We start from the raw sequence: 144,179 nt of genomic DNA, 5'->3' as shown, positions 1-144,179 counted from the left end.
GTGAAATATTATTTCATGAAGCTTTATGAGATGGAAAGAGCATGCATTATCTTCATTTTGTGTTTAGTAATCTTGCTAATTATCTACTTTCTGTCAAACTTTAGACTTTTATTTTTAAATTTAGATATGCTTCATTCTATGGAACTGTTATTATATTATATTACAATGATAGAAAATCTTTGTTGGAGGATCCAAGATGGCGGCGAGCAGTGTGGACCGCGTTTGGAGGCTCCAGTGAACAATTCAGGGAATTGCACAGATTTCTGAGCCAGGAACACCGAGGTCCGAACATCACGGCAGCAGGAGTGCTCCACGGTTCGGAGGGACCAGGGTGCGGAGGACCTGCGTGCCCCTGCACACGGGAGAAGCGTGGTTTTTCTCTGATCGGAGCGGCAGAGGCGGCAGCACCAGCGGCACCAGCAGCGGCGGCTGAGGTTTGCAGCTCATAGCCTTCCGGTGGAGGCGATTAGTGTGGTGGCTGGTGGGAATTGCTGCGGGAGAGGGGACTCGGGGCAGGATTTGGGTCGCGTGGAGCCTTTGGACCCAGACTGGACTCGGCGGACAGTTCGGCCCCAGAGTCCCGGGTATTGGCCCGGCCCAGCAAACAATTCTGCCTGAGGCACTAACTCAGCGTGGCCATAGCTCCCCTGCTGTGGCGCAGGCTTAGTTGAGCACGCTGCTCCACACTAGGCACCACCTCAGCTCAGCGGCAGCTCCCCTGCGGTGACACAGTCTGGGCGGAGCACTTGGTTTCACCACAGGCGCTAACTCAGAGCAGCCGCAGTTCTCCTGCTGTGGCGCAGGCTTGGTGACGTGCTCGGTTCCATCCTAGGCACCACATCAGCTCAGCGGCAGCTCCCCTGCGGGGACACAGTGCGGGCGGACCACTTGTTCCACCACTGGCGCTAACTCAGAGCAGCCGCAGTTCTCCTGCTGTGGCGCAGGCTTGGTGACGTGCTCGGTTCCATCCTAGGCACCACCTCAGCTCAGCGGCAGCTCCCCTGCGGGGACACAGTGCGGCGGAGCACTTGTTCCACCACTGGCGCTAACTCAGAGCAGCCGCAGTTCTCCTGCTGTGGCACAGGCTGGACAGAGCTCTCGGTTCCACCAGCTCTAAGACTCTGGTTGGACACAGTGTATAGTTTGAATCCAGAATTCCTGGCTGAGATTGGTGGTCAGTTCGGGCCCTGAGTCAATAACTGACCACAGCACGCACTTTGGGCCAAAAGGCCCTAGTGGAGCTTGGTGCGTAGTCCCAGCCCAAAAATTCTGGCTGGGCCCTGTGTGCATTTTGGGCCCAAAATCCCTAGCTGAGCTTGGCAGACGGTTCTGGCCCTAAGAATCTAGCTGAGTTCTGCCCGTGGTTCGGTCCCAGTGCTCCTGGCTGGACTTGGCAGGGAACACAGAAGGCTGTGGATACCTTGGCCTGACCCAACGCTCATTCAGAGACCCAGAACAATTGCAGGATCCACAGCAGAGGGGGGACTGAGGATCACTGGCTGTGAGAGACCAGAACAACAGGGCTAACCTCCTAACATCCACACCAGTGAAGCTTTGAGCTCGCAGCCTAGGGAAATCGTAAGAAAACAAGTAAATCTATCGTCAGACACCCTCCATTCAACTCTGGAAGCTACCCAACAAAAACAAAGACGGCAAGATGTCTAAAGGACAACGAAAAAGCATACGCAAAAACCCCAAAAACAACATGGCGTCTCCAGTTTCCAGCTATCCCAAAGAAAACCACCCAGAGAACTCAAATACAACGGAAATACAAGAAAATGACCTCAAATCCTTAGTAATGAGGATGATAATGGAGGAAACAAATAAAATTCGTAATCAAATGCAGGAAGACGCAGACAAACAGGTGAGAGACATAAAGAAGCACATAGAGTGGAACTGGAAAAATTGCAGGAAAATGCAAACAACCAGATGAAAGAAATAACTAAAACGGTTCAAGCTCTGAAGACCTATAAAGAGGCAATGGAAGAAACTCAGGAATATACAAAAAATCAGATGAAAGAAATCAAAAAATCAGTTCAAGATCTGAAAATGAAAATGGATTCAATGATAAACACACAGACAGAAGAAAAACGAGAACGTGAGACCTCAGAGAAGAAGGCGAGCAACACAGAGGTGAGCTTTTCTAACAGAATCCAAGAGATGGAAGAACGAATCTCAGGGCTAGAAGATACAATCACAGATATTGAATCAACCATTAAAGAAAATGCCAAATCTGGAAAACTCCTGACACAAAACATCCAAGAAATTAAGGACACCATGAAAAGAAGAAATTTGCGGATAATAGGCATTGAAGAAAGAGAAGACATCAGTCTCCAGGGCCCAGAAACTATTCTCAACAAAATCATAGAAGAAAATTTCCCCAATCTAAAGAAAGAGATGCCTATAAAAATACAAGAGGCCTACAGAACACCAAATAGAATTGACCAGAAAAGAAAAACTGCCCGCCACATAATAATCAAAACACAAAACATGCAGAACAAAGAAAAATATTAAAAGCTGCAAGGGAAAAGGGCCAAATAACATTTAATGGTAAACCTATCAGAATTACACCTGACTTCTCAGCAGAGACCATAAAAGCCAGAAGGGCCTGGACAGAGATCCTGCAAACCCTAAGAGAACACAGATGCCAGGCCAGACTACTTTACCCAGCAAAATTATCAATAACCATTGATGGAGAAAACAAAATATTCCATGACAAAAACAAATTCAAACAGTACCTATCCACAAACCCAGCTTTACAGAAGGTACTAGAAGGAAAACTCCATCCCAAAGGGTCAAGCTACAACCAAAACTACCCAGGAAATAGATAACTATCCCATGGCAAAAACACAACTACACAAACGCTCAACTGGAAACAACATCAAAATTAAGACTCTTAACAGTCACTGGTCATTAATATCTCTCAACATCAATGGCCTCAATTCTCCAATAAAAAGACACAGACTAACCGAATGGGTACATAAACAAGACCCAACATTCTTCTGCATCCAAGAAACACATCTCACCCATAATGAAAGGCATTACCTCAGGGTAAAAGGTTGGAAAAAAATATTCCAAGCAAATGGTCACAAGAAGCAAGCAGGGTGTAGCCATTTTAGTATCGAACAAAATAGACTTTCAACCAAAATTAATCAAAAGGGATGAGGAAGGACACTTCATACTCATCAAAGGTAAAGTCAACCAAGATGACATCACAATTCTGAACATCTATGCTCCCAATACAAGGGCACCCACATATGTAAAAGATCTCCTAAAAAAGCTTAAACCACACATCGATCCCCACACAATAATAGTGGGAGACTTCAACACCCCACTCTCACTGAAGGATAAGTCATTGAAACAGAAACTAAGCCGAGAAATAACATCATTAACCAATGTCATGGGTCAAATGGATCTAACAGATATCTATAGAACCTTTCACCCAAACAAGAAAGAATACACCTTCTTCTCTGCACCCCATGGAACCTTCTCCAAAATTGATCACATCGTAGGTCACAAAGCAAGCCTCAACAGATACAAGAGGATTGAAATAATACCTTGTATCCTATCAGATCACCATGCTCTTAGGCTGCAATTCAACAACAACAGAAATAACAAAAAGCCTACACGTTTGTGGAAACTAAACAACTCTCTGCTAAATGACACCTGGGTCAGGGAAGAAATAAAGAAAGAAATCAAGGAGTTTCTGAAATTCAATGAAAATGAAGAAACAATATACCCAAATTTGTGGGATACATTGAAAGCAGTGCTAAGAGGAAAATTCATAGCACTAAGTGCCTTTAAAAAGAAATTGGAAACATCGCACATAAGCATCTTAACAACACAACTGGAAGCCCTAGAAAAAAAAGAAGCAGAAACACCCAAGAGGAGTAGACGCCTGGAAATTATCAAACTCAGGGCTGAAATTAACAAATTAGAAACTAAGAAAACAGTCCAAAGAATCAACAAAACCAAAAGCTGGTTCTTTGAGAAAATCAACAAGATAGACAGACCATTAGCCAAACTAACTAAAAGGCAGAGAGACAGTATTGAAATCAACAAAATCAGAAATGAAAAGGGAGACATAACAACAGACACTGAAGAAATTCAAAGAATCATAAGATCCTACTTTGAAGGCATATACGCCACAAAATTTGAAAATCTAAGGAAAATGGACGATTTTCTTGATCAAGTTCACTTGCCAAAGTTGAGTGAAGAACAGATAAACAAGTTAAATAGTCCCATTTCCCCTACAGAAATAGAAGCAATCATCGATGGTCTCCTAACCAAAAAAAGCCCAGGGCCAGATGGTTTCAGTGCAGAATTCTACCAGACCTTTAAGGGCGAGCTAATACCGATACTCTTCAAGCTACTCCAAAAGATAGAAATGGATAGAAAATTACCAACTTCATTCTATGAGGCCATAGTCTCATTGATACCTAAACCTCACAAAGACTCAACAAAGAAAGAGAATTTCAGACCAATTTCTCTTATGAACATAGATGCAAAAATACTAAATAAAATACTTGCAAAATGAATACAGGAGCACATCAAAGATATCATTCATCATGACCAAGTAGGCTTCATTCCAGGCATGCAGGGATGGTTTAATATACGGAAATCCATCAATGTAATCCATCATATAAACAAACTGAAAATAAAAAACCACATGATCATCTCCTTGGATGCAGAGAAAGCATTTGATAAAATTCAACACCCATTCATGTTTAAAGTTTTAGAGAGATCGGGGATACAAGGCACTTTCCTCAACATAATAAAGGCTATATACAGCAAGCCAATAGCCAAAATCAAAGTAAATGGTGAGATACTCAAGGAAATTCCTCTCAAATCGGGAACAAGGCAAGGCTGCCCACTCTCTCCATATCTCTTCAATATAGTACTCGAAGTTCTAGCCAGAGCAATAAGACAACAAAAGGAGATCAAGGGTATCCAAATGGGAAAGGAGGAAGTCAAATTATCCCTCTTTGCAGATGATATGATAGTGTACATAAGTGACCCTCAAAACTCCACCAGAGAACTCCTAAAGCTGATAAACACCTTCAGCAAATTGGCTGGATACAAAATTAACTCAAAAAAGTCTGTAGCCTTCCTATACACAAATGACAAGCTTACAGAGGAAGAAATTAGGAAAACCACACCCCTTCACATTAGCCACAAGCAATATAAAATATCTAGGAGTTACCCTAACTAAGCAAGTGAAGGACTTGTATGAAAAAAATTTCAAAACTCTGAAGAAAGAGATTGAAGATGACCTGAGAAGATGGCGTGATCTTCCTTGCTCATGGATCGGAAGAATTAACATAGTAAAAATGGCCATCCTACCAAAAGCAATCTACAGATTCAATGCAATCCCTATCAAAATAACTACACAATTTTTTAAAGACATTGAAAGCTCAATTCTGAACTTCATATAGAAAAACAAAAACCCAGAATAGCTAAAACAATCTTGTACAATAAAAGATGCTCCGGAGGAATCTCCATACCTGATCTCAAACTGTACTATAAAGCAATAGTACTTAAAACAGCATGGTACTGGCACAGCAACAGGCTGGTTGATCAGTGGAATCGAATCGAAGACCCAGATATGAATCCACACACATATGGTCACTTGATTTTTGACAAAGGAGCCAAATCCATTCAATGGAAAAAGGATAGCATCTTCAATAAATGGTGCTGGTCTAACTGGAGGTCTATGTGTAAAAAAATGAAACTGGACCCATATTTGTCACCTTGCACAAAACTCAAATCCAAGTGGATTAAAGACCTCAACATAAAACCAGAGACACTAACTCACTTAGAAGAAAAAGTGGGAAAGAGCCTGGAACATATTGGCACAGGAGACAACTTCCTGAACAGAACACCAACGGCCCAGGCCTTAATGTCAACCATTAATAAATGGGACCTCATGAGGCTGAGAAGCTTCTGTAAGGCAGGAGACACTGTCAAGAGAACAAAGCGACAGCCTACAGACTGGGAAAAAATCTTCACCAACCCTACATCTGACAAAGGTCTAATATCCAAAATATATAAAGAACTCAAGAAATTAAACACCACCAAACCAAATAACCCAATTGAGAAATGGGGCTTGGAACTAAACAGAGAATTCTCAACAGAGGAGTATCAAATGGCTGAGAAACACTTAAAGAAATGCTCAACCTCCTTAGTCATCAGGGAAATGCAAATCAAAACAACTCTGAGATTCCATCTTACACCCATCAGAATGGCTAAGATCAAAAATTCAAGCGACACCACATGCTGGCGAGGATGTGGGGAGAGAGGAACACTCCTTCATTGCTGGTGGGAATGCAAACTAGTACAGCCACTTTGGAAATCTATCTGGTGCTATCTCAGAAAAATGGGAATAGGGCTTCCTCAAGACCCAGCTATTCCACTCCTTGGAATATACCCAGAAGATGCTCCAGCACACAACAAGAAAATTTGCTCAACCATGTTCATAGCAGCCTTATTCATAATAGCCAGAACATGGAAACAGCCTAAGTGTCCCTCAGTAGAAGAGTGGATAAAGAAACTGTGGTACATATACACTATGGAATACTACTCAGCTATTAAAACAAGGAATTCCCGAAATTTGTGGATAAATGGATTAAGCTAGAAATGATCATAATGAGTGAGTTAACCCAGAAGCAGAAAGAATCAAATGGTATATACTCACTTATATCTGCATACTAGCCCAAGGGGCATGTCCCACGAAAGCCTTCACTTACCAGGAAACTGGGACAGAGGGGAAGGCATCCTATTGGGACTCTAAATGAGAGACGCATGGGAGAACAGCAAAATAAAAGGATCCAGAGGGTCCTAGAAATCTACAAGTAGAACAATATGATAGGCAGATTTGGGCCCAGGGGTCCCGCTCAAACTAAGGCACCAGCCAAGGACAATACAGGAGGTAAACTTTAAACCCCTTCCCAGATCTAGCCAATGGTCAGAATATTCTCCACAGTTGAGTGGAGAGTGTGATACGACTTTCTCACATACTCTGGTGCCTCACATTTGACCATGTCCCCTGGAGGGGGAGACCTGGTGGCACTCAGAGGAAGGACAGCAAGTAGCCAAGAAGAGACTTGATACCCTATGAGAATATATAGGGGGACGTAATCCCCTCAGGAACAGTCATAGGGGAGGGGAATAATGGGAAAATGGGGGGGGGGAGGAATGGGAGGATACAAGGGATGGGATAAAACATTGAGATGTAACAAGAATAAATTAATAAAAAATAAAAAATAAAAAAAAAAGAAAATCTTTGTTGTTTAGAACTAGTGATAATAATTGATTAACTGTTTAGTGAGTCATTTAAAAATTTAGAAATCTATTTTCATGCACAGTTGCATCATATATCACAATAGTATCAGTAAATATTAGAATCATAGCGATTCTTTAAGGGATCTCCATCAGCACTAAACACTCAATCGTTAAGAACCAGATGGATAACAAGTACAACAGTGTTTCTTTAGCACTTGTGAAGTTTGTTTTCAATGGCATAATTAAAGCCATTGCTGCCACCCAACCCATGGTCCCTGTTGTGTTCATCAGGGGACAGCCTGGGTATTAGCTAATTTTCTGTAAAATTAGTCTTCACTGAAAACTCCCTGCCACTGGCCTCATGAGCAGGAGGAGACATGTTCTCTGCTCTTGTTTTCATTTTCAGTGAGTACATAATGTGGATTTTGAAAAAGGAGGCTAAATCCATTTACTAAATTTAATAACAGTGCTAAAACATTTGAACTAAGATCATGAATGAAAGCCATTGACTATTTAGAAAAAAAGAAAGAGAGTTTTTTGCTTCAGACATCATGGATATGATGGGTGGGTTTCTTAGTGAATTATTCAGATTTCCTTTTGTAGCAGAGAAACTCAATTAAGTGCGAAAGTTGATAGGCCACAATTCGTCACCAATAATTCTTTGCCTTAAATGGATCATAATGTGCATGAGTACTAATATCTAGAAGTCTTACTATGTATACCTCCACAGATTTGAATTAAAACTTGGGAGATTTTTAAGAACAGAACATGATATTGAGTTGCTGAATTGGGAAATAGTTTAACATCTTTTTCTTCTTTTAAAATGGAAGGTGAAAGAATTATGACCTGAGTGGATAAATCCACGCTGATCTCTGTTGACTGCAGCTCTTTCTATATCTTTGAATAACTATATTTGAAAGCCACCTTGTATAATTTAAGGTAAGAAATAGAAGAAATCAAAATAAATATTAACAATCATTAACTAATTTCTAGATACTCTAGGATGATATGGAATTTCCATTCTCTCTCTCTCTCTCTCTCTCTCTCTCTCTACATATATATATATATATATATATATTTATTTATTCTCTATGGGAAGTAATACAGTTCATCAGTTTACTTTTGTGTAAAGAGTAAATCTATATAGTACAAAATATAAGCATATATCAACATATAATATATACACAAGATATTTTTGGACATGAAAAACATTTTTTTTCAGATTGATGGAAATTTATCTGAGCGCTGAACAACAACTGACTGGTTAGGGCCACAGCCTGTAAATTCAGACTGTGACACTGGCAACAAATACTTAGACATGAAAATTTTAGTTTATAGTTTTCTTATTCTAGTATGGAAGGCAGAAGATTTATTTTACCTGTAAAGACACCAGCATTGGAAATTCTACCGTAGCTTTCAGACTTTGTTATCCCACTCCATCAGCTAACTGAAACTCTACTGACCAGCCAAAAGCCGATTCTTCCCAAAGGTTGAGCCACATAATACCTTCTTAACATTTTTAGAGAAATATCTCATGTTTAAGCTATTTTTAAATCAAACTTCTATTTCTCCTTTTGTCTTTGTTATGAAGTCACCAGCAGAAACAGATGCCCTGAATTTTCAACAATATTCCTCTGCTTATCATTAAATCCCCACACTCAACAGAGTATGTGTGAATAATTAAAACACAAGAAAATGGATATATATAATCAAAAATTCTCTTCTAAGCAGTATCTGAGTTTAATATATATAGCAATACAAAAATAGTCTTGTCCATGTCTATTTTCACTTGTCATTTCTCTCCAAAGTTAATAGAAACAAATTATAAAAATATTACAATAAGAGCATTTGTTGTATTTTGCTTTTGTAACTGAGATTATTAGATGAAAAGAGACCCTATCAGCTTATTAAAATGTTTTTTCTAATAAAGAAACATTGCAGGCTGAATATTTGAATTACTCTTCCACAGAAACATTTGGATGCTCAGATAATCCCAGTCAATATCCTGAAATATTTTTTTCACATTTTCATCAATATTCAACAGTCTAGGATATTATCAGCCATATAGATTAACTTAGTGAAAACTTGGTTCTCCTCCCATTAAATGCTAGGGAAACTCTTGCCCTAACTATTTATTATAATCTTGATTTTGGTGTTTACTTATTGACACTAAAGACATCTGATTTTATATGTAAATGTTCTTACTGGGACCACTTCAGCACTTTGTTGTAAGCATCAAACTTTCTGTGTAAGGGAGTGCTCATTTTCTTTTTCATATCAGTGAGACTTTAACAATTGCTATCAGCTTTCTACACTGCAATCTTATACATAATGGTGGCAGCAGTTCAGACGTTGGGATGTAGCAGTCTCCTCAAGGCACTGTTGAAACACCAAGGGTAAGGCTTTAACCCAAGAAATACCGACTAACTAGTTAAGGGAGACCTAAAATTCTGCATGACTTACAAGTTGCCATTTATACTAGAACTACCCATCGGGCATCACTACATCTAGAGTGAAGAGACAGATGTTTCGTACAGTAGGGATCTGGCCCTTATTCTGCTGGCTGACGTGGAGTATTCTTAAGCGAGTGAACTGATTTTGGTGGTCTGAATCCGCTCACCATGGAAGGTTTCCTTTTATTCCTACTACATTGGCTCTTAACTTGTGGGTATCAAATGACCCTTTCACAGTGGTTGCATGTCAGTTATACTGCCTATCAGATGTTCACATTACAATTCATAACAGTAAAAAATTACAGTTATGAAGTAGCAACAAAATAGTTTTATGGTTTGGTGTCCAAAGGGTCATAGCATTAAAATGGTTGAGAACCACTGATCCAGTAGGATTCTTCTCTTTGCCATTTGTTTTATTTTCTCCACATATTAGTAATAATATTGATCATGATGCTTCATTTGCCCTTTACTATTGGAACATGTAATAGCTCTAATCCCTGCATCTAAAAGAGTACCTAACATAGTTTCTCTTATAAAATCGTAAGCATCTAATTGAGGGGCAAGAAGAAAGAACAACAACAAAAATACAAACAAACAAATAAAACTTATGACAATTTTAGTTACTGTGCATAAAACTATACACATATTTATGTAATTAGACAATAAAAATGAAATATTTAAAGAGAATAGGTTTGTGACTATTTTCAGGACATCTATTACAATTTGGTGTTTGTCTTCAGCTAAAGAACACAATATTCAAAATTCACTCCGGATTATTTCTAGTCTGAGATCCTTTTATTTTTTATTTTTTTGACCAAGAGACAAAATTATAAACTTGAATACTTCTCTCATACTATAAATCCTGACCACAGTTTCTTCTCTCTCTAGTCTTCTCACTCCATCTCTCTTCTCCCCTAAACATTCTGCTTCTTCTTCAGAAAAGAGCAGACATCCAACAAGCAAACAGGACAAAACAAGATACAATAAGGCAAAGCAAAAGCCCCCATAAGAAGTCCAGGCAAGCAATTCAATAGCAGACAAAGAGTGCCAATGGTACATAATAGTAAATGATACATCTAGTCTAACTTTTAGGAGCCCTACAAACCCCAAGCTAATAGCCATAACACATATGCTGAGGACCTGGTACACACCCCTCCAGACCTCATGCTTGCCAATTCAGTCTCTATGAGCTCTTATGAGCCCTGCCTTGTTTTCCTGGTGTTCTTTATTCCTCCTCTGACTCCTACACTCTTCCTTTGCCTTCTTCCGTGGGGCCCCTGATCTCTGAAGGTAAGGGAATCAATAGATACCTCCAACTTAAACTCTTTTCACATAATTCCTGTCAGTGGGCCTCTGCACCTGATTCCCTCTACTGCCAAAGGAAGTCTTTCTGATGAAGACTGGACCAGGCATCAATCTATGAGCAAAGCAGAATATCATTAGAAATAATTTCATTGATATTTTTGCCAGTTGTGTGTAGTTCTACCCTAGGTCTCTGGCCTTGCCATTCTCCAGTTCCTGGCCACCCTGGCAGTGTAAGGCATTGGCTTCCTCTCATGGCTGGCCCTCAAATTAAACTAAACACTGCCTGGCTACTTCTATAAGTTCTGCCCAAACATTGCCCCAGCACATCTTGGGAGCAGGACAGATTGTAGGTGGAGGATTCTGCAGGTGGTTTGGTGTCCAGGTTTCACTATCTATAGTATGTCGAATACTTCCTCAGGTTAAAGACACCAGAGCATAGAGATGAAGGATCCAACAGGTACCAGCCCAACCCACCTAAGTTTAATAAGCTGGGTGAAAATTGTCCATGGCAACACAGGTCCACTGTCAGTTTTCAAAGAGTGGCCTTCTGTCTTAGCATCAACCTGTGTTTTTTAGGGATCTTCATGGGACCCCCTTGGCCAACAACTCAGCTGAATATAACCTAATTTCACCACTGGAAGCCTTTGCTGGTTACAAAAGGTAGCCAGTTCAGACTCTGCATTCTCCATTACTAGAATACTAACTAGGGTCACCCTCATCCCTCCTAGATTCCAGGAAGTTTCCACACAATGCCCCCATCCTCCTAATTCTAGCTGTCTCTCCATGTCCTCTTTCCTTCCTTTGCCCCTCAACTTATCCCTCCCAATCTCACACCCACCCAACCTCCAGATGGGGCTGGGAGCTGGCTCAATGGTTTACAGCACTTGCTCTCTTGCAAAAGACCAGGGATCAATTTTCAGCACCTACATTATGGCTTACAACCATATTCCAGAAGATCTAATGTCCTCCTATGACCTTTGCAGGCACCAATGTATACATACATACAATCAAATTATTTATGGAAATAAGATAAACCAAAATAAAAAACATTTTGAATGCTACATTTAAAACAGTTTCATAAAGTACCTTAAGTGAAAGGCATGTAGTAAATTATACCAGTATATCTTCATATGTAGAAGAAACAGGTAACAGAATTAATTTTGGTTGTTTCTTTGGAAAAATGAGAGGAATGAAAACAATTAACAGAAAATGAGAACTTGGATTCTGTAATAGACTTGACACAATAGCTGTGCTGGGGGGAAGTTGGAATTCAGTTTCTTATATGTGTACTACAGACTGAAACCAACATGCTTTTATCACATTTCTAAAAACATATGCTGAATTTCAGTTTGAGAATTAAATATTTTCAAATGGTTATCTAGTCAGTCTTATTATGTACCAAACTTTCTCCTAACAAACAAATTCATATTTTAAAGGGGTCATTAGTTATGAACTAGAAGAAATGATGACATAGTTTAGAAGATCTGGATGTCAGAGAAACGTTTGAATACTTTTTAAAAAGAGACCAGCCCTCAGAAATTCTACCACAGAAACTCTGTGGGCTCAGTTCCTGTGATTACACTTGATCTTGGAGCCTTTCGTTATAGCTGCCATGTCCCACTCCAACCATTCCAGCACCTCTTTTTTTCTGTCTGGGCTCCCTGGCCTTGAGGCTATGTACGTCTGGCTCTCCATTCCTCTATGCACTATGTACATTGCTTCTCTGGCAGGGAATGGTTTGATCCTGTGGGTTGTAAAGTCAGAGCCCTCTCTGCACCAGCCTATGTACTACTTTCTGTCCATGCTTGCAGTGACTGACCTGGGCCTGTCTGCCTCCACACTGCCTACCATGCTCACGATCTACATGTTGGGTGTCAGGGAGGTGGCGTTAGACATGTGCCTAGCCCAGCTCTTCTTCATCCATACCTTCTCCATCATGGAATCTTCTGTGCTGCTGACCATGGCCTTGGACCGCTTTGTGGCCATCAGCAGCCCCCTACATTATGGCACCATCCTCACCAACTCTCGGATTGCCAGCTTGGGCCTGGCCGTTGTGGTCCGCAGCATTGGACTCCACATCCCTGCTCCCATCATGCTGAAGAAGCTACCTTACTGCCAGAAGCGCCAGCTTTCCCACTCTTACTGCCTGCACCCGGATGTTATGAAGCTGGCCTGTACTGATACCCACATTAACAGTGCCTATGGCCTATTCGTGGTTCTCTCCACCCTGGGTGTGGACTCGGTGCTCATTGTTCTCTCCTATGGGCTGATCCTCCACACAGTGCTGTCAATTGCCTCCAAGACGGAACGCCTCAAAGCACTCAACACCTGCGTCTCCCACATCTGTTCTGTGCTGCTGTTCTACACACCTATGATTGGCCTTTCCATGATCCACCGATTTGGCAAGCGGGCTTCCCCATGCAGCCGTGTGCTGCTCTCTTACCTTCATTTTCTCACACCTCCAGTGCTCAACCCAGTAGTTTATACCATAAAGACCAAGCAGATCAGACTGCGGATTCTGCGCATCTTCCAGTCTGGTGGAGGAAGCATTGGGCATATCCAGGGTCACTAAATCCTCTTCCATGGGGATAAAAGCATGCAGTGAGTTACAGTTTCTATTCTACATATTAATTAGGACTCATAAATTAGACATTATTATAACTGAATATATGACTGAGTACAATTAGAACCTTTACAGGTGTATAAGTATACAGATAATATTTCTACTATAGCTCAAGAGAAATAAATGGCCCAGAATGCTGTTCAGGTTTGTAATTTTTTTTGATATAGAAGCATTTTGAAAATATCTAATCAGATGTAATCTTTATAGGCACAATTATCTTTTTTCAATCTGCATCCCCTATTTTAAATTCATTATCTTTAATGTATCAGGCATTTAGTTAATATTTGCTTTATGAAGGATTGAATGCATAAATAGATAAAGTGTCTGAAGGAGACTTCTCATAAGTGTAAATCAATTCAAACTTCAGTGCTAGGTGTGCACAAGTCAAGCTATGAATATGTCTAGGGTATCAGTATTTTTTCTCTTCTTTAATAGAAATTTACTTTTTAAAATTCATCTGTTGTTATCTTCAGTTTCATTGGGGGTTTACTGACTAATAAAAACTATAAATATGTGGGTTTTACAAAGTGCTTATATGAAGCATGCATACATTGTGAAATGATTACCACAATCAACCTAATTGACACATCCATTACTTCATATAGTTAATTTTTTGTAGTTTAGGTTTATGCCTTTAGAAAGTTTCAATTATGTATTACAGTACCATTAACTACAATTACCATTTATATATAAAGCCTCTCAAACTTACTTACATAGGACAAAGTTATTACGCTTTGGTCAACACCAACATCTTCCCAGTTCTCCCAGCTCACAGCCCATGAAAACCACCAATTTACTCTCTGCTTCAACGTTTCTAAATTACACAGATATATGAGATCACATGGTAATTTGTCCATTTTGTGTCTGTCATGTTTTACTAAGCAGAATATCCTCCAAGTTACTCATATTCTTGCAAAAGGAAATTTCAAATGTGCTATAGCTATTCAATTAAAGTGTTTGTTTGTTTGTTTGTTTTGCCACAGTAAGCAAAACAATTGTAAGGTAATAAGAACAGAAACAGTTCCACTCTAGTCTCCTTAAATGTTTGAAATCTTATCCTTAAAGAATCTCAATAGTCTTGAAAATAACAACTGCATGAATATAACTTAAAAGTAAAACACGAGATCTGTAACAGTACCCCAAACTCTGTGTGGTGCCTATTTTAGTGTGTATATGTAATATTTTTCATTTTCTTAATTTCTAATTTATATCCAATTATGAATAAAAATTGAAGGACATGCAAGGTGGCATCTAAGCAGAAACCTGACAAACAGCAGACACCAGAGGAGAATAAAATGACATGATAAAGTGCATTATGTAACTCGAGTTAAGAAATCAGAAGAACGAAGATAAAATGTCCTTTTGGTATTTGTTCTTGATTTACAAATCTTTTTTAATTTTTACATATACATTTATATTATTATACATATATACAATAAACTACCTACAGCAAGAAGAATCATTAAACAATTAAGATATATATATATACATACATACATATATACATATATGTATAATTCATAGTATTTTAGCAGTTTATATTTGGAAGCCTTGAAGAAAACATCTTTCCTATCTTGGTGAGTCTAAATTTCTGAATGAAAATCAATTTCTATCATATCTCACATCTACAAACCTAAAACATCTAACTAGACGTAAAACATCTTAAGCCCTAAACAACTAAGCTTAATTATGAACCTAAACTATTTGGTCTTCAACCACATCAGAGACTTGAGAAGGAATAAAATTAATTACCTGGGTAAACAGGAAGTACAGGTTAGGGTTAGATGCTTCCAAATTAAAAAAAAAAATGACAGGGACAGTTTGTTGCCTGAACAGTCAGCCATAGCTCTCTATAATGTTGGACCATCATTTTCAGCCTTATGGACCAATATAGCAAACAGACATATTTGTGAGGCAGAACTACTAAGGACTTGCTTACTCTGTCTTGGCAGAGTTTGGCCATTGACTCTGCCTGCATCCGAGCTTGCCTATTTTTAGACAGAATTCTGTCTGTGGCATAAATGAGGACAGTTTTTCCCAGTGGCTTGTTTGCCACCCTTGAAGCCATCTCCATAAGGAGGTTCACTGATGCTCATCATCTTCTTTGAGATAGGCTGGGTGTTGCCGGGAGTTAACCTATCTTAACATCAAAGAATCCTTAAAACAATAAAAATATCTTTAAAAGCCATATTCTGTATTACTCTGAGGTTTTTGAAGACCTTACCTACATATTTTATGTTATCTGTTTGTAGAATCACACCTATCTGTTACACCTTGGATGTATATTCTTGTGATATAAATAGACTAGTAATTGACATGACCATGATTTGATCAATTGACAATTAACTTGTCTAACTTACTTACCCTAATCAGCCTGCAATAGCACTTCCAAGGTATTAGAGATAAACATTGTATTCTACTTGAGTGATATGGTTACAATACCTCATATTAGAGTAGAAATACACACACACACACACACACCCACACATATATAATCTTACTATGTATATATAATATGTATATAACTCTATCTTATTATGTATACATAATACATACATATAATATATATAATCTTAAGTTTGAATTCTATACCAAGGTATCAAAATTAAACTTATTTTGCATCAATATACAAATTTCTATATCAATGAAATATATATATATAGTAGTCATATATATATTTAATTCATTTAATTGGTTTGTCTGATCTTGATTCAACTTTGGTAAGTGGGCTTTAATGAAGAAAATTGTCCATATCATTTAGATTTTCAAATTTGGTGGCATATAGTCTTTTGAAGTAAGGCCTAATAATTCTTTGGATTTCCTGGGTATCTGTTGTTATGTCTCCCTTTTCATTTCTGATTTTGTTAATTTGGGTACTCTCCCTTTGCCTTTTAGTTAATTTGGCTAAAGGCTTGTCTATCATGTTGACTTTCTCAAAGAACAAGCGCATAGATTCATTGATTTTTTTGAATTGTTTTCTTTGTTTCTAAATGATTCATTTCAGCCCTGAGTTTTATTATTTTCAGCTGTCTACTCCTCTTGGGTGTGTCTGTTTCTTTTTTTGCAAGTATTTTCAGAAGTTCCATTAAATTGCTTGTACGCAATGTCTCATCTCCAATTTCTTTATGAAGGAGGCACTTAGTGCTGTGAACTTTTACCTTAGTACTGCTTACATTGTGTCCTAAATGTTTGAATATGTTGTGCCTTCATTTTCATTTAATTCTAGGAAGTCTTTAATTAATTAATTTATTTCATCCCTGATCCAGTTGTCATTGAATAAAACATTGTTCTGCTTCCATGGGTTTATAGGCTTTTTGTTAATTCTATTGTTTTTGATGTTCAGCTTTAGACCATGATGGTCTAATAGAATGCAGGGGATTATTTCAATTTTTTTTGTACCTGTGGAGTCTTGGTTTGTGACCAATTATATGGTCAATTTTGGAGAAGGCTCTGTGTGGTGCAGGAAAAAAGGTATATTTTTTTATGTTTGGGTAAAAAGTTCTGTGAATGTCTGTTAGGTCCATGATTCATAACCTCTGTTAGCTTGATTATTTCTCTATTTAGTTTCTGCCTCAATGATCTGTCCACTGGTGAAATTGGAGTGTTGAAGTCACCCACTATTGTGCTGGGATCGATGTGTGATTTAAGCTTTAAAAGTGTTTCTTTTACAAATGTGGGTGTCCTAGTATTTGGGGCATAGATATCAGGATTGTAATGTCTTCTTGGTGGATTTTTCTTTTGATGAGAACAAAGTGTCTGTCTCCATCTTTCTTGATGAATTTTAATTGAAAGTCTACTTTATCAGATATTAGAATGGCTATTCCCACTTGCTTCCTGGATCCATTTCCTTGGAAAGTCTTTTTCCAGGCCTTTACTTTCAGTTAATGTCGATATTTGTTGCTGAGGTCTGTTTCTTGAACGCAGCAGAACAATGGATCTTGTTTCTGCATCCATTTTGTAAGTCTATGGCTTTTTACTGGGGAGTTTAGGCCACTGATATTGAGAAATATTAGTGACCAATGATTGTTGGATCCTTTTAATATGGAGTTGGTGGTGAAAGTGTGTGGGTTTTCCTGTTTTGATTTTGCTGTTGTGAGATTATCTGTATATTGTGTTTTCTTGGGTATGGTTGACCTCATTGTGTTAGGGTTTTCTTCTACTATCTTCCATAGAGTTCAGTTGGTGTTTAGTTAGTGTTTAAATTTGGTTTATCATAAAATATCTTGTTTTCTCCATTTATGGTGATTGAAAGTTTTGCTGGATATAGTAGTCTGAGTTGGCATCTGTGGTCTCTTAGGGTCTGGATGACCTTCTGGCTTTCATGGTCTCTGTTGAGAAGTCAGGAGTAATTCTGATGGGTCTGCTTTTATATGTTACTTGGCCTTTTTCCCTTGCTGCTTTTAGTATCTTTTCTTTGTTAGGAAGATTTAGTGTTTTGGTTATTATGTGCTGGAAGGAATTTTTTTCTGGCTTATTTGATGTTCTTTAGGCCTCTTGTATGTCGAAGGGTATTTTTTTCTGTAGGTTGGAAAAATTTTCTTCTGTGATTTTCTGGTCCTTGGAACTTGGCATCTTCCTTTTCATCTATTCCTATAATTCCGAGGTTATGTCTTCTCATGGTGTCTTTGATTTCTTCGATGCTTTGTGTCATGGATTTTTCTGTTTTAATATTTTCTTTGAGAGATGTATCAATTTCTTCTATTATATCTTCAGCCCCTGAGATTCTGTCCTGCATCTGTTGGTTATACTTGTCTGTGTGTTTCCTGATTTCTTCCTTAATTGTTCCACATCGAGAGTTTTCTCAATTTGTGTTTCCTTTATTGTTTCTAATTCTGTTTTTATGTCTTAAACAGCTTTACTCATTTCCTTTACCTGTTTGATTGTGGTTTCCTGTTTCTCCTCAATGGCCTCAATTCATTTGTTTGTATTTTCCTGTAATTCTTGGAAGGGTCTGTGCATTCCCTCTTTATAATTCTTAAATAACTTATAAGCATTTAATGTCATTTTTCTGAAATTCAGCTGCATTAGAGTATCTGTTGTTGTCTGGGCTTTCTGGTGGAGCCGTGTTTTCCTGGCTTTGGTTGTTTGTCTGTTTACCCTTTCCTTTAGGCATCTGCTGAGGGGGCTTGGAGTTTCTAAGCTGGCAGAGTCCCAGGGCTGAGTACCTTTGGCAGGCAGCTGCTTCATTTGCTGGATTGGTAGACACGGTTATCCTGGAGCTAGATTTGTCTAAGCACTGCCGCCTAGGATCTGGGACTTAATAGGGTTCCTCTGACTACTTGGTCTCCTCAGAGGAATCAGCCACAAAGTAGAGCAGCGGCTTGGAGGACAAAATGCTGTGTTGTTTTCACTGTGTTGATCCTTTGTTCTGGAGAGGGCCTATCCTGCTCCAGTACTCAGAAGAGCACACGGTGCTTGAAGCTTGTGATTTCCTACCCTGGGGGAAGTCCAGCCACAGTGGGGAAGGGCTTTCTCTCCTCCCCAGTTGTTCAGTGTAGAGTCCCCAAGACTGTCATTTGGATCAGCTACCTGTTCAGTCACGGGCATTGTTGAGTCTCTGAACCTCTGTTCCCCAGGGTGTCTGCATGCCCTCTAGTATTCGGAGGAGCACAGGGTACTCGGGTTTTTGACTCTCAAAGCCAGGAGATGTGCAGCCACATGCGGGGAGTGCAGTGGGGTGGGGGAAGCGGGGAGGCTTCTTCTGAACTAATTGTTTAGTTTGAGAAGTCACCAAGACTGTGTTTTGGATTAGTAGCTCACCTGTTTTGCTGTGATGTGCTACATAAACCTGTGTTCCCCAGGGCCCCCCCATTCTGAGGAATGCAGGGTGCTTGATGTTTGTGCTTTCCCAACCAGTGGTTGTCCAGCTGCAATGAGGTGGGAGCTCACTGCTACTGATTTATTGCCTTCAGTCTCTTTCCCAGCCTCTGCTCCTTTGATCTCTAAACATGGTACAACAGTATACAACCATCTTGTCCCTCCTCACTAAATTTTCGATGGTTTATGATTTACAAAAGACATATGGAAAGCTGAGGCATTGAGGAAAAAAATTTCCAGGGTTCAACCTTTGATTAAGCTAAAGGAAAAAATGCCTAAGATTTGGAACATTGAAAAAAAGGTTTGAGTGAATTGTGAGGAAGGCTTGTTCATGATCTGAAATATCAGTTGAGATGCTCAAAATTTATGTCCTGTATTTGTAGATGATAATGATTTTAAAAGCCTGAGAATGCATTTCTGCATATTTTAAAATTATATTCTTTAAGCAGAACAGTTTTGTTCATTATATAAATGAATTTTTCTATATATAGAAGGCATAATATTACTACGTCATTGCAGCAATGTATGTAGCTGAAATATGCCTCTTGCTCAATTATATTTTCATCATTTTGATTTAATTACACATAATAGTTATACGATACACTGACGTTTAAATACATGCGTTGATTCTTAATTATCAAAGAAGATAATTAACACATTCATTATCTGTAACAGTTATCTTTTTTCCTGGTAAAAGCATCTCAAACATTCCCCTCTAGATATTATGAAATACACAATTCAATAATGTTGATTAGAATCACTCTCCTTTGAGATGAGACATCTGAACTATATCCCCCGTTCGACTGTAACACTGATCACATTGACATATTTCTTTACTGTTCCCCACCTTTATACTTTCTACAGCCTTGGTAACCACTATTCTAAACCCAACTTCTACTAAGTCAATCTTTAAATGTTAAATTGGAAATTTTTTTCTGATTTCTGTAAATGGGACGTGGTAGCACATTTTTTTTTTTGGTCAGGATAACGAAGGTGGACGGGTTGGCTAGTTCTGTCTATACTTGCTTTGGGACATGTAATATGTAATGGTAAAGATCAGAAAATTTAAAAATAGACACCAATCATAGTGTTATTACTTGTTAGCATATAGATGGAAACTAAAGTGACTGTATGCATCTATTGTCAAAAGAATGAAGTAAACCAACAGTAAAATGGGATAAATTCGAGCTTATGAGACAATTGGAGCAAGAAAAGGGAAGAGGACTGACACAAAGCAGGGTGTGTTTGCGGTGATGGACATAGTATGAAAATGATATTTTATATATAATACACATGTATTTCATATACATATATATATGAAACTGCCTTAATGAAGCCCTGTTTTGATGATAACTGAAACAATGTAACACAAAAAAGACTGGTTGACTTGAATAAAGGTAAGAGGAAAGCACTGGATTTCCAATCACTCATGGACGTTAACAAAGTTGTCATTTAACAGATAGCTCATTTCGGTTTAAAATGCATTCTTTTTTCTTTTTTAAATTTTAATTTGTTTTTATTTATTTTTTCTTTTTTACATACACATTTATATTATCACACACACATATATACCATAAGCTAGCTACAGCAAGAAGAACCACAAAACAACAAGGAATTATACAAATGTTATGTTCAGATTATTTGGCTATTGCATTTGGCAGCCTTGAAGAGAACATCTTTCCTATCTTGGTACATCTAAAATTCTGAATTTAAATTAGTATCTATCTTATTCAAACTACATCCTGAATGTTATCCCCTCACTTATATCTTCCTGTTCCCATCCTCTCTCTTTCTTTCACCCTATTCCACTCCCTGAGACCTCTGAGAGAAGGCGACTTCCTCCCCCGTTGTATGGCCATAGCATATCATGTCTTATCTGGATAGCATGGTTCTTTTTCCTCTGTGTGCCACCACGCCAACACATCAAGGGGAAATGATCAAATTGAAGGCACCAGAGTTCATATCTGAGGAAGTTCCCACTCTCCCCACAACCATGAAGAATGAGATGTCCATTGGCCAATCTAAACAGGTGTCTAGGATTGATGCCTGCATTGTCATTGGTTGATGCAACAGTTTGTGTAGGCCCCCCCCAGGTGCAGATCTCCCTGCCTTTATGGTCTCTTTGTGGGGTTCTTGAACCCTTTGTGTCTTTCCATCCACCCATTCTTCCATACCATTCTCGGCTCTCCATGCAGAGTCCAGCATCAAGTCCCAGCATCTGTCCTGATCCCTCACTGGGTGAAGTCTCTCTGAGGTCATCTATGTTGGTCCAATATCCACTTATACGTGAGCATATACCATAAGTGTCTTACCATATTTTGGTTATCTCACTCAGAATGATCATTTCCAGTTCCACCCATTTGCCTGCAAATTTCAAGATTCCATTGTTTTTAATAGCTGAGTAGTATTCCACTGTGTAAATGTACCAGTTTCTTTATCCATTCTTCAACTGAGGGACATCTAGGTTGTTTCAGTAAAAATGCAATATTACCAAAAGCAATCTACAGCTTCAATGCAGTCCCTATCAAAATACCTACATAACTCTTTACAGACCTAAAAAGATCAATTCTCAACATCATATGAAAAAGAAAAAATCCAGAATAGCTAAAACAATCCTGTATAATAAAAGATCTTCCAAAAGAATCTGCATCCCTGATCTCAAGCTGTACTATAGAGCAACACTAATGAAAAATGGCATGGTACTAAAATACTTTCAAATGCAGTGATGATCGTGGTAAATTTACCATGAGCTTTTACTCATAATCCACCCATGAAATTGTCCCTTCCTGTCTTAGGACCTCCTCACTGATAAGATAAGCAAATGTTTTACACAATGTTTAGATATTTAATTAGTAAATGCGTTTTCTATAGTGGAAAGATATCAGATGTGATAAGAACATCAGCATATTAAAGAATAGACACTGTAGCCTGAATTAATCTTTACAGTTACTGCTTAGACAGATACAGTTGCTATGAATTAATGAGTGAGGATTTCCTATACTGTACAGAAAACAGTTTTGCTACAGTCATCCTTGTCCTCTGGCTCTCACTATATTTCATTTCCTTTTTAGTTATAACTCTTGAGACATAAGGAAGGGTATGATAAAGATGTGCATTTGTGGCTGAGCATTCCAGAGACTCAGTTTCTATACGGTAACCAGTTATGAGTTTATGAATGGTAGAAGAGTAGGAGATAATTTAATTAATTTAGAAGTTAAGGGGAGGATTTCAGGATAAGAATGATAAAAATTCCTTTGGGAAAATTATAAAAAAGAATTAACAAATATAAGGAATATATAAGTTTAAATTAGCCAATATTTACAGTAAATTGGGAAAAAATGAAAACCCTTTCCCATAAAATAATACACTTGTCAAAGGAGTCTACTCTCATTACTTTTACCTAATACAGCTCTTGAATTTTAGCCAGAGCAATATGGGCAGAAAAACAGATATTAAAATAACATTTGAATTACAACAAGGACCAGCCTGGCCCAACAACTCTAAAAGTGCCATAGTGGCACTGTTATCCTGATGGCAATCAGCAGCTTTCAAAGTGCTCTTGGTAAGAGGTAAGTCACATCTGGTCCAGACACCCAAACAATTATCTGGGCTCTTAAGTCTTAGAGGAGAACACACAGCTACCACTTTATTAAAATAACATAACTCCCAACCTCACTGTAAAGGTTTACCGTTCTACCCACAGATAAGTGGTGTCCTTTTCACAAAAAGCCCTCCCTGAAACACAAAGAAGCTATTGCAGAAAATCAAAACCAACCAAATGTTAGAAAATAAGTGATTGTGAGTGCCCACACCCAGTTCACAATACAACTCCTGCTCTCAAGGCTCAGGGAACATTGTGGGACAATGTCTCCTAGACATTGTGAGACCATATCTCCTAGAAATGCCATAGAAACTATACCCATGAAGAATAACATGGCTGCTTGGACAAGGCTTGAACAAGGGCAAAGCAAACACACGTATGAACATGGGAAGGAGTATTTCTCCTGAGGAACCACGCCTACACAAAAACACTACAGGAAACTAGGGAGCGCTGAGAATGGGCAAAAAGAGTCTTTCCTAGAAAGCAGCCCCGCAATATCAAGTGGTCAACCGTGAAATCATATACTATACATACAGGACAAGGTGTATTTACGTATGTAGGGATATACATACATACGTGTTTGAGTGCGTGTGCATGCATACATGCTTGTGTGTGTCTGACACTGAATGGCAACAATTAGAGAAAGAGACGCCAGAGGAGGTGAAGTGAGAGTGGTTGGAAGTAAGAAAGAAAAAAGGGGAAATGTAGTTTTATAATGTGCGTGTGGCATTTATTTTATTTTTTGATGTCATAATGTAATTACATTAGTTTCTCTTCTGCTTTCCTTCCTTATAGTTCTCACGTCCATCCATCCTTGCTTTCTCTTATATTCATGGACTCATTTTCATTAACATTTTACATACCAGTATGCGTATACATGCATATATGCTTATAATATGATGTGCTCAGTCTAAATAATATTTTATGTATGTTTTCAGGGATTGCCATTTGGCATTTGGAGCCAATTGCTACAATTATATTTTCTTTCATAGTATATTGTATTATTATCAAGATGTATTATATTATATTTCAAAAATAATAAAAAATTAAAATAAAACAATGAGATAAGAAGTCAAATACCTGTACTAATAAGCTACATTTTTGTATTCCAATTTGATCTCTCCCCAAAATACCTTTTATGCACCGATAAATGTAAATAAAATGAAACATGATCTAGTGGATGAATTATATGGCATTTAACTCTAAATTTGATAGTAGTAACTACCTCTAAATAACTATTCATAATTTATGTCAAACACGTGACTTCTTTGTTATTTTATTATGTTAATGGATCTGTTTCAGGAACTCTCAGTTGGAAAAAGAGGAAAACCTTTGATACTTATAGAAATGACTTCAGTAATTAATCAACAAAATCTCTAATTTTTTAGCTGGGATTCAACTCCTATTCATCTTTTTCTTAACAATAATTTTAAATGCATATTGGAAGTCAATATCAGAGTTTTTATAGAGGAAATTAAATTTTGTATACAGTACACAATTTGTTTCATATCTTATCCATACTTACAATTTTTTCCTTGGTACAATCAGGCAATAACTTTGAATTATTATTTACTCTTTTTCTTCCTTTTTATGTCTTCTCTTGAATTTAATTGAGAAATATACAGAAATTTAGTATTATATCACTTATGTTTCTTTAAACGGTGCTATAAAGTTTTCAACACACCCTTATTACATTTTCAACTAGCAGTATTCTCTTCAAGGTATTATATGTACCTTTAGAAACCCCTCCCTAATTTCTACCACACCATTTATAATTTTGTTGCTTTTCATTTCTCTCATTCATGTTAACATAAATTATCATCTCAGTCTAAATATTTCATCGAGAGTCTGGTTATATATTAAATAATTTGAGAATTAAAATTAATGCTTTACTTTTATTCTTTACTTGTATGTTTTTTCTTTACCTAGACTCTAGTCTTCTACAGCATTTAATTTTAAAATCTCAGGAGAATTGTGTTTAAATTTGTAATACAGCACAACATACCTCCTTCATATGTTCTTTTTGTGTGTGTGTAAATTCATGATCCTTCTCTTTACTGACTGCAGATATTAAGGCAGCAATTTGCTAGCTACTCTTTCTTCTCTGGTGGAAGGAAGAAACATGGTCAGTTTTGTTTTTTTCCCACAAAGACAAAAATAAAATGCTGTTAATTTTTCAGATGAATCTAGGCATAGAGAGATCATAGTTGAACATAATAAAGGATATATATTGTTTGTTCACTACCTTGGTTTCATACAGCGCTTGTGCAGATGACCACAGCTGCTGTGAATTATTCTGAAGTAAGGACTGCAGAACTAGTATTCAAACTTCTGCATATGAAACTAAAACTGACATTATTGCATTTATTTTTTTCCAGAAATTTATAACTAATTATACAGTGTAGACAGAGAAATTGACAGGAAGATATGTAATGATGGGACATATGTGCATAATCTGAACCACAGTCTCTAATGTGAAGATACCGAATGAAACAGCAAATCAGACACTGTTTACATAAAATTCCAATCAAAAGATCAATACAAAAATATTACATGAAACCATAAATCTCTTCTGCAAAAAATAATATAGAAGAGAAATAGCATTTAACAATAGCATCTTAGCAAAAGTTAATTAATACTCCATTCTTTAATGAGACCCTTTTTTCCATCACAAATGTTATCTAAATGGTTTAGTATACAGTAATTTTCAAGGGTGAGAAGAGACTCAGCACTCGATCCCGAATCTGTTTTGTCTTGACACCATACACCAAGGGATTGACTGAGGGGGGTACTAGAAGGTACATGCTTGCCAGGATGATGTGGACACTTGGAGACACATGCTTGCCAATGCGATGTGTTAGGAAGCTGAACAGTGCAGGTGAATAGAAGGCAAGAATGGTGCAGACATGGGCAGCACAGGTGCCCAGGGCTTTAGAGCGGGCATTTTTGGAAGAGAGCCGGAAAACTGCTTGGAGAATTTTTATATAGGATGTGGCTATGAGCCATATGTCCAATATTGTTACTGAAATTGCCACTGAGATTCCGTAAGCTCTGTTAATGCGAGTGTTGGCACTGGCCAACTTCACCACAGCCATGTGTTCACAGTAAGCATGAGGAATGACATAGCTTGTGTAGTAGGGCAGTCTCTTAATGAGAAGAGGACCTGGCAGAACCATGAACAGAGCTCTGCTCAAGCCAACTAAACCCAGTTTAATAACCATAGATGTTGTAAGGATAGTTGAGTAGTGTAGTGGGATGCAAATGGCCACAAAGCGATCAAAAGCCATGGCCACTAGGATGCCTGACTCAAAAATGCAAAGTGTGTGGATAAAGTACATTTGTGTTAGACAGGCATCAAATTCAATCCAGTGTTCATCAAACCAGAAAATCGCAAGCATTTTCAAGGCCGTGGAGCAAGTAAGAAACATGTCATTTGTTGCCAACATACAAAGGAAGAAAAACATAGGCTGGTGGAGGCTTGGTTCTAGTTTGACAGTCACAATGATTATGCTATTTCCCACCAAGGTCAAGACAAACAGGAAGCACACAGGGATGCTGATGAAGCAGTGAAATTTTTCCAAGCCAGGAATACCAACCAAGTAGAAAAATGAAATGTAGGGATGTGTCATATTGTTTATCATCTTAAAACCAAGGATATTTCAAATTTAGTGTATAACAACCAGGATAGTCACCTAAAGGCAGATATAGGATTGCAAAGTGTTTCTTTCAAGGTTCTTATGTGTAAAATCTAGGAATCGAAACCTATGTTTAAAAAATTCCAGAAATGCTCATGCTAATTATCTCATCTTATGGAGCATTAGCAACTTTATCTGCAAAAGAAAAGATTAAATTAATTACATTATGTTTTATTTGGTGATTGTATGAATTAAAGATTTAATTAAACATTTTTGAAAACTTTTCACTTTCTATAGAAAGCAAAGACAATAAAATAAAATGCATTTGTTTAAAATCCAAATATTTTTGAAGAATTGAAATGAAATATGTACATTTAAACATAACATATGCAAACATTCCAATAGGTAACATATTTTGATGTCATCTGCTTAAAATTTTGCTGTTATTCTTTGTCATCTTACAGAGCATTCAAATAAGAGATAATAAAACCAAGAACATCAAATTATATATAATAAGTCCTTTAGCCTCCATCAATGTCAAATTTATATGAATTTTAAATTTTCATGAGGAAAACATACAATTTTAAAATCTTCTTAACTTCATTTTCTATTTTAGCAATGGGTGACCACTCATTTGGTAAAAACAGAAACATATTCCGTATACAGAATTAGTTAATTTTAAGACATTAAAATTCTAAAGATACACAAAGAAAAGGAACAAATGCAGGTTGGTCACATTAAAGTTGATTTCCTGGGAAATAGGAAGAGAAAGAGTGATCAATAGGGTCACTGATGACCAGTTACTACCAGGACAACATAATCTGCCTTTCCTGTGTAAGAACTAAAACTCAGGAAATATCCACATCCCATTAATTAAAATTCTCCTATTTGGGAAATTTTGCTGATATGTCTTCTAACTTACTTATTGGGAAAGTGAGGTATTAATAGGCTTCAGTTTCATTTGGGAGGCATGAAAGTCTAGCTCGGTTTGCTCAATTTTAATTTTTATTGTGACCATGAAAAAGGTTACCCTAAAATTGGTCTTTTTATAACTTTACTAAGCAAGATCACCCTCTTTAAAATGACTTCTGGTGATCGATAATCAAAGGTACAATTGAATATTTGGATGTAGCAGGGTATAATTTTAAGCAAAGTAATGACCATAAGAGACAGAGTAGCTCACCACATTTTTTTTTTCTTATAAAGTTTAGCAAAGAAACTTTGCTGACAAAAATAATACTGTTATTCTTGGTAAATATGTGCAATAATTACAAGTTTACCATTCTGTTTCCTATAAGTTTATCTCTATGAGGAAAATTTTTATATTCTGTATTAAGATAAAACAAGCAAATTGTTTTCTCTAAGACATCTTTTTCCTGGGTTTTAGATATACATTAGTTGACAACACAGGTTGATTTGTTTGTACTAATACTTTATTGCCTTAGCAGTTAATATACATTAGAATTAACATTTTACACTGCAAAGTTTTTAAACCAAAAATTACTAGATTCAGTCTGAATTCTTAAATTTTGACATTTCATTTGGCTTTGTTTTCATTTTTGAGTCATTGATCAGAAACACTTGGCTAGGATTCACCATTTTAGAGCATAAGTTTCCATTGACAGATGATGCATTTTGTATATTGCTTTTTTATTGTGTACTACTTGAAGTATTAACACACTTAAAGACACTCCTGAGTTGAGTGGGTCTTGTATTCTCATTCATCACATTACATTTTAATTGGTGGCAATGCTAGACACCCAATCATAAATGGCACATGTCTTAAAATGATCCTTGACATCTGTGATCACTTAAGTCTAAAGTTTCATCAACACTTGTTAACTCTCACTCTGTTAGTTTTGTTCCTTTTCCATTCACTTATCAATCTTGTGAATCAGACTTTAAAAACAAAAAGGAATTTAAAGAAACTCAATAAATGGACAGTTATTCTTAGGGCATACCATAAGCTCTTAGCAAGCTGTATACTTTCACAAGCGTTTCATAGATTAAAAAATAAAATAAAAACTTTTACCTAAAGTCTGACCATCCTTAGATGGACACTTACTTGTAGTTATTTTCCAAACTTCATTCCCCTCACTTGCTTTCTTGGAACAGTCTTTCTACTTTGTATCACAAATAACATAACTAGAAATCACCCAGTAAAAGCCATAACAAGAGCAGTAAGACACCTGGAAGCAATTTACTTCATCACTAGTAAATTAAATTATTCAAATACCTATTACTTATCATTCTAATAAATAATGCCACTTCTTTGTGTTCATTATTCATTTTTCACTTGCCTTTAACTTCTCTAGTCAAATACTATCGTATGATCTATGATACAGTGAAGATGATGCTGACATACCCGTTGTATCACGTAGCCTGCACTCTGTAAATCTAGCGTCTGTGGTCCCTTTTTAATGTTCTATTCAAATGCTCTAGAGTCACCTCTAATTCCCACAGATGTCCCTTAGGATACCCAGGATGACAGCGAAATGGATTAGAATAGCATGTAACACAGAAGTGTTCAATGTCCCCCTCTTTTCCATGTCAACTAATCCTCTATGTTCCACAAATCTTGTAAATTAAAGTGAGATAATCTCCATTCCCCAAGCCATAATTTCAATTTCATTGACACTTCTCCCAAGATGTCTTTATCTGGGGGTCATTTGAGGCTTTGTTCTATTTAACATATATAATTTTTCTCCAATCACCTAGAAGTAAATAATTCTCGCCATTTAAAAAATATATATGGTTATCCCTGGAAGAAACTATGTGAAATTAGCCAAACAGAGAAGGATAAACACCTTAAGTACTCACTCATATCTGGCACTTAGGAAAGCTTATCTCATACAGGAGGATAGTAGAGTGGTTAATAGTATGTAGGAAGTGCAGAAGGAGAAAGGTGAAAACGAGGACTTTGTTATCTATTGTATTGAATCTACTTAGGAACACATTCTCATGTATTATTTAAAGTAAAATGAATAAAGATAAAGCAATGTTTTCAGTCTTTTCACCATAAACAATTACAAAATGTTGGAAAAATGAATGGCATCTAATTGTCCAGATTTTATCATGATTCTGCATGTATTTATATTTCTTATTTTTTAATTAAACATATTTTTACATATACATTATCACACATATATACAATAGGCTACTTATAGCAAGAAGAATCATGACACAATCAGGAATCCTATAAATGTTACATTCTTATGGTTTTGTCTACTTGCATTTAACAGCTTGAAGGTACATCCTCCCTGTCTTGGTGAGTCTAAAATTCTGAATGTAAATCAATCTCCATCACATCTTGTCATTATCAACTTAAAACATCTATCTAGACGTAAAAACATCCTAAACCCTAAACAACTAAGCTTCCTTGTAAAACTATGCTACCTGATCTTCAACTCCATCAGAGACTTGAGAAAGGATAAATTGATTACCTGAGTATACCAGAAATGCAGGTTAGTAGCTTTCCAAACGAGAAGATGACAGAGACTGTTTGTTACCTGAATAGTCACCCAAAATTCTCTATGTGTTGGAGCATCTTCTTCAGCCTTCTGGCCCATATATCTGATAGACATATTTGTTAGGCAGGAAATATTGAGAACTTGCTTACCCTGTCTGGGCAGAGTTTGGCTGTCGACTCTGCCTGCATTCAAGCTTGCCCGTTTTTAGGCAAAATTCTGCCTGTCTGTGGTAGAAATGAGGACATTTTGTCCAGTGGCATGTTTGCCACATTTGAAGTCTTCTCCATAAGGAGGTTCTTTTATGTTCGTCATCCTCTTTGAAATAGGCTTGGTGTTGCCAGGAGTTAACATGTTTTATTCTCAGTGAAGCTTTAAAATAATATAAAAAAAAAAAACATTTTAAATGCCATAGTCTGCATATCTATGAGGTTTCTGAAGACCCTATCTAATTATTGTACCGTGTCTTTCGATAGAATCATATCTATCTGTTGTACCTAAGATGTATATTCTTGTGATTATACTAGTAATTGATATGGCCATGATTTGATCAACTAAAAATTAACTTGTATAACTTATTTATCCTAAACAGCCTGCAATAGCACTTTCAACGTATTAGAATTGACTTGTTTTTTTAAAAATACTTTTGCTAACAAATAGTATTGGGGAAAGATGTAAAATATAACCAAAATATTAAAGAAAGAAAAGAGACATTTAATTTAATGGGATATTCATTGATCTTACTTTTCATTGACCTTTTAGAGTTTGCTGAAAGATAGTCCATTATCAGAGAAAACATTGAATTTTCAAGGGAAATAATTATTTTAATTTTATTAGGAATTATTTAAGACTAGTGGTGGCACATCCTTAAACAAATATTGCAACACAAACACAAGGACATCACTATGATGTGGACATAGTAGAGGGAAATATTTAGAAGAAGAAGGATAGGAAAGGACTTTGGAATGTGAATGCAGACGAGTGTAGGATATATTTGGATCTAAATATGATAATGTGGAAAATTCCCATACACAAAGAATATGTGTTTATGACATTTGTTTAAAATATGTGGAAATATTTATTAAGAACAACTTTATATCAAGAGAACAAAGCGACAGCCTACAGACTGGGAAAAAATCTTCACCAACCCTACATCTGACAAAGGTCTAATATCCAAAATATATAAAGAACTCAAGAAATTAAACACCACCAAACCGAATAACCCAATTGAGAAATGGGGCTCAGAACTAAACAGAGAATTCTCAACAGAGGAGTATCAAATGGCTGAGAAACACTTAAAGAAATGCTCAACCTCCTTAGTCATCAGGGAAATGCAAATCAAAAGAACTCTGAGATTCCATCTTACACCCATCAGAATGGCTAAGATCAAAAATTCAAGCGACACCACATGCTGGCGAGGATGTGGGGAGAGAGGAACACTCCTTCATTGCTGGTGGGAATGCAAACTAGTACAGCCACTTTGGAAATCTATCTGGTGCTATCTCAGAAAAATGGGAATAGGGCTTCCTCAAGACCCAGCTATTCCACTCCTTGGAATATACCCAGAAGATGCTCCAGCACACAACAAGAAAATTTGCTCAACCATGTTCATAGCAGCCTTATTCATAATAGCCAGAACATGGAAACAGCCTAAGTGTCCCTCAGTAGAAGAGTGGATAAAGAAACTGTGGTACATTTACACTATGGAATACTACTCAGCTATTAAAAACAAGGAATTCCCGAAATTTGTGGATAAATGGATTGAGCTAGAAATGATCATAATGAGTGAGTTAACCCAGAAGCAGAAAGAATCAAATGGTATATACTCACTTATATCTGCATACTAGCCCAAGGGGCATGTCCCACAAAAGCCTTCACTTACCAGGAAACTGGACAGAGGGGAAGGCATCCTATTGGGACTCTAAATGAGAGACGCATGGGAGAACAGCAAAATAAAAGGATCCAGAGGGTCCTAGAAATCTACAAGTAGAGCAATATGATAGGCAGATTTGGGCCCAGGGGTCCCGCTCAAACTAAGGCACCAGCCAAGGACAATACAGGAGGTAAACTTTAAACCCCTTCCCAGATCTAGCCAATGGTCAAAATATTCTCCACAGTTGAGTGGAGAGTGTGATACGACTTTCTCACATACTCTGGTGCCTCACATTTGACCATGTCCCCTGGAGGGGGAGACCTGGTGGCACTCAGAGGAAGGACAGCAAGTAGCCAAGAAGAGACTTGATACCCTATGAGAATATATAGGGGGACGTAATCCCCCTCAGGAACAGTCATAGGGGAGGGGAATAATGGGAAAATGGGGGGGGGGAGGAATGGGAGGATACAAGGGATGGGATAAACATTGAGATGTAACAAGAATAAATTAATAAAAAAAATAAAATAAAAAAATAAAATAAAATTCAAAAAAAAAAAAAAGAACAACTTTATAAAGAAAACTGTATTATAATTTCTATTTTGAATGTAAAGCTTTTGAACGCATGGAATTTCGCAAGAGTGTTGGTAGACTTGGAAAAGTTAATTATTTTGATTCAATGCAGAATTTGTGGCAGGAGAATTTCTTTTCCTTTTTTTCTTTTTCTTTTACTTCCTTCTTTGTTAGTTGTGTGTGTGTGTGTGTGTGTGTGTGTGTGTGTGTATGTGTGTGTGTGTGAGCTTCCCACATGTATTCAATGTGTTTTGTTAATATTCATCTCCCAAATGTTCTCTCTTACTTATTCTCTGACTCCACCACACCTCTTTCTTCTCCCTAGCTACTATTCCTTCCTTTTGTACTTTCATGTATGTTCTGTGTGTTTTGTGTGTGTTGTGTGTATTAGTGTGTTTGAGAGCCTGTGTAGGTAACCACAACTGCAATATTTCCATGATTTTAAAGGACATGTCATATACAAAAATAAAAGTTTTAAAATTTATTTCCCCATCTTTAGGTTCTTGAAATTTTTTTGCCCCTCTTCATGGATATTAGAAAAGGTGATAATGCTGTCCAAATTAGGCATAAGAACGTGGCACACATCCCCTCTTCAAACTTTAATGAGGCCTGCATAGCTCAACAGATAAGGCCTCAGACTCTGATCTGAAAGAAGTTTGATAAATTAGAAGTCTCTTCATTATTCATTACCTTCTTCAAATTAAGGAATTTATTTTTAAAATGTATGTTGTAAATGGTGTAATTTATATAAATCTTAGTGTGCCAAAATAAAATTATTTTCAATCATTCAGCAAAATGAAAACCTAATAAAATGAACAGAAATAATTTACGTGTTATAGCTAGATTTATGTAGCAAGATGAATTTCATTAATGAATTTAAACTTATAGAACAAAAGAAATATTTTCTCAATATGATTAGACATTCTCCTTACTCTCATCTTTAGTTATGTATGTATATATATGCATAATTGCCATATTGTTTAGTAAGTGTAAGAATGTTCATAAGAGAAGTTTAAAGTATTTAAATATAGACATGGTTCATGACATGGAGTCAGTTCATGTTGTTGAAAGAACGGAATCACATGCAGAGAGTTGGCAGACAGACCTGACTGTCATCTGACAGATTCTCTGTAGCTTCCCACCTTCACTGACTTATTTCTCTATGTAAATTATACTTAAATTTTTCTTACTTATGACAGAAACATATAACTCTTAGAGCATGATCTATTTCTATGTGTTTGTCTATTGTTTTGAGGGACAGAGTCTCACGTGGTATCCTTGGATGGCCTAAAACTCACTATATAAAAAAACATAGCCTCAAACACAGAGAGATCCATCTGCCTTTGCCTCCTAAGTGCTAGGAGTAAGGCATGTGACACTATACCTAGCCTTCTTTTAACTTTTAAACTACACTAAAGGGAGAGTTCTTCAAATACCACAGTGTACATCTTCCTCAACACCACACAAAAATAACACTAAGAGGAATATAGTATTTTATTGACACATATGTAAGTATTCTCAGGACTTTAACTTTGTTTTGGGAGGCATTCATTTTCATAGAAGACATCAAACATAAAGCTTTTGTATATTTATAGAATTATATGAGGATTGAATGTTGAACTTACAACACTGTACATAAACATTGTAAAGAGATTTACTATAAATTTTAAAATAATCAGATAAAGTTAAAGATATGAAAATATTTCAGATATGTCAAAGGCATGGTCAAGTAAGATAATCAAATCCTGACTCCAGTCTCAGCTGTGGAAATCGTTACTCAATGAAAACAATTCTCCAAAGACCTCTCAACCCAGGTAGAAGGTATTCCCTGGGTTGATGTTAATGTAAGTTTGAAATACAGAAAAGTATATGTACAACCCTCTTCTATGCTCCTACAAGAAGGGCATGGCCATTTCACACAAACTTTATGGATATCACAATAAAAGGTATTAACAGAAAGTTTAAAACCTTTTCTTTAATGTTTTTATTGACTCACAAAAGCTGTGAACTTATGAGGTAAATTAAAATCTTCCATTAGTTAAAATTATTGATTCTGAAACTAACATCTCTGGATTTATAAACAAGGCTTGTATATTATTAGATTCAAGATTTCTTCTTATATAAAACTGGCATAATAAACTACAGTAGAGTAGTTGGTATACTTGTGTTTCATGGCATGAAAAGATTTTCTTTAGTTTTAGGAAAAGGATTATTAGTAAGTATAAATAAATGTTTCTAATTATTATAATTTAATATAATATATAGCCAATTCTTAGGCTGATATGTGACTTGTCTTTTATTTAAGTATATGATAATTTCTGTGTGGCTGTTGTAAAGCAAAGCTAGAGACTTCAAGTTTTCTATCTCAGGTGTTTGATGAAACTGTGGACCTAATTCTGTGTTTTAATCAATAGCCACCATAATTTTATTTAAAGACTCTTATCTATGGCATGTGTGTCCTAAAAGTGAAAAAATGTATCTTCTTCTGTTTTATAACTAAGGCAGAGAAAAATGCATATTTTTGTATCTGGCTTATTTTTATATAAATACCATCTTTATGTAAAATATTGAATGGTGCTCTAAATAATTAGAGTAGATTCCCAATTCAAAGAGAGAGCAAAGAGAATAAATGAAAAGTTTTGGAGGGCAGGTGGACAATGATATAATTACAATTTTCAATAATATTATAAAATAAGACCCATATCTTTATAAATATTGGTAAATTTTCATCTTGTTCTCTTGACAGATCTGAATTAAAATAGACATTTCTCTGCTCTATGGAAAGCCTCCCCAGTGTTAGATGATGAATAGTGGTGAGCCTTGCCCCTTTGCTATGGCTTTATTTCTCCGAGTGAAAATCAACAATGATCTGGATTTCTATCTGATTTAGTGTCTTGATCCTTGAGAAGCAGTGCTAATTTGAGTATGAGTAATTTAACATCCAATTATTGTATTCAAGAATATGAATGAGAGAGAAGTGAATCAAATTATTCCCTTTGATAGTAAAAAATTTAGAGCAATAGTGAAATTCTCACAACCTTCAAGTAAAAAATAAGAATTTCCCTCTTGGGACCCATGAAATGTCTCAGCAAAGAAAATTGCTTAATGTTAAGAATAAGAATGTGATTTCGATTCCCAGGACCTACAAGTTACCTTCTGATCTTTGCATCCACTATATACCATGCATGCCTTCACACACACACACGCACACATACACACACACACACACACACACACACTCACTCACTCATGCAAGCACACACATGTACACATACATAAAGAGAGAAATGAATTGAGGGAGAGATGGAAGGATACAGGAAGAAAGAGAGACAATGTGTGTATATTTTTTTAAATTTTAATCTTAAAGAATTTGCAAGTGATTGCTGCCAGTTGTATACCAGGTAATGATTTAGCAAATGGGGTATCCTCTTCAGTCTTTACTAGGATGGAGAATAAAATTTCAAAAAGTCTTTAAATTACTTGGTTGTAACAACCAGCATCAATTAGTAGTTCTGCTCTTTCTAATCCCATGTTTTCATAGAAAAACATGCTGCAAAAAAAAAAAAAAAAAAAAAAAAAAAGAATTGCCAGAAAAGCATCCCATATACTCTCTCACTTAAGATGATCTTATTTATGGTCTTCACTCTTTTCTTTGCACCAAAAGTAATTTGGACTTTACTATCATTAAAACATTTAGCAATATTTACTCTAGATCCTTTGCTTCTTGTGTTAAGAAACTCTTCAACTTCTCTCTGTTATAGAACTCAACACAACACCTACTCAGCTCACGTTCTTTCTGCTCACTGGTGTGCCAGGATTAGAAGATATCCAAATTTGGATCTCCATCCCTTTCAGCTTCATGTACTTCTTGGCTGTGGTAGGCAATACGCTGGTGATGGCAATAGTGGTCTGTGACCGGAGCCTCCATGAACCCATGTATCTCTTCCTGGCCATGTTGGCATTCAACGATGTCCTGCTCTGTACTGTCACGGTACCCCAAATGCTGTTCATTTTCTGGCAGGGCCCCTTGGCAGCCACCTTCCATGCCTGCCTCACACAAATGTTTTTCGTCCATGCACTGTTCCTCTCTGAATCTGCTGTCTTACTGGCCATGGCTTTTGATCGCTATGTGGCTATCTGCACACCACTGCATTATGCAACCCTGCTCACGGGCTCTTTCATTGGTAAGGTTGGGCTGGCATTGGTAGCCCGGAGTGTGGCTGTTGTCACTCCTGGTGTTCTCTTTATTCTCCGCTTGGACTTCTGTAGGAGTAACATTATCCATCACACATACTGTGAGAACATGGGCATTGCCAAGTTGGCCTGTAACAGCATTACCTTAAATAGCATTTATGGCCTCTCAGCTGCTCTCCTCACCACAGGGATGGACTTCGTATTCATCTCCTTGTCCTACTGGCTAATCTTGAAAACAGTCCTACAACTGCCATCAAAGGAAGCCCGGGCAAAAGCTTTTGGCACCTGTGGGGCTCACATTTGTGTCATTTTGATATTCTACACCCTGGCCTTTTTCTCTTTCTTTACCCATCGCTTTGGGCACCATGTGTCCAGGCACACCCTCATCCTTCTGGCAAATCTCTATCTACTGATACCCCCAACCATGAACCCCATTGTTTATGGAATAAAGACCAAAGAGATAAGGATGCGAGTAGTAGCATCTTGTTCAATGTTCAAAATGGTTCAAGTCTAGTGAAATAGCAAAGAAGAGGGAATCCAAGAGAAAAAGAGAGGTTTAAAACCCCCAAAAAAGTCTGCTTTGACCTATGCCTGGACCAATTAACATTCAATAAAAATGTTAAATGGAATTCAAGACAGAAAGAACACAAAGTTGGGTATGCAGGGAGGTAGGGAGGATTAATGGAGAAGTTGATGGGGGTGGAATATAATAAAAATAGATTGTATGCAAAAAATAAATAAAAATGAATACAAAAGTTATAAAATAATGAAACTATGGAACATATTATTTCCAAAGGTTATTGTTGTGACATAAATAGAAAGGTAACAGGACATATAAGGACCTTTGAGGAATATATCAATATACTACAGTAATCAAGGGAAAATCAATGTACTAAATTAAGTTAACTATTTTTGAATCCTATATTTACTTCTTTTATGTCAGTTGTCCCTAAACAAAGTAAAAAAATAGCTCTGGCTAGTCATGAATTGCTAATTTTCCTAGTTTCAAGAACAACAGAAAGGAATGAATTCATAAATGCTCACCAGATAAACAGTTTAACTAATCAAATAATAAAAGGCAATGATCATATATAACAAGCTCCCTAATATACAGTTTATGTATAGAACCTATATGTATAAAATACATTGTTTGGTTATTTAACTGATAATGGTTTTAATTGAGATATAATTGTATAATTCCCCCTCCATTTCCTCCCTCCCCATTCCCAAAATTACCCTTCTTAAAAATACTACCATTCCATAATAGTCTTAATTTGATAACATCTATGATCTTCAATTATATTTGTTATGCACCTATTTATACATGTATGCATATGCACAAATATATGTAAATAGGACCTGCTAAGTTTATTTTTGTTGTTCATGTGTATATGCTTTTAAGACTGAACATCCTGCATTGGAGAGTTTATAAGGAACCTCATCTTTGGGAGACTAACACTCCTCCCAGAGGTCAATAGTCAACTTGCCCATCACTAAAATGCTTTCCCCTTACGTTGCCAGAAAATATCTACTTCTTACAATTTTTAAGATGTTCATATACTAAAGTTACTTTGATTTTACATTCTAGAATTTTACTTTGCTTGGATTAGTATATTACAAACATGCTGTTTAGTGGACCATCTGCATTATAATGATGTCCCAAAATAAGATGAATATATATGTGTATATATAACTATATGTATATGTGTTTATATATATATATATATGGATATGGATATGACTCAAGAAGAACAGAAACCAGGTTGCTCTGGACCCTAGCTGCAGGGGAGCATTGCTGATGTAAGTGCCATCAGCTTAAGAGACATTTTTCGGGAACAAAAAACCAATTGCCTTGCATTTGGCCAGATTTGCATTCAAGGTCAATTCTTACTATCTCTGAGTACAATATTCTGATTTGAAAATGATAAAGTCTGTCAGGTCTATTCCTAATAAGACTATCATAGAGAGCATAGAGTAACATTCAGTGGACTGATTTGGCTATTTAATTTTTTTCTTTTTACTTCATTTTTTTATTTTCATTTCTCATTTTTATTTATTAGAATTTATTCACATTATATCCTGATTGTCATCCACTTGTTTGTTTCTTCCCATTCCCACCCTCCCTCCCTTTTCTCCCTGTTTCCATCCTCTAGACCTCTGACTTGGGGCCCTCCTCCCCCACCATCTGACCACAGCTTATCAGGTCTCCTGAGTATAGCCTGCATCCTCTTCCTTTGTGTGCCGGCAGGGCCTCCCAGCCAAGGGGAAGTGATCAGATCTCAGGCATCAGAGTTCGTGTCAGAGGCAGCCCCTGCCCAACTATGAGGAATTCATTGGATATATCTGAACTGAACGGGAGGTCTAGGTTCTCTGCAGGTATCGTTCTTGGTTTGGTGCATGAGTTTGTGCAGCCCCCTTCTGGGTCCTTCCATTCCCCCACTCTTCCATACAACTCTCAGGCTGTACCCAGAGTCCAGCTGGGGGCTCAACATTTTTCCTGATTACCCACTGATGGAGTCTGTCAGAAGATATTTGTGTTGGGCTAACATCCACTTATAAGTGAGTATATGCCATGCATGACTTTATGGGTCTAGGTTACCTCACTCAGTATGATCTTTTCTAGTTCCATTCATTTGCCTGCAAACTTCAAGTTATAGCTTATTTTTTATTATGGTTTTTTGAACTGGTTTTTCTCTGAGGCCCAGGTTGGTCTCAGGTTCATAATCCTCCTCCTTAGCCTCCTGGAAACTAGGGCACATATGTATACCATCAGGGATGATTTTCTTTTGGTTAGATCATATAAATATATGTAATTTTCTTAATTGAGGTCCCATTAACCAACTGCCATGATATTTTCATCCTACGGTACCTGGTGTATACATTTTCACCTAGAAGACTATCTGAGATAAGCATGAAATTTAAACCATTTCTTTACTACAAACTATTCATTTCTGAATGAGACAAAACCTAAAATATTTCCCTGCTGTGTAGGCAAAAAAACTATGTTGTGAATATAGCAAAGTAATACATATGCATGGTCTAGGAGTTTTTTATTAATGTATTGAGTGTCTTTTGTTTATAAATGAATAAAGTCTTCTCTATATTGAATGTGTACTCAAGTGGCTATTCGACATTGTTGCTAAATGTTTTTTACTTTAAAGAATTAGACTAAAAAGCTGAATGGGTAAGTAGACTACGAAAGTGATTTGCCCCAATTAAAGAAGTTCAAAATGATACTTGAATGATAAAAAGGGTAAAAGAGTGCCATCTTATTTTGTTGAAACCTTTCTTAAATGGATACTGTATCTGTATCACTCTTGTCCCTTCCTCTCCAATCAGTCTCCTCCTATCTCTTCACTCCCTCTCAAATTCACAAATTCTTCAATTATTATTCATATCTATGTGACACATACATACAAACACGCACACACACACACGCACACACACACACGCACACACGCACACACACACGCACACACGCACACACACACACAAACACGCACACACGCACGCGCACACACACGCGCACACGCACACACGCACACACACACGCACACACGCACACACTCACGCACACACGCACACACGCACACACTCACACACACGCACACGCGCACACGCGCACACGCGCACACACGCACGCGCACACGCACACGCACACACGCACACGGACACACACACGCACGGGTACAGCCCATTGATCCATCCAGCACCACTCATATGTACATGTTTCCAGTGCTGACTTTTTGGAATTGGACAACTTATGTTGGAGCTTGTCTTTTGAGGAAATGGATTCTTCCACTCTCAGCAACTCTTTACCTCCAGGCAGGACATTGAGCAATTTCTCTGTATATCAAAGCTTCTCCTCCTCCTCCTCCATCTCCTCCTCCTCTTGTCCTCCTATTCCTTTTCCTCCTGCTCCTCCTCCTTCTTCTTCTTCACAATAGATAAAAGACTAATACTGAAATTCACAACTGGTAAAAATACAGAGACTAAATGTTAGAGAGGTGGGCGGCCCAATTTGACACATCTGCAAGGCAATGCTTATACCTGAGTTCCAGAGGATGGGAATATGTAAGAACTCTAAGATTAAGATGGCTGTTTCTAGGTAGTGTCACCTGATCTTGATGGGGAAAACCTACCCATGATTTTAAATATGATTGCTGGATGAAGACCAATATAATGACACCACCCGATGGCTTTCCCACACAATGAGGGAAATTCCAGGAAGCCATCAACTCATTTATTCACTGATGTGCACAATCACACTGTGCACACACAGTAAAGTACACTGGCAAAATGTACTTTACTAGGAATGGCTGCCTTAATTTTAAAAATTTATGTTTTATAAATGTTTTCCTAACAATGAGTTACAAGAGGTAATATAGTGGATAAAATTTTGCAATACCAAAATACATCTCTCTCTCTCTCTCTCTCTCTCTCTCTCTCTCTCTCTCTCTCTCTCTCTCTCTCTCTCTCCGCATATGTATGCATGTGTGTATGTGATCTGTGCTGAAAACATCTTCTCTAACACATATATGTAAAGTAACTCAAACTGCATGAAAAAATTTTAATAAAAAGCAAACTAAAAACATCTAGGTTGAATTGCTCGGTTGCATGATTTTGTTAACAAGGTACTCAATACAAATATTTCAGAAACAAAGTCATATAAGTATGTCAACATCCATATGTTTATAATACCTATCACACTCATGAATGCTAAGAAACTGTGATTGCCTGTACAAGACCTAAACAAAATCAAGGCAGTGAAGTCCCAGGATAAATGGGTAGATGTTCTCCATGCCAATCCCTTATTGAGAAATTATTGGCTGTGGATGAATGCTGTGGGTGTTAGAACTATTGTCATGAGAATGTGGCTGCCGGTAGTTTTCCCATGCACCAGTGAGTAGCCCCACATCAGTGCGCACATTGGCAGAACTAGTTGGACTTACTGAGTTATAAAAAAATTAGTTGGAGGTACATTTTGGGGAAATATGGGTGGATTTAGAGGGAGAAAGGGAGAGATATTATATTTCACCATGCACATGGATAAAATTATTTAAGTGTGATTTTAAAGTGTCATGTTTAACAAAATCAACTTATGCAGTGTTCAATTGCTAGTAATGTTATTTTCTCTAAGTGATGTATTTAAAGGAAATGTTATTGTAATTTTAAAAAATTTTATTATTTTATTCATATTACATGTCAATTGTTATCCCATATCCTTGTATCCTCCCATTCCTCCCTCCCTCCCATTTTCCCCTTACTCCCCTCCCCCATGACTGTGACTGAGGGGGACTTCCTCTCCCTGAATATGCTCATAGGGTATTAAGTCTCTTCTTGGTAACCTGCTGTCCTTCCTCTGAGTGCCACCAGGTCTCCCTCTCCAGGGGACATGGTCAAATGTGAGGCACCAGAGTACGCGTGAAAGTCATACCCAACTCTCAACTGTGGAGAAAGTCCTGTCCATTGGCTAGAGCTGGGTAGGGGTTCGAAGTTTACTGCGTGTATTGTCCTTGGCTGGTGCCTTAGTTTGAGCAGGACCCCTGGGCCCAGATCTGCCCATCATGATGTTCTTCTTGTAGGTTTCTAGGTCCCTCTGGATCCTTATTATAATTTTAAAATAAATAACTATTCACCTGTTTTAGTTAAAAGTTCTTGACTTATTTTTAATTAAAGCTTTTGTTCAGATGTGCAGAGATATAAGTATAACAAGAAGTAGGCTCAAGTAAAGGATCAAAACTAGGGGAAAGAGACATAAGTAGATTAAAAAAAAAACATTCTAGGAGCAAAGAGGAAGTCAGGTTCTTCAGGAGTGAACCAACTGCCCAAAATTTGAAATCCTGATTTCAGGTTTTTAGGATCTTTGTATTGTATGAAGTGTGATTTCATTACAACATTTATATTAAAAAAGATAACACCCAAGTTACCCATTCTTTTACTCAGTGACTTGTTTATTTCTTTGATGTTTATACATGCAGTAATTCTTTAGGGCAGCTTTCACACCAATCTAGGTCACATTCTATGACTGTACCGAGAATAAGATATATGAACAGACATTGTCAGTTAGGAAGGCAGATATAATCAGAAGATACGAGGCAACTTCATACTGCGTTCAGCTTTATTTTTCATTCAGAACAAATATTTAGATGTTTATTAGCAAAACTGAACTAAATTTCCAGTTATCATTCCACAATTTATGAACAATTATGAACTGAATCAAGTCAAAGATAGAAGAGGATTAAATTTTAACGAGTAATTAGTGTTGGGAGGATATGGGAGGAGCTGGGGGACAGGAAAATGTGATTGAAATATATTGTATGAAAATTTTAAATAAAAATAATTAAAACAAAACAAACACAAGAACAATGAAGAATCACCTACTGAGAAGATCTGGAAAAGCATGCTATCTTCTTCCAATAATTTTAAATAATTAACCTGGATTCACCTGCATTTGAAAATATTTAAATATGTTCCTCGCCCTGAATTCTTATTAGAACACACATTATAATACAATGGATTATAGTTTCACATAATAATCTGTGTGATAATGGAAAAATTACTCTCAAAAAAATTTTTTTTTACTCTCAGAATTCTTTAAAGCTAAAATCATTCTCGCAATCAAGTAAAGAATATTGATATGGATGTTGCTCTCTTCTAAAGAGACCATACCTCCCCAGATAAGAAAGAGCTTGCATGCATTCTTTTGTAAAAGATGACACATAGGCAGTATGCTGGCCAACAACTTCTGCTTTGACCTATGGTATAAATTTAGTATAGAGTCATGTTGTTACCATCTATAAATATAATCAATTAAACAAATTTCAAATACAATAATAAAAAAAATGTAAATGGTCATGTTAAGTTTTATGTCAAACATTATCGAATACCAACAAGTAAAAAATAATCTGGGTTTTTCCAGTTCAAGAAAAATTTCATGGATAAATCCTCATACCAAGTGTAAGGTTAGTAACATACAAAAACAGAAAAAGCAGTGATTTGCATAGTATTCCTCTCTCACACATCAATAACTGAAGATGGTTTTAAAAGTTTATGTATGTCATTCTGTCTAGTTCTACTGGCCAACAGTGAGTTCTTCAGAGCCTATCTGTAATTGAGTTGCCTCTAATTCTGCTTTGCATATTTTTGTCAACTTTGAGCACAGCATACTTAGAATAGAAAATCAGCCATGACTCACATCATTTGTACCAAAACCTTGTTGTCTTGATGAGATGCTTATATTGAAGAAGTGACTTTGTGGGGACAGATCAAATGGAGGATTCCCTGTCGGATCTGCTTGGTCTTCACACTATAGATGATTGGATTGAGCACCGGTGGCACCATTAAGTAAATATGAGCCATGAAGATGTGAACAAAAGGAGAGGAGTGTTTGGCAAAACGATGGACAATAGATAATCCTATCATGGGTACATAGAGAATGAGCACAGCACAGATGTGGGATGCACATGTGTTCAGGGCCTTAAGCCTACCCTCTCGGGATGCAATTCTTAACACTGAGTGAAGGATAAAAACATAAGTTACTAAAATACCCAAAGAATCCATGCCCCACAGCATAGTAATCACAACCATTCCATATATAACATTAAACCTGATGTCAGCACAGGCAAGGCGGATTATGTCCTGGTGCAGACAGTAAGAATGAGAAAGGACATGGGAGCGGCAGAAGGAAAAGAATGCTAAACGAACCAGGAGAGGAATGAGTGGAATAGCACTCCGAAGCAAGGCTGCAATTCCAATTTTGGCAATAAGTTTTGGGGTGAGGATGGTAGCATATCGCAGAGGGTGGCAGATAGCCACATACCTGTCAAGGGCCATTGCCAAGAGCACAGATGATTCAGTGAAGGAAAAAGTATGAATTAGAAACATTTGAACCACACAAATATTGAACTGGATTTCTCGTGAAATAGACCACAACACCCTGAAAAGTGATGCCATGGCGGGCAGGGACATGGCCATGTCAGTGAGGGAAAGCATAGCTAGGAAGTAATACATGGGCTCGTGGAGTCTGGGGTCTGTCCGCACAATGTGCAAGATGGAACAGTTTCCTGTTATTCCAACAATGTAGAGGAGGCAGAATGGGATAGAAATCCAGTGGTGAAATTCCTCATAGCCAGGGATGCCTGTGAGGTAGAATGTGGTGGACACAATGCTGCTGGAATTTGAGGTTTCCATCGAGCTGACCGTAAAAGCTCAAAGCACAATCCACTTCCACAGTTACCCTCTAATGAGTGATGCATTGACAAAGCCAGGATCTGTATTTTAAGTAGAACAGCCCAAAAAGAAAAAATAAAGTAAACAAAAGAGACTCTAGTACTTCCTTCTAATAACTCCTTAAGCCAATCCCATGCTATTTCCTTTGTCTCTGTGTCATTGATGATTACAGTCAGTCAGCATATTCCACCAAGTCCTTCATTTCTGCAAACACACTCAACATCCCTTTAAACATGAATGAGCTTCCAAATATGCCAGCCAGATAGGGCACATACACACACACTGGAAGCCACAGTTTCAACTTAACAATTTCCAAAGACGTGTTATTGAGAAGTGCAGGTTTCACACCATCCATCCCTTCTTTACAAAGCTCTGCAGAGATTTAAACCTGTTTTTTTGTTTGTTTGTTAACCTGCTAAATTTGATGTTGGTTTTCATTCATGATGCTAGAGCATCCTGTAAGGAATCTTTAGAGAAATCAGTCAAGTCTAGGACAGCCCAGGTCTCATTATTTCCCAACTATTCTGTGTATAATTGATGTCATAATCTTGGTTTCTTCAGGGAATTAGATTCAAATGATGATTGAGGTTTGGACTGTAGCTCTCTTTTTCTTATTATTTAAAATTTTCACATAATGCGTATTTTGTTTATTCTTTCCCTCCAACTCCTTCTAGAACCTATCTACCTCCTTTTCTATTTCTTTCAAAAGCTAACAAAACAAGTAAGAAACAATAAGAAAAAAATACTAAAACATAACAAAATGTACACACACACACACACATACACACACACACAAACACATAACCACACAGTAAAATAAAATAAACAGATAAACATAGAGTCTTTTTTTTTTTTTTTTTTTTTTTTTTTTTTTTGGCCAAATACACCTAGGCATGGGGTCTGCCTAGAGAAAATTGATTTTCCCTTATCAGCCACTATCAGTTGGAAATGCCTTCTAGTTAGGGTTGGGTCTTCGTGTGCATTCTCCCTTCTCCGGGTTGATACTCTGGATGTGAATCTGTGCAGATCTTTTGAAAGCTGTCACAATACCTGTAATTTAGATTACTATTTTGGAAGCTAATTATATAGTAACATATACTTAATTGAAATAATGTATAATTTTCAAAGAAAACTTTACAACAAAGAGAAAAATACAAAATTTAAAGAAAATAAAAGTGGCTGCTTCCTTCATTAAAATGCTACTTCTTGTTTTACACTGTTGTCTGCTTCTACACTACATCAGCTTGAATTACTTTGTACTTGAAATGTAGATTAATTTTAATCATATATAAAGATTATTTTTCTATGCATACTAAAGTTGCATTCTTTGTCTGCTAACACTTTAGCAATGTTGTACGGGAAACCAAGGAGATGCTGAATAATGGACAAACCAAGGAAATTAGTTTACATATCATCCCACACAGTTGCTTCTCACTGAGAAACATTCACAGCTGAAACTACAAACAAACAATACAACAAGCAATTTGTATAGTAAATATTTAAAATGAACACTATCAATAGTAATCACAAAAAGATGCTTCAGCTGCTGCTGAGGACAGAAAAAACAATGAGGAAAACAGAACTCTTTCATTACTGTAGAAATGAAAAATAGTATAGATAAATCCTTATGAGTGGAAATTTCTTGAAGTGATATGGGTAGTTGTATTGTGAGAATTATCAATTACATCCAGTGGCTACTAAACATATGTATTAATCACATCTTAAATGTTTTAGCTATTGGCAATTTCCACTGATAATTATGAAATTCCTGTCCAGGTGCATTTAATTCTACTTGGTGCTAATAGAAAATACTGCACAGAGTGGAATACAAAGTTTCACCCAAAGATGAAAATCCTTGGGACTAAGATATTATTATGAAAATACATGATAGATTCTCTGGTTACCCAAATATACACATACATGATGCAGCTTGTCTACTCGCTAATAGCCATCCTCCTGTAAAGCTGTAGCAAGGATTGCTTTCAACTGTCTACTTTCTGTTGTTTATGACATAGATTCAAATTCTTATTCATAGGCTTACCTTACGTTGTTAAGATTAGTTTATAAACTGCAATTCCTTATCTGTTAAGTTTGAAAGCATCTCTTTGCCTTCTGTAAGCAGAAAATCCATTGAAAAAGACCATCAGCCATGCAATCTTGGGTGCCTTATAAAAGCCTTCTCAGTTGGAAAAGCTCGAGTCAAGTGAAATATTTTAGCATGAGCATGGACAGCTAAGATATGATTATCTCCTCAACTGAAAACAACTTCCTCCAGAACAGCATTTTAGTATTTTTACTTCTACTTTTGATAAATACTCACCTCTCTTTTGCTTCTTAAATCCTCAACTTTGTATTTCCATTTTCACTCACCTAAATATTTCCCTGGTGTCTAACATGAGGTAGAATAATCTCTTTTACTGTGAATGTTCATTCAACTCATCACACAGGTGAGGTTAATTTATAAATCTTCCTATAGCCCTAAGAGATGTGAGTCCCCAAGCTATAACTACCTCAGTGCCAACATTTCTTTTATGTCAATTCCCAAAGTCATATAACCGACTACTTCCACACTGAAGTACAGTGTTTTTTCTTCAGAGTATGCTCTGGGATTTCTCCAGTATTTAGTGCCTCAGAATGTAGAATATAATACTACATGAAATGAGATATTGGCTTGCATGCAAAGTATGAAATTATACTAAAGAATTTTTAGATGTAGAGTACCACAGTTAGTTACCATTGCTCTGACAGAATACCATGACCAAGGCAATTTGGGGAGTAAAGGTTTTATGTCTCTTATTCTTCCTCATCTCTGTTCTTCATTGAAGGGAGCCAGAAAAGGAAGTAAAAACAGGCAAGAAGCTTGAGCTGACACAGAGGCCATGTGGAAGAATGTTTTTTACTTGCTTTCTCCACATGGCTTGCTGATGCATGATGGCATCATCCACAATGGTTTTGGCCCTCACACATAAATCACTGTTTAAAAATGCACAGAGGCCATGTGGAAGAATGTTTTTTACTTGCTTTCTCCACATGGCTTGCTGATGCATGATGGCATCATCCACAATGGTTTTGGCCCTCACACATAAATCACTAAGTTTAAAAATGCCAGATAGGTTTTCCTACAGCCAGATATTAAGAACTTATGGAGGCATTTTTAAAATTAAGGTTCCTGCCTCTCAGAAGAATTTAGCCTTTGTCAAGTTCACACAAAACTAGCCAAGACATAGAGTGCATTTGTTGCCCAGATATTGTAAATAATATTGATATCTTAATGTCTGCTGGCTGATGTAATATACCTTGGCCTCAGCAGGTATACTCCTAACTGGCAAACCCTCTCATTAGGTTTGGTGTATTCTTTTCTTTTTCTTTTTTTCCATTTCCCCCTTCTATTGAAAATACCTACCTTCCTTCCTTTCTTTCTTTCTTTCCTTTCTTCTTTCCTTCTTTCTTTCTTTCTTTCCTTCCTTCTCCTTTACCTTGAAAAAGAGTCAACAGTTTATTTTTTCAGTCCACTTGATGTGATTTAGAGAATGACACCATCTTATGTTGAACAAAATTCAAGGAGCGACCGCAGCTGTAAAGACCTATAAAACAGGTGAGAGCGATGCAAAGGGTTATTGTCTTGTGGCAACTATTAAACTGGGAAGGCAAAAGCCGTAAGGCTACACTCTTAGTTCACTGACTTGGACACCAGAACTGCTTCTGAAAAATGGCCATTTCATATTCAAAGCCAAAAAACTCTCCATACAACAGGAAAATAGGGAGAAACAATAAGCCAATATGGCTATAAATTATGAGTTAAGAGTGGGGAAAGACTTTGTTTCTCTGAATGTCTTTTGCTATGTGTACTATGGGACCATCCACATCAGGTTCCAGCTGATTGTTACCATGGAAACTCACATTGTCAGCTTATCTTTAAGGGAAACCATAAATTACAATGCTGTCCAAAATCTCCTGTTTTAAGTGCTGTCAAGTTGAATATTACCCAAGTTGAACAATCCAGCTACAGTTGGCTGTACCATCAGCAGGTAAAATTCTACTTTTGACCAGTAAAGGGTTGGATATATCAGAAGATGCCTTTTCATAAGTCTAACAATGACACCTCATAGGCTACATTTTTGCAACCTCTAGATTATGCGGCAGAACATTAAAACTGGATATGGTTTGCATGTGATGTGTTTACAAGCATGTCTTAATAAATAGGGTTGCTCACTGCTAGGCCTTTTTATTCTGGCAATATGTTTGGTTTCCCTTGTTTGGTGTAGGGGGGGACAGCACCCAGGATTCATGTATGGTCTGCTATAGAACTACAGCACCAACTCTGCCTTTCAGACAGTGTCTTGATAAATTGTACTCAGGCATGTCTAATGATTCTCCTGCCTCAGCCTCTTGAGCAGCCAAAATTACAAGCATAAACCACTGGGCTAGATATTTTGTATATTGTTTAGTGATGTCTGTGAAAGAGTTTTAACAGTCTCGGGTATATGTGTTGACATGAATACTGATAGTATCCAATACCTGTTATGAAGCTATTCAACTCACAACCCTAAGATTTAAATCCATACAAGAGACATAACATTTACAGCTTTTGTTATTAAGCTTGCACACAAACACAAAGTTTTTAAGGACAAAACACTTCTTCCAAGATTTTAGAGGAGTCTTTATAGACACTAACCAAGCAGGACAAGGGGTATGATATATATTTAAACTTAAAAAATAATCATATCTATCTATCTATCTATCTATCTATCTATCTATCTATCTATCTATCTATCTATAAAAGCATCTGTAATAGTGATTTCCCCAGGACCCACCATTTAGTCTAAACCTAGCACACAGAGAACAGTATGTCAAGACACACACAGATCTGGGAAGGAGATGTTCCTAATACAAGTTTGTTACTATCTATCCATGTAGCTATTTTCCAAGGTTGTTCTAATTCCTAAGTAAGTTGTTTCAAGTAAAACTCATGCGTATAATACAAATAGCCTTTGATTGAAGAGGTGGTTTAGGAAATTTTTAAAACGTGATCAAATGTTGAAGTACCAAAGTAAAACAGTGTACAGTTGGAGAGCACAGATACCACTGGAGCATGTCTGTTTTCTACAAACTCTAGCTACAACAAGATACAAACGCTCCTCTTCAACACTACTCCAATGCTGCCTTCCCAAAATAGCGGCAGCAACTCAGAGGGTTTCCAGAAACAGCTAAGTCCACAATAAAGTCTTATCTGCTTCTTTTTATAAAGGTCCATTTTGTTTCACGAAGGGGGCACACAAAGAGAAAGCAAAAATAACGTGTCATTATTCTCTAAACCCCCTTTAAACTCTTCCTCTTTTTTTTTTTAAATTTATTCTTGTTACATCTCAATGTTTATCCCATCCCTTGTATCCTCCCATTCCTCCCCCCCGCCATTTTCCCATTATTCCCCTCCCTATGACTGTTCCTGAGGGGATTACCTCCCCTGTATATTCTCATAGGGTATCAAGTCTCTTCTTCGCTACCTGCTGTCCTTCCTCTGAGTGCCACCAGGTCTCCCCCTCCAGGGGACATGGTCAAATGTGAGGCACCAGAGTACATGAGAAAGTCATATCCCACTCTCCACTCAACTGTGGAGAATGTTCTGACCATTGGCTAGATCTGGGAAGGGGTTTAAAGTTTACCTCCTGTATTGTCCTTGGCTGTGCCTTAGTTTGAGCGGGACCCCCTGGGCCCAAATCTGCTATCATATTGTTCTACTTGTAGATTTCTAGGACCATCTGTATCCTTTTATTTTGCTATTCTCCCATGCGTCTCTCATTTAGAGTCCCAATAGGATGCCCTCCCCTCTGTCCCAGTTTCCTGGTAAGTGAAGGCTTTCGTGGGACATGCCCCTTGAGCTAGTATGCAGATATAAGTGAGTATATACCATTTGATTCTTTTCTGCTTCTGGGTTAACTCACTCATTATGATCATTTCTAGCTCAATCCATTTATCCACAAATTTCGGGAATTCCTTGTTTTTAATAGCTGAGTAGTATTCCATAGTGTAAATGTAACACAGTTTCTTTATCCACTCTTCTACTGAGGGACACTTAGGCTGTTTCCATGTTCTGGCTATTATGAATAAGGCTGCTATGAACATGGTGGAGATAGTCATAGTGCTTTCCAGCCCTGAAGGAATCAATCATATGTAACCTTAACTTACATTAACCAATCTACTACCATTTACCTTAAACAGAAGAGTACTCAAATACAAATATAAATTATAAAAGCTTTGAAACCAGGTGTTATAAAGATGGAAATTCATACACTAGAGTTTTAATTATATCTGTTGACTTTTACTTAGTGGGAGAGGCCAGGGCTGCCACCCAATGGCAACATCAGCCCTCAAGTGATTGTAAGATTTAAATGAAAATTTTAAACTACTACAATGAAGAAAAAAAATGAAATTATACTTTAATTTTTACCAACTATAACATTGGTACATTACGTGTTTAAAACAGCAAAGTTCCTGTGCTCAAATAGTATCAGAGGCCTTAGCTACTTTGCTTAAAGTTAAAATTACAGACTGAGGATGGAAAGTACGGCCAACAGAATAGTAAATACTTTAGTTTCTCACTCACATGAAGTACTAGATGGCAAGTAAAATATTTTAAATAATACATTTACCTAACTACAGCACATTTCCCTTATAGCACATCATTTCAGAAACCTAGTTAAAGAGACTGAAAAATAAGCTTATATGTGTGAAACCTTGAATTAAATATGAAACAGTGTCAAAAAAGTTTTTTCAGTAAACCAGATATTGAGGGAGAGTAAGGAAGCTGTTAAGTTGAAAACTTAACATTCTAAAAGTGGAATTACTAAAATTTAGAGGGAGAAAATTACACATCTCACTGTCTACTGTTTTCCTCAAACTTGACCATGACTTATTTTGCAGTTGCATAAACACAGCATGGTCTAGGGACATCCATTTCATTTCAATAACTCACTGGCAGAGACTGCTTTGTTCTCTTGACAGCCAAGTAAATGGGAAAGAAGCAATCCATAAGTTCTTAAGTTTTTGTTTAAATAGCCATAAATTATGTCTTATAACCTACGTCAAGTCCCTTTTGGATACAATAAATTGATTTGTAAAAATGAGGCACCAACAACATACTTGATATTTACAATGGCTTGCGACAGATACAATACCTGAAAATAGTTTCTAATTTTCTGTTTATTATTGCTATTCAGTCACAGAAAAGATTAACACTTTACAAGAAATGTTCTTTAGCATATGTCATATAGAAATGGTTTTGTGTTAAGAGGAGCTATGGGAGAACAGAATGTCGATACAAGGAAATAAACAGCAATAAAAGAGTTCTACCATATAAAGATATTTGAACGAAATTATATTCTTTTCAGAGTACAAAACCTTAATTGTTAGAAGGAAAAAGAAAAACAACAAAGACAATAAGGTAGAATACCAAGAATAAATAATTTTTCTACATAGATGCACTGCATGTGTACTATATATGTACAGATTGAGTGATAACAAAAATACTCATGTATTAATAGTCAACCCTCATACAGTTAGAAACAGTACTTTGCAAGCAAGTACAGTTGGCACGAAACTATCTCAGTCTTCAGTTCCATGACGAGTTAAAGCTGTGTAGCAGTCACTACTGATGAGCAGTATCAAGACAAATGCTTGACGAGATACAAGTTTTCTCCTTGTTCACTTGTAAAGATTGGTGCCTTTTGTAATGCTCAACCAAGGTCCCCCATGGTGCTGAAGTTTCATTCGTTGCCCGATGTAGTAAACAGTCTCTTTCAGTTGGACTTTAGAATGTTTGTTTTTTCCTTGTGCTTTTAGTGATATTGAGAAATCATTTGGCGAAGATTCACTATCACAAATGAGAAAACTATGTCCCCTTTCACTTAATGCCATTTCTGCCTGCTGCCTGGTAACTTTGCCATAATACCAAGGATTGCCAGCAAACTTCCCAGTGAGCGAAGGCCTAATGTAATCACACTGTGGAGGTGATGGCTCCAAACCTGAGGTTAACAAATTACTCTGCATAATAGTAACATAGTTTTTTGGCACCAGGCCAACCATGCCATTGATTTTCCTGCAATTCCACCACTCTGGGTCATTTTCTGGCTTTTCTATTACAACCAATACGTCACCTTTCTAAAAACTGAGTTCTTCATCAATGGATGAGCTGCATGGGTAAAGAGCCTACACAACATGGACTACTTGACTTGCACTTAGGTTATTGATAACTGCTGCTAATTTCTCTGACAGTCACCCAAAGACTGTCACCTTCTTCAGTTACATAATTTGAAGGGAACCATCCAATTTGTTCATTGTAGCTGCCACGCCCCACCCATCACCACACTTCTCCATGACGATCACCTTGGTCCTTTTTATCAACAACAATTCATCCTCTCTCTCAGCCATGTAGTTAAACTTCACAAAAGCAGGCCTGTTGAGGTCATAGGGACATTCTCCTGGATCAATAAAGCTATCAGCAGCAGAAGAGGCAGTATGGAACACTAGGTTTTCTTTTCACCTTTCCAATGCCTAAAGTGTCCTTCAGGTTTTTAAACAATATATGCTTTCTGAGAACTGTTTTTTTTCTTTCTGCATAGTTAGAAGGGACAAAACCTGTTTTATTCATGGAATTTTGAACACGTCAGCAGGATTTAGAGTCATCCAAAAGCCATAATCTCTCATTGTTCTTGATATCCGGCTCTTGTTCTTGTGGAGCCACATAATCAAATTTGGCTACCACCACCACTTCTTCGGCCATCTTTCAGCAGCTTCAGGACTACCTGGGAGGGGGTCAGGCCTATCTTGACCACTTTGTGTATTTGTCCTTCACGTCATCAAACATCAACTTCAGGCAGGTGGGGACACTTCGGCGGTAGGGCAGTGCCCACTGGGACAGGCCCTTCTCAGGAGAGTGTATGTGACCCATGATGGCAGGGGTCTGGCAGCAAAGAGCAGCTTTTATTTTTCTTATATAATATATTCTTATTACAATCCACAACCCCCTCCACTCCTCCCAGCTCCTCCTCATCTACCCTCCCTCTGGATCTCTGTCTATCAGTAGAAAATAAACAATCTTTTAAGGGATAATAATAAAATAATATATAGTAAGATAAAACAAACAAGCAAACAAACAAACCTAACACATCAGAGTTGAACAAGACAAACAAAAGGAGAGGAGCTGAAGAGAAGGCACATGAAACAGAGGCCTGCCTGTTCACATACTCACTATGACTGACTATCACAGTGAAAAATACTGCAACTGAAAACAATATTGGACACTATCACTCATTATCATCACGGACTCTACAACTGATGACCACAGCGACCTCTATGGCTGACCATCACAGTGGAAGCTACAGCTGACCACCACAGTGATCACATTGACTGACCATCACAACCACAACCACAGCTTACCCTCACAATGATCAGCTAGGAGAAAAAAATCGTAAATAGTTTTATCCAGTTATGAACCTTAAACACTATAATAACAACCTGTAAAGAAGGCTACGCCCCCCTGGTGCAACACTGACATGACTGTTCTGAGCTTACCAACTGTTTTCTCACTGGAGCTGAGTTCCTCTCTGAAGGAGGGAGTTATAATGCCTCAGAGTTATTTAAAGGCTAGTGGCTAGGAAGTCAAATACAGGAAGAGACATACTACCAGTAAGTCAGCTTTGAAAAGGTCTGTCTTAGAAATGACTGAATAAAGAAAACCCTAACAACAGTGATTAACAACAGCTTTGTAACACAGAAGGGGTAGTCAATCTCACAGGATTCAACCCCTAGATAAAGAATTATAGACAACAAATGATTCCTGGGAGAGGAAGAATTGGCCTCTTGTCCTTTAGTAATACTATATAAGGTTGTATACAATAATTTCCTGCACAGAAAAATCTAACTTTGAACACATTGTCTCTGACTATCTCCCCATATCTCCCTCTCTTTTCTTATTAGTTGCCTTTTTCCCTTTCAATTTTACTTCTAGTTCTTCATACCATTATTTTCTTAAATCGTGACTTTCTGTCTGTAACCTCAAAACACATACGACACACACGTCATGGGGAAGGGCAATAGGAAGAACACTGACACAAAGCAGTGCTAAACAAGGGAACAATACAAAGTTTTACCCTGACAGAGGTTCATATAAACTAAGTGTGATCTAGGTATAAGGTAGTGGTCTAAAGGTGGGCGGTAGGAACCAGGTTGAGAAGGCACCTGCTGATTGTTTCAGAGTTTGAAAGCTATTATGCATGGAACTAAGTACTATGAAAAGAAAGTATGCAACTAAATTCAGATAAATGTACTTTTAAAAAATTTTTAGTGGTTGGGGATCCAAGATGGCGGCGAGCAGTGTGGACCGTGTTTGGAGGCTCCAGTGAACAATTCAGGGAATTGCACAGATTTCTGAGCCAGGAACACCGAGGTCCGAACATCACGGCAGCGGGAGTGCTCTACAGTTCGGAGGGACCAGGGTGCGGAGGACCTGCGTGCCCCTGCACACGGGAGGAGCGTGGTTTTTCTCTGATCGGAGCGGCAGCGGTAGAGGCGGCAGCACCAGCGGCACCAGCAGCGGCGGCTGAGGTTTGCAGCTCATAGCCTTCCGGTGGAGGCGATTGGTGTGGTGGCTGGTGGGAGTTGCTGCGGGAGAGGGGACTCGGGGCAGGATTTGGGTCGCGTGGAGCCTTTGGACCCAGATTGGACTCGGCGGACAGTTCGGCCCCAGAGTCCCGGGTATTGGCCCGGCCCAGCAAACAATTCTGCCTGAGGCACTAACTCAGCGTGGCCATAGCTCCCCTGCTGTGGCGCAGGCTTAGTTGAGCACGCTGCTCCACACTAGGCACTACCTCAGCTCAGCGGCAGCTCCCCTGCGGGGACACAGTCCGGGCGGAGCACTTGTTCCACCACTGGCGCTAACTCAGAGCAGCCACAGTTCTCCTGCTGTGGCGCAGGCTTGGTGACGTGCTCGGTTCCATCCTAGGCACCACCTCAGCTCAGCGGCAGCTCCCCTGCGGGGACACAGTCCGGGCGGAGCACTTGTCCCACCAGTGGCGCTAACTCAGAGCAGCCGCAGTTCTCCTGCTGTGGCGCAGGCTTGGTGACGTGCTGGGTTCCATCCTAGGCACCACCTCAGCTCAGCGGCAGCTCCCCTGCGGTGACACAGTCTGGGCGGAGCACTTGTCCCACCACTGGCGCTAACTCAGAGCAGCCGCAGTTCTCCTGCTGTGGCGCAGGCTTGGTGACGTGCTCGGTTCCATCCTAGGCACCACCTCAGCTCAGCGGCAGCTCCCCTGCGGGGACACAGTGCGGGCGGAGCACTTGTTCCACCACTGGCGCTAACTCAGAGCAGCCGCAGTTCTCCTGCTGTGGCACAGGCTGGACAGAGCTCTCGGTTCCACCAGCTCTAAGACTCTGGTTGGACACAGTGTACAGTTTGAATCCAGAATTCCTGGCTGAGATTGGTGGTCAGTTCGGGCCCTGAGTCAATAACTGACCACAGCACGCACTTTGGGCCAAAAGGCCCTAGTGGAGCTTGGTGCGTAGTCCCAGCCCAAAAATTCTGGCTGGACCCTGTGTGCATTTTGGGCCCAAAATCCCTAGCTGAGCTTGGCAGACGGTTCTGGCCCTGAGAATCTAGCTGAGTTCTGCCCGTGGTTCGGTCCCAGTGCTCCTGGCTGGACTTGGCAGGGAACACAGAAGGCTGTGGATACCTTGGCCTGACCCAACGCTCATTCAGAGACCCAGAACAATTGCAGGATCCACAGCAGAGAGGGACTGAGGATCACTGGCTGTGAGAGACCAGAACAACAGGGCTAACCTCCTAACATCCACACAGTGAAGCTTTGAGCTCGCAGCCTAGGGAAATCGTAAGAAAACAAGTGAATCTATCATCAGACACCCTCCATTCAACTCTGGAAGCTACCCAACAAAAACAAAGACGGCAAGATGTCTAAAGGACAACGAAAAAGCATACGCAAAAAACCCCAAAACAACATGGCGTCTCCAGTTTCCAGCTATCCCAAAGAAAACCACCCAGAGAACTCAAATACAACGGAAATACAAGAAAATGACCTCAAATCCTTAGTAATGAGGATGATAATGGAGGAAACAAATAAAATTCGTAATCAAATGCAGGAAGACGCAGACAAACAGGTGAGAGACATAAAAGAAGCACATAGAGTGGAACTGGAAAAATTGCAGGAAAATGCAAACAACCAGATGAAAGAAATAACTAAAACGGTTCAAGCTCTGAAGACCTATAAAGAGGCAATGGAAGAAACTCAGGAATATACAAAAAATCAGATGAAAGAAATCAAAAAATCAGTTCAAGATCTGAAAATGAAAATGGATTCAATGATAAACACACAGACAGAAGAAAAACGAGAACGTGAGACCTCAGAGAAGAAGGCGAGCAACACAGAGGTGAGCTTTTCTAACAGAATCCAAGAGATGGAAGAACGAATCTCAGGGCTAGAAGATACAATCACAGATATTGAATCAACCATTAAAGAAAATGCCAAATCTGGAAAACTCCTGACACAAAACATCCAAGAAATTAAGGACACCATGAAAAGAAGAAATTTGCGGATAATAGGCATTGAAGAAAGAGAAGACATCAGACTCCAGGGCCCAGAAACTATTCTCAACAAAATCATAGAAGAAAATTTCCCCAATCTAAAGAAAGAGATGCCTATAAACATACAAGAGGCCTACAGAACACCAAATAGAATTGACCAGAAAAGAAAAACTGCCCGCCACATAATAATCAAAACACAAAACATGCAGAACAAAGAAAAAATATTAAAAGCTGCAAGGGAAAAGGGCCAAATAACATTTAATGGTAAACCTATCAGAATTACACCTGACTTCTCAGCAGAGACCATAAAAGCCAGAAGGGCCTGGACAGAGATCCTGCAAACCCTAAGAGAACACAGATGCCAGGCCAGACTACTTTACCCAGCAAAATTATCAATAACCATTGATGGAGAAAACAAAATATTCCATGACAAAAACAAATTCAAACAGTACCTATCCACAAATCCAGCTTTACAGAAGGTACTAGAAGGAAAACTCCATCCCAAAGGGTCAAGCTACAACCAAAACTACCCAGGAAATAGATAACTATCCCATGGCAAAAACACAACTACACAAACGCTCGACTGGAAACAACATCAAAATTAAGACTCTTAACAGTCACTGGTCATTAATATCTCTCAACATCAATGGCCTCAATTCTCCAATAAAAAGACACAGACTAACCGAATGGGTACATAAACAAGACCCAACATTCTTCTGCATCCAAGAAACACATCTCACCCATAATGAAAGGCATTACCTCAGGGTAAAAGGTTGGAAAAAAATATTCCAAGCAAATGGTCACAAGAAGCAAGCAGGGGTAGCCATTTTAGTATCGAACAAAATAGACTTTCAACCAAAATTAATCAAAAGGGATGAGGAAGGACACTTCATACTCATCAAAGGTAAAGTCAACCAAGATGACATCACAATTCTGAACATCTATGCTCCCAATACAAGGGCACCCACATATGTAAAAGATCTCCTAAAAAAGCTTAAACCACACATCGATCCCCACACAATAATAGTGGGAGACTTCAACACCCCACTCTCACTGAAGGATAAGTCATTGAAACAGAAACTAAGCCGAGAAATAACATCATTAACCAATGCCATGGGTCAAATGGATCTAACAGATATCTATAGAACCTTTCACCCAAACAAGAAAGAATACACCTTCTTCTCTGCACCCCATGGAACCTTCTCCAAAATTGATCACATCGTAGGTCACAAAGCAAGCCTCAACAGATACAAGAGGATTGAAATAATACCTTGTATCCTATCAGATCACCATGCTCTTAGGCTGCAATTCAACAACAACAGAAATAACAAAAAGCCTACACGTTTGTGGAAACTAAACAACTCTCTGCTAAATGACACCTGGGTCAGGGAAGAAATAAAGAAAGAAATCAAGGAGTTTCTGAAATTCAATGAAAATGAAGAAACAACATACCCAAATTTGTGGGATACATTGAAAGCAGTGCTAAGAGGAAAATTCATAGCACTAAGTGCCTTTAAAATAAATTGGAAACATCGCACATAAGCATCTTAACAACACAACTGGAAGCCCTAGAAAAAAAAGAAGCAGAAACACCCAAGAGGAGTAGACGCCTGGAAATTATCAAACTCAGGGCTGAAATTAACAAATTAGAAACTAAGAAAACAGTCCAAAGAATCAACAAAACCAAAAGCTGGTTCTTTGAGAAAATCAACAAGATAGACAGACCATTAGCCAAACTAACTAAAAGGCAGAGAGACAGTATTGAAATGAACAAAATCAGAAATGAAAAGGGAGACATAACAACAGACACTGAAGAAATTCAAAGAATCATAAGATCCTACTTTGAAGGCATATATGCCACAAAATTTGAAAATCTAAGGGAAATGGACGATTTTCTTGATCAAGTTCACTTGCCAAAGTTGAGTGAAGAACAGATAAACAAGTTAAATAGTCCCATTTCCCCTACAGAAATAGAAGCAATCATCGATGGTCTCCCAACCAAAAAAAGCCCAGGGCCAGATGGTTTCAGTGCAGAATTCTACCAGACCTTTAAGGGCGAGCTAATACCGATACTCTTCAAGCTACTCCAAAAGATAGAAATGGATGGAAAATTACCAAATTCATTCTATGAGGCCATAGTCTCATTGATACCTAAACCTCACAAAGACTCAACAAAGAAAGAGAATTTCAGACCAATTTCTCTTATGAACATAGATGCAAAAATACTAAATAAAATACTTGCAAAACGAATACAGGAGCACATCAAAGATATCATTCATCATGACCAAGTAGGCTTCATTCCAGGCATGCAGGGATGGTTAAATATACGGAAATCCATCAATGTAATCCACCATATAAACAAACTGAAAATAAAAAACCACATGATTATCTCCTTGGATGCAGAGAAAGCATTTGATAAAATTCAACACCCATTCATGTTTAAAGTTTTAGAGAGATCGGGGATACAAGGCACTTTCCTCAACATAATAAAGGCTATATACAGCAAGCCAACAGCCAAAATCAAAGTAAATGGTGAGATACTCAAGGAAATTCCTCTCAAATCGGGAACAAGGCAAGGCTGCCCACTCTCTCCATATCTCTTCAATATAGTACTCGAAGTTCTAGCCAGAGCAATAAGACAACAAAAGGAGATCAAGGGTATACAAATGGGAAAGGAGGAAGTCAAATTATCCCTCTTTGCAGATGATATGATAGTGTACATAAGTGACCCTCAAAACTCCACCAGAGAACTCCTAAAGCTGATAAACACCTTCAGCAAATTGGCTGGATACAAAATTAACTCAAAAAGTCTGTAGCCTTCCTATACACAAATGACAAGCTTACAGAGGAAGAAATTAGGAAAACCACACCCTTCACATTAGCCACAAGCAATATAAAATATCTAGGAGTTACCCTAACTAAGCAAGTGAAGGACTTGTATGAAAAAAATTTCAAAACTCTGAAGAAAGAGATTGAAGATGACCTGAGAAGATGGCGTGATCTTCCTTGCTCATGGATCGGGAGAATTAACATAGTAAAAATGGCCATCCTACCAAAAGCAATCTACAGATTCAATGCAATCCCTATCAAAATAACTACACAATTTTTTAAAGACATTGAAAGTTCAATTCTGAACTTCATATGGAAAAACAAAAAACCCAGAATAGCTAAAACAATCTTGTACAATAAAAGATGCTCCGGAGGAATCTCCATACCTGATCTCAAACTGTACTATAAAGCAATAGTACTTAAACAGCATGGTACTGGCACAGGCAACAGGCTGGTTGATCAGTGGAATCAAATCGAAGACCCCAGATATGAATCCACACACATATGGTCACTTGATTTTTTGACAAAGAAGCCAAATCCATTCAATGGAAAAAGGATAGCATCTTCAACAAATGGTGCTGGTCTAACTGGAGGTCTATGTGTAAAAAAATGAAACTGGACCCATATTTGTCCACTTGCACAAAACTCAAATCCAAGTGGATTAAATACCTCAACATAAAACCAAGACACTAAGCCACTTAGAAGAAAAAGTGGGAAAGAGCGGAACATATTGGCACAGGAGACAACTTCCTGAACAGAACACCAACGGCCCAGGCCTTAATGTCAACCATTAATAAATGGGACCTCATGAGGCTGAGAAGCTTCTGTAGGCAGGAGACACTGTCAAGAGAACAAAGCGACAGCCTACAGACTGGGAAAAAATCTTCACCAACCCTACATCTGACAAAGGTCTAATATCCAAAATATATAAAGAACTCAAGAAATTAAACACCACACCAAACCGAATAACCCAATTGAGAAATGGGGCTTGGAACTAAACAGAGAATTCTCAACAGAGGAGTATCAAATGGCTGAGAAACACTTAAAGAATGCTCAACCTCCTTAGTCATCAGGGAAATGCAAATCAAACAACTCTGAGATTCCATCTTACACCCATCAGAATGGCTAAGATCAAAAATTCAAGCGACAACCACATGCTGGCGAGGATGTGGGGAGAGAGGAACAACTCCTTCATTTGCTGGTGGGAATGCAAACTAGTACAGCCACTTTGGAAATCTATCTGGTGCTTATCTCAGAAAAATGGGAATAGGGCTTCCTCAAGACCCAGCTATTCCACTCCTTGGAATATACCCAGAAGATGCTCCAGCACACACAAGAAAATTTGCTCAACCATGTACATAGCAGCCTTATTCATAATAGCCAGAACATGGAAACAGCCTAAGTGTCCCTCAGTAGAAGAGTGGATAAAGAAACTGTGGTACATATACACTATGGAATACTACTCAGCTATTAAAAACAAGGAATTCCCGAAATTTGTGGATAAATGGATTGAGCTAGAAATGATCATAATGAGTGAGTTAACCCAGAAGCAGAAAGAATCAAATGGTATATACTCACTTATATCTGCATACTAGCCCAAGGGCATGTCCCACGAAAGCCTTCACTTACCAGGAAAACTGGGACAGAGGGGAAGGCATCCTATTGGGACTCTAAATGAGAGACGCATGGGAGAACAGCAAAATAAAAGGATCCAGAGGGTCCTAGAAATCTACAAGTAGAGCAATATGATAGGCAGATTTGGGCCCAGGGGTCCCGCTCAAACTAAGGCACCAGCCAAGGACAATACAGGAGGTAAACTTTAAACCCCTTCCCAGATCTAACCAATGGTCAGAATATTCTCCACAGTTGAGTGGAGAGTGTGATACGACTTTCTCACATACTCTGGTGCCTCACATTTGACCATGTCCCCTGGAGGGGGAGACCTGGTGGCACTCAGAGGAAGGACAGCAAGTAGCCAAGAAGAGACTTGATACCCTATGAGAATATATAGGGGGACGTAATCCCCCTCAGGAACAGTCATAGGGGAGGGGAATAATGGGAAAATGGGGGGGGGAGGAATGGGAGGATACAAGGGATGGGATAAACATTGAGATGTAACAAGAATAAAAAAAAAAAAAAAAAAAAAAAAAAATTTTTAGTGGTTAATACTTGTGTGAACTATATTTGAAGCCAAACCTGTGCAAATTCAGATCCTGCCATGACCTTTTACTGGCTGTTAAAATTCAAGACAAGTTAAAGTGTATCAATAATTCTATCTCCTTATCTGATAAAGTGTAAATTTCTATATTACAAAGGATTATTTTAAATATTAGGAGATAAAAGAGACTTTTAAGTATTAATTCTGAAGCCTAGCAAATGATAATTAATCTCTCAAACAATACATATAACATTTCTATTTGGTACTTTTTTTTAATACACTCAAATATTTCAAACATTAAAATACACAGAAGGCATCTGGAAAATGTCTTTATTAATCATCTTTAAAGATAGTCACAATAATTATCCTTCATAAAAATTACTTAGTTCTGATTGTTTCAGAAAATAACCATTATCCCAGGGGATCATTAATATCTCTTTAAGCAACACCCTTAATCAGAAGAAATCTGTAATGAACTGTAAGCCCAGCTGATGTAAGTTGAATGGGCGTTGAGTCTGTTCATTATAGAAGGGAGCCCTACAGAAACTGTCAGCTTTTAACATGGTTAAATAAAGAGATGGGGAACAGAGATGCACTTGCATTTGCATGGGCAGAACGATGCAATTCTCTAAACGGTATGTTTATTCTTTGAAGAACCATATTAATGTTAAGGATAAATTCCACGTGTGCATACTAAAATTATTAACCTTCGGTAAACGTTTTAAGTATAGTTACTTGATAGCTAGCCATGATCTAGAACGATAAACAATCCAGGTTAGAATGACAATAGCATTTGAACAGCTTGACCAGGACAGACCATGGTGGCAGCGACATTTGCGTGCAGAGAAGAACTAGTTTTGGCTTCTTTAACATTAAAAAGTGATCTGCCACATCAAGGTTTGTAGTTAGAAAAGTGCTTCTTCTTGAGATGCTCAGTTCAGCAAGAATAAGCAGGAAACCATCTTTCGAAACAACTCAGACTGCTATAATCTCTTAGTAACAGTAAGTGCTTTTTAAAAAAGTAAATCACAGACTTTTGAATGCCTTAATTGTAAAGACAGCTTGGATGTCTGTGATCACTGCTATGCTTATCTTGACTTAAATTCCAACTTTGTGTATATACCAAATGTCATGGGTATTCACATACACGATAAATTTATACACTTAAATACCAGCTTAGAAATGTTAAACTAATACGAAAATAAAAGCCGTGTTTTAGGTGTTAGACCTGGCAGCACACTTCTTTAATACTAGCATTGGGATAAACAAGCAGGAGGATCAAGATTTCAAAGCCATCTTAAATTTCTACAAAGAATTTTAGGGCATCTTAGGGTGCATAAGACTCTATATCTATAACTGTCTATTCAGTCAGTTGATATCCAAATTGCTAAGTCTGTAGTGATAAGAAAGAGTAAAAAGCAAAGAACAGATTTCAGACTAAATCTATTGGGGCATAAATAATTCTCCTAAACAAAAGTGTAAAAAGAAAAGTGTTCATTCAAGTATCCTTTTCTAGCACGTCACCTGCTTCTATCTGTTCACCAACCTGAATTCAGTGATAAAATCTGAAAGAGAGAAACCTCAGAGTATGTGTAACTGTGTATCATTGCATTTTGTTTGAGATAATTTTGAATGTAACCCCTGGCAGAAAAAATTAAGCTCAGCATAATTAAAACAAATGGTCATTATAGTGAGGCATGGTGGGATGGCCTTTGCTTTGAGACCCATTCTGTGATACTGTTACATTATTTACAATGTTCTGAGGTCATGTTTTATACCTGCAAAGCTGAAAATTAGTATTTGCTTTGCACAGAAATTCCAGCTAAGTATTAATAGGTACTGCATTCTAAGATGATATTTTGTTTGCGTTTAAAGAGCATCTAGGCATTATTTTCTTTCATCAATTTATATGAAAATAATAACATATTACACTCGTGTTAAAGCATCAAAAGATGTACAAATATTACCACTTCCATGCCAAACATGTCCAACATAATGAAGATAAAAAAAAGGGCATGGAATATGGGGAGTAAGCTGAAACAGAAATTAAGGCTTAAATTAATAAAGTATATACATTGAGAAATTTTACATAAGAAAAACAAACCTTGTTCGAAAATTCTTGTTCATTTTCAAATTTTAGATATTCTGACATGCAGAAAACTCTCTATATTTGTATACCAGTAGAAAATGCCTCATGGGTATCAATTCTATGACAGTCTTAGCAAATAAGAAATCGATGGACAGTTTATGGAAGACAATTCCAAATTCTTACTTAAAAGCACAAGAGAGCAGGGGGAGGGCAGGGGATGGAGGAGAGGATATTTAGGTGTGATGTAAAGAAGGAAACGTTTATATGCAAAATTTCAAACTTATTCCATGAATAAATCAGATGTTCCTGAGAATTAAACAAATTCTGAATACAAAAAAAAGGTTGGCATTTTGTTTTATCTTATATCATCAAGTCAGTTTAATGTTTTAAAAATATAGGAGATTTTTCATTTGATTTATAATCAACTTGGGGTGTCTGAGTATATGGTTTTACCTAATGTCGCTAGGAACATTTCCAACACTCTGCTTCAGTGCTTCTCAACCTTTTAAATGCTGTAGCCCTTTTATACAGGTCCTCATCTTGGGGTGACTTGTAACCATATAATTACATTCAATTCAATGTTCAACCATACAATAATATTCATAATTGTAATTTTACTATTGTGATGAGTTGTAATGTAAATATCTCTGTTTTCCTGTGGTCATAGGAGACCTGCAAACAGTTTCTGACCCAAAGGTTGAGCATCATTGCTTTAGTTAAAGCTTGGGTAGTGATGCAGGGTGAGATTTTTGGGATACTGAGGTTTACTTCTCATTTGTTTTCAGAGTTACTTGTACCTACCTTAACAAAACACACTCACTGTACCAGGCGGACTTCAGCCACACACAGTTGGCAGTTGCCACCATGGGGCCAGCTAATAAATCCCAACTTTCTCCACGCACCTTCTGGCTGATGGGCATCCCTGGCCTGGAGCATCTCCATGTCTGGATTGGCATTCCCTTCTGCTCCATGTACATGGTGGCAGTAATGGGGAATGTGACCATCCTGGCTGTGGTGAGAGCAGAGCGCAGCCTCCACGAGCCCATGTTCCTCTTCCTGTGCATGCTGTCCGTCACTGACCTGGTCCTCTCCACATCTACACTGCCACGCATGCTCTGCCTCTTCTGGATGGGAGCCCATGACATCGCCTTCGATGCATGTCTTGCCCAGATGTTCTTCATCCACAGCTTCACGGCCATGGAATCTGGCTTCTTCTTGGCCATGGCCATTGACCGCTATGTGGCCATCTGTGACCCACTGCGCCATGCCACAATTCTCATGCACAGTCGCATCGCCAAAATGGGAGCGGTAGTGGTGCTGCGGGGGGTAGGCTTCTTCTCCCCACACCCCATCCTGCTCAAGCAGCTGCCCTATTGCAGAACTCGAATCATTGCCCACACCTACTGTGAGTTCATGGCTGTGGTGAAGCTGGCGTGTGTGGACACAGGAGCCACCAAGCGTTACAGCCTCAGTGTGGCCTCTGTTATTGGCTCCTGTGACGGTTTCTTCATTGCCCTCTCTTACGTTCTGATCCTCCGTGCTGTCTTCCGTCTTCCATCTCGAGAAGCAAGTCTTAAAGCCTTAGGCACTTGTGGCTCCCATGTTTGTGTAATCCTTGTTTTCTATTCCACAGCTGTCTTTACCTTCCTGACCCACCGTTTTGGTCACAATGTAGCCCCCCAAATTCATATCTTTATAGCCAATATGTACCTTCTAGTACACCCATTTCTTAACCCCATCGTTTATGGCATTAGGACAAAGAAAATTAGAGAATATGTTCTTAGTTTTCTTAGAGTAAAAGTTTCCTGATATCTCAGTAGTTGTCTGCAGAGAGAATAACAACATAGGACGAAAGTTACACAAGTAACTCAAGCCATCTTTGAATTTTCTCACAGAAATTAGAATTTTTTTGTTTCATATTAGGAACAATCTCTTCAGATAATATTAACATGTGAATTCTAATAAAATTATCAAGAAAAAATTCTGGGCACCCGCCTATTAATGGGTGTACTATAAACTTGATGAGTATTGAATGCATCCCTTAATGTGTTGCTTTTACCAATGTGTGATTTAATAGATAACAGCTTTATTTAAATATGAATGGAACACAGATTACATTAAAATCTTAAAAACAATCCTATGAAGAACATGTAACTGAAAAAATTAATAACCCCTGACTGTAAACAGTTACTATAAATTATCTAGTAGCTCCTGAGTATAAGGAACATTTCATCCAGCCATGGGAACTGGCGCAGTGACTTCTCATTTAGATAGTGTGGCCCAACACTGCACCCGTTAAGCTCACCGTACCTAATTTCCATATACTTATGGAATATTTTCTCCCCACTAAGAGCAACTTGTGGCAGAGCATTTGTCCAGTATGCACAGAGTCTAGGGCTCATTTCTCTAGTACTGCATAAAGCAGGTGTGCTGAAAAAATTACAGTAACTTGTCTTCACAATTGGATTTTGACCTTAACTACAAACACTTGGTCTATATTATAATGGTCCTCAAGGCTTCTATAACTTTCTTTCTCCCACCACGTATTTATTGCTATTTACTCCAAGAGACCTGTCAAGAGCGATGAATTAGATTCGTTTTTATGTTTATTCGTTGTCATTGCTTTTTGTTAAATAAAATGTACATACCAATGTATAGAGCACAGTTTATATTTTCAGGTGACTAGTCTATCAGAAACAGTGATAATCAAGTTATTAATGAGAATGTAAGTATATTTGTTTTAAAAATAGACATTTATCTACCACTTAAAAATAGTAATCCCTGACTTCCTTTCTTTGTTTATGCAGGGAATAAATTCTTTCAGAACCAGCCAATAAAGTCAAGGTTAATTTCACTAATGTGATGCTGTCTTTATAAAAAATATGATTTCTAAATAATTTTTAATATTTATTTTCCCATTCCTTATTTTATCTTCAATCTAGGAGCTTCTTGAAGGTATATATCTGAGATAGTATACTCTTTATTAAATACTATTGTTCAGTCTTTTGCTTATCACTAAAACTGCTGCAACAAATATTTTTTAAAATTACTATATTTAGCATCTCATCTACATGTGCCAGAGTTTTCTTCCTAAAGTTAGATGCTGAATATATACATAGATAAGTAAATAGATAAAAAATAAACAGATTAGTAGATACAGACATGTGTGTGAAGAAGACTTAGTAAACTATCAATCTCCATGTTCTCTTAGTTTCCCCTACATCCCTCTGTGCTCTTTCCTACCCATGAAGACTCACATCTGCATCCAAACCACACCATTCTCCACATCTTTTTGTCTTTGCTAAGAGTTTCCCACCCTCTTACATCTTTTTTATCTAGGAAGAAAAAGTTGTTATAAAAAATCCAACTACCACTTGAATTCCTGTACTTTGCCTGAAAGACTAATTCCTTCAACCCATACTGACAAAAATTCACACTGAAACCATTGTGAAGAATGTCTTCTCAGTATACAATAAATATACTCCACCATATAAACAATCCAAGAGACAAAAGCCACATGATCATGTCATTAGATTCAGAAAAAAGCCTTTGACAAAATTCAACACCCCTTCATGATTAAAGTCCTGGAGAGATTAGAGATACAAAGGGCTACCTCAACATAATTAAGGCAGTTTACAGCAAGCCCAAAGCCAGCATCAAATTAAATGGAGAGAAACTAAAAAAAACTCCACTAAAATCAGGAAGACAAAGTTGTCTGCAGTCTCCACATCATTCAATATATTATTTGAAATCATTATCTAGAGCAATAAGACAATAAAGTATCTTTATTGGCAGACATTATAGTATCCATTGAAAAAATTCCACAAGGAAACTCCAACAGCTGATAAATACTTTCACAAAGGATGTTAATACAAAATGAACTCACAAAATCAGTAGCCTTCTTATATACAAATATCAAACGAACTGAAAATGAAATCAAGGAAACAACATCATTCACAATAGACTCAAATAACATAAAATATCTTGGGTTAACCCTAGCCACTTAAGAGAAGTATTGATTTTAATTAGTCTTGATTCAAACAACAACAACAAACTCTAGTAAGTGATGTAATAATGAAACAAGATAATTACATGTTTGTTTTTCAATATCAAGCTTTGATTACATATTCTTCAATTTTCCTCCATTGGCACATTATAGAGCCATTCATAGGACCTAGTATGAACATTACTGTTTAGAGGAAGGGCATTACACTAACCACAGTTTAACCCTTTATTAGGAAGGGTGATTTTTTTCCATTTAATAAATTTTATAATATTAAGTTACTTCTTGTATATTTTTCATTTTCAAGATTTCCAAGTGATAATATTATAAGAAATCAATGCATTTTCTATTACTAACAAACGAATGTTTTATATTTATTTAAAGTTACATTTTCCTTTGTTCTTTTATTTATTCTTTCATACAATGCATCCCAACCACAACTTTCCCTCCCTCTGCATTTCCCAGTCTTCTCCTCCCCTCTTGTAGTAAAATAAATTCCTATAGGTTCTCCTTGAACCCTCTTCTGACTGCCTCAGCCTCATTTATGTTCATGAATAAGATTTTTTTACATTAGGTTTGAGTGTTAAATTACCTAATTTTACCTCCCATTATCCAAGGAATCAATTGAGACACCAAGAACATTGAACAACTCCTGCTGATGGTTTTTTGTTTTTTTGTTTTTTGTTTTTTGTTTTTTGTTTTTTTGCTTTGTTTGGATTATTTCCAGGTTTTATTTTGCTCTAAGCAAGAGGTGTTGATATTTGTTTAGTCACACTATACTACTGGGCACAAATCCAGACTCCAGTACCCCAACATGCTATACCTGCATTTATTCTATAGAGCCATTAAAATAACAAATGATGATGATGAAAATCAGCCAGAGAAGGTATATCAAATGTAGAGACATTGGAAATAGAACATATAGAGTGGTCCAAGGAAACTTAACAATTTTATCTTTTAGTATATTCCCAATTAAAAACTATACTGCAAGACACATTATATGTACATCCTTTCTTTCTTCCTCTTAGATATCTAATTTTATGTTTTTTATATTTCATATATTTATATTGTATGTACATCATTTCCCCATCATTCTTGCAACTCCTACTCTACCCATTTCCTGCTCCACTTCAAATTCAGTCTTTTTTCTTTAATTTGTATTAATGTGTGTATGTGTGTATTGTATTAACAACCTATTAACCCTATTACTAGGGTCAAGCTCACCTGATTAATTATCTAATACCAAGTGATGATTACCCCAAAACGTATATATTTGAGAAACATTATATCTTTAATTATTAAAAGAATTCCCATGAATATTCAAAGGACTTGGTGTTGTATTTCCCTCAAAACTTTCCTCTCTGGCATCTGCTGGGCTCCTTGGAGAGTACAGGAACACCTGGGTTATTCTTTCAGCCCCTGAGTGGCTCCACTTCTTCACCTGCTTATATATCTGAGGTCAGCAGCAGGTAATAACTATATCAGCACCCGTTGATAAAGGTAGGATCACATATGTCACAAATATCTCAGCATTCCATTTACCAGATAGAAAGAATACAAGTACTTGGTTCTTATGAGAGCCACAGGGATCAGAAAATAAAGTAGTGTTCAGCAGAGGACAGAGAACAAAATGCTGTGAAGACTGTGGTATTATACAAACAAATTTATTGTTTGACTTGTGTAAAACTCCCAGAACCCATTTCAATTCCATCTTTCAATTTGTATGAAGTTATAGACTGTATGAAGTTATAAATGATTGTATGAAGTTATAGACTATATGAAGTAAGTTACAGACTGTAGGAAGTTACAGACTGTAGGAAGTTATAGACTTTATCGAATGGCATATATCTTGACCAATCAGCTATTATTTTCATCTAGAGTTCTCTCCTCTACAGAGGAGGCACAACACATAATTGAAACTTACTACCGATAAGTAATCTTGAGGGATATTTTTCCTTTAAAGATGTTTTTTGTCACCATTAGTGCAAAAATCTCACCTCTGAGATTGTGCCCACTAAAGTTCTAAAGCACTTGCAAGTTCCTTTGTGCATCTGCACTTGCTGGTTATGTCTTTAGTTTTTCTTGAACTTAGTGAAATTATGACAGGTTTGGGCTTCTTTTAAAAGTATGCTTTTCTATATTCTATATTTATAAAAATCTTTATGTAGTTTTTACATATGTAGTGTGGTGTCTGTGAGCCGTTTTTTCACATGTTGAAGTCACAGGGATAATCTCAGGCATTGCTCCTTGACTCTTACTCTATTAAGGCCAGGTCACTTGGTCATCTCTGTGTATAACAGCTTAGCTAGTGTGAGACCTGCAGTGATTCTTCTGTGGCTGCCTCCAATCTCACTACTGGGAATTTAGATGTGCATGATTTCATCTGTTTTACACAGCTTCTGGAGATTTGAGCTAATTTCGTCATGCTTGAAGGCGCTTTACCAATTGTGTCACCTCACCAGCTCGCACGGTGTGTTTTTATGGTTGTTAGAGAGTCTGGAACTAGAGTGGATATTTCTTAACATTCTTAACTAAAATTTAGCTTTCTTTTCAGCATTCATCTAATAAATGTAAGTTGGTCTACATGTTTCTGAGAAAGGCCTAAATTATGACACAGATAATACGTGGTCAAAATGTGTATATGAGATTTTAAGGCATGGTTTTCCTTCAAATTTAATTTACTCTTTAGTCCAAGACTGTTCTGAAAAGAGATTTTATTGTATAATTTGGGTGTATTTTATTCTCATCAAAATAACATCTGGTGACTAATCTACTTTATTTAATTATAGAAAACATTTCTATAAGACAAATGATGAGCCACAAATACTGAACCAGTTACTCTTGTAATTACCCATTTTAATTCTCCTTTAAAAGTCTGTTATCTTTTCCTTTGTATTTTTTATATTTATGTATTTTTATATTATATTAGCACATACTTTACCTGTATGTAAATCTTTGCACCATATGTGTGCCTCGTGCCAGTGGAGGTCATATGAGGCCATCGGTTCTGAGGTACTGAAGTAATAGACAGTTGTGATTCACTGTTTGGATACTGGAAACTGAACCTAGGTCCTATGCAAGAGCTACTAAGCTAACCTTCCAGTCGCTTTCACTCATTTTCAAATGAAACAAATCTGTTGATGCTTAATTTCTACCAACTTGAAAATGTATTGACCTGCTTATTTCTTCCCCTGCATACTCATTCTATTATTGAGACTAATGAAACGTGAAATTCCTTAAGTACTTGCAGAGCATGTGTCACTGAGAACAGTTCTAAGAACAATGTATTTGTGATGCATTTGCTGGTAGAAATGAGCTGTTCCACACAACACCCTCTTTGGTGCTGTAAAATAACACTGACAGAACCAGTAGACCTTAATTTTGTGGAATCAGTAGCTATAATTTGTTGATTCTTTCATGAATACATACTTATTCCTAATAAAATGTGCTGCCATTGTTGTCCTGTATGTCTTGTCTGAAGCTACCCTCAGTTACAGGAAGTTTTACAAACACATTAGAGGTCATTAGAACACATTAGAATTTCTAATTTAACTTCTAAAATTAACACTGTCTAATTTATTAATAAAAAGGGAAACAGACGCAGAAGCTTTTCAGAGAAAAAAAAAGATAATTTGACTTATAGAGAATGATTGTATCACTGTACAAAATTAGTTATAAAGAATGTTGCTTCTTTAACTTAAAGGTGTCAGTGTGAAGATTACCCTTCCTTATAAACCTTCCTGCTACTTATGGTTCTCATTGCTTTGGGTAAAAGAATATGGATAACTGATAAATAAATGACATATCCATATTTTAACCATGGTATAATTGAAACTATTGAAATTAAATAAAATCTGTTTTACTCATTGCATAATTGTCATAGATGAGTTTACTGTAAACCCAGGTGGTTTGTTGTAAGGGTGACGCTGTGGTAAACCAATAAGCCAAATGATTTAATTCATTTCAAAAAGACTGAAGCCAGTTTATGGCTCAATGAAAAAAGACACTTACCATCAAGCCTGATGTCCTGAGTTTGATTCCCCAAACAAATCTACACTTGTAAGTTGTCCTCTCACTCCACATGTACGCCACAGCATGTGTGTGTGTGTGTGTGTGTGTGTGTGTGTGTATGCCCCCCACACCCCCGCACCACATATATATATGCATACACAAAAATAAGTAATATACAATTCACTAAAAATAGCTATGTTTTTAAAGTTGCAGAATTATTAGAATTTAAAAGATGAACATAAATAACGGACTTTTAAGTAATTTACAAATAAAAAAATGTAAAGGAAAGCTATACAGCAGTTAGACTGAGTATGAAAATGAAACTGAGTTTCAGTGGCTTATTACTAGATTATTTTTACTAGATGAAATCTATCTTTTTGAAAAAAATATTTATGTATGTATCCACTTTATCTCCCCATTGTACCCCCATCCTACTCTTCTCCTGGTCTCATATTCCCCGTCCCTACTCCTCAGAAAAGGGGAGCACCCCTATCAACCCACCACAGCACAGCAAGCTGTATAATGACTGAGGGCAGAGGAAATATGTCTTATAATATTTTCTGAATATTGTATTTTAATATAATATATTATTATAAATATTTTAATGAATAATCAATATTTTATCATATGCCTTTCATGTTCAGCTTGTAAATTCTGCTGACAGGTCTGTAATGTTTTAGACTTTTCTTTTTGTCAATAGATATGCAGAAGATCCTCTGTTTCCTTTTTTCAGACTTTAATATAGTTATGTAACTTCTTTACTTATCCTCCACCCATACCCTCTCATACACACCTCTTCACTATCTTTAAAATTGTTCTGTTTTTATTAATTCTTCATACGTGCATATACATATATGCACTTATATTCTTAAATATACCCTTCACGGTCTGTATAATGTTACTTGACTATATATTATTTCAGGGCTATTTAGTATAGGATAACCAATTGGAAGGCCCTTCCCTTGGAAACACTATTTCCCTAACTCTCAACATTTCTTAATTGCTGAAACATAGACTTATATACCTTTTATATAGGGGTGAGATTTCCTGTGCTTTTCTCCACTGAAACCACTCAAGGTAAGTATAATGTGCAGAAACTTCTCTTTACCAATTAAGAGTTTTTCATGGTAGGTTCACGTATGCTTTATGTAGTACAAATGTCACATAATCTCACATTTATGAATGTTAATTCATTGTTCTATAGCATAGCCTAATAAGATTTAGAGAAAAGTCAACAAAGAAAAAGAAAAATATTGAGAATCTATCGTACTGTGTGGAAACTATAGCCAATAATCATGTTTTGGCTTGTTTGTTTGCTTTATTTTTTTTTTAAGGCAGTGTTTCTGTGTGTATCTTTGGTTGCCCTGAAACTCATAGAGATTTGTCTGTCTCTGCCTTCTGAGTGCTGGATTAAAGGTGTGTACCAACACAGACTGGCTAATAATCACATATTTTCTTTTTTAAAATTGCTAAGAGATATTTTAAGTATTTTTGATGCAAAAAAAAGTCTGTTAGGAAAGTGATAAATTAATTCAATTTAATCATTAAATAACATGTATATTCTATATTTATTATTTCATTATTTTTTGTGTGTATTTCTGTGTGTTTTATCACGTGCATGAGAGTGGATGCATGTTTTAATATGTATTGGTAAGTTTGCACACTTAAGTGGGTGCCCTTGCATATGGTTACATGTGCACATGGAGACTGAAAGATCACATCCAGAATCATCTTTGACCGGTTTTTACCTTGTTAAAGGATGTGACATGCCTCAATCTAGCCAGAGCTCACTGACATGCTTAGTTTAGGAAACCAGCTTGCTCTGGTGTTCTACTGCCCATGTTTTTGGGCATATATTTGCATGTTGCTGCCATGTCCACCTGGCATTTACACAGGTTCTGTGTGTTCTAGTTCTGGCTCTTATGCATGAGCAGCAGCCATTTTAATATCACAGTAATCTCTGTTTACCATGTATATATCTTTCAAAACTATGTGTCGTACATAAAAAATCAATAAAAGTTTGTATTTGAGTGTTTGAAAATAGTTAAAGATTTAAAAACGTATACTCTATCCTGGTATATAAACACATAATTATAGTTCCATTGTCTTCTCAGCAAAAAACAAAAGTCTTCTGGTTGTGAATTTTAAAAATTTATATTTTTCTCTTTATTCAAAAGGTCAGAATCAACTAATTCATACTAGTGGATTAAATGCATCTATTGACTCATGCAAAATACTTTCTCTTGTTACCTTTAAAGCAATAGTTAAAGGCGAAGATAATCATTGTATTGTACAAAAATACTGCCCCAAACACAATGCTGATGTTCCAACCAATTTGGAAAATGAATTCGATTTTTAATTTATTCTTGAGGTGAAAAAAATGTTGTGTTATATATAAATTAATAAATAATCTGATTATTAATGGTCAGATGGATGTGAAGGGTCTACACTACTGTACAGAAGAATGCAGCAAGTCGTTCCCATCATGCTATTGTCCAATATTACCAATCTGCATCCCAGAATCTTTCTTCTCCTTGGCATTCCAGGGATGGAAGCCATACACACATGGCTATCAGGGCCGTTCTGCCTCGTCTACCTAGGCGCTCTCTTAGGGAACTTCTTTATTCTCTTCATTGTCCGAGTAGATTCCAATCTGCATGAGCCCATGTATTTCTTCCTCTGTATGCTCTCAGTGACTGACTTGATTCTCTCCACAACCGCCATGCCTAAAATCCTCAGCAACTTTTGGTTCCGTGACAGAGAGATCTATTTTGAAGCCTGTCTGATGCAAGTTTTTCTCATTCACTCTCTGTGCAGTATGGCCTCGGGGTTTATCTTGGCCATGGCCTTCGACCGCTATGTGGCTATCTGCAACCCTCTGCGGCACTCCACTATCCTGACTCACAGAGTCATCCGGAACTTGGGGATGGCCGTTGTCTTCCGCGGCATGCTGCTTTTCAGTCCTCAGCCACTCATGCTTCGTGGGCTTCCCTACTGTAGAACAACCATTATCCGTCACACATACTGTGAATTTATGGCTCTAATCAAGCTGGCTTGTTCAGAGACCCGTATTTTCAGATTATACAGTCTAACTGTTGCCTTCCTGACAGGTGGGTTAGATTTCATATTGATCATATGCTCCTACACTCTCATCCTTTATACTGTCTTCCGTCTTCCATCCAAAGAAGCTCGGCTGAAGACCTTGGGCACATGTGGATCACATGTCTGTGTAATCTTAGTAGCCTATACCCCAGCCTTTTTCTCCTTCCTCACTCACAGATTTGGTCGTAATGTGGCCCCTCACATCCATATCTTCGTGGCTAATATTTACCTTCTTGTTCCTCCCTTAGCAAACCCAATGATCTATGGCATTAGAACCAAGAGAATCAGAGAACGTTTTCTGCAAATATTCACATCTAAAAAATTATAAAATATCTTATTGTCCCCTTAGTGGTTTACACTGATTTTTACAACCAAAGCAAAACATGGAAAAAAGAAACTCTTGAACCAAAAGCATTAATCCAAATTTTGTTTAATATTTGTCTTTCTGTATGATCCTATTTCCTGATATATTTGATACTGAAAGCCTTCCTTACTGTCACACATAAATGTCTTATTATCTTATCTTCGAAGTGCTGATACATTGCCACTGACTTACTAATTGACATTCCCTGAAATGACATCCATTTTTCATTTTCAGCTAATATAGATGTATACATATCATGTAGAATTGGCAGTTTGTAATCTTGACAACAGAGCTTGTGATATTAAAATAAATTCTTCTGAGCACACCTTCCGAAGCCTTCCTGGAATTTTGATAACATAATCCCTAAGTATGGATATTCTTCTAATGGATCTAAATAATATCTAACAAACACCTTCCCAACATGGTTTTAAAATATCTGAGATAATTCTTAACATTTCATTTTTTTGTTGTTGTTGTTTCCTCCTTATTCCAGTCAACTCTTTATACACACTTTGCAGAAGCATGCCGTCTGAATCCCAGAATGCTTGATACCTTCAGATACTTTCTGTATATATATATCTTAAAGTGCTTTTTGCTAGAGCCACCACCTCCCAGGTTTTTGATCTCTTTAAAAAATAAGTTGATTCCACTTTAGTTTTGGAAGGAAAAATTCACAATAGAATTCTAAATTGACAATCTTCCTTCGCCTTTTGAAAACTTAAAAGTATTATATCATTGTGAAAAAATAAAAAATAAAAGCTAAGGTAGCCTCCTCTCCCATTATTTAATAATCTTACATTTCCTACTCCTAGGTACTCTAGCCCTACAGTGAAACATTAAAAAAATATTTGCACACCTTATTTATTTTTATGAACTTAAATTTCCATACTTTGACTATTTCTTGTTTAGGATTAGATATGTACACATGTATAATAAAATATACAAATAGGATAATAAAAGTCAATACTACTCAGGTTAAAATCTACAGACTACCATCTATTAGTAATTTTTACAGAACACATCTCTGTGATTCAATTTCTTTAATGGTAAAACAAAATATTGATATTTAAGAATATCTTTCAGTTAAGACATTTTAAAACCTGACACATTGAAATGTTTTCCCTTCTAACGTTTGATGTTGCAAGAGACATAATTCTGTTGTGAAATAAAAGCAAAAACACAGTGTATCCTAAAAATTGTGTCCATTGTTTGCCAATCATAATAAATAAATACATTTTTCTCATTACACATGTGATTATGTCATTGATTTTCAGTAGTTCTAACGAGATAATTAGAAAGATTCTTGTGTGAAAAAAATGGCAAGAGGGGAAGTTATATAATTGTATTATAATCTAATTTTTGAAGCATTTTTATAACTACTGTGAGAGATTAGGGTTTCTTTAAGGGTCTAGCTCTTGTTAGACAGACTGCACTTCGGGTGAAAGCCACACATAAAAGAGTATATACATAACATAAACTGCACGTTTGAGTTTAAAGCAAATAAATAAACAGGAACAAGCAAGGTTAGATAGATAAACAATTGAGGTGGATCTTAGAGAAATTGGGAGAGAGTGGTGAATATGATCAAGTTCATATGAAATTATCAAAGAACTAACAAAGATGAGAAACAAAACAGTTAGTGAATATACACTGCATGTCCACAATGTTCTTGAATGATAAGAGTCATATGAAGTGCATGGATGCTCTGATTACACACTGTCTATTTGTTGGACATGGTTATCTTGGAAGTGACCTATAAGCAATTAACATACTTATTTAGAAATAATTAAAACTGTGGAAATAATAAGATCAAGTTTGTAATAGAAAAGCCATTTAAGGCAGGTAAAGAAAAATTCATAGAAAGGATAAGAAACTTAGAAACCAATGTTTTAGACATGCAATAAAAAATAGACAAGTTTAAGGAACAAGAAAGCGAAGTAGTGTTTGGTGATCAGAAAAAAACCACAAGTTCCAGAGAAGGTAAAAATTTCCAAGCGAATGACTCTTTGATGCCAATTTTTATGTTTGCTGAAGCAAAGATATATTGAGGTTTTGCATTGTGACAATTGGATTAGTATATGTTAAAGCTTTTAATTAATACAGTTTCAAAAATAAAACAAGACAAAACAACAATAAAGGAAATGACTTTTAAACATTAAATAAAAAATTTTTGCTGATGTGAAAGAAATTCCTAATCCCATAAAATGTACCATTTTTTTTTTCAAGAACTTGGGGAACAGTGCTCATGTGCTATAGAAAGTCTTTGAAGCATGGAAAAATATGAACCCCGAATAGGAAAATATAAAAGGCTGATGATGACACTTGGCACAGAAAGGCAAGGCAGTGTTCAATGAACTGAAAGGAAAAAAGGAGGAAAAGGAAAAAAAGAAATAAAGATACACCTGAGAGGGAGAAAGAGAAGCATGACACTGCTCTAAGACACTTCATCATTTCTATCCATCTTTCCCCTGCTGGAATGAAGGGTACTGAGACCCTAGAGCCTCCTGAGACAGAACTAGCAGCTTGAGTCCAGCACATAAGCCTGTAGATCAGTATTTTATAATCAAACCATACAGAGTCTGGATGAAATAATTTCCTCTCTTTTGTTAGAATAGAAGGGAATCTCTCTTGAATTACTTGTGAATGGGGTTATGTGGAACAAAGGACCTGACTCTCATGTCACTTAAAGACTAGGGCCAAGTCAGAGAGAATAAAAGATGTTTAGGTCAACGGAAGAGTCTAACTCTGGATTTTGCAGATAAAAGAAGACATACAGCTTTTGTAAGATGCAAAATTATAATAGATTGTTGAGAAAGATGAAGTATGGAAAGGAACAAATTACAATGCTATTAGTAGTAGAAATGGAATGAGTAAAATTATGGAAAGGTAAGTTTTTCATACTTATTAATATTTAAGAAACAGATTTACAGAGAAGTAGCAAGATGGCGGCGAGCAGTGTGGACCGCATTTGGAGGCTCCAGTGAACAATTCAGGGAATTGCACAGATTTCTGAGCCAGGAACACCGAGGTCCGAACATCACGGCAGCGAGAGTGCTCCACGGTTCAGAGGGACCAGGGTGCGGAGGACCTGCATGCCCCTGAACACTGGAGGAGCGTGGATTTTCTCTGATCGGAGCGGCAGCGGCAGAGGCAGCAGCACCAGCGGCACCAGCAGCGGTGGCTGAGGTTTGCAGCTCATAGCTTTCCAGTGGAGGCGATTGGTGTGGTGGCTGGTGGGAGTTGCTGCGGGAGATGGGATTTGGGGCAGGATTTGGGTCGCGTGGAGCCTTCGGACCCAGACTGGACTCAGCGGACAGTTCGGCCCCAGAGTCCCGGGTACTGGCCCAGCCCAGCAAGCAATTCTGCCTGAGGCACTAACTCAGCGTGGCAACAGCTCCCCTTCTGTGGTGCAAGCTTAGTTGAGTGTGCAGCTCCATGCTAGGCACCACCTCAGCTCAGCGGCAGCTCTCCTGCGGTGACACAGTCTGGGCAGAGCACTTGGTTCTAACACAGGCGCTAATTCAGAGCAGCCGCAGTTCTCCTGCTGTGGCGCAGGCTTGGCCGAGCACTCAGTTAGACCCTAGGCACCACCTCAGCTCAGCAGCAGCTCCCCTGCAGTGACACAGTCTGGGCAGAGTACTTGGTTCCACCACTGGTGCTAACTCAGACCAGCCGCAGATCTCCTGCTGTGGCGCAGGCTGGACAGAGCGCTCGGTTCCACCAGCTCTAAGACTCTGGTTGGACACAGTGTGCAGTTTGAAATCAGAATTCCTGGCTGAGATTGGTGGTCAGTTCGGGCCCTGAGTCAATAACTGACCACAGCACGCACTTTGGGCCAAAAGGCCCTAGCGGAGTTTGGTGCGTAGTCCCAGCCCAAAAATTCTGGCTGGACCATGTGTGCATTTTGGGCCCAGAATCCCTAGCTGAGCATGGCAGATGGTTCAGGCCCTGAGAATCTAGCTGAGTTCAGCCCGTGGTTTGGGCCCAGTGCTACTGGCTGGACTTGGCAGGGAACACAGAAGGCTGTGGATACCTTGGCCTGACCCAACGCTCATTCAGAGACCCAGAACAATTACGGGATCCACAGCACAGGGGGGCTGAAGATCACTGGCTGTGAGAGACCAGAACAACAGGGCTAACCTCCTAAAATCCACACCAGTGAAGCTTTGAGCTCGCAGCTTAGGGAAATCATGAGAAAACAAGTGAATCTATCGTCAGACACCCTCCATCCAACTCTGGATGCTACCCAACAAAAACAAAGACGGTAAGATGTCTAAAGGACAACAAAAAAGCATATGCAAAAAACCCCAAAACAACATGGCGTCTCCAGTTTCCAGCTATCCCAAAGAAAACAACCCAGAGAACTCAAATACAATGGAAATACAAGAAAATGACCTCAAATCCTTAGTAATGAGGATGATAATGGAGGAAAAAAATAAAATTCATAATCAAATACAGGAAGACGCAGACAAACAGGTGAGAGACATAAAAGAAGCACATAGAGTGGAACTGGAAAAATTGCAGGAAAATGCAAACAACCAGATGAAAGAAATAAGTAAAACGGTTCAAGCTCTGAAGACCTATAAAGAGGCAATGGAAGAAACTCAGGAATATACAAAAAATCAGATGAAAGAAATCAAAAATCAGTTCAAGATCTGAAAATGAAAATGGATTCAATGATAAACACACAGACAGAAGAAAAACGAGAACGTGAGACCTCAGAGAAGAAGGCGAGCAACACAGAGGTGAGCTTTTCTAACAGAATCCAAGAGATGGAAGAACGAATCTCAGGTCTAGAAGATGCAATCACAGATATTGAATCAACCATTAAAGAAAATGCCAAATCTGGAAAACTCCTGACACAAAACATCCAAGAAATTAAGGACACCATGAAAAGAAGAAATCTGTGGATAATAGGCATTGAAGAAAGAGAAGACATCAGACTCCAGGGCCCAGAAACTATTCTCAACAAAATCATAGAAGAAAATTTTCCCAATCTAAAGAAAGAAATGCCTATAAACATATAAGAGGCCTACAGAACACCAAATAGAATTGACCAGAAAAGAAAAACTGCCCGCCACATAATAATCAAAACACAAAACATGCAGCCCAAAGAAAAAATATTAAAAGCTGCAAGGGAAAAGGGCCAAATAACATTTAATGGTAAACCTATCAGAATTACACCCGACTTCTCAGCAGAGACCATAAAAGCCAGAAGGGCCTGGACAGAGATCCTGCAAACCCTAAGAGACCACAGATGCCAGGCCAGACTACTTTACCCAGCAATATTATCAATAACCATTGATGAGAAAACAGAATATTCCATGACAAAAACAAATTCAAACAGTACCTATCCACAAATCCAGCTTTACAGAAGGTACTAGAAGGAAAACTCCATCCCAAAGGGTCAAGCTACAACCAAAACTACCCAGGAAATAGATAACTAACCCATGGCAAAAACACAAACTGCACAAACGCTCGACTGGAAACAACATCAAAATTAAGACTCTTAACAGTCACTGGTCATTAATATCTCTCAACATCAATGGCCTCAATTCTCCAATAAAAAGACACAGAGTAACTGAATGGGTACATAAACAAGATCCAACATTCTTCTGCATCCAAGAAACACATCTCACCCATAATGAAAGGCATTACCTCAGGGTAGAAGGTTGGAAAAAAATATTCCAAGCAAATGGTCACAAGAAGCAAGCAGGCGTAGCCATTTTAGTATCGAACAAAATAGACTTTCAACCAAAATTAATCAAAAGGGATGAGGAAGGACACTTCATACTAATCAAAGGTAAAGTCAACCAAGATGACATCACAATTCTGAACATCTATGCTCCCAATACAAGAGCATCCACATTTGTAAAAGATCTCCTAAAAAAGCTTAAACCACACATCGATCCCCACACAATAAAAGTGGGAGACTTCAACACCCCACTCTCACTGAAGGATAAGTCATTGAAACAGAAACTAAGCCGAGAAATAACATCATTAACCAATGCCATGGGTCAAATGGATCTAACAGATATCTATAGAACCTTTCACCCAAACGAGAAAGAATACACCTTCTTCTCTGTACCCCATGGAACCTTCTCCAAAATTGATCACATCGTAGGTCACAAAGCAAGCCTCAATAGATACAAGAGGATTGAAATAATACCTTGTATCCTATCAGATCACCATGCTCTTAGGCTGCAATTCAACAACAACAGAAATAACAAAAAGCCTACACGTACGAGGAAACTAAATAACTCTCTGCTAAATGACACCTGGGTCAGGGAAGAAATAAAGAAAGAAATCAAGGAGCTTCTGAAATTCAATGAAAATGAAGAAACAACATACCCAAATTTGTGGGATACATTGAAAGCAGTGCTAAGAGGAAAATTCATAGCACTAAGTGCCTTTAAAAAGAAATTGGAAACATCGCACATAAGCATCTTAACAACACAACTGGAAGCCCTAGAAAAAAAAGAAGCAGAAACACCCAAGAGGTTTAGACGCCTGGAAATAATCAAACTCAGGGCTGAAATTAACAAATTAGAAACTAAGAAAACAGTCCAAAGAATCAACAAAACCAAAAGCTGGTTCTTTGAGAAAATCAACAAGATAGACAGACGGTTAGCCAAACTAACTAAAAGGCAGAGAGACAGTATTGAAATCAACAAAATCAGAAATGAAAAGGGAGACATAACAACAGACACTGAAGAAATTCAAAGAATCATAAGATCCTACTTTGAAGGCATATATGCCACAAAATTTGAAAATCTAAGGGAAATGGACAATTTTCTTGATCAATTTCACTTGCCAAAGTTGAATGAAGAACAGATAAACAAGCTAAATAGTCCCATTTCCCCTACAGAAATAGAAGCAATCATCGATGGTCTCCCAACCAAAAAAAGCCCAGGGCCAGATGGTTTCAGTGCAGAATTCTACCAGACCTTCAAGTGCCAGCTAATACCGATACTCTTCAAGCTACTCCAAAAGATAGAAATGGATGGAAAATTACCAAATTCATTCTATGAGGACATAGTCTCATTGATACCTAAACATCACAAAGATTCAACAAAGAGAATTTCAGACCAATTTCTCTTATGAATATAGATGCAAAAAATACTAAATAAAATACTTGCAAAACGAATACAGGAACACATCAAAGATATCATTCATCATGACCAAGTAGGCTTCATTCCAGGCATGCAGGGATGGTTTAATATACGGAAATCCATCAATGTAATCCACCATATAAACAAACTGAAAATAAAAAACCACATGATCATCTCCTTGGATGCAGAGAAAGCATTTGATAAAATTCAACACCCATTCATGTTTAAAGTTTTAGATAGATCGGGGATACAAGGCACTTTCCTCAACATAATAAAAGCTACATACAGCAAGCCAATAGCCAAAATCAAAGTAAATGGTGAGATACTCAAGGAAATTCCTCTAAAATTGGGAACAAGGCAAGACATGCCACTCTGTCCATATCTCTTCAATATAGTACTCGAAGTCCTAGCCAGAGCAATAAGACAACAAAAGGAGATCAACGGTATCCAAATGGGAAAGGAGGATGATATGATAGTGTACATAAGTGACCCTCAAAATTCCACCAGAGAACTCCTAAAGCTGATAAACAACTTCAGCAAATTGGCTGGATACAAAATTAACTCAAAAAAGTCTGTAGCCTTCCTATACACAAATGACAAGCTTGCAGAGGAAGAAATTAGGAAAACCACACCCTTCACATTAGCCACAAGCAATATAAAATATCTAGGAGTTACCCTAACTAAGAAAATGAAGGACTTGTATGAAAAAAAATTTCAAAACTCTGAAGAAAGAGATTGAAGATGACCTGAGAAGATGGCATGATCTTCCTTGCTCATGGATCAGGAGAATTAACATAGTAAAAATGGCCATCCTACCAAAAGCAATCTACAGATTCAATGCAATCCCTATCAAAATACCTACACAATTTTTTAAAGACATTGAAAGTTCAATTCTGAACTTCATATGGAAAAACCAAAAACCCAGAATAGCTAAAACAATCTGGAACAATAAAAGGTGCTCCGGAGGAATCTCCATACCTGATTTCAAACTGTACTATAAAGCAATAGTAGTTAAAACAGCATGGTACTGGCACAGCAACAGGCTGGTTGATCAGTGGAATCAAATCGAAGACCCAGATATGAATCCACACACATATGGTCACTTGATTTTTGACAAAGAAGCCAAATCTATTCAATGGAAAAAGGATAGCATCTTCAACAAATGGTGCTGGTCTAACTGGAGGTCTATGTGTAAAAAAATGAAACTGGACCCATCTTTGTCACCTTGCACAAAACTCAAATACAAGTGGATTAAAGACCTCAACATAAAACTAGAGACACTAAGCCGCTTAGAGGAAAAAGTGGGAAAGAGCCTGGAACATATCGGCACAGGAGACAACTTCCTGAACAGAACACCAACGGCCCAGGCCTTAATGTCAACCATTAATAAATGGGACCTCATGAGGCTGAGAAGCTTCTGTAAGGCAGGAGACACTGTCAAGAGAACAAAGCGACAGCCTACAGACTGTGAAAAAATCTTCACTAACCCTACATCTGACAAAGGTCTAATATCCAAAACATATAAAGAACTCAAGAAATTAAACACCACCAAACCGAATAACCCAATTGAGAAATGGGGCTTGGAACTAAACAGAGAATTCTCAACAGAGGAGTATCAAATGGCTGAGAAACACTTAAAGAAATGCTCAACCTCCTTAGTCATCAGGGAAATGCAAATCAAAACAACTCTGAGATTCCATCTTACACCCATCAGAATGGCTAAGATCAAAAACTCAAGCGACACCACATGCTGGTGAGGATGGGGAGAGAGAGGAACACTCCTTCATTGCTTGTGGGAATGCAAACTAGTACAGCCACTTTGGAAATCTATCTGGTGCTATCTCAGAAAAATGGGAATAGGGCTTCCTCAAGACCCAACTATTCCACTCCTTGGAATATACCCAGAAGATGCTCCAGCACACAACAAGAAAATTTGCTCAACCATGTTCATAGCAGCCTTATTCATAATAGCCAGAACATGGAAACAGCCTAAGTGTCCCTCAGTAGAAGAGTGGATAAAGAAACTGTGGTACATATACACTATGGAATACTACTCAGCTATTAAAAACAAGGAATTCCCGAAATTTGTGGATAAATGGATTGAGCTAGAAATGATCATAATGAGTGAGTTAACCCAGAAGCAGAAAGAATCAAATGGTATATACTCACTTATATCTGCATACTAGCCCAAGGTGTATGTCCCAGGAAAGCCTTCACTTACCAGGAAACTGGGACAGAGGGGAAGGCATCCTATTGGGACTCTAAATGAGAGACGCATGGGAGAATAGCAAAATAAAAGGATACAGAGGGTCCTAGAAATCTACAAGTAGAACAATATGATAGGCAGATTTGGGCCCAGGGTTCCCGCTCAAACTAAGGCACCAGCCAAGGACAATACAGGAGGTAAACTTTAAACCCCTTCCCAGATCTAGCCAATGGTCAGAATATTCTCCACAGTCTAGTGGAGAGTGTGATATGACTTTCTCACGTACTATGGTGCCTCACATTTGACCATGTCCCCTGGAGGGGGAGACCTGGTGGCACTCAGAGGAAGGACAGCAGGTAGCCAAGAAGAGACTTGATACCCTATGAGAATATATAGGGGGAGGTAATCCCCCTCAGGAACAGTCATAGGGGAGGGGATAATGGGAAAATGGGGGGAGGAGGAATGGGAGGATACAAGGGATGGGATAAACATTGAGATGTAACAAGAATAAATTAATAATAATAATAAAAAAGAAATATCCAAAGAAGAAAGAAGAAGAAAAAGAAAAAAAAGAATGTGAAAATTCAATCTGCCTAATATGTTCAAAGGTCAGGCCTTTAGAAAGTGGTTAGAATTAGATAGGATTATTGTGTCAACCTCCCTAGATTATCTCAGCCACTTTACGACAGCAGGAGAGATACAGAAAAGCACATATGGGTACACACACACACACACACACACACACACACACACACACACACACACACACCTATCATAATGTGATATTATCTAGTTGTTTCTTCACTAGAGCCTGTTCCATGCTACTCTGACTTCTCTGTACTAACCTCTAAAAACAAGTGCAAAGTAAGCTATGCAATAGACCTGTTTTCTTTGTTAAGTACCCTGAAACGCCATGAGTATTTCATTATGATGAAAAATCCACCAATAAAGTCATGCTGTTGTATAAAAAGTAAAAAAAAAAAAAAAAAAAAAAAAAAAAAGAAACAGATTTACAATCAGATATCAGATACAAGGTCTAATCTTTGGATTAAGGATTAGAAAGTAAAAACACTGCATAAGTTATTAACATCAGGAAGACTCACAAGAATATTATCCATATAGTACAGGATAGCCATGCTACCATTCACAGTGCAGAGGGAAATAAGGGTGGGGATCAGATGTGGGGAGAGTGGTGCCAGGAGGACAGAGTGCTTGCAGAGAGAAGAGAAACCATGGTCAGGGCCATCTCTGAGAAAATGTGGGGACCCATGACAGGGTAGACTCCTAGGAGGATATGGAAGTGGCTTTAATAAAGACACCAACTAGCAGGAGTCATGGAGACTGAAGAAGCCACCCTCTAACTAGAAAGGACTCCTAGTCGAGGGAGGGGAATACCAATCCATCCACAAAAACCTCAACCAAAAATTTACTCTGTGTACAAGGTGTGCAGGGTAAAGATAGAGTAGAGATGGAGGTCCTTGCCTCTATCCATGCCTCCAATGCCTGGTCCAACCTGAGACCCACGCCGTAGGAGAGATCCAGCCTCCAACACTATTAACAATACTCTGCTATACCTGCAGATAGAAGCCTAGCATAGCTGTCCTCTGAGAGGCCACACCCAGTAATAGTCGAAACAGACCCTGAAACTTGCTGGAGAGAGCTCAGGGAGTCTTGTGGAAGAGTTGAGGCTAGAATAGAAGGACCCAGAGGAGACAGTGGCTCTACAACAAGACCAGCAGATCCAACTAACCAGGGCCCATGGGGAGCATATGAGAAGCACCAATCAAGAAACAAGCATGGACTAGACTTAGGCCTCCTACACAGATGGTGCTGATGTGCATCTCCAGTTCCATGTGTGTCCCCTACTAAGGGGAACAGTGGGCTGCCTCTGACATGAACCCTCCTGCATGCTTTTCCATCACTTCCCCCTGGTGGGACTGCCGGGTCAGGTCACAGTGGAAGAGAAGGCACTCAATCCTGATGTGACTTGATCTGTTGGGGTGGGTTATTGGGGAAGGATCCCACTTTCTGAGAGGTAAGGGAAGAGATGAGGAAAGAGAGAAGGAGGATTTGATAAGGGGAAGAGTAGGGAGGGAGCTACGATTGGGATGCAAAGTGAATAACTAAATAAATAAAATTTTAAAAGAATATTCTGCCAGGCGTGATGGCGCATGCTTTTAATCCCAGCCCTCGGTAGGAGGACGCAGGAGGACATCTGAGAGTTCTACAAAGCAAATCCATGACAGCCAGGGATACACAGAGAAACCCTGTCTCAAAAAACAAAACACAAAATAAAACAAAACAAAATATAATATTCTTGAATATATTCATCAACTATATTAAATATCAAAGTTTTCATAGTATATTAGGAGAACCATGTCTTTACTAATGTTCTTAAAGGAAAGTTCATGATAATTACTTCCCTAAGGCAAATTAGGTCTTGTAGTTTGGGAAATGCACCCTAACCCCAGAGGATCACTAAATGTTGCTCCATCTGGGATGGATCCAGAGTGAGCTGTAGTTCCAGCTGCTATTAGCAGAGCATGCCAAGTATCTGCTCATCAAAGGAAGGTCTCTGGAGAACAGGCAGCGTTTAAACTGGAAGAATGAAAATAGATAAACTGGATGAGAAAGAACAAGCAAGGCTGCACTCTAAAATACTACTTTGTAGAATTATGACATCATCAGAAAGGTAATATTCCATTCTATGAATATGCAAAATGCATAATAAAGTTAAAAATAATGATGATCATACATATATCTTTAATAAATGGTACATAGTATATCTGTTTATTAGCTAAAGTGCAGAATGATAGGCATTCTGAATTAGACTTGTAATAGCATTGTAATTGCCCAGCACAGATCATGTCTGGGTGTATGGATTCCTGCTTTTGTTCTATTTAGCATTAGAGTTTGAGAAATTATAGTACATCTTGTGGAAGAAATACTATTTAAAAGTAAAGAAGAAATGTGTCTTATTTTTTAAGATGAAATTTGTTCAAAAACAAGATCTCATGACTCTGAAAGGAAGTAAGGAGGTAGACATGGGAGAAACTAGAGGTCACCAAATAGTTGAAGAGGGGAAGGAATAGGGCAGCATGATGTAATTATATCTTTTTAAAAATTTTTATTAATTTATTCTTGTTACATCTCAATGGTTATCCCATCCCTTGTATCCTCCCATTCTTCCTTCCCTCCCATTTTCCCCTTATTCCCCTCTCCTATGACTGTTCCTGAGGGGGATCTCCTCCCCCTGTATATGCTCATAGGGTATTAATATCTTAATTAAAATTAAAATGTCAGAAATTTAATAGTAAATAAAAGAAAATCCAGTTGTGGCATTTTGGTTCTGTTTTTTAATTGTAGATTTCAGTTGCACCATATGCACAGGGTCTGAAACAGTTTTTCTTTAAGAGAGTATTTTCACATTAAGCAATTATTTAATTACTTGGAAGTTTGTTGATAAAATAAAGAATCTGGTGCTAGTCTTTGGGCTGAATCAATGCAAGACCAACTTATGCAAGATTTCCACACTGAGAAATTTAAACTTATAAAGGAGTCAGGCAACATAATAATTACATTTCACTAAACAAAACATAGCACAAATTTTTAAACCTTTCAAAATATCAAAATTGTAAAGTTCCAATGAGAACACAGATAACAACAAATGTCCACTTGAGGTAATCACAGAATCACAGAATCACAGAATCACAGAATCACAGATGAAATTCTATTTGGCCTAAATGCTACAAGGATAATGAAAAGGAGAACAGAAACTACCATCAAAAGACTATGTGATAAATGTTACCATTATTCAAAGAAGCACTGTGTGGTTGATGAGTACTTTAACATTTATGTCACTCTATTTAGAACACAGAAAACAGTGAGCACGAAATCCCTAAGGACATTTTTTTTGTTGGGGTGGAGTGATGGGTCAGCAGTTAAGAGCGCTGGGCTGGCTGCTCCTCGAGGAGACCTGGATTATGAATCCCAGCATCCACATGGTGGCTCAGGATCCTTCATAATTCAGGGAGAGCTGATCCCCACTTCTGGCCTTTACAGACACCAGGCATGCACATAGTACACCACATACATGCAGAAAAAGCACCTATAGGGACAAAACAAAGTGGCTATTTAAGAAAATATCAAAGAATGCTTTTTATTATCTAAATTTTTAGTCTAATTATGGCATCTCTTTATCTTCTCATTGAATTTTGTTTTCCCCTTCTTCATAATTGGAAACTGACACATGAGCATAAATCATATGAATCAGGCTACTTAGAACTTATTATAGCTATAAATACACATAATAGAAAGGTATGAGCAGACACTATTATGAGAACAAAATCAAGAAAGATAAAGACAGAAGCTAAAAAAATACTCATGCTTTTTAAGGTTTTAAAAATTCTTTAATAGGTAAATTAATAATAATTTAAATAGATTAAGTAAGTATTTTATGAAGCCCATGTAAAAGTCAAAGATTTCCAAATAAAACTGTGTAGCCCATGAAGCATCCAGGTAGCCTAATGACCTCTACCTTTACACAAGAATGCCAAAAGAGCACAAACACCAGTTTGTGAGATTCTTGACCAGACTGTCAAATTATAATGGAAAATACAGGCCTCAATATTGGTGATTTCAGGAACATTAACTTCTACATATTTATTACCAATAAATTGTAAGGCATATTACTGAGCTACATTTACATAGAACATTTCAATTGATATGAACTAATTAAAAATTTTTCCATTTAAGTTACATTTTTAATAAGGAACCAAACATACAAAATTAACAGACCATGTTTAATAAACTTAGGATAACCATTTTTCACACTGATGTGCAAAGCCAAAATTTACATAAAGTTATATTGAAGATTCTGACTTTTAAAGGAATCCAAAGCATTGGTGTGTTCTAGTTGCCTGTATATTTAATATTCACGGCAGAACATAGTGAATTTGCCACAAATAAAACAAAAAAAATCTTTGTGCTCAGGAAGAGGTGTTTTAGAATGCCTGAGTCTCTGCCACTTCATCTGTGATGCTTTTGTGCTATCTGGAAACTTATAGAATTCTATTTTCTAACAGTCAAAACCAGAGAGCTTTTGTGCCTTTACTAGCTAAGAATTAATCCCTTTCCCAGGTCAGGAGCAACTAAGTAAGTCATCATTACCTCATATAAAATGATGTGAATTGATATATAAAGTTTCAAATTTATAATGCATGCATCAATAGAAATACCTAGTGTATTAATCTCTGTTGTTAATAATATGTTCAGAAATAATATAAGGTGAGATAAACCAGACAGGATAGGAAAAGTACAGAAGTGTTGAAATGGAAAATTAAAATTTCTCAAAGTTAAGATAAAATAGGTGGAAATATATATGAGGAAATTACATGTGAGTAAAGAAAACTGGGTACAAAACTAACTGTTGCCAGCAAATCTTAGAAAGAATGCCATGCCCTGTGGAGGAAGTCTGCAAACATTCACAGAAAATTACAAGCTCAAGGCTCCTGAGAAGAGGTTCTGAGATATTAACTGGAAAGCCGAAGAAGGAAAACCCAGAACTTTTAGGAAATAAAAAGTTTTCTTGATAGTATTAAGATAAGTGGTAGAAAATTGTCTTTCTTGAGAGATTAAGAACAAAGTTCAAATAAATAGTGTTGAAAACGTTCTTTATTTTAATTGGATGACTAAGAAAAGATAATTGATAATTAAATTCCAAATTCACAAAGGAGTAGATCATTTTTATTGTATATAAATGTTAAAAATGCTTTATTTGAATATATTAATGATGTTCTTGATTTATAGAGAGACTTTGCTTCAGGATATACCTTTTTATACTAGTATGTTTTAGGGTTTTGCACATTCATAACAACCGTGGGAATTGTCTAACATGATGCTTTTGGTTCTTCTAGATTTACTTCTCATTCATTTTCAGAGTTGTTTGTAAAAACCTTTGTGAAACATGCACACTGTACAAGGACTTCAGCCACACACAGTGGGCAGTGCCACCATGGAGCCAACTAATAAGTCCCAACTTTCTCCAAGCACCTTCTGGCTGATGGGCATCCCTGGCCTGGAGCATCTCCATGTCTGGATTGGCATTCCCTTCTGCTCCATGTACATGGTGGCAGTAATGGGGAATGTGACCATCCTGGCTGTGGTGAGAGCAGAGCGCAGCCTCCACGAGCCCATGTTCCTCTTCCTGTGCATGCTGTCCGTCACTGACCTGGTCCTCTCCACATCTACACTGCCACGCATGCTCTGCCTCTTCTGGATGGGAGCCCATGACATCGCCTTCAATGCATGCCTTGCCCAGATGTTCTTCATCCACAGCTTCACGGCCATGGAATCTGGCTTCTTCTTGGCCATGGCCATTGACCGCTATGTGGCCATCTGTGACCCACTGCGCCATGCCACAATTCTCACGCACAGTCGCATCGCCAAAATGGGAGCGGTAGTGGTGCTGCGGGGGGTAGGCTTCTTCTCCCCACACCCCATCCTGCTCAAGCAGCTGCCCTATTGCAGAACTCGAATCATTGCCCACACCTACTGTGAGTTCATGGCTGTGGTGAAGCTGGCGTGTGTGGACATAGGACGCACCAAGCGTTACAGCCTCAGTGTTGCTTTTGGCATTGGCTCCTGTGATTGTTTCTTCATTGCCATCTCCTACGTTCTGATCCTCCGTGCTGTCTTCCGTCTTCCATCTCGAGAAGCAAGTCTTAAAGCCTTAGGCACCTGTGGCTCTCATGTCTGTGTCATTGTTGTTTTCTACTCCACAGCTGGGTTTACCTTCCTGACCCACCGTTTTGGCCACAATGTGGCCCCCCAAGTTCATATCCTAATAGCTAATATGTACTTATTGGTTCCACCATTTCTTAACCCCATTGTTTATGGTGTTAGGACAAAGAAAATTAGAGAGTATGTAGTTAGTACTCTAAGAATAAAAGGTAGCTGATCATGCTGAAATTTTTACAAATAATAATAGAACTTGAAAGAATGCAAAAATGTTTTTTTCTCATTATGGCTTCTTTTCCTTGGGAATTCAGACATTAGTTTTTCTTGTGAAGGAATTAATACATATAGAAAAAGTAGCCCAAATTCTGGTGAAATTAGTAGCTGCGATAGTTTGTGTGTATTTTGTTTTTAGTAAGCTTCTTCAGAATTTTATAATAACACCAAGCTATTTTTCCTGGTTGGTCCTTTAAATCTATGCGTTAACTGGACAAAATAGCTTACCTTAGATTAAAAATCAATTAAAAAGGAAAGAAACACACAACCATTCTAAAATCATCCTTGGAAAGAATCTGCTACTGGAAAATGAATAATCACTGTCAATAATCGACATAAAAATTGTATCTGACTTTTAGCCTCTGAATACCAGAAAATGTCCAATATATTTATAGTAATTGGCACACAAGACCTCTCACTGTGTGCTGGAGCATCTTCTGGGTATATTCCAAGCACACAACAAGAAAATTTGCTCAACCATGTTCATAGCAGCCTTATTCATAATAGCCAGAACATGGAAACAGCCTAAGTGTCCCTCAGTAGAAGAGTGGATAAAGAAACTGTGGTACATATACACTATGGAATACTACTCAGCTATTAAAAACAAGGAATTCCCGAAATCTGTGGATAAATGGATTGAGCTAGAAATGATCATAATGAGTGAGTTAACCCAGAAGCAGAAAGAATCAAATGGTATATACTCACTTATATCTGCATACTAGCCCAAGGGGCATGTCCCACGAAAGCCTTCACTTACCAGGAAACTGGGACAGAGCGGAAGGCATCCTATTGGGACTCTAAATGAGAGACGCATGGGAGAATAGCAAAATAAAAGGATACAGAGGGTCCTATAAATCTACAAGTAGAACAATATGATAGGCAGATTTGGGCCCAGGGGTCCTGCTCAAACTAAGGCACCAGCCAAGGACAATACAGGAGGTAAACTTTAAACCCCTTCCCAGATCTAGCCAATGGTCAGAATATTCTCCACAGTCGAGTGGAGAGTGTGATACGACTTTCTCACGTACTATGGTGCCTCACATTTGACCATGTCCCCTGGAGGGGGAGACCTGGTGGCACTCAGAGGAAGGACAGCAAGCAGCCAAGAAGAGACTTGATACCCTATGAGAATATACAGGGGGACGTAATCCTCCTCAGGAACAGTCATAGGGGAGGGGAATAATGGGAAAATGGAGGGGGGGAATGGGAGGATACAAGGGAAGGGATAAACATTGAGATGTAACAAGAATAAATTAATAAAAAAAAAAAAAAGACCTCTCACTGTATCCTTTACAATGATGAAATCAATAAATATTTAAGATTTTTCTATCTTAAATATGTCTTTGTGTGTATATTCACAAGAGTAAAGGTGTCCTCTGAGATCATGAGTCTTGGATTGCTTATAACAGGAGTTACACGTGGTTGTGAGCTTCCCAATGTAGGTCCTGGAATCAGACGCCTGGACTTCTGCACATTTAATACATATCCAAACCACTGAGGGTATCTCTCTAGCTCAATTCCACAAATATTTAAACCGCTTTGTAATTACAGAATATTTTTCTCTGTTATAAGGAACTCGTCATTCCTACCGTTTTTCACACTATCTAACTGACATGAGGCCTCTTTAAACCTTTTTGCCACTTGTGTCATTAGTCTTGGATTCTATTGTTATTCATACATTCTTATGAATAAGCCCACAGCCTGCTCAGACACAATAATCTTGATTTTATTTTTGTATTTGTATTTATAAATTAAAAGGTACTTCCTTTTGTAAAAGTATGTTTTTTTTTTAAACGAATCAGTTTAAATGTTAAATATTTTAAGTGAAATTATTTAAAAAAATTTTTTTTCTCCTGGAACAATTTAAACACCTAAAATATATATTCCTGATAAAATTTACTCATCTCCTTATTTCTTGTTTGACACAAGATAAATTTACACAATAAAAACTCAATAAATACTCGTGAATTTTACGGTGTCTCTATAGTAACTTGTACTTAAAAAATACTATTTATACTTTTTTGATGAGGCATTCCCATGAGTTTGAGAGTGGTTGTCTGTACAGGCATATTCACCGATGTGTAACAGCACAAATATGTGGATGCATGTCCAAATGTGTGTGTTTGTATGGGAGCTAACAACCAAGGAAAGACAGAGGGGTCATGGAGATGGGTTATTAATGTCACACGGAAAGGAAATGAAATCCACGAATCTATCTGGTTCTTCAGATAATATGAGGTGTGACACCTTGAAAGAGGGAATATTCTTTGTTGGCTACTGAACAGAGTAAGAGAACCTGGATTAACACTCCGATAGTAGCCGGCAAGAGTGAGAAGGCGTGGAAACTGTGCTCAGCTAAATGCCGAGGTACTTGCTGAGCTTAGGAGACAAGAGGAGCAATGTGTAAACAAGAAATACACTCAACTTTGCAAGATTTTTAGTTCTTAAAAAACCTTACATTTTATTTCAAATAGTTTTATTTTTGTTAATGATACGACTTAAATTACAATGCACACATTATATTATATTACTGTATTATATTACATTAAGATAGAGACTTATACATCACAGAAAGGCCTTAAATTTGCTATATATCCAAGTATAACCTTGGGCTTCCGATCCTCTGCCTTCCAGGTTACAGGCATATGCCAACCACAACCACATTGATGTGGTCCTGGAACTTGAGCCCATGGCTTCATGCATGCTACTTAAGCGTGCTATATATGCAGGCTTGAGTGTCTATAGCTCTCAAACCCTGCTTCTAGGCCAAAACCTAATGCTCCAGGATTTAGCAGATCCTGCTACATGGTAGGCACTACGTAAATCTTTGGAAGCAGGATCTCACTGTTAGTCCACACTGGTGTGGGTCTCGTTGGTATAGAATGACATATTGGCTACAAATACATGATGCTCCTGCCTCAGCCACTGGAGTGTTGTGGTTACAGACATATTTCAGCTTTCCTGACAGACTTCAGTAAACCTTAAAAAAAATGCATCTTTCCTCTGTATGAACTTTCCTAGGCTAATATTTTTAAATACATTATTGGGCCTTAAAACAAATAAGACCCTGTCTATATTTTCAATATGAAAAAATATAAGGGGCAGTATAATACATGGAACAAGCGCACTCCAGCAAGAAAAATACCTGCATTGCATTTGTGGAATCTAACATAAACAATAATTAAGAAGGTAAGACAACCCTATACAAAAAACTACAGACAACTAAGGAATGCTGCGAGTGGAAGAAATAGTCCTACTAAGGGAGGAGCACACAAGTTGGTTATCTAATACAGATTAGTCAACCCTGAAAATATACATATAAGTAACATTATGTACTGACTGAGAAGATTATATCTGGAGATTTATATGTATATAAATGCACAAATAAACAATTAGTGAGAAAAGAGGCCTTCAATTTGAAAAAAAGCAAGGAGGGTTTTGTGAGGGATTGGAGAGAAGAAAGTAAGAGGCATTTACATAATAACATTATATTCTCAAAAATAAGCTCAGTACATTTTAAAAAGAATATTAAATAGAAAAAAGGAAAGAAACTTAGTTACTGGGGTGGCATAGAATGATAGAGAGACATAAATCTAAGAATAAATGGTTATGGCTATGAAGAAGAATACATCCAGGATCTCAACATAAAGAAATACTATCTATACTAATCAGGTTTTGTAACCCGATTGTGAGTTTATCGTGTTTTAGGTTCCCTTCTCTCAAATGTATAATAATCTGAACAACATAATTAAATACTTAGCAATGGATAGCATCACATTGTTCAACCTAAGTTTATAAAATTAAAACATATATCCAAAAAAGTTTTTGTGGCTGCAATGATATGAATAATAGAGAGGAAAAAATGAAAGAAATGAAAGAGGTGCCTGTCGTAGGAGAACTTTTACTGTGCAGAGAAGTAATGATTTGATCCAGATGAGCATATGACCAAAGGAAGAGCTTTTACTCACTTCAGTAGCATAATATGCTTTACACTGTGGAGCGTAGCTTGCTGAAGATTCAGCGAAACTCTGAAGTCACATAAATGTCGTTTGCCTCACCACTGTTATTCTAGGTAAAAGAGTTCAGAGTTGACAACTGAAGAAAAAACTGTGTGTGTGTGTGTGTGTGTGTGTGTGTGTGTGTGTGTGTGTGTGTGTGTGAATGTTTATACTTATTCATAGTTGATGATGATGATAATTATTATTTTTAAATATATTTTATTAATTTATTCATATTACATGTCAATTGTTATCTCATCCCTTGTATCCTCCCATTCCTCCTTCCCTCCCATTTTCCCCTTACTCCCCTCCCCTATGACTGTGACTGAGGGGGACCTCCTTCCCCCTGTATATGTTCATAGGGTATCAAGTCTATTCTTGGTAGCCTGCTATCCTTCCTCTGAGTGCCACCAGGCCACTGATCCAGGGGACGTGGTCAAATATGGGGCATCAGAGTTTGTGTGAAAGTCAGACTCCACTCTCCACTCCTCAAGACCCAGCTATTCCACTCCTTGGAATGTGCCCAGAAGATGCTCTAGCACACAACAAGAAACTTTGCTCAACCATGTTCATAGCAGCCTTATTCATAATAGCCAGAAACTGGAAACAACCTAAGTGTCCCTCAGAGGAAGAATGGATAAAGAAAACTGTGGTACATTTACACTATGGAATACTACTCAGCTCTTAAAAACAAGTAATTCCCAAAATTTGTGGACAAATGGAATGAACTAGAAATGATCATAATGAGTGAGTTAACTCAGAAGCAGAAAGATTATTATTATTATGATTTATTACTATTTTATTATTATTAGCCTGCTTTTGACTTGTATATAAATAAATAGACATAACTCCATAGTAAACTCCCTGTTCTTCTGGCTCTTACAATATTCCTGTCCCCTTTTCTGCAATGATTCCTGAGTCTTAGGTTTGGGAATTTATTGTAGACACATCTATTAGGGATGGTCTCTACAACTTTGTCATTTGATCTGTTGTTGTTTTCTGTAATAGTCTTTGTGTGGTTCAAAGATAAGTTTCTTTGATTGGAGGTAATCAGTACATTTCTCTTTGGGTATAAGGGCAAATATGTATAGTATTATTTGCTGTGATATTGTGTCTCCCAGTAATTTAAAAAATGTACTCATACAGTCTCATAAACATAAGTACCTAAATATGAGCTTAATAAGGACATCAACAACAGACATTCTAATGTGAGTTAGAGAAATCCCAGGAGTTCTTAACTTTACACAAAGAACTACAACATAACTTTGGAATGTTGAAAGTTCGATAAATAGTTCTTTTCAGGAAAAGCATACCAATTAGTTACCCAACACCAAGTGGTCACCATTGAAAACGTACATACTATTAATATTACACAGACCAAGAAGGATATATATATATATATATATATATATATATATATATAAAATACATATTTAGAAATATATTATATAAATATACACATATGTATATAATAACAATTAATAAAACAAGATGCCAAAAATTTAAAGAAGAGCGAGGAGGGATATATAGGGTGGCTTGGGGGGAGGAAAAGAAAGTGAGAAAGAATGTAATTATATTAAAATCTAAAGAATGAAAAGTAACTTAAAATAATAATAATAATAATAATAATAATAATAATAATAACAATAATAACAATAATAATAATAATAATAATAATAATAATAATAATAGTAATAAATTTGAATGAGTAAAGAAAGAGTGAATAGGCTGGACCCTAATCATTTTCTTCCAGCAATTTATAATCTATCAGTAAATTCTGAATAAAATATTTCTCAACAGTTTCTCTTTCTCTTTTAGGCATATCTACAATTCTGTCAAAATTGTTCTAAAACAGTTCTTTTGCAGTACTGTTTTCTATGATAGTTATTGTCAAGCTCTTGCTCAAATTTCCGTACTTTCTTCCCTTTCACTTCTTTATGCCACAAAAGCTCTTAAATTTACTTGGTCTATACATTTTTTAAGGATGTGTGAGCTTAAAACCCTACTAAAAAATTAAGAGCTCTAATATCCATTTCAAATTTATTTATGGAAGCCTACAAGTGATTATAAGTGAAAACCAAAACAAAACAAAATCTTGAAAAGAAATTGATTTACATGTGATTATAATCTTACACAACAGTGTTTTGAATTTGACTCCACATCCACTCTACAGGGTTCTAGCTTTCTTAGATATGCATTCAGATTCAATTGCTCTTCCTAGTCCCTCTGGAGTTTCAAATCCCCATAACTTTGTTATCCACGGCTCATCCACAGCAAATGTTGTGTGTTGACTTCAGTGTCGGTCCTTAGTGATTCACCTAAAGATTTTCATCCCTACAGCATTAAAGCTGAAAGTAGCGCATTGGATTTAAGACAGGTCACTAGGGACCCAGGGAGGAAAACCGAACCAATTTAAACAGACCTCAAGCTCAAACACTCCATCTTATTCTTGAATGGAACAGCTCTTCCTCAAGCCTTCAGTGTACTGGGATCACTCCAGGCTCACTGTGACCAGATATATAACCGTCTGCAGGTAGGACTCCAGAAAAAGGGGCAAAAGGAGAAAAAGGGGATGAAAATGTCCTGGGACACAGAAACTATATACATAGATTTTCATTTATTTTTAACCAATTAACACAAAATAGCTCTAAATCTGTTGTAGAGCTTTGCAATTTTTTTTTTTTTTTTTTGGCATCAAGAACTTTATGTTTCTGGTCACACTCACATAACCCTAGTATAATTTGAAATGATCCATTACAAATCCTATATGAAGTATAAATTCAAAAGAATATTTAGATGTCTCTCAGTAGTTTTCCATGTGAAAATATTTTGTTTGAAATTCAGTGCTAAAGAGTATCTGGAGTTAATAAAAAGAAAAATTTACTCTGTCCAGATGAAAGCCTTCACTTACCAGGAAACTGGGACAGAGGGGAGGACATCCTATTGGGATTCTAGATGAGAGAAGCATGGGAGAATAGCAAAGTAGAAGGATCCAGAGGGTCCTAGAAACCTACAAGTAGGACATTATGATAGGCAGATTTGGGCCCAGGGGTCCGGCTCAAACTAAGGCACCAGCCAAGGACAATACAGGCAGTAAACTTTAAACCCCTACCCAGAGTTTTTCAATTTTTTAAGATTGACCAGAGACACTTATTTGAAGAAGGAAAAAGAGCCCAAATCTTTCAAATTTTTATTCTTGAATTGATTGCATCTTTACTTCTACTAATATTCACATACCATTGCCAATGTTTTATGATATCCCAGATTAAAAAAAATTGTCACTTTGCTTAAAGTTCTAATGCTGTGATGCTGTCATCTGGGGAATATCATTAATAATATTCCTCATAGATGTTTACACAGTTTCCCTTGGAAACCACATCATGTACTACATTTCTGGCTTTGTGACATATTGCTTTTGGCTGTAAAGCAACTATTTATGATAGGATTCTGCCTTCCAATAGATTAAACTATATATTACTATTTTAATTCACATTATATACACAGATGTCTGGCTACAATGACTTCAAATATTTTCTTTTTAACTATACGGTTAACCTAGAAGCATTAGAATACAAAATATCAATATTTTCTAATATTTACTCCCGCAGTATCAGTTCAAGACTTTTCATCATCTTCATCACAGTTTTTTATAATTAACAAATTTATAATACAATGGTTTTATATCCTACTTAAAATTGATATTACATTGAAAAATAAGAGCTCTTCCATTTTAGAACTAAAACATATTTTAAGAATAATGGCAGATACAAGGATGTAATATCCACATAGGGATTGACTGCTTTATATAGTTCATCTAATTTTTTACATGAAATCTTTTGATTTAACACCTACTTTGAAAGAGAGCAAGGGAGGAATATATGTGAGCATTTAGAGGGAGGACCAGGAAGGGAGAAATGATGAAATTATAATATAATATAAAAAAGAAAAGAAAGAGATGAGATAGAGTCACATAGAGTAAGTTTAGGTCTGAAATTCCAAAGATTTTCATATTGCTTAATATGTCATGTTATCTCCCAGGGGACATGTCTATTGGTAAGCATATGCGTGCCTTTGAGAAAATGCAATTTTAATATGAAAGATTCATGTCTGAATCAGTCAAAATACTATGTAAAAAATGTTATAGTGGAATTTTAGCCCAGCTATCACAACATATTGCACTCTTACATGTTTATAATGATTAAATTATATTATAAAACCCTCTATTTATTTACTACATAATCTAAGCTGAGACATGTGTGTGTATTTTCATTGTCATTATAAATTTGAGGATGTACATCTGCCAGAAACTTAACAATAACTCAGTGAGAGTCAGGTGCAGTGACTTTCCAAGCTGTGTCCATAATACCAGCACTCAGGAGGCTGAGGTAGAAGGACCATAAATATGAGAATGACCTGGTTTCCTAGTGAGTTTGAGGTCAAATGGGCTACATAGAAAGACCTTGTTTCACAATAAAATCCCAAAAAAAAACAGCAATAAAAGCCAAGTTGTTAGACTTACGAATAATTTGGAAACGTTAAACATGCCATGGGTGGATTTGATATGGACATAACTATGAAACCCTAGTAATACAAAAAAAAATTATCAATTACAGGAAATATTTGTGACCATATATATATATATATAGTATTCTTATGTAAAGCAACTTTGGAATACATGCTTTGATTCATGATCTTATTAACATTTCTCCTTTTATGTGATATTCATTAATATTATACAGTTGAAATGTTTAATAAATTTATGAAGTCTAAGCTAAACAGAAAAATTTATGTTTCTATAAAAATACTTAAATGGTTTATAATATTTAATGATTATAATAATATTATTTTTGTAGACATGCTTATTGAATTGTCCTTAAAATACTACTCCCTATAAAAACAGAACCAAAGTTTTCCACAGAACATTACTAATTGCCCTTGACCTTTGCCCACTCCCCAATTGTGCTTTACTGAATGTCCTAGAAAAATAATAAATTATTATCTATTGAGGTCTTTTGAGATTTCAATTTTGTCATCCAGAACATCTTTTGTTCTACCAAAGTGATCATCTGTCTTTCTATATAATTTCCCAACAGAGTTCCTGGATCTTTTGTCAGGATGAACTATTCTTATCTAAACATTTCCAGGGAAGAATTCTAAAGCACAAAGTCCAATCTCCCAAACAAAACTAACACATAATTATATTCAATGTCCTTGGCTGGAGTAAGTACTTCAGTGACTGGCTTGTTTGTTACATGCACACACTGCTTGTAATGTGGAAGACATCTTATATCCCACCACCTAGGTGGTCAATTTAGAAAAGGGTAAAAGTTGAGTATTATGCAATCAGAACAACAAGAATGTCTAAACCATGGAAATTGTATATGTTTAATGAGAACTTATTTTTGAAAAGGTTTTTGCTAGTCAGGCGGTGGTGGCACACACCTTTAATCTCAACACTCAGGAGGCAAAGTCAGGTAGATTTCTGAGAGTTAGAGACTATCTTGGTCTTCAGACTTAGTCGAGGACAGTCAAACTATACAGAGAAAACCTGTCTCTAAAAACAAAATAAAACAAAAAATAATAAAGAAAAGCTTTTTCTCTTCTCAGAAAGTTTCCCTGGATTTTCCTCATTTCCACTCCGAGTAGCTCAAGTATTGCTTTGATCATCAATTTACTAATCATTACCATCATAAACTACTGTTCTGACCACTATAACTCTGCGTGAGGACAGGAAATTCATATTATATTGTCCTTGTTCTCCCTAGGAACCAGATCTTGAAGAGCTCCCGTGATTATGCCCTCATGTAATAACTCAATATCTCAGCCCTTGATATTTATCCTGGCTGGAATCCCAGGCCTGGAATCTTCCCATGGCTGGTTCTCTGTGCCTTTTTTCTTGATATTTGTAATAACCATCATAGGAAATGTCACCATCTTAAATATCATTCGGATAGAAAAGAGTCTCCATGAACCTATGTTTCTCCTTTTGGCTATGCTATCAGTTGTGGACCTGTGCCTGGTTACAGTCACTGTACCCAGAATGCTAGGAATCTTCTGGATGAATGCCAAAGAGATCAGTTTCGATGCCTGCCTCACACAGATGTTTTTTATCCCTTCCTTTTATGTAATGGAATCAGGAATTCTCTTGGCCATGGCTTTTGATAGATTTGCAGCTATCTGGTACCCTTTGAGGTACACAACCATCCTTGATAGCAACATGCTGGTGAAGATGGCACTAGCTATACTGGCAAGGGCAGTGGCAGTGCTAACCCCTGCACCCATCCTGATAAAAAGGCTGAAACGATTCCAAACGCAGGTCATTAGTTATTCCTACTGCGCATACATGGCCGTTGTGATGATTGCTTGTGGAGATATTTCCAACCATGTTATCTACGGCCTCATGGTTATTGTAGCATCTGTAGGTGTTGATCTACTTTTTGTCATTTTGTCATATGTGCTAATCCTTTGTGCTGTCTTTCACATTCCATCTTGGCAAGCCAGGAGCAAAGCTCTCAGCACATGTGGTTCTCATCTTTGTGTCATTGGTCTGTTTTATTCTCCAGTTGTCTTTTCTGTCTTAGCCCAGATTTTAGGCTATCATATGGCTCCCTATTTACAGATTATAATTGACAATTTGTATTTCCTGGTGCCTCCCATGGTCAACCCCATAATATATGCAGCACGTACCAAACAGATCCGGGAACGGTTGTTGCAGGTACTCAACTGCCACAGAAACTGAGCCGGTACCCATAATGAGAAGAAGACCGAAGACATTGATGGATTGGATTAGGTGTTATATACAGCCAGAATATAAAATAATTTCTGCCAGTAATGATTTTCTTGAGGAGGGAAAGATGGTAATAATTCAAGAGGAGAAATCGGTCATGGTGGGAATATAAGTAGGGCATGTTATTTCCATCACAATGCCAAAAACTTTCACAATTCATAAGCGTGTGCTTTAAAAATGTTTTACAGAATGCAATCATAGTCCTGTATTGTAAATTTTATTGTTTATTTAATCAAACAGTGTCACATGAACTGGAAACAGTTTCAGAGTGATGTAAGAGTACCACTGAATTGTGTGTTATTAATGCAGTGCTGATTTAATTTTGTTCCTTCGTGGTCATGTTTTCTCTATTTCCCCAGCACAATCATATATTATAAAAGAAAATTATATTAAATATAGATATATAAACATATCTATGAACTCATAAATAAACAATGAGCTTACTTTCTCTGTTACAATACATTAAAGTGTAAATAAAATGGTCATATGGGTTATATGATAAAATGCCTTTAGAGATAGACATTTTCTAAATTAACTACTCAGAAAGCAAAAATACTATGGCAGTGAGACTCAGCGGTATTATTCTTGGACATATACCTAAAAGATGATATATGCTTTATGACAGAGACACCCACACATCCATGTTTTCTACATCTATGCTCACAAGATCTAGGAAATAAAACTAGTCTAGATATCTTTTGGTAGATGAATGGATAATGAAAATGTGTTAGCTATACACAATGCATTTTATCCAGTGATAAAGATGAATTAAAATATAAAATTTACCAGAAAAGGAATGAGACAGAAAAATACTATAACCCAGAGGTAACCCAGGCCCAAAGACAAATGTTGTCTATTCTTCCTTATATAAAGATCCTGGTGATTAGTTTTTGGACTAGTTCCCTTAACTTTGAGTGCTGGTAAGGTCAGACAGATAGAATGGAGACATTAGAGAGAAAACTGATAATAAAATACAAAATACATGAAAGTGTATGAGAAGAATATTCTAGGTGGAACGAATTTTCAGGAAAAGTATCAGTAGACTAGGAAACAGCCCAGATGTCCCTCAACCAAAGAATAGATAAAGAAACTATGGTACATTTACACAATGGAATACTACTCAGCTATTAAAAACAAGGAAATCATAAAATATGCAGGCAAATGGATGGAATTACAAAAGATCATCCTGAGTGACATAACCCAGATCCAGAAAGACACACCTTGGCATGCACTCACTTATAAGCACATATTAGCTATACAGTACAGGATAACTATACTACAATTCACAGATCCAAAGAAGCTAAGTAACAAGGAAAGCTCAAGGGAAGATGCATGAAACTCACTGAGAAAGGGAAATAGAATACACAGTGGAAGTGCTTTAAGAGAAGGAACAGGGTAGGAGAAGGAGTGCTGAGGGAAATGAGGGCAGGGATCTGATGTGGGAGGTTGGGAGACAGGAGGACAGAGGACTTGCAGAAAGAAGAGAAACCATGACCTGGGGTATCTCTGAAACAGGCTGAAGACCTATGACAGGGTACACTCCTGGAAAGATGTGGTGGTGACTCTAACTAAGACCACTTCTAGCAACAAAGGACTGAAGGGGCCACTCTCTAACCAGATGGGACTCCTTGTCAAGGGAGGGGAACACCAACACACCCTAAAAAACCCTGACCCAAACTTTACCCTGCCTACAAGATGTGCTTTCAGAGACTGAAACACCAACCATAGACCAGGTATGGACTGGACCTAGCCACTGTGCACATATGTACCAGATGAGCACCTTGCTCTTCATGTGGATCCTCTAGTATTGGGAGTGGTGGCTGTCTCTGACAAGGAGTTTCTTGCATGCTTTTCGATCACTTCCCCCTGGCAGTCCCCTTTCCAGGTCACTCTGTTAGAGGATGTTCTCTGTCCTTATTGAATTGACCTACTGGGATAGGTAGGTAGCAGGGCTCCCCTTTTATGAGGGGTAGTGAAGAGAGAATACAGAAAGAGGGATGGAGGGTTGGACCAGGAGGAGAGGAGGGATGTAAAGTGAATACATAAATTAGTTTTTTAAAATAATGTTATATTCAACTGGGCTCAGAGGCACATACCTTTAATCTCAGCACTCAGAGAGGCAGAGGCAGGTGGATCTCTGTGAGCATAAGGATGGTCTGGTCTACAAGTGAGTCCAGGACAGCTGAGGCTACACAGATTAAATCCTGTCTCAAAAACGTGTTGTATTCTGTTCTATAATTGTAATTTAGTAATATTACACATATAAGCTTACTAAAAATCTTTGTAATGTATGCTTAAGACAAATGAACTTTGTGGCACATGAATTTTTCATTAACATCTTAAAATAATAAAATAAATTATTTATTTTAGAAAAGTACAAGTTTAAAACAAAATATTGCTTTATTTTATGAAATTATTATATTATTCTACACATAAAATATAACTCACAAACTTTTGTTTTAATATTTTAAAGTGTATGATCATGTTTTAAGGGCATGGGTGCCTAGTAATGAAATTTCAGGTTTCTAATTAATCTTGCCTTTAAAGTTCCTTTTACGTCATTTTATTTTATTTTATTTTTATGAGTTTATCTTTATTAGATAGATTTTTTAAAAATTTATTCTTGTTACATCTCAATGTTTATCCCATCCCTTGTATCCTCCCATTCCTCCCCCCCCCCCCATTTTCCCATTATTCCCCACAAGAGGTAAACTTTAAACCCCTTCCCAGATCTAGCCAATGGTCAGAATATTCTCCACAGTTGAGTGGAGAGTGTGATATGACTTTCTTATGTCATTTTAATATTGATAGACTATGTATGCAAATGCTATCCATTAGTTTCATGTTGATGTCAGTTTATGCATTGCATTAAATCAGCTACGTCACATTTTTTTAAACATGAATTCATTTGGTTGGGGTGAGGTAGACCTTTAGTCTCAGTGTCAACTGAATAAATGAGAAGGTTTAAAGTCAGAATATTCTAGTGCCATGTATCAAAACTATATCTCAGAGAAGCATGGCTAATATCTGAGTGACAAGCATCAAACAGTAAAGGTGAAAGTAATAATGAAGCATGGCCAGAGGTCTGCCCTCTTACAGAACCCCGAGAAATTCCTGAGGACTCCACTGAAATTTCCTGCTTGTCTACACAAAGTAGCGTGCTCAGTGCTAAAGCTAGCACAGTGAATTATCCCAGCAAGTTCCTCTCTTTTGGGTGTGTGCCCCAATGATATGCAGGGGTGTCCAGTAACAAGAAGAACAATGGTGAACTCCATTATGACTGAGGAAAGCAGAGGAAGAAAGCCCAAGAAACAGAGTGGAAACTAAGGTCCTCTGTGGGCTAAATACCTATTCAGGGGAAGACCATGGTCCTCACAGGACACAGAAGACTCCACTAGACTCTCTATCTTTACTGTCACATCCATCTTTAGTGATGACGGCCTTTGGAACACCCAGAACTCAACAGTGATATTGACCTAAATGAGTCAATGACAGGAGTGTTGGCAGCAAGAGGGGAATAGCTATATGGTAGCAGTTAGAGGCATAAGCTCTGGGGCCAAAAGGCCTGAGCTTGAATTCTGGCTCTGCCATTTTGAGTTTGTCATCTTTGGGAAAGAAGCTTAATCAGCTTCCATATGTGCAAAAGGTAAATGGTCATGACAGTATTTGATTTACAGGATAGCTACAACAATTAAGTGAGGTAATATGCAAATACTGCTTAGAACATTGTTTAACGCTCTTGGCATGTTAGCATTATTGAAGGATGTTAATGCCTAGCTGTAGTGGGGGTGGGGTGTGGAAATGGGTCTCTTAATTCTTTTTATTTAAATAATTTACTCAGACTACATCTCAATTGTTATCCCCTCACTTGTAATTTCCCATTCCCCCTCTCTCCCTCTTTCATCCTATTCCCCTCCCCTAGGTCTGTGACAGAAGGGGACCTCCTCCCCCACCATATGATCACAGCCTATCAGGTTTCATCCTGAGTCCCACCAGGCCTCCACAGCAAGGAGAAGTCCTCAAATAGGGGCCACCAGAGTTCATGTCAGAGTCAGTGCCTTAATTTCATATTGACTTCACTTTCTGCAATCCAAAGCAAGTTTATACCTGCTCAAATGTCACCATCATTACTTGTACTAATTTGGAAGTAACTTGACTTTATAAATAGCCAATAAAACCACATCATATGTAATGTAAATGAGCACTATTCTAACCTCCTTGATTCCATTTCTATACTATTCTATACATCTTAGACTATACTGCAATGAAGTCTGCATTTTAGCCTTTTGTTTTATTGTAGTGAAAAGACAATGACCACCTTTAGGATTTTTAAGTATATCCTATATCTCACTGAAATCATGATGTCTTAGAGAAGAGCTCTAAAACTCACTCACATGCTTAAGTGAGACTTTATATTTTATTTTTTTAGCTCAGGTTCTACTACTAGGACAAAAGTACCAGTATATGAGTGACGTATTATGAAAAGGTATTTATTTGTGCAACTTTCAGGATTAAATGTCATTATCGGAGTACAGGTGAGCCCTCCCTCCCCTAGATGTGTAATAGTGGAAGACACCATGATGTAAGCATGTGTGGAGATGCAGATTCTATGATGTCCTGGGTTGTTTTCTCTTGCTACAGTGACCAGAATCCTAACAGAGTAGAAAGCATTTACTTCTGTTTACAGATTATACTCTAACATGTGCAGAATCCAATGCAGGAACCTAGAGACAGGGACTGAGGCAGAGACGATGGAGGAAAACTCCTTACTGCATTGCCTCCTCTGGCTTGCTTATCTACCTTTCTGATAAAGCCCAAACTCAACAACAAAGGAAGGTACTGCTCACAGTGAGCAGGGCCCTTCACCACTCAGCAATTAAGAAGATGCCCCACGAATATGCCAAAAGACCAGTCTGATGGAGGCAATTTCTCCTCCCAGGTATATCTAGGTTTGTGTCAATGTAACAAAAATTATGACATGTGGTAAGACAGAAAAACATAGATAGAATATCCCATCTGTTCCTCCATAAATGCTTCTCTCACAGAACTAATTTACAGTGCCATATGAATTCTTTTAATCCCTGCTGAGACCAACACATTACATAATATAACATTTCTTACAAGGCTACACCTCTTGGCATTACCACATTGCAGATCCCAGTTTGTGGGTAACAAATCATATGCAATAGACAACACTACTAAAAAACAACTCACAAATCCCCACTCCCACAGGAGTGACTTGCAATTATCAGTTTACTTTCAGCCTGTCTGAGCTACACTTCTGGGTTACAGCTTCCATGTGCTGACCACAAGGAAATGATTCTTTGAGGATAGTACCTCAGTGATATTGGTCGCTTACTACTCAGCTGACTCTTCAGCCCCAGCTAACCTAGCCAGCACTGGCTGCTCCAATACAGCAAATTGTACTTCCACAGTCTTTCCTTTTTCTTTTATTGAAAATAGATGGTTTTCTTCACATAATACATTATAATTTTGGTTTTCTCTCCCTTTGTTCCTCTCAACTCCTCCCCACTTCTCCTTGTATCTTGACCGACCTCTTTTCTGTCTTTCTGTAGAAAGCAAACAGGCATCTAATAAAAAAATTTTTTTAAAAGTCATCAAACTCAGAGGACCAGAGGGAAAGAAGGGTTTCAGGTGAAGAGCAATTGAACAGGGGAAAGGAATGAAATTAAATGGCTACTATTTGTTATATAAATGTATGAAACTATCAAAAATAAAAAAATAACTAAAGGGAAAGAAACCACAGCTTTCAAGAGCTACTTTTTTCTTGCTTCTAATATTCTTCTCTACATACCTGGATTCACATATTTGTATAAATTTAGTACATTCAATATATACATATTAATTATTAAAATATTAATTACTAAAGATTATGCATTTCATTACAACACTGTCTCTGTAGGAAACGAAGAATGTTCCTTCTATTCCAGTAAAAAATAAGAATAGTAAACACTGTAATAAAACACAAACTTCCATTGAACAAGGTGACATGCAACATTGTTATATACTGAGAGATACTTTATAACTTTTCTAAATATCTAAATCTTTAGATATCTTCTTATAAAATCTTGTATTTCTCAGTAGCCATCAGTTTTCTATACTCTATTATCTTCTGTGTGACATGAGGGAACTAAGAAGAATAAGATTTATTCTGCTTATATAGTTTGTTTCTCCCACCTAAAATAGTTTAGGTGCAGATTTAAAGACTGCTCATATGCTCTCAGGTGGCTCCACATGTTTCCTGAAGAGAGCTCATGTTCACATCAAAAGAGTTTTCAGATTCAGAGAGTATAATTTACTAACAAGTATAACTTGCAGGGAGTGCTATAGAAGAATTCACTGATCATCTTGTAAAAATCCAACCAAATTCTCTGTTCAGAGTCCCAGGCTACAGATGTGGTTACCACATAAAGGTTTTTATACAAGGGAAATTAAGTTTGTTTAAAAAGTTTGACATTAAAATGTCACATTTAACATGATATCCTCCATGCAATTTTGTATGATTTATTTAAAAATCTAGATTAGTTGCTTCTCCATATAAAGCCAAATATATTGGTTTAGCCGTCTTGTACCTTACCTAATATTACATTAATTTTACTCAATGTTTTTATGATCACTGTAGAATCATAGGACACATATGTCACTGTTAGCAACAGGAGAAAAAAGCCCTATCTTTTGTATTACAGAATACACAATAGATGTCTGGGTTGGGAGAAAAACAAAATAGATATAAGAATGCAAGAAATAAAGGAAACAAAACAGAGAAGAAAAACTTAGATGAGGGAATCACAGGGAAATATGAGATACATTTGTATTCTTGTTTATTCCATGTTCAGACTGATTTTTTTCTTGGGAATATAGACTTTTAATGGAAGATCGCTATACTGGAAGAAATTAATAAAAATAGACATGTGTATTATAGGTAGCTTTAACATGCAACTCTCTAGTTTTCCTCTGAAACAATACTTTAAGGATCATTACTGAGTATTAAACTTTAAAACAAAAATTTGCACAACCCATTTGCGGATCTCCTTCGTCTTCACACCATAAACAATTGGGTTAAGGGCTGGGGGCAGAAGCAGATAGATGGTAGACAATAGGATGTGAACATATGGTGACACATGACCAAAACGGTGACTGAGAAAGGAAAAAAAGGCAAGGATATAAAATTCCAGGAAGACAACAATATGAGCTGTACAAGTGTTGAATGCCTTGCTTCGTGCCTCTTTGTGAGGAAGATGAAAAACAGCTCGGAAAATCAAAATGTAGGAGATTAAAACAAATATCATGTCAAAACCCAGAATTGCAAAAGCCACAAAGAGCCCGTATGATTTGTTAATATGGACGTCTTCTGCTGCCAGCTTGACTACAGCCATGTGCTCACAGTAAGAATGGACAATTACAACAGAGTGGAACCATTGTAGTCGCTTGAGAAGAATGGGTAAAATCCCAACGAGTACCGTTGCCCGAACTGCAACCATCAAGACCACTCGTAGTAGAAATAAAGGCGTAAGGATGGAGCTGTGCCTCAAAGGATCACAGATGGCAACATACCGGTCAAAGGCCATGGCAAGCAGGATGCCAGATTCCATTCCTTGCAAGGCATGTATGAAGAAGAGCTGGGTTAGGCAAGCATCAAACGCCATGGAACATGAACCAAACCAGAAGATGGCTAACATTTTAGGAGCAATGGCTAAGCAGAGACCAAGGTCAGTAGCTGCCAGGACTGCCAGGAAAATGTACATGGGTTGGTGTAGACTGCGTTCTCTGAGGATAATGATTAGCAGGAAGATGTTTCCCAGCAAAGCCACAAGACATAAGACAAAGAAGGGAAATCCAATCCAAAATTGCACGTGCTCCAGTCCAGGGATGCCAATCAGAGTCACCATCCTTGGGTTCAGATAAGACAAGTTGGTATACCCCATGAAGCTGATAAATCTTCTACTCACAACTTATATTGACACCCAATCAGAGAAAACTGGTGAATGTGAAGAGCATTCACAATTCTTCTCAACATCTTACACATACAGATAGAAGTATGAACATGTGGCTTTAAATCTTTGAGCATCAACTTAGTTTTATAAGAATGTGGTTCTCTGGTATTCTTATAAATCCAATGTTCTTTTCTTTAGGAAATGAATATGACATTATGTTCATCTTCTAAACATTATATAAGTAAAATTTTTGTTGTCTCATTGCTTTATTTCTGTGAGTTTCTGTAGTCGCACCAGCTGGTCGCAAAGAAAGTAAATGTGACTCCATATCCATCTCCAAACTCTGCATACATTCTAGACTATGTTAAATGTTACTGTGGTCATCCATCTCTTAACCAGGTGATAATGCATACGAGTCCTTGTAAATCTCAGAGAAAAGCATTAATTAAAAACACAGAAATGTCAATGAAGAAAATAGGAACCATAAGCTAAGAAAAGCACAGTCTCAAACCTGGAGTATTTAAACATGCATATTGTACTAATGTAGTGCATAAGCAGTAAAGCAGCAGGGTACTGAGATATATAGTGGAGTTCAGTGTAACTTAATTTTATTTTATTCATTTTTGTTACTAGTTGGCAATTGAAATAATTTCTGACACTACTGGCTTTAGCAACTCAAAGATGGTTTAAATTTCTCTTCTCAAAATTTCTTAATTCTTTCTCATTGGCAAAAAGTTAAAACCTACCCCTATCAAGTCTACTCTCTTGTCTTTTAAATTTTTCACTAATAACTCAATGAACATAAAGTTGTATACATTTTCATTCTACATGCTCTATTATTAATCATACATAAATATAATCACTCACTGAATAGGGATAATAATTCTGAGTGTAATTTTAAAAATACTTCTTATTGGAAGAAACTGAGAGGATACCATGTGAAAACTATATGAAAAGAACATGTTATTCATAATAATCAGCACATTAATACATATGCATGTACAAATTGAATGTCTTCAATGTCACAGAATATGAAATATTTCAGTACATGAGGAAAAGTAGAAATATTTCTATAAGAGCTTCTCTAGACACAGAAAAATTGAGAATATGACCAAGAAAATAAAGAGATACTGATTAAAATATTGGAAAATGTGTATCACAAAGTTATTAAGATGCCTGTTTGAAGTGAGATTACCAGTAGGAGTAGGAATTTACTTAAAAGTAATTATAAACAAAAATATAGTTCTTTTGTGAATAGGGCACAAATTGTTGAGGCAAAATGTAAAGGAGCTGAAAAAGACATTCCATATGATATCATTACTTAAGCACTGATTGATGATCTAAGGACAGAAGACAAATTTAGCTTTGGTCTCATCATCATAGGTAATTCAAGGATCACATTTAATAGACAATAATGCAAGGATCACATCTCATAGTTTTAATTGCAGAGATCATCTCTTATTTATTTAGTATAATATATGAAATTGTGGTATATAAATATATAATATAATTTTAAATAGTTGTATATAATTTGCTTTTTGTATCAGGAAGTACATCATCAGCAACATATATTTCCCTGATAATCTAGATTTCAGGTATGAGATGTGAGCTGCAACTGCTCAGAAAGCAGGATTAGATAAAGAGCTAAGAAAGATGGCATGCCCCTATATTTGACTCTTCATTTACTTACAACCCTTCTGCTCAAACTATATGCCGGTTTGCACGCACACACACACACACACACACACACACACACACACACACACACACACACACACATATATACACACACACATACATGCTTCCAAAGCACAGACTATCTCTTTGTAATAAGCTGTTTGGCAAAATTTTATTAAAAAGATACCTTGAGAATCTTATTCTCACCTTGTTACTAGTTAATGTATCTATCATGTCTTCCTCATATACAACTAAAATAATGGTACAAAAATTACCTTCTATCTCTTCCATCTCAACTTTTCTCTACATCTAGATGTTATACTGATCCATGTGAAATACTATTAACAAATATCCTGTGTCCAAGAAAGAAAACTTGTTCATGTTAGAGGAATATCCATTATTAAGACACTCAAATGAGATCATCTGATGCTCTTTTTGTTCATTTCCTTTCTTACTTTTAAAATTTGATACAATCAGAAATGCTTAGCTATATAGGAGTCTTAATACATGGAGAAAAAAACTCACCCAGACAGAAATTGTCAGCTGGAATTAACCTCCCCTGATGCAGTTTATATTTGGAAAGGAATTAATAACTTACCAGATTGCATCATCTGCTTCCAGCCTCTTCTTATTTGGCTTTTCATAGAGCTGAGCTGATCCCAGGTTGATGTTTTGACTTGGTCCCTGAAGGAGGGCCAGTAATTTCTGATAGCCATCTCTGGTTTGTAGAGAAAAGATTCTCATTGCTTGATGTTGCGTAGCCTGGATACAATTATCTACATAATGGGAAGGTATTTCTAAATAGCAAGAGTTTTAGATGAAGCCATGGGCCAATGCTATGATCCAATAGTCCTGAGACAATTTTCAGGAAGAAAAAAAGCCAGGAAACACAGGGACTATGTAGAAGAAGAAAACAAAAGATTTGTTGTTACTTTGCCCAACCTGTGGCCTATAAATAATTTTATCGCAAAATGAAAGAAAATCCTACATATCTTGGAAAATATAATGTCACTAGAGCTGCCAGTCATGTACTCCTGGCAATTACTACTATATTACTAAATTTATTTGAAAATATTATAATACTTTAAAGTTTCAAGAATAAATGGGAGCTCAAAAAAGTTTTATTTCTTCCTTTGATGTAATGTTTCTGTCTGTTTATTTTATTGAACCAATTTTAAAACACACTGTGTAGTAGACATTGAGGAAGTCAAATGCCTTTGAAGGGTTGCCAGCATTAAGAAGAATTTCTGATACACTCCACCAACAATGAAGTTGTCTAAACTTTTTGTCATGGGATCTGCTTAAATTGTTCACATAATCATCTGATCACATGATCATATGATCATAGCCTACCAGGTCTCATCCAGATAGCGTGCTTCCTCTTCCTCTGAGTGTCACCAGGCCTCTCCACCAAGGGGAAGTGGGCAAATAGGGAACACCAGAGTTCATGTCAGAGTCAGTCCATGTTTTCCACACAACTATGGAGAATTAGCTGTCCATTGGCTAGATCAGGAGACAATTTCCTGACCAGTACACCAACAGCCCAGGCTCTAAAGTCAACAATTAATAAATGGGACCTCATGAGGCTGAGAAGCTTCTGTAAGGCAGAGGACACTGTCAACAGAACAAAGTGATACCCAAAGACTGGCAAAAGATCTTCACCAACCCTACATCTGACAAATGGCTAATATTCAAAATATATAAAGAATTCATGAAATTAAACACCACCAAACCAAATAACACAATTAAGAATGGTGTTCAGAGCTAAAGAGAGAATTCTCAATAGAGGAATATTGAATGGCTGACAAACACTTAAATGAATGTGCAAAATCCTTACTCATCAGAAAAATGCAAATCAAAATGACTATCAAGGCTGATGTATCTGGACCCAGGGGAACATGCACAAACTTTTGTACCAACCAAGGACAATGCATGCAATAAACCTACCCCTGCTATTCAGATGGAGGATGTGTCAATTTTTCTATGGCAATTCTACCTACCCATAAGCATGGGAGATCTTTCTATTTTTTATATCTTCTTCAATATCTTTCTTCAAAAACTTGAAGTTTCATCATGCAAGTCTTTCACTTGTTAGGTTAGGGTTACCCCAAGATATTTTATATTGTTTGTGGCCATTGTGAAAGCTGTTGGTTCCCTGATTTCTGTCACAGTACATTTGTCATTTGTATATATCAGAGCTACTCATTAATTTTTAGTTGATTTTGCATCTAGACACAATGCTGAAGATGTCTATCAACTGTAGGAGTTCTCTGGTAAAAATTGTGGTTTTTATTTACATCATCTGTCAATAACAAAGCTTTGACTCTTTCCTTTTCAACTTGTATCCTTTTGCTCTTCTTCAGTTGTTTTATTGCTCTAAGTAGAATTTCAAGTAATATATTGAAAAACTATTCCATCATGATTGTCATCCCTCACTTGTATCTTCCTATCCTTGCTCCCTCTTGTGCCCTATTTTCCTCGCTTAGATTTCTGACTGAAGAGACCCTCCTTCCCTACAATATGACCACAGCCTATCAGGTCTCATCAATACAGCCTGTATCCCCTTCCTCTGTGTGCCACCAGACATCCCCACCAGGGGGATTTGATCAAATCGGGGCAACCAGAGTTCATGTCAGAGGCAGTCCCCTCTGGAGAATGAGCTGTCTATTGGCTGTATCTAAACAAGGGGTCTATGTTCACTGCATGCATTGTACTTGGTTGGTACAACAGTTTGTGGAGGCCCCCCTGGATCAAGATATGCTGGCCTTGATTGTATCCTTGTCAGACTCCTGAACCCTCTGGGTCTTTCCATCATCCTGATTCTTTAGAGCCTAAACTATTGGTGTTCTGTTCAGGAAGTTATCTCCTGTCCTAGTGAGTTCAAGGCTCTTCCTCACTTTTTCTTCCTACAGAATTTGTGTCTCTGGTTTTATGTTGAGGTCTTTAATCCACTTGGAATTTAATTTTGTGCCAAATGATAAATACAGGTCTATTTATGTTTTTTTCTACAGTTTGACTTCCAGTTAGACCAGTACCATTTGTTGAAGATGCTTTTTTCCATTGTGAAAAATAAAGTGTTCTCTCTCTTATTGCTCTCACCCCTCTCTTCCTCTGTGTCTGTCTCTGTCTCTCTCTCTCTCTCTCTTGGGTCCCCTTTTCCTTCTCTCCCCATGCTCATTTAATAAACCTCTTGATAAAAATCCATAGGTGTGTGGGTTTATTTCTGTGTCCTCGATTAGATTCCATTGATCAACCTGCCTATTTCAATGCCTGTACCATGCCATTTTTTATTGCTGTTGCGCTATAGTACAGCTTGAGATCAGGGATGGAGATCCCTCCAGAAAATATCTTATTGCACAGGATTGTCTTAGCTACTCTGGGTTTTTTTTTTCTTTTTCCATATGATGTTGAGAATTGTTCTTTCAAGGTCTGCAAATAATTGTGTAGGTATTTTGATAGGGATTGCATTGAATCTGTAGATTGACTTTGGCAAGATGGCTCTTTTTACTATGTTGATACTCCTGATCCACAATCATGGGAGATTTCTATCTTCTGATACCTTCTTCAAATTCTTTCTCCAGAGACTTGAAGTTTTTTTCATATAAATCTTTCACTTGCATGGTTAGAGTTACACCAAAAGACTTTATATTGTTTGTGGCTACTGTAAAGGGTATAGTTTCCCTAATTTCTTTCTCAGCACATTTGCTGTTTTTATACAGGAGGACTACTGATATATATTTTTTAATTAATCTTGTATCCTAGCACTTTGCTGAGGGTGTTCCTCAGCTCTAGGTATTCTCTGGTGGAATTTTGGGAATCATTTATGTACACTTTTATATCTTTTGTGAATAGTGATACCTTAACTTTCTCGTTTCCTATGATCCCTTTGATCTCCTTTTGTTTTGAATTACTCCCAGTATTAATTTATAGGGAATCAATGCATGGTTTAAGCTTTAGTAATGTTTCTTTTATAAATGTGGGTTCCCTTGTATTTCAGGCATAGATGTTCAGAATTGTGACATCATCTCAGCTGAGTTTTCATTTCATGAATATTAAGTGTCCTTCCTCATCTCTTTTAATTTTGGTTGAAAGTCTACTTTATTAGATAATGGAATGGCTACTACAGCCAGTTTTTTGTGTCCATTTGCTTGGAAGACCTTCTTCAAGTCCTTTACTCTCAAGTAATGTCTATCTTTGTGTTTGAGGTGTTCCTATTATGCAGCAGAATGTTGGTTCTTATTTACACATTCATTCTGTTAGTCTGTGTCTCTTTATTGGAGAGTTGAGACCATTGATGTTGAGAGAGATTAATGACCAATGACTATTAGGTCCTTTTAGTTTTATTTTGGTTGTAGTAGTATTTTTGTTTGCTTGTCTATTTATTGTTTTGCTAAAGTGAAGTTATCTATTTCCTGTGTTTTCCTGGGTGTAGTTAGCCTCATTTACTAACTTTCCTTCTAATATCTTCTGTAGGGCTTGATTTGTGGATAGGCACTGTTTAAATTTGTTTTTGTCATGGAAAACTCTGTTTTCTCCATCTATGGTTATTGAAAGTCTTTGTGGGTATAATAGTCTATACTGTCATGTTTGTTCTCTCAGGGTTTGCAAGACATCTGTCCAGGCCCTTCTGTCTTTTATGGTCTCTGCGGAAAAGTCAGGTGTGATTCTGATAGGTTTGTCATTGTGTGTTACTTGCCCTTTTCCCTTGTTGCTTTTAATATTTTTCGTTATTCTGTACATTTAGTGTTTTGATTTTTATGTAGCAGGTCTACTCTATTTGGTTTTCTGTAGACGTCTTGTACATTTATAGGCTTTTCTTTCTTCAAATTGGGGCAATTTTCTTCTATGATTCTGTTGAAAATATTTTCTAGGCTTTGAAACCAGGCATCATCTTTCCTCAATTCCTATTATACTTAGGTTTTATCATTTCATGATGTCCTTGATATATTGAATGTTTTGTATCAGGAATTTTTTAGAATTTACATTTTCTTTGATAGTTTCATCAAATTCTTCCATTGTATCTTCTACACCTGAGAGTCTTTCCTCCATCTCTTATATTCTTTTAGCAATACTTACCTCTACAGTTCCTGTTTTCTTCTCTATGTTCTCTCATTCTTGGCTATTTTCTGTCTGTTCTTTTATCGTTTCCATTTTTATCTTCAGATCTTGAACTGTTTTATTGATTTCCTTCACCTGATTGTTTGCAATTTCCTAAATTTCTTCCAATTGTTTCTTCATTTCCTCTCTATAGGTCTCATCCTGTTTGGCTGTATTTTCCTGAATTTGTGTATGAATTTTATTCATTTCTCCGATTATCATCTTCATAAGGAAAGATTTGAGGTCATTTTCTTGTGTTTCAGTTATGTTAGAGTTTCTGTGGCTGATTGCTTTGGGATAGGTGGGTTCTGGAGCTGCCATTTTTTTTTTTTTTTTTTTTTTTTTTTTTTTTGGCTTTTGTTGTTTGTGTTTTTATGCTTGTCTTTAGCCATCCTGCTGTCTCTGGCATTGGGTGGTAGTTCCTGGTGTCTTTCAATGGCCATTGAGAGCAGCTCTTAGGTGAATGACTATCGGTTGAGATCTCTCACCAGTATGGATCAGGCAGGTGACCTGAGATCAGACCTGGGAACTTTCTTTGGGCCATCCCAGTGACCTGAAATCAGATCTGCCTGTGTTCCACACCATTGTATCTCATCTCTGAACAGAGACTCAGACGTTGGTGCTCTGTAGCCCACAGTTCCTTCTGAGACACTGAGTACAGGTGCTATGTGTCCCACCAGGCATGTAGAACCTGTGCCCTTGCCTGTGTGGACCCTGGAGCTTTCTGTGGATTGACCGGGTGGCCTGAGGTCAGATACACTTTTGGACTAGAAAACCCAGACACTGGTGCCTTAGTTTGAGCGGGACTCCTGGGCCCAAATCTGCCTATCATATTGTTCTACTTGTAGATTTCTAGGACCCTCTGTATCCTTTTATTTTGTTATTCTCCCATGCACCTCTCATTTAGAGTCCCAATAGGATGCCCTCCCCTCTGTCCCAGTTTCCTGGTAAGTGAAGGCTTTCGTGGGACATGCCCCTTGGGCTAGTATCCAGATATAAGTGAGTATATACCATTTGATTCTTTCTGCTTCTGAGTTAACTCACTCATTATGATAATTTCTAGCTCAATCCATTTATCCACAAATTTCTGGAATTCCTTGTTTTTAATAGCTGAGTAGTATTCCATAGTGTATATGTACCACAGTTTCTTTATCCACTCTTCTACTGAGGGACACTTAGGCTGTTTCCATGTTCTGGCTATTATGAATAAGGCTGCTATGAACATGGTTGAGCAAATTTTCTTGTTGTGTGCTGGAGCATCTTCTGGGTATATTCCAAGGAGTGAAATAGCTGGGTCTTGAGGAAGCCTTATTCCCATTTTTCTGAGATAGCACCAGATAGATTTCCAAAGTGGCTGTACTAGTTTGCATTCCCACCAGCAATGAAGGAGTGTACCTCTCTCCCCACATCCTCACCAGCATGTGGTGTCGCTTGAGTTTTTGATCTTAGCCATTCTGATGAGTGTAAGATGGAATCTCAGAGTTGTTTTGATTTGCATTTCCCTGATGACTAAGGAGGTTGAGCATATATTACATATTATCTATATTTAAGAATTTAGTATTTAGTAGTCAGTTTAATGCTGTACAAATTTAGGAAGAAAACTGTAGTGATTTTCCCTCCATGCAAAAGATTCCAAGAGTGAGATTTTTACTGGTTTATAGTATTATAAAAATATTCCTACCTGTAAAATAGGTCTAGAATCTACTTATAGAACAGTATAAAAACTTATATCCAAGAAGCTTAATTAGTATATTTACATTATTAATTTTCATTGCCACATATTTCTTCAAAATGTTTTAGAGTTATGTAATATATGTAGAATGCAGTATATTACTTCATTTCTTCATTATCAGTGATTTACTTTGAGCTGCAGAAATGTCTCTATTTCTCTCTATTTTTAATCTATTAATTTATCATTTGAATTTTAACTTATCTACTTTTAGTTATCTATTAATGTTTCATTTATTTTATTTTATGCTTATAGCTTCTTTCCTTCATATATGAACCATAACAAGTTAATGCTTCCTGGCCACAGAGGCCAGAAAACGGTGTCAGATTCCCTTGAACAGAAGTTACAGGTGATTGTGAGCCACAATGTGTGTGATAGAAACCAAACTGAGGGCTTCAGTAATAGTAACAAGTACTCATAACCACTGAGCCATCTCTCTACTAAGTTATTATTGGATCATTTACACACACAAACACAGCCAAATAATCCAATAAATCATACATACATTAGCTACAAAGTGACAGAATATAAAAGTTATACTGGGACAAAATGCAATTCTTAGTATTTTCTGATGACAATGATTAAATTAGAAATATATAGTAAACTATTGAGAAATCAATAAAAGTCTCAATAAGTTTTTATTAACATAATAATCACAGTGAGTATTGATCCTATTAATTTTTCTTTACACTTTGCATTTTAACTTAATAAGATGGAAATTTAAAGTATGAATAACATGACATAATCCATAGCTAAAATGAACCCATATATGCAATGAATGTACTAAAAATCTGCCCTTGAGCAACCAGTAAATAACTAGCATTTCTATTTTTCATCAGACCTACATGTTTCTAGGTTGAGATAGATTTTTAAAGTAGATAATGACAAGATATGGCAGATATTAATTAACATTCAGACATTTAGATGCACCAAAATAAGAAAGATAGTTTCTTCAAAGCTGCCAAATACAAATAGCGAAGACACTAAGAATGTAATATTTATATAATTCCTGATTATTTCATGGTTTTCTTGCAGTACTGTATATATGTGTAATAATATAGATGTATATGTAAGAATATTTAATAAAAAGTGATAATTAAAAAAGGAAAATTATTTCAATCAATAAAATATATTAAAACTGGAAAACGGATATTAGAAAAGAACAAGCAGGGTATTCAGCGGGGTAACTGCAAGTCAGCTAATAAGAGCCTTAAACTAGGAAGTGATGCTTGAGAGAAATTAACTCCAGGTAAGAATTATTTTCATCACCCCTGCAGGGAATTGTCTCATAGTCAAATAAAGGTCTCCTGGAATAAAAAAGTAAACTATGTTCTCAGTTATATTCTTTTTTTAAAAAGCAAAAATAAAAGCAAAAACAAAAATCAAACAACCGCCCCCAAAAAACCTACATCTCCTGTAAATTACATGCAATTGAAACAATGAGATATTTCTTTGAAATCAAATGTACCAGAGACAGAGACATGATATCAGTTTTATTCACAGTACTTTCTATTCCAAACCATACGTAATTGTGGAAATCAAACCCTTAATGTTCCATCATAAGAATGTGAAATCCCTAAAGAGAGCCCAGAGCAAACCTTTGCCATCTCTAGCATATATCAGCCTTTCTGCAAGGAAGTGTCTGGCACCCACAATTCAGAAGAAAGATCTGTGCCACCCGCTTACGAATGACCATGTTTTTTACACCATAAACAATAGGGTTGAGAGCAGGTGGCAGGAGGAGGTAGATTGTTGACAGAAGAATGTGAGTTGAGGGAACAACAAGACCAAACCGGTGACTGAAAAAGGAAAAAAAGGCAAGAATATAAAACTCTAGAAAAACAAAAATGTGAGCAGTGCAGGTATTAAAGGCTTTGAGCCGTGCCTCCTTTTGTTGAAGTTGAAAAACAGCCCGGAAAATCAGTGCATATGAGATGAGGATGAAAATCATGTCAAATCCCAGAATGCTAAACCCCACAAAAAGACCGCATATTTTATTGACATGCACATCATCTGCTGAAAGCTTTACCACAGCCATGTGCTCACAGTAAGAGTGGGCAATTTGAATGGAATAAAAAAGATGCAGTCTTTTTATTAGAATCGGTAGCAGACCTACAAGCACGATTGCTCGAATTACCACCACCACTATCATACGACCTACAACTAAGGGTGTGAGGATAGAAGTGTGCCTCAGAGGATCACAGATGGCAATGTAGCGATCAAAAGCCATTGCCAGTAGAATACCAGACTCCATGCCCTGCAAAGTATGAATAAAGAACAGCTGGAGTAGGCAGGCATCAAAGGCCATGGAATAAGCTCTGAACCAAAAGATAGCTAACATTTTGGGGGCAATGGCCACACAGAGTCCTATGTCTGTAGCTGCCAGCACTGCCAGGAAGATGTACATGGGCTGGTGCAAGCTACGCTCAGCTGGGATGATGACCAACAAAATTATATTTCCCAAGAGAGCCACTAGGCACACTGCAGAGAATGGAAATCCAATCCAAAACTGTACATGCTCTAGGCCAGGAATTCCAATCAAAATTACAGTTTTAGGGTTTAAATATGATGCGTTGTTGGGTTTTAATGAGCTCAGCATCTTGCCTTCTCTCCACTGATCATGATACCTGAAAAAAATTATTTGCAAAGGAAGTGTAAATATTTAAATCTTTAGTTAATGACACTCTTTGTCAGACTAGCATTCAACCTCAGTGTAATTTCAGCAAAGATTAAGGTCTCCAGTAGCTCTCTGCTATGTTGGTCATGAAAGGTCTGTGGTATATGTCCTGGTAGCAGAAGCAAACACCCACTTGAAGCCTTCTGTAGTAACAGAAAGAGAGTTAAACCTGAAAGTGTCAGGATTTGTTATCTCTTCTTACATACAAATACACCAGAGAGAATATGTTCTGCCTCTTTATGACTTCAGACTTCTTTGCTTGAAAATTTTTCACTGTTTGTTCTCCCTTTGTTCTGGTAGCCAACTCATACGCACCAAACTGAGAAATTCTTCTGAGATATTTCGTCCTAGAAGAGATCTCCTTTGACCTAATCCATTACTCTATGAGAGCATTAGCTATCAGCCACCCTGACCCTAGGAAAGTATTTTTCTGATCATTGTCATCTGTCCTCAAGAGAAACTTTGGACAGATTTTTAATCATCTTAGAAGTAGTCTATATTTCATTAAATTATTGAACAAACCATTGCTTCTCAGGGGGATGGTTGTCATTATGAAAGAGACTGGTAAAATGCTGCATCCCTTTAATGAATCAGAATTTGAGTGTTTTTCAGTAGGATATTGTAAAGTGGATAAAACATGTCCCATTTAGTACATTTTATATTCCAGTTTCAATGAAAGTGCAAAGAAAGTCAGATGCTATGGAGCAATAATGAGAAATCTGTTTTTTTTTTTAACTGAGTCAGCATCACAGTGTCTGCACGCAGTCCTTGGGTAATTATTTGCTATTTTAAGTACATTTGGTAAGTAGGCTGTTGGTGGGTTTTTCTTTTAAGCCATGTTGAGGTTCAACAACCTGAAGTAGATGAGAGACAGTCTACCAGAGATTCCTATAAGACAAAGTATATAGGATGCAGGACATGCATGTTTTTACAGTGGAAGTATCTGCTAAACCTCAGGAAGATATCCCTCGTATTTCTTCCAGTAGGGTTAATGTCTAATTCTCAAGTGTGAAACGCCTTTGGTTTTTAATTTAAACAAAAGTTTGGACATCCTAATAGTACACTAGGGATATTAAAAAAAAACATAAATTGTCATAAGAACTTTACGGGTTGGACTTTCAAAAATACATGTATATTTTTGGAACTTTCTCTGCTGTCCAGTGCAATACACACATCAATACAAACTTTAGGTGGCTTACTGCTGCAGAGTGGTTGGTGGGTAGTGTGGCTTTGGTTCTGAGATGTCTAGTCTCAGGTCTGTGGAGGTACCAGAGCCCACAGCTCTGTCAGGAAAGCAAGAATCACAAGACTCAGGTTAGTGGGTACACCACTCACATCATCATTGATATGTTTATTCTGATGTATGATTTTACTCCAGGGGAGATAGGCATTGTTTCTCACCTGAAATTCCTTTTGTAGATGCTGGAAGCAGAAAATTAAAGCTGCTGTGGATGGCTGGAGCTCTAGTGTCTTCAGAGCTTGAGGACAAGTTGTGCTTTCCTCCTAAGCTACACTTATCACTTCGGTTAGATCTGCCGTGTGTCAGGTGTGAGCCCAAGGCATTGCTGTCCCTATCAGAACTTCAGAAGATCCAAGCTGGTATAGACATTCTTGTTTGAGTCACCACACATGTTTCTTGCTGCTATGGAAGGATAAGGGCTTTTTACTTCAATGTCTTATCATATGGTAAACTGTACAAACTAATGATTTATGACATTCTTGGAGAAACTGATGAAAGCGCATTAGAACACAGCAGTTAAATAATGGAACCGCATGTAAAAGTACATCAATTAGGAAAATACTTTGCTTATTAGTAACTTTTGGGGGAGATTTTGTGATAGTCTGAGAACTACACTTGTTTGAATCAAATGAAAGAAAGAGCAAAATGTAAGCTCATAAAAAGTAATTAAAAATAAAAAACAAAGTTTCTTGAAATTCTTTGGTTGTGATGCACAGTTATTTTGGTGAGAGGAGACCTAATTATTTTAGCCTTCTCCATCTCTTTAATTATGGTTTTATTAATAAGTCAAATATTGTAATTTTCCCCAGTATTTTTGTATATAAATGCTAACCCCAATAGGCTCGGTTTCTTCTCACTTAATAACAACGTTAGTGAATTAATTTGGTCAAAGCAGCTGCATCAGTTACATCGACAAATTTTGAGAAAAGCGTTTTACCTTTGTGTTTGCATATGGTATTTGAGGGAACCAGAGGGAGAGAAACACTAAAGGAGCTACACGCCGTTTCTGACACTTACGATTTGATGTACCAGAAATTCTAGAAACTCTTTATCATTTGGTAATTACCTCACGGGTTAAAGGCGGAAATATATCCTGCTTCCCCCGCTGTAGCAGAGCGTCTCTATTAGATTATGTGCCTTGTTTTCAATGTGCATTTGAAACCAAGGCTTGGAAACACAGGAGCAGTGTGATGTGGTTACTAGGGCTGCTGTCCACTGTCCACTTACACATTTCCCTTAATTCTGTTTTCCAGTTCCTTCATCTATAAATTACAGATACCTCCCTTTCTTATCATACATTTAATAAAATATTCTCTCCAACAGATCAGTATTTAGAACAACTCTTAAACTAAATATATGAAAGCTTATTAAAAGTCTGGCATTTTCCTCAAAACTAAAACAGCCTTTGCAATACTGAAAAGCGAAATAAACAGAACCAGAGGGAAATGAGCGATCCTTTTTAATAGATGGGAAGAAAAGTTCAGGAGAGCAAAGTCATTCAGGCAGAGAAATGTGTATCACAGTTACTTCTCAGAAGCAGTGACCACTGGCTACAGTTGAAAAAGAAAGGCAATATCTTAACCAGTTCCTTTGCATCTTTATGTATGTATGCTCGCATTTATGTATTTATGTATATGAATTCCAAACACTATATCTAAAAAGTCCCAATTTCTTACATCAAGTGATTCTTACTCATTGTTTCTTGGTTTTAGAATCATGTAGAAACTTAATGGAGGTTATTGGTGCACTTCAATGTCCAAAAAATCCACTTCCTACAAGGAATAGTAGGTTCTCAACTTGATTAACTTTTGATTTCTTAAATAACACAATTATAACATTGCAATGTCTACTAAAAGAAAACAATGATAATTTTGTATTAATAAGAGGTAAGAATGCTAAAAGGAGCTGGGATGTTCTTTACCTTGATGGAAGACATTGCTGGACAAATGGATCAGCTACTAAACCTTTAAGGTACATTCTAGCTTTCTCTTTATCCAATCTACTACACTGCTCAAAAACTTACCAAGCTTTCTCAAAACAACTATCAGGTTACCCTAAAATACTCCTTTCCATTTTAAAAAGATACCAGAGTTATAGAGTTCATTGAAATCCTATTGAGTGTAGACAGGGAAGCTGGAGACTTCTTGGAGACTATAACTATCGTGTGTTATGTATATCCATATGAACACAACTAAAAAGTGCGTTATTCCTAAATACATAAACACAATTCCACTCTGCATAATGTTACTTTTATGGATTTAAAAGGGAAAATATGGAGCAGTATATGGGTGGGTTTAAAGAGAGTAAAGGAAAAGGAAAATTGTATGATCACATCATAATCTCAAAAATAAAAGAAAAAAATTTAAAGGTGCGTTAATTTAAATTGTTCACCTTTTATGAAATAATAAAAGCAAATAAAACATGGAAGAACAATTGAATAAAGTGTTCTTAAAATTGTTGATTTCACTTTAAAATCTGTAGAGAGAAATACATACCTGGAAGGGTAGAAGCCTGGACTGGCTTCTGCTGGTTGTATTCACGCAAAGTTCCAACACATTTCCATGTTGCCAGAAGGTCCCCTACCCTGTCCACCATAGCATGAGCTAAGAATATGGTTTTCCTTCTAACTCCCTAAGACAGCTGCCACTGTCCTGTAGCCTACCTCTCTTTACCTGAAGCAAACTAGAATTAGGACTAGAACACACACATGGAATGTTCACTGGTATTTTAAAATAGAAAGTATTTGCCTCAGCATAAGAGGTAGGAACTATCTAGTCTTGCATCATATCATAGCATGGCAATTCTAGAAACTATATTAGTAAGGTCAAGTAAACATGGAAACAGAAATTTCTTAGAATGTAGCTGTCAAGTTAAATATTTTTCCAACCTGTGTCATCTGCCAAGACCAACAGCTAAAGTAGGTGAGTAAGAGTGTTTGTTATCAATGCACCTGCACTTCCAAATATCAACGGCAACCCACTATGTAGTGATTGTTAGTTCTGTTGGACAACATTTTGCAGTGATTTTGCCTGGTATATGTGTACCTGTGTGAATCCCTGTATAATCAGATCGTTGTAAATGCCAAGAAAAATTCAACTACTAGAGAAAACCACAGCTCATAATTTTACTTTTGAATACAACTAAAATCTATTTCTTCAAGAATAAATTTTTCTAAGTTCCCACTCTTAAAACATCATGATTTTTTCATGATACTTTTGTTAGGACTCCTGATTTTAATGAGACACTTCACTAACTACAGCATAATAGAGGATAGCCCCCAAAATACAAGTTAATCAAGTTATGCAAAAGAAGAGTCTAACTTGGCTTTTAGTCAACTTCCATTTATAAATGCGCATTTAGAAGCAAATAATCTAATTCATCAAACAATTCTCTTAAAATCAAATGAAGCGTATTAATGCCAATGCATCTTCTTTCCTGTTAGATCCATTGATGAATTGATAGATTTCTTGGGACACTGTGTTCTTCTCCAGGATTGCCTCTAATTTCCCTTGTAACTGAAGAAGACCTGGACGTCGTGTTCTTTCTGTTTCTTTATTTCTGGTGCTGGAGTAGTCAGCATCAGTCACCATACCTGACTCTAGTGCATATTTCTCCAATACTCCAACAGTCCTTTAAAAAACTATTTGAATTCTTCACACACAGTTCCCTTTTCCCTTGATATTGTTTGTCGCTAAGTGACTATATATATCATTAAGGATGATACTAATTCCCAAGGTGGAAAGTTCTATATATCAATGCCAACATCTGGCAGACACTTAAAATCCTGAGTTTAGTTAGTAAGTCATTTATTATCAAGTGACATCAATAACAAACTGGTGACAAAACAACTCTGCCTTTACTGTCAAGTTCCCAGGTAATAGCAACTAACAATACAATGATGACGCAACACCATTTAAATAAAGATTTTACAATGTCAGAAACTTTGCTTCCCTCAGAATATGACTCACTTTCTTCACACTCGACTCTTGGCTGGGTCCTCACTGATGCATCTGTGTTCAATATTTCAACATTCTTAAGTTAAATTTTTCCAGCTTCACAGTCATCAGTGAAGGCTCAAGACACACACACAAAATTAATTTGGATTGTAGAGAAGCAAACAAATTGTCTTCAACTACAATTGTCATTATTTTTTAGATGCATTCTTCTCTCATACAATACATCCTGACCACAATTTCTCATCCCTCCACTCCTCCAAATTCTCTCCTCAACTTCCCCTCTCCTCCAGATCCAGTCCTCTTCTGTTTTCTTTCCAAAAAGGAACAGGCCTCCCAGGAATATCAAAGCAAGAGGGCACAACAAGATACAAGACTAGGCACAACCCTCATATCAGAGTAGACAAGAAATCTCAAGAGGAGAAAAAGAATTTCAATAGCAGGCACAAGAGCCAGAGACACCCCCATATCCCCTGGTAGGAGTCCCACTAAGAGACCAAGCCACACAACCATAACATTTATGCAGAGGATCTAGTACAGACCCACACAGGCTCTGTCACTATCACTGCAATCTCAGGGAGCCCAGGCAACCCTGCGTACTTGGTGCTGTGGGCAGTGTCTGCTAGCCTTAACCCCTCTGGCTCATACGATTTTTCTTCCCCTTTTTCACGAGACTCCCCTATCATCTTTGTTGTACTTTCTTCTTTTATTTGAAATTTACCTCTGATTTTATTATTCCTCCAGGTTTAGCTTCGGCTTTAGTTTTTCTACCTCTTTAGTTGTTTGAAATGAAGTATCACAGTTTTCTACATTTTCTTGTATCTAGTCTCTCTCAATTTTCATAAATGAATGTAAACAGTGTTAATATAATCTTATCATTTCCCCAAAAATATTCTAAGAAGATACTTTCTATTGTCCTTGATAGCTAATATTTTGCATAAACATCATCTTCATGGTCTATTTCTCAAATACCATATTAATGTTTTAATTTTTCTACTGAAAGTTTCCTAACAAATAAATAATATCTACATTATTTCCCAAAAATTCCATTATGTGGTGTTTAGAAGAGACCAAAATGATTGCAATTCCATAGTAAGAAGAGTGTGTTAACTTTTACAGCCGTCCTTCTATAATAGCACTAAAGCAAATCTAACCAAAATGTTCACTGAAATACAACAACCCTGATGCAGGATAAGATATGTACACTACCATAGGTTCATTTGAATGGTGCTATAATTGTAATAAAATTTGTAGTGTCAATGTAGATGCATTAGGAGAAGTTTGGAGTGAGAACTGAAATTATTCATAGATATGCACACATAGTTTAAATGTTATTATTTATATATTCAATAAATAAAATAAACTTAAACAGATTGGCCATAATGAAGAGTTGCCACAGTCATAATTTACTATTAATTGTGAGGAAAAATATCAGAAATGTGCTTGATGTGTGAGTTTTAAGACTCGGAACCTGGAGAGATAGCTCAGTGGATAAGAACACTATTTCTCTTGCAGAGGGCCTGTAGGAATCAATCCCAACACCCAGATAGTGGTTCACAACTATTCACAACATCAGTTCTAAGTTGTCCAAAAGGTATGCATATGGTGTAGGTACTTACATGTCAACAGACAGCCCAAACCTAAGCAGTGTGTGTGTGTGTGTGTGTGTGTGTGTGTGTGTGTGTGTGTGTACACAAACCATTGTCTCATGGGCCAGGTTGGCTTGAAATTCTGTAGATACAGGAATTATTTGAATTTATCATTTCTCCTGTATCTGATTCATGAGTTTGTAGGACTGCAAACCTCTGCATCCAATACTCAGATGTCTGCACCCACACGGCAGTCATCCTGATTTACCCTGACTAAGAAATATTAGAAAAGTATGATGTCTTTTTTGAAAAAAAATAGACTGGATCCTTTTTTTTTTTAGTTTTTAAATTTTTAATTGGTTCACAGTACCTCCCGATTGTAGCCCCATCACTCATTGCCTCCCAGTGCCAAGCTCCCTCCCACATACCCACCTCTTCCCTTCCTTGGTCCTTAGAAAGGGGATCCCTCCTTACCTAACATCTGACTTCAGCTTATCAAGTCTTTTCTGGACTCCCTGTACCCTCTTCCTCTGTAGCTTGGCAAGGCTGTCTGTCAGAAGGAATTGTTCAATGTGTGGGGGCAAGAGTCCATGACACACGTAGTCCCTACTCCCCCATAATGGGATCCATAAGGAGACTGTGTTGAATATCTATTACATCTGAGCAGAGGGTCTAGGTCCACACCATGCAAGGGTATAAATAATATACTTTACTTGCAATGCTTTTTTTGTCAACATTGTAGTGAAGTTAGGAGTGAAATCTGAAGAGAAGAAAAATCAAGAAATGTTTAATACTATACCAATACTCTAAAATTAAGAAAGAATAATTCCCAAGTCTGTATCCACAGTAAATGTGTAGAAAGCCTGCTGATTGTGATATGCCACCTCATCCAGTTGAGGTATTTTTCCATTTCTTTCATGGTCTCTGAAATTTTTATGAGGAACTGGTACTGGCGTTGAGCCTGATGGTTTCCCAACATGGACTAAAATGCTCTTTCAAAGATCTTTTTGGTAACACAGCAAGATATATTGATTGGATTTAAAATTCAGAGACGTTTGCTTGCATTTGAGATAAATGCTATGTATACTATAAGGTCATAGTACCTTCAAATTTTAGAGGCTTTGTCATTGTTTTCAAAAATAATTTATGAAAGGTTTTGTTGTCTCATCTCATATTCATAAAAACCGTGGTAATTTTCTTACTGTAATAGCGTCTATAGCAGATGAATGTGACTCAGAGGTAGAAATAAGGATTAACTATCATGAAGGTTTCAATAACTATATGAAACTAAAGAAAATCACATAAACTGTAGTAATACTGGAAGAGGAGATAGTACTTAAAGTATATAACTTATAAGTAGCGATTCGTGTGTCAAATTCTTAAGATGTATGCCATCAAAAACTTTGTTTTTACAAAACCTATGCACAGTATCAGCTACTGACATAGTACACACTGTTTTACACACATTAGAAAATAATTTTACAACTTTTACGTGGACTTCATTCCTCCATGCTCTCTAACTCTCGTTTAAAAAAATAAAGGCTTGAGGCCCATCCCAATAGAGGAAGCCCATGCCTGATACTGCTTGGATGGCCAAAACAAGAGTCTGAACAGCCCAGTGAGTGAGAGTAGATTGCTGGAGGAGCCAGAGGGGTCAAGGGTATTATGAGAACACAGCCACAGAATCAACTAAGCAGGACTAAAAGGAGTTCACAGAGACTGAAGCAAAAATCACAGACCCTTCATGGGTCTCAGTTAGGTTCACTGCATATTCATTCTGCTTGTTGTCTTACTGTCCTTGTGGATTGCCTAACAGTGGGCACTGAGGGTGTCACTAACACCTTTGCTTGCCCTTGGGAACCTTTCCCCCATTAAGTTGCCTCATCCAGTCTTGAAATAAGGGTTTGTGCCTAATCTTACTGTAACATGTTACGCCATGTGCAGTTGATATCACTGAAATTTTTACTCTTTTGTTTTGTTTTGTTTTGTTTTGTTTTTTAAGGGAATTGGAGGAGTAGTATATATGAGGGAGGGTTTAGAGAGTCAGTGGTGTGAAAAGAGAGGAGAGAGAGGGAACTGTGGCCCAGATATAATGTATAAAAGAAAAATAAAAGAACACAGTAGAGAAACTTTTGAAGGTGAAGTAATTTTGTAAGAGAAACATTGAGTGATGATTCCAAAGTAATGGCTGAAGCCTATGAATAACCCTTGACCTAGTTGTCATTGGAGAACACTGACAAAGATAAATTCTGAAAAGAAGCCTGACAGCACTTATGAACCTCTGATATTTGGGCTATTCTTTCTTTACAATAATTTTCATGACCCCCTCTCGAATTTGTTTTGTCCTCACTCCATAGATGACTGGATTTAAACAAGGAGGGACAACCACATAAGATTGGCCAAGAGGATGTGGATGTAACGAGGGACATTTCTACCAAACCTATGGGTCATAAAAGAGAAAAATGCTGGAGTATAAAAGACTAAGATGACACAGACATGGGAACCACATGTGCTAAGGGCTTTGTGCCTGGCGTCCCTGGAAGGAAGGTGGAAAACAGCCTGTAGGATCCAAACATAGGACAGAGCAATGAGAATTAAATCAAAAATCAGAGCAGCTATGGTAAATAAGCCATAGATGATGTTTATCCTAATGCTGGCACAGGCTAGGCGAGCTATCCCCATATGTTCACAGTAGGTGTGAGGGATAATGTAGTGTCCACAAAAGGGCAGTCGCTTTAGGAGGGGACAGAAAGGGATGACAAGAAGGACAGGTCTCCCCACTACAACAGATGCCATAATAGCTACCACCTTGTTGGTAAGAATAGAGGTGTATCTAAGTGGGTAACAGATGGCAACAAAACGATCAATTGCCATGGCCAGGAGAACAACAGATTCCATGCCTGTGTAGGTGTGGATGAAAAACATTTGAATAAGGCAGCCTTCAAAACTTATCTCCCTAAGGTTGAACCAGAAGATGCCCAGCATCTTGGGAATGGTAGAAGTGGAGAGGCCAAGGTCAATGAAAGAGAGGAGGGCAAGGAAGTAGAACATGGGCTGGTGAAGACTCTGCTCATTCTTGATCACACAGAGGATTGTGAAATTCCCCACAAGTGCTATCAGATAAACAATAAAGAAAGGGAAGGCTATCCAGGTGTGGAAAGCTTCCAGACCAGGAATGCCCAACAGATGAAAAAGAGATGGGTGGGAAGCAGTTTCATGAATAGAGGCCATCCTTCTGGGACTCTTGGGAGACTGTCTACAATCTTTAGTCAGTATTTCTGGGAAGAGATAAAAACACATAGAAGTGGTTGATTAGTACATATAATAACCTGTCAATTAAACTAGTAAGAACACAGTTAGAGGAGAACATGCAGAGATTAACTACTTGAGAGATTCAAATAATCAGCTACTCTATTTAGCATTATGTGAAGAGTATGAGCAACACTAGGTTATGAATAACAACCCCCCTGCTCTACACAAATGTTATTTAGGGAGCACACTGGTTAATATTCAAATCCTTTATAACACATTCAAGCTTCTTCAGTAATATTAGAGAGAAATACCCCAGATGCTATACATAAGAAGAGGATAAGTTACAGTAGGAATGGAGTAGTACTCTGTCTTTCAGAGTTCCTAAAATTTTGGTGTTGCCTAGATTGTCAATAGTTTAGAACAGGTTCAACTAACACCTCAAAACTGAAATTTTGGGGATAACAACAATAAGTATAATCAAAATTTACCATTAAAAGAATTACAGTGCATTAGAAGATTTCAAGATTAATAAAAGAAGAAGTGACACCAGCACATGGAAGGACAAACAAAGAAGCTATAAAAATTCAGAATCAAATACAAAGTGGCAGAAAGTGATTTTTATGGAGAAATTAATGTAGTAATTCAATAAAGAGACTCTTATAAAGACTATTTCCTAGTCTAACTTTATTATTTCCTCACATACCTGCAATATATCAACATTTTAAGTTAAAATAGTCTTTAAATTAACAGAAATAAATAAATCGTTTAAAATAAAACTAATGGTTTTAGACACAACACAGGAAAATATATTTTCCATCTTCTGAAAAGCATTTTTAAGATAAAAGAGATAACTATCATTAAAAATTTAGAATTAAAATATTGTATTAGTTGTTTATTAATTTTACATATACTTTTATCTTATTATAAATAAATAAAAGTATCATACAGTAAGATGAGCCATGAAGCAATCGGGAACTATAAAAATGTCACATTGATAATGATTTGGTTATTTTTATTTGACAACCTTAAAGAAAACATCTTAGTCTATGACCACATAGTGGGTGAGGAGTTCCCCCTTGGTCTTAGACCTAGGGGAGGGGAATAGGGTGAAAACAGGATGGAGAGAGGAACGGAAGTATACAAGTGATGGGATAACAATTGAGCTGTAATCTGAATAAATTAATAAAATAAAATACGGAAACATCTATCCTATCTTGGTGAGTCTAAAATCTTGAATGCAAATCAGTATTTATCATACCCCATCACTATCAACTTTAATCATCTATCTAGACCTTAAAGCATCTTAACCCTTAAACAACTAAGCTTAATTGTAAAACTAAACTATCTAGTCTTCAACTCCATTGGAGACTAGAGGAAGAATGAAAGTTAATTATCGGATTAATCCAGAACTGAAGGTTAGCAGCTTGCCAAGTGAGACGATGACAGAGACGGTTTGCTACTTGAGCAGTCACCCACAACACTCTATAATGTTGGAGAATCATCTTCTGCCTTCTGGCCCAATATATCTGAGAGACATGTTTGTGACACAGGAACTACTGAGGACTTGGCGTAGTTTGGCAGTTGATTCTGCTTGCATCCAAGTTTGCCCACTTTTAGGCAGAATTCTGTCTGTGGTGGAAATGAGAACATTTTGCTCAGTGGCTTGTTTGCCACATTGGAAGTTTGATAGCAAAATTGGGAATTGCCACAATCGTTTCTTCTACCACTCAATATTTTTTTGTTTAGAGCATATAAATATCTTTTTAAATAATTTTAAAGATAATCAGTAAAGCTTAAATTGACATTTCGCAAAGGAAGTAGATAAATGTATTGAAATTATCCAATTAAGCAGGCATCTGTGATGGAATGAGAAGCACATAATGACATTTTTCAACAACTTTTGAGATGATGGTACAATGGGCTTTGGGGATGATGGTACAATGGGCTTTGGGGATGATGGTACAATGGGCTTTGGGGATGATGGTACAATGGGCTTTGGGGATGATGGTACAATGGGCTTCTGGGATGATGGTACAATGGGCTTTGGAGATGATGGTACAATGGGCCCTCCAATAGACTCAGTAAAGTGGAAAGGACAAAGTTGGAGTTGGAAATTATGGCATCTGATAAGGTTCATAATGTCCCATATCTACTATTTCACAAAGAAAGTAAACTCCAGAATCATTGATCAAGATAGAGGAAACAAATACATCTAATGATTAACACAAGGATATTAGTGCCCACTATATTCATGCCTGTTCCAGTGTAGGTATGACTCAAAACACACATCAATAGGGAACAGTTTATGTAAAGAGAACCTATTTAGCAATTTGTGTGGATTAATTATTAATACAATTACATAAAATAAATAGCCAGTTACTATACTTAGTTATCATGACCTTTATTACAAAATTTAATAAACATAACACATATTATCCAACATGTATGAATTTTGTAGACAAGAAAATGAAACTTTTTTGCATCAGGCAAGGTCTCAAGGGTTGAGTGGAGTCAGGAGTAAAGTAGAAATGGAAGCAGGGGCAAGAGTTAAGCTAGTGACAAAAATTATATCTTTACAATGACATAAATTATGTAGGTATAGGCATGTGTTAAAATGCATGAATATGTGTGCATTTCTAAGTATGTATATTTCGTTTTTTTAAAAAAACCAAATTAAAGTCAGGAGAAGAGTGTAGAAGGCTAATGATGTTTTCAAACAATCTTACTGTTTGTTTCTATGAGTTTATTTTTTACACTCCAACTGGTAAGAGAATATCCAGTGATTATCTTTCTATGTCTTAATATAACATCCTCTACAGCCATCCACGTTGTTCAGAGCAAAAGTCCCTTCTTATAGGGCATCTGTCTGTCTGTCTGTCTGTCTATCTATCATCTATCTACTATCTGTCTATCATTGTTAAAACTCAATTTATTGTTTAAAATTCCCCACACAAAACTGGTATAAGGTTTTGATCTTATCACAATATGTGTCAACATTAATCGTTAATAATACACAGTATGATACAACCTGCTTTAACAAACTCTTATAATTTGTAATGAATTTTACAGATATTACATTTGTCTTAATTGGAAATTACTTTCACTCAAGTAATAAAATAAAATATCCTAATGTGGGGTGGCCATAATTCTTAGGCACAACAGATAGAATTCTGCTTAAAATGGGCAGGCTTTGATGAAGGCAGAGTTCATGGCCAAACACTTCCAAGACAGAGTAATCAAGTCCTCAATAGTTCCTACCACACAAATGTCTTGTCAGATACACTGGAACAGATACCTGAAGATGATGCTCCAACGTTTTAAAGAGTTTTGGATCACTGTTCAGGCAGCAAACTCTTTCTGTAATATTTTTTGTTTTGTTTTGTAAGCTGCTAGCCTGTACTTCCTGTTTATTCAGGTAATTAATTTTATTCCTTATCAGGTTTCTGTTGGGATTGATGATCAGATGGTTTACTTTTACAATAAAGCTTATTTATATAGGGGTTAAGACTTTTTAGGTCTGATGGATGTTTTAAGTTGATAGAGATTAGATACAATAGATATTGATGTACATTCATAATTTTAGACTCACCAAGATAGGAAAGATATTTTCTTCAAAGTTACCAAATACAAATAGCCAAGACACTAAGAAAGTAATATTTACATAATTACTGATTGTTTCATGGTTCTTCTTGCAGTGGGTAGTTTATTATATATGTGTAAGAATATAAATATATATGTAAATTTTTTAATTAAAAACTGATAAAAAACAAAATTAGTTAAAATCAATAAAAATACATTAAAACTGACAAAAGTATATTAGCAAAGAACAAATAACATACCCAGTGGGGTAACCAGCAGTCAAGTGTAAAGAGCCTTAAACTAGGAGGTGATGCCTGAAAGAAATGAACTATACCTAAGAATTACTTTCATCACCCCTGCATGGACTTAATAGGCAAGTAGAGCTATACAAAAATAAAAAAGTAAACTATGCCCTTAGTTATAATCTGTTTTTTTATGTTATAGAGGAGTTTATTAAATGAGCATGGGGAGAGAAGGAAAGGGGGGAGAGATACCCCAGAGACAGAGACGGAGACAGAAGAAGAGTGAGAAGAGATTAGTTATATTCTTTAAAAATAAAAGAAAACAAAAACAAAAACCCTACGTGTCCGGGAAATTACACATAATTGAAACAATAAGATATAGCTTTGAAATCAAATGTATCAGAGATGGAGACATGATATCAATGTTATTCGGAGAACTTTTTACTTTGAACCATCTGTAATTATGGAAATCAACCCCTTCATGTTCCATCAACAAAAGGATGTGAAATCCTACAGTGAGCACAGAGCAAACCTTTGCCATCTCTAGCATGTATCAGCCTTTCTGCAAGGCAGTAAGTGCCTGGCAGACAACGGTTCCTTACTGATGACACCCACGATTCAGAACAAAGATCTGTGCCACCCGCTTACGAATGACCATGTTTTTTACACCATAAACAATAGGGTTGAGAGCAGGTGGCAGGAGGAGGTAGATTGTTGACAGAAGAATGTGAGTTGAGGGAACAACGTGACCAAAACGGTGGCTGAAAAAGGAAAAAAAGGCAAGAATATAAAACTCTAGAAAAACAAAAATGTGAGCAGTGCAGGTATTAAAGGCTTTGAGCCGTGCCTCCTTTTGTTGAAGTTGAAAAACAGCCCGGAAAATCAGTGCATACGAGATGAGGATAAAAATCATGTCAAATCCCAGAATGCTAAACCCCACAAAAAGACCGCATATTTTATTGACATGCACATCATCTGCTGAAAGCTTTACCACAGCCATGTGCTCACAGTAAGAGTGGGCAATTTGAATGGAATAAAAAAGATGCAGTCTTTTTATTAGAATCGGTAGCAGACCTACTAGTACTATTGCTCGAATTACCACCACCACTATCATACGACCTACAACTAAAGGTGTGAGGATAGAAGTGTGCCTCAGAGGATCACAGATGGCAATGTAGCGATCAAAAGCCATTGCCAGTAGAATACCAGACTCCATGCACTGCAAAGTATGAATAAAGAACAGCTGGAGTAGGCAGGCATCAAAGGCCATGGAATAAGCCCTGAACCAAAAGATAGCTAACATTTTGGGGGCAATGGCCACACAGAGTCCTATGTCTGTAGCTGCCAGCACTGCCAGGAAGATGTACATGGGCTGGTGCAAGCTACGCTCAGCTGGGATGATGACCAACAAAATTATATTTCCCAAGAGAGCCACTAGGCACACTGCAGAGAATGGAAATCCAATCCAAAACTGTACATGCTCTAGGCCAGGAATTCCAATCAAAATTACAGTTTTAGGGTTTAAATATGATGCGTTGTTGGGTTTCACTGAGTTCAGCATCCTGTCTTCTTTCCACTGATCATGATACCTGAAAAAAATTTGTTGAGAGGATAGTAAAAACATTTAAGTCGTTAGTTAACCTCACTTTTTATCAGACTAGCATTCATCCTCAGTGTAATTTTAGCATAGATCAAGGTCTCCAGTAGCTCTCTGCTAAGTTGGTCATGAAAGGTCTGTGGTATTAGTCCTGGTAGCAGAAGAAAACACTTGAAGCCTTCTGTAGTACCGGAAAAACAGTTAAACCTGAAAGTGTCAGGATTAGTTATCTCATTTGTACATGCAAATACACCAGTGAGAATACTTCTCTCTTTGTGATCTTCAGACTTGTTTGCTTGAAATTTTTCACTATTTGCACTCAGAGGAAGGATAGCTAGTTACCAAGAAGAGACTTGATATTCTGAGAGCATATATAGGGGGAGTAGGTCTCCCTCAGTCACAGACATAGGGGAGAAGGGGAGAAATGGGAGGGAGGGAAGAATGGGAGGAAACAGGGGAAGGGCTAACAATCTAGATGTAATATGAATAAATTAATAAAATATATTAAATATATTAAAAAAATATATTAAAAAAAGAAAATTTTCACTATTTGTTCCTCCTTTATTCAAGTAGCCAACCCTTACCAATCAAACTGAGAAATTCTTCAGTCAGTATCTGGTAGTAGAAGAGATCTCCTTTTATCTAACCCATAACACCCTGAGAGCATTAGCTATGAGCCACTCTGACCCTAGGAGACTATTTTTCTGATCACTGTCATCTGTTCTCAGGGGCAATTTTGGACAGATTTTTAATCATCTTAGAAGCAGTCTTTATTTCATAAAAATATTGAACAAATCATTGCTTCTCAGGGGAATGTTGTGACTATCAAAGAGACTTGTAAAATGCAGGATCCATTTAATAAATCACAATTTGATTTTTTTCAGTAGAATACTGTAAAGAGGACAAAAAATGTTCTATTGAGTAAATTTTACAGTCAAGTTTCAGTGAAGGTGCAGAGAGTCAGATCCTATGGAGCACTAATGAGAAATCTCTGTTTTTTTTTGTTTTTTTTTTTTTTTTTTTTTTTTTTTTTTGAACTGAGTAAACATCACAGTGTCTGCACTCAGTCCTTGTGTAATTGCTGGATATTTCATTTTCATTGGATAAATAGGCTGTTGGTGGATTTTTCTTTTAAGCCATGTTGAGGTTTGACAACCTGAAGTAGACGAGAGACAGTCTACCAGATATTCCCGTAAGACCAAGTATGTAGGACACAAGGACTGTGTCTCAGCAGGACATGCATGTTTTTACAGTGGAAGTATTTGCTAAACCTCAGGAACACATACCTCGTATTTCCTCCAACTAGTGTTAATATCTCTCAAATGTGAAACGCCTTAGATTTTTAAAAATTTGTTTATTTGGGGGTGATTTTTATTTTAAACAAAAGTTTGGACATCCTAATAGTAGACTAGGCATATGAACCATAAATTGTCATAAGAATCTTATGGTTTGGACATTCAAAAATACGTGGATATCATTGGAACTTTCTCCACTGTCCAGTGCAATTCACACATCAACACAGACTTGAGGTGGCTCACTGCTGCAGAATGGTTGGTTGGTAGTGTGGCTTTATTTCTGAGATTTCATGTCTCAGATCTCTGTGGAGGTACCAGAGCCCACAGCTCGGTCAGGAAAGCAGGAATCACAAGACTCAGGTTAGTATGTACACCACTCAAGTGATCAAAGATATGTTTATTCTGATTTATGATTTCACTCCAGGGGAGATAGGCATTGTTCCTCACCTGAAATTCCTTTTGTAGATGCTGGAAGCAGGAACTTAGAGCTGTTGTGGATGGCTGGAGCTCTGGTGTCTTCAGATCTTGAGGACAAGTTGTGCTTTCCTCCCAAGCTACACTTATCACTTGGGTTCGGTGTGTCAGTGTGTGAGCCCAAGACATTGCTGTCCCCATCAGAACTTCAGAAGATCCAAGCTGCCATAGACATTCTTGTTTGAGTCACCACCCATGTTTCCTGCTGCTATGGAATGATAAGGGGTTTTTACTTCAATGTCTTATCATATGGTAAACTGTACAAACTAATGATTTATGACATTCTTGGAGAAACTGAGGAAGGTTCATTAAAACACAGCAGTTAAATAATGGAACTGTATGTAAAAGTATATCAATTAGGAAAATACTTTGTTGAATGGAAACCTTTGGGGGAGATTTTGTGATAGTCTGAGAACTACACTTGTTTGAATCAAATGAAAGAAAGAACAAAATATTAGCTCAAAAAAAGTAATTAAAAATAAAAAGCAAAGTTTCTTGAAAATATTTGGTTGTAATGCACATTTATTTTGGTGAGAGGAGACCTAATTATTTTAGCCTTCTCCATCTCTTTAATTATGGTTTTATTAATAAGTCAAATATTGTAATTTTCCCCAGTATTTTTGTATATAAATGCTAACCCCAATAGGCTCTGTTTCTTCTCACTTAATAACAACATTAGTGAATTAATTTGGTCAAAACAGCTGTATCAGTTACATCAACAAATTTTGAGAAAAGCATTTTACCTTTGTGTTTGCATATGGTATTTGAGGGAACCAGAGGGAGAGAAACACTAAAGGAGCTACACGCCGTTTCTGACACTTACGATTTGATGTACCAGAAATTCTAGAAACTCTTTATCATTTGGTAATTACCTCACAGGTTAAAGGCGGAAATATATCCTGCTTCCCCCGCTGTAGCAGAGCGTCTCTATTAGATTATGTGCCTTGTTTTCAATGTGCATCTAAAACCAAGGCTTGGAGACACAGGAGCAGTGTGATGTGGTTACTAGGGCTGCTGTCCACTGTCCACTTACACATTTCCCTTAATTCTGTTTTCCAGTTCCTTCATCTATAAATTACAGATGCCTCCCTTTCTTATCATACATTTAATAAAACATTCTCTCCAACACATCAGTATTTAGAACAACTCTTAAACCAAATATATGAAAGCTTATTAAAAGTCTGGCATTTTCCTCAATACTAAAACGATCATTGGATTATTGAAGATTAAAATAAACAGAACCAGAGGGAAATGACCAATTCTTTCTAATAGATGGAGAAAAAAATTCAAGAGAGCGAAATGATACAGACAGAGAGATGTGTATCACAGACACTTCTCACAAGTAGTGACCAATGGCTAAAAGTTGAAAAAGAAAAGTATTATCCTAATCTAGTACTTTGCACATTTATGTATGTATGCTTGTATTTATGTATGTATAGTTGCATGTATGTATGTGAATTCCACGGACTATATTTTAAAAGTCCATATTTCTTAAATCAAGTAAATCTTACTCATCCTTTCTTGGTTTTAGAATCACGTAGAAACTTAATGGAGGTTATCAATACACTTCAATGTCCTAAATCCAAGTTTCTACAAGGAATAGTAGGCTCTCAACTTGATGAACTTTAGAGTCCTTAAATAACACGATTGTAAACATGCAATGTCTACTGAAAAAAAAAAACAGTAATAATTATTGTATTTTTAAAAAGATAGGAATGATAACAGGAGCTGGGTTCTTCTTTACCCTGACAAAAGACTTCGCTGGGCAAATGGATCAAATACTAAGCCTTTGGGGTACATCCTTGTTTTCTCTTTATCCAATTTCCTTCATTGTTCAAAGACTTGCCAAGCTTCCTAAAAACAGCTAGCAGGCTATCCTGAAGCACCCCTTTTCCATTTTTAGAATATTACAAAATTGTAGAGTTCACTAAAATCCTATTGAGTATAGACAAGGAAGCTAGATATTTATTGGAGACTGTAAGTACCACAGTGTATTATGTAATTATACATGCAAACATAATTTAAAGGTGCATTATTCTTAAAAACATAAACACAGTCCTTAATCTGTATAATGTTACTTTTATGAAGTTAAATGGGAAATTATGGAGAAGTATATGGGTGAGTTTAAAGGAAGTAAAGGAAAATGAAAAATTGTATAATTACATCATAATCTCAAAAAATAAATGTAAAATTTTAAAGTGCGTTAATTAAATCATTCATTTTTTATAAAAATAATTAAAGCAAATAAAACATGGAAGAAAGTTTGAATAAAGTGTTCTTAAATTTTTGATTCCCACTTTTATAACCTGTGGAGAGAAATACATACCCAGAAGATCAGAAGCCTGGACTGGCTTCTGCTGGTTGTATTCACTCAAAGTTCCAACAGATTTACATCTTGCCAGAAGATCCCCTACCCTGTCCACCACAGCATGAGCTGGAAATATGGTTTTCCTTCTAACTCCCTAAGACAGCTGCCACTGTCCTGAAGCCTACCTCTCTTTACCTGAAGCAAACTAGAATTAGGACTAGAACACACACATGGAATGTTCACTGGTATTTTAAAATAGAAAGTATTCTCCTCAGCATACGAGGTGGGAACTATCTAGTCTTGCATCATGGCAATTCTGAGAACTATAATAGTAAGGTCAGGTAAACATGGGCAACAGAAATTTCTTAGAATGCAGCTGTCAAGCTAAATATTTTTTCCAACCTGCCAAGACCAAGAGCTAAAGTAGATGAGTAACAACAATTCTTATCAATGCACCTACCTTCCTAAAATCAACCACAGCCCAATATGTAATGATTGTCAAATTTGTTGGACAACACTTTTCAGTGATTTTCACTGGTATAAATGTACCTGTGTTAATGCCTGTGTTATGTACTGGTAATCAAATCCTTCAAAATGCCAAGAAATCTCAGCTACTAGAAAACCACGTACTCTAGTGCCTCGCATTTGACCATGTCCCCTGGAGAGGGAGACCCGGTGGCACTCAGAGGAAGGACAGCAGATTGCCAAGAAGAGACTTGATACCCTATGAGAATATATAGGGGGAGGTAATCCCCCTCAGGAACAGTCATAGAGGAGGGGAATGAGGGGAAAATGGGGGGGGGGGGAGAATGGGAGAATACAAGGGATGGGATAAACATTGAGATGTAACAAGAATAAATTAATAAAAAAAAAAGAAAAAAAAAAACAGTACAGTTGTTCTCATTGGACTTTTTAAAGTATACCTGAGTTTTTAATGTGCCTCTACACTTACTATGTCTATTTTTTTAAAAATCCTTTTAACCACACACAGCATAATACATGATAGCCCAAAATACATGTTCCCTGTTTTATGCAAAAGAAGAATTTAAATTGGCTATTAGTCACCTTCCATTTATAAATGTGCATTTAAAAGCAAATAAGCTAATTCTTTAAACAGTTAGGTTAAATCAAATGAAGCATATTCATACCAAAGCGTATTCTTCCCTGTTGGTTCCGTTGGCGAGTTGATAGGTTTCTTGGGACACTGTGTTCTTATCCAGGATTGCATCTAATTTGCCATGGTCTTTCTGTTTCTTTATTTCTAGTGCTGGAGTAGTCAGCTTCAGTCACCATGCCTGGGTCTAATGCATATTTCTCCAATACTCCAACAGTCCTTAAAGAAGCTACATGAATTCTTCACGCACAGGTCACTTTCCCCTTGATGTTGTTTGTCGCTAAGTGACTATATATATCATTAAGGATCTTACTAATTCCCAAGGTAGAAAGTTCTATATATTATGCATATCAATGCCAACATCTGGCAGACACTTGAAATGCTGAGTTTAGTTAGTAAGTCATTTATTATCAAGTGACATCAGTAACAAACTGGTGACAAAACAATTCTGCCTTTACTGTCAAGTTCCCAGGTAATAGCAACTAACAATACAATGCTGCTACTGCACCATCTACATAAAGATTTCACAATGTCAAAAGCTTTTCTTCCCTCAGGATATGACTCAGTTTCTTCACACCCAACTCTTGGGTGGGTCCTCACTGATGTATCTGTATTCAATATTTCAACATTCTTTTTAAAATATATTTTATTAATTTATTCATATTATATCTAAACTGTTATCCCATCCCTTGTATCCTCCCATTCTTCCTTCCCTCCCATTTTCCCCTTATTCCCCTCCCCTATGACTGTGACTGAGGGGGATTACCTCCCTCTGTATATGTTCATAGGGTATCAAGTCTCTTCTTGGTAGCCTGCTGTCCTTCCTCTGAGTGCCACCAGACCTCCCCATCCAGGGGACGTGGTCAAATATGGGGCACAAGAGTTCTTGTGAAAGTGAGACCCCATTCTCCACTCAACAGTGGAGAATGTCCTGTCCATCGGCTAGGTCTGGGTAGGGGTTCAAAGTTTACTGCACATATTGTCCTTGGCTAAGGCCATAGTTTGTGCAGGACTCCTAGGCCCAGATCCACCCATCATAATGTTCTTCTTGTAGGTTTCTAAAACCCTCTGGATCCTTCTATTTT

The 144,179-nt window shown here is 37.2% G+C and overlaps 12 protein-coding genes and 1 pseudogene across 12 annotated transcripts; 6 read left to right on the top strand and 7 right to left on the bottom strand.

The window, feature by feature from the left end:
- Positions 1–12,651: 12,651 nt before the first annotated feature.
- Positions 12,652–13,611, top strand: LOC127192208 (olfactory receptor 51G2-like). The gene has a single exon (XM_051149530.1). The coding sequence runs from the start codon at positions 12,652–12,654 to the stop codon at positions 13,609–13,611; it is 960 nt and encodes a 319-aa protein (XP_051005487.1).
- Positions 13,612–25,770: 12,159 nt separating this feature from the next.
- On the bottom strand, positions 25,771–26,721 carry LOC127192207 (olfactory receptor 52K1-like). The gene has a single exon (XM_051149529.1). It carries the CDS (start codon positions 26,719–26,721, stop codon positions 25,771–25,773), a length of 951 nt encoding a protein of 316 aa, XP_051005486.1.
- A 7,831-nt stretch (positions 26,722–34,552) lies between these two features.
- LOC127192206 (olfactory receptor 52Z1P-like) lies at positions 34,553–37,333 on the top strand. The gene is made up of 2 exons (XM_051149528.1): positions 34,553–34,571; positions 36,387–37,333. Exons 1-2 carry the CDS (start codon positions 34,553–34,555, stop codon positions 37,331–37,333), a joined length of 966 nt encoding a protein of 321 aa, XP_051005485.1.
- Positions 37,334–44,055: 6,722 nt separating this feature from the next.
- On the bottom strand, positions 44,056–45,012 carry LOC127192205 (olfactory receptor 51G2-like). The gene has a single exon (XM_051149527.1). The coding sequence runs from the start codon at positions 45,010–45,012 to the stop codon at positions 44,056–44,058; it is 957 nt and encodes a 318-aa protein (XP_051005484.1).
- A 7,700-nt stretch (positions 45,013–52,712) lies between these two features.
- On the bottom strand, positions 52,713–53,830 carry LOC127192204 (cytoplasmic protein NCK1-like; annotated as a pseudogene).
- Positions 53,831–65,586: 11,756 nt separating this feature from the next.
- On the top strand, positions 65,587–66,531 carry LOC127192203 (olfactory receptor 52M1-like). Its single transcript, XM_051149526.1, has one exon. It carries the CDS (start codon positions 65,587–65,589, stop codon positions 66,529–66,531), a length of 945 nt encoding a protein of 314 aa, XP_051005483.1.
- Positions 66,532–75,194: 8,663 nt separating this feature from the next.
- LOC127192202 (olfactory receptor 52K1-like) lies at positions 75,195–76,166 on the top strand. The gene has a single exon (XM_051149524.1). The coding sequence runs from the start codon at positions 75,201–75,203 to the stop codon at positions 76,164–76,166; it is 966 nt and encodes a 321-aa protein (XP_051005481.1). The 5' UTR covers positions 75,195–75,200.
- Positions 76,167–91,533: 15,367 nt separating this feature from the next.
- On the top strand, positions 91,534–92,478 carry LOC127192201 (olfactory receptor 52M1-like). The gene has a single exon (XM_051149523.1). It carries the CDS (start codon positions 91,534–91,536, stop codon positions 92,476–92,478), a length of 945 nt encoding a protein of 314 aa, XP_051005480.1.
- Positions 92,479–102,323: 9,845 nt separating this feature from the next.
- LOC127192200 (olfactory receptor 52K1-like) lies at positions 102,324–103,268 on the top strand. Its single transcript, XM_051149522.1, has one exon. It carries the CDS (start codon positions 102,324–102,326, stop codon positions 103,266–103,268), a length of 945 nt encoding a protein of 314 aa, XP_051005479.1.
- A 7,046-nt stretch (positions 103,269–110,314) lies between these two features.
- Positions 110,315–111,262, bottom strand: LOC127192198 (olfactory receptor 52A1-like). The gene has a single exon (XM_051149521.1). The coding sequence runs from the start codon at positions 111,260–111,262 to the stop codon at positions 110,315–110,317; it is 948 nt and encodes a 315-aa protein (XP_051005478.1).
- Positions 111,263–121,383: 10,121 nt separating this feature from the next.
- On the bottom strand, positions 121,384–122,373 carry LOC127191986 (olfactory receptor 52A1-like). The gene has a single exon (XM_051149337.1). It carries the CDS (start codon positions 122,371–122,373, stop codon positions 121,384–121,386), a length of 990 nt encoding a protein of 329 aa, XP_051005294.1.
- Positions 122,374–131,526: 9,153 nt separating this feature from the next.
- On the bottom strand, positions 131,527–132,464 carry LOC127192197 (olfactory receptor 52E4-like). Its single transcript, XM_051149520.1, is given in 2 exon segments — positions 131,527–131,627; positions 131,630–132,464. Coding segments are annotated over 2 exon segments (936 nt in total).
- Positions 132,465–136,904: 4,440 nt separating this feature from the next.
- On the bottom strand, positions 136,905–137,867 carry LOC127191985 (olfactory receptor 52A1-like). Its single transcript, XM_051149336.1, has one exon. The coding sequence runs from the start codon at positions 137,865–137,867 to the stop codon at positions 136,905–136,907; it is 963 nt and encodes a 320-aa protein (XP_051005293.1).
- Positions 137,868–144,179: the final 6,312 nt, after the last annotated feature.

The sequence above is a fragment of the Acomys russatus genome, chromosome 7 (assembly GCF_903995435.1).
Source record: "Acomys russatus chromosome 7, mAcoRus1.1, whole genome shotgun sequence".
Classification (NCBI taxonomy): domain Eukaryota; kingdom Metazoa; phylum Chordata; class Mammalia; order Rodentia; family Muridae; genus Acomys; species Acomys russatus.
Note: the sequence above shows the minus strand (reverse complement) of the source record. Positions and strands in the feature narration are given on the sequence as shown.

Bases quoted from the DNA above. Each gene is read 5' to 3' on its own strand.
- LOC127192205 (XM_051149527.1), bottom strand. From the start codon at position 45,012: ATGGAAACCTCAAATTCCAGCAGCATTGTGTCCACCACATTCTACCTC.
- LOC127192198 (XM_051149521.1), bottom strand. From the start codon at position 111,262: ATGGGGTATACCAACTTGTCTTATCTGAACCCAAGGATGGTGACTCTG.
- LOC127191985 (XM_051149336.1), bottom strand. From the start codon at position 137,867: ATGCTGAACTCAGTGAAACCCAACAACGCATCATATTTAAACCCTAAA.
- LOC127192200 (XM_051149522.1), top strand. From the start codon at position 102,324: ATGCCCTCATGTAATAACTCAATATCTCAGCCCTTGATATTTATCCTG.
- LOC127192201 (XM_051149523.1), top strand. From the start codon at position 91,534: ATGGAGCCAACTAATAAGTCCCAACTTTCTCCAAGCACCTTCTGGCTG.
- LOC127192208 (XM_051149530.1), top strand. From the start codon at position 12,652: ATGTCCCACTCCAACCATTCCAGCACCTCTTTTTTTCTGTCTGGGCTC.
- LOC127192203 (XM_051149526.1), top strand. From the start codon at position 65,587: ATGGGGCCAGCTAATAAATCCCAACTTTCTCCACGCACCTTCTGGCTG.
- LOC127191986 (XM_051149337.1), bottom strand. From the start codon at position 122,373: ATGCTGAGCTCATTAAAACCCAACAACGCATCATATTTAAACCCTAAA.
- LOC127192202 (XM_051149524.1), top strand. From the start codon at position 75,201: ATGCAGCAAGTCGTTCCCATCATGCTATTGTCCAATATTACCAATCTG.
- LOC127192207 (XM_051149529.1), bottom strand. From the start codon at position 26,721: ATGATAAACAATATGACACATCCCTACATTTCATTTTTCTACTTGGTT.